Raw genomic sequence first — 114212 nt, forward strand, 5'->3', positions numbered from 1 at the left:
TTACTAAACCGGCCGAGTCACCGGTTTTTACCGAGCCAAGCCGGTTTTAACCGGTTCAATTGCATGACTGATCTGATAAACAGCTTGAACCGGATACACCACCGGTTTACGGTCCAACCGGTCGGACCGGCCGGTCCGAGTCGGGTTTCAAAACTATGCTCACAATAATAGTTTATAATTTTAATGTAGAAAATCAACTTTTTTAAATAAGACTCCTATCATAAACATAAAATGTGTTGAAAATTGTTGTTGACACATTTCAAAGGGCTGAGAACACACATGTAAATTACTCAAATGCCCCATCGGCAGTTGGCTGTCGAATTTGTTTGGAACCGGCTGGAGTTAACTCCCGAGCAACGGAAAATGAAAAACCAGAATTCATGGACCGTGATTCTTTCTTCCTTCTAGATTTCCAGAAGTGTCATTGATTGGAGCATCTCTATTTGCAACCCAAACAACAGTGTGTATTGGCAAATTGTTGTACCAGATTCCAACGTGACGAGAGATGGACTTTACTGGAGTGAAGAATCCAAGAGCAAAGGTTTTAGATTTAGATATAAGAATCTCACCATCTTTTATGCATGTATCAGAAGAACAGGAACAAAAAGAAAAGGCAAGAATGAGTAGAATCAAGCAATTGTTAGTATTGTGTAATAATAACAACTTGTTGTGTTAATGATTTTGGGTTGTGGCAAGGTAGAGATGAGTTTTAGGAGAGTCCTTTAAGTTCCTCTTTATGAGAAGAAGAAAATGGGAGGAAGAAAGAATCACGGTCCATGAATTATGGATTTTCATTTTCCGCGGCAGTTAACTGTCGAGGTTTTTCTCAGTGGTTAACTGCAGCTGGTACCAAACAAATTCGACAACTAACTGTCGAGGGAGCATTTGAGTAATTTACATTTGTTTCTCAGCCCTTTGAAATATGTCAACAGCAATTTTCAAATGTATTTGTAAAGTTTGATAGCATTTTAATAAAATCTCAATTAGTTAGATTTACATATACTAAAATTGCTAATAAAAGTCCTCGTGAGTATAGCAGGGATCTGCATTATTATATGTCGTGGGTCGGGGTTCGAACTCCGGACACTCCACTTATTCACTTTGAAATAAGTGAATTCTAACCACTAAACTACTTGACAAAAAAAAATGTCTTAGAAATTAGGGCTTTTCTTGGTTTGTGTGCTGAACAAAGTAGATTTTTTGTACCCACATGATTTATTCCTTGTTTATTTCATGGTTGAGCATAGGTGATTGGACTAAAACTGTCATTTATGTGCGTTTATGGAGTTGGAAATAGGGAGATAGGACTAAAATTGTAAAAAAACATATAGTTTAGAGACGATTTTGTTCGATTTAAAAGAGGTAGGACCAATTTCGTGAGTTGGTCAAAATACAAGGACCAAAAGTGTAATTAAGCCTTAAAAAAACATTGGAATTTATATTTTTTTAGAGGAAATATTATAGGAAGTAGAAATTAAGGAAAAAAAAATTATAAGGGCTATAAACAAACTAGAAAAATGATATTGACTAAACATGCTCTATCATTGGTCCACATCATCATTAGTTTGAAACTGCGTTTGCAGGGCAATCAGTTATGTAGATTTAGAAAACACATCTTCCTCTTTTCTACAAAATATATAAATAATAAAGGTTCTTTGAATTTCTCTCTCTACAACTTCGTCTTCCAGTTCATCTACGACTTTCTTTTCATTGATTTCTTCCTCTGTCTCAAATGTTTTCTCATAGATGGTGCTTTTACCAAAATGATACAGAGTAACACCTAATTTTTTTTATTTTTTTATGTCAACAAATCAAAAACCCAAATTACCATCTTATTATTGAAATAATGGCAAATTTCAGATGATGATTGTCAAGATCCATAAATTAATAAGAAAAGCGTCATCGAATTATCCATTGGTATCATCTTAAAGAGAGAACCCATACAATTTTTGAATGCAAAATATATTTATCCATTCCATTGAAAAAATCAATAAAAGAACATGTGTCTTTGTTTTTTGAAATCTAACACAAACATATCCAAAACAGAGTAGGAGACGCAGAGAAGTGTCATTGAATTTAATAAATTGGAGACTATTGGTAAAGATGCTACACAAAAAAGGCTTGAGACTCACATTGTTTCAAACCCGTGGAAGAGGTTGCCAATTACGTGTTTTAAAATAATGATGACATGAACCAATAATTGAGAATGTGTTTAATACGGTGTGCTAGAGAGTTTGTTGATAACATTTCTCAACAAACTATTGAAATTTTAGAGTAATTTAAAACCTATTTAACCATTTATTCAATATTATTAGAAAAAAAATATGTTTGTGCCCATTTAAGTTTGATCTTCTAATCTCTCAAAAAATAAGTTTGACTTTCTAAGTTTTTCCTTGCTATGGTCATTTATCTCTCACCTGCAACTGCAACCACAACAATTCGAAGTGTCAGTGGTTAGGGTCTAAGTCCAATGCTGCAAGAATTTGTCCCCTAACTGTCTTTTAGGAAGAGTAATAATATTTATACAACAATTTGATGACAACTCATAAGAGATTTAATCAAAATCTTATGCGTTGATCTAACGACACAAATTCCTTCCCAAATTAATTTGTTATACAAAATTATTTTATATTTGAGTAAAAAAATAATTAATTGTATTGGGATATTTCTCCCAAAAAAATTGAATTGGATATTTAGAAGTATGTAATAATTTTTAAAGGAATGTCAAAATTATTTTTGTTGTTTTTTTTAATATAAAAAAACATAAATAAAATTGATAATGTTTCTAGTCACACCCATTATAACTCTGGTTACATCCCTAAATGACAATAACACCCTTAAATAAAATTTAATTCCCAATTCAACCAGAATCTTTGCAATCGCTCTCTCGTAACAGTTCTTCTCGAAGCAATTTTGAAACAAACAAGGTTAGAAAATTGTGTTTTGATTTGGTGTTTTTCTCTCATTTCAATTCATGCCATTGTTGTGTGTTTTGCATTTGGTTTATGCTTTCAATTTGGTATGCATGTTCCTGCGTTTTCCAATTTCTACATCGTGGGTTTTGTGGGTGCAGAGGCAAGCGTGAACTAATCTCACGTAGAACACGTGAACTCAGATTAGTTGAACATCAGTTTTAATTTTTTGTGTGCATGGGTTCTTTGATAAAGCGTGAACCAACTCAGCTTGATAGTCAATTTAGATTACATTTCTTTTTTGAAAGGAAATTCTGATTACTCTTCATTTAAATTGCTATTAGTGAGTAGTGACTGCTTCTTCGATTAATCAAACTTAACTTTTTATGATGCTATTACTGATGTATTTGGATGTGGGTGATGGTATCAACTTATTGTTCTACTCCAGTTAAAAAAAAAAGACTAATTGTTCTACTTTTTTGTATGCATACCATCTGTTTGAAAATTTGTCTCAACAAAGTTGATTGCCTTTTTATTAAAATTTGGATGACCTGAGTATGATAAGGGTAAAATGGTTACAATTTACCTCTGTCCATTTCTTCATTGAGTATTCATCGAGTTCTATGTAAAATGGTTCCTTTTGTATTGTTAATGATGTGGATTGAATGATTCATTTGATTTATTGCTTCTTTATACACGAACATTGGTTAACCTAACAGTGACGAAGTTATACATAGTCTGTGCCAGTTCATAAACATTGCATACAGCTGTTTATTAAAAGGATACCTTCGCTTTTATAAGTTTAATTCGGATTGTTTTCTGTGTATGTTCTACTCATGTTATGTACATTAGGCATTATATGTGAAAATCTTTTGATTTTGATGTTAGAAGGTTGGATGTGGAAGTAATTTCATTTTAATATGCACAATATTCTAATTTACAATATACTATTTAATAAATAGTACGATGCTTTATAAACTCTGATTCTAATATTTATTTTATTTGTGTGTTTAGTGGGAGACTGTTCTTTTGATCTGGAGTGGACTCAACACACCTAATTGACTTAGAAGGATGAGCGAGCTTCTTTTCGATGACTTTTTTAAGATTGTGGATGTAAACCCAAATGGTGAAAAGTATGACAAGGGTATGTTGATCTCTCATTTTTTTTTTTTTGAAGATTAAAGCAAAAAAGGTTCAAATTGTATTTGTGCTATGGGGTCTTTCAGATATGCAAAGTTGTTTTATTGAGTTGATTGTGTGATTTTATACTGGGTGAAGCAGCACCCTGTGTCTTGAAGGCTGCCTCAACAGAAATCGTAGATGGTTATGCTATTTTTTTTCTTCCTGTTATCTATTTGAAATTACAATATTCTGCAGGTAGATATGTGATATTTACTGAGGAATCATATCATGTGTGTGAGTAAATCAGAGCATCATATAGAGCAGAAGTCAATTAAGAAAATTGAGGAAAAAAGTTTTGCTTTTGCTCTGTAAGTAAAGTGTACTAGATGACAAAATATTATGAACCTTGGAGAAGTCTAGTATATTTAATAATAGAAACATTCACCACTTAGGATGCAGATTTGGCAGTCTGTTAGAGAGATATGTAACCTATGAAGCATGGACTCTGACACGACACTGATACGGACACGTCGACACCGCTAATGTAAAAAATATAGGACACCGACACCGTTACTTATATGTTAATTTATTTAAAGACCGTCTAAAGTGAAAATTAAAATACATATATAAACATCTAACTCGAGCAATTTCTGTCATCAGAAAAAGTTCTACAACAAGATATCATAGTATTTGACATTTATCTAACTCTTACTTGATCACCATTTATCAAAACATGTGCAACTTTTGTATCTATGGTGTGCGGAAGCAAGAAAGATTTTTTTTGTTTTGTTTTAGATATTTGTTTGACACAGCTCGTATGAGTGTTACATAGGTGTCGGACACCGATCGTAGGAGTGTCGAAGTAAAGAAAAAAAACAATTATTTAGGACAGCGGTTCGACATGTGTCGTACAAGTGTCATAGGAGTGTCGGACACCGACGCGTGTCGGACACCGCGACACGCCTAGTCCTCGAGGTGTCCGTGCTTCATATAAATCGCATACAGTTTTTGCAATGTGTTGTGCAATATGCAATAATTATACTACTCTTCAGATGTCATTTTAGATATCAAATCCCTGTGTATTTTGACACTCGTTTCTACATGCTTCATTCAGTGATATAGCTCTGTAATCCTCTCTGTTTGTATATGTGCTTTCCTCCTGTCTACATTCTTTTAAAGCTCAAATTATCAAGTTTAAGTTGGCATGAATTTAACAGTTTCATGAACATCTTATTATAGTTTCTCGGATTGTTGCACGTAGCGAGAAGCATGGCATGCACATGCTTCTAGATGTAAATACAGAGATTTATCCTATGGACAGAAAGGAAAAATTCTTGCTGGCTTTATCTCCATCTCTTGTTTTAAATACCAAGGTAAATTTAATGCTCATTTTGTTTGTGGTTCCATGCTATATTATATTTTTATCCAATATAAAAGCAGACATTTATCTACATAGTTCAACCCTAATATATGCTTTTATTATCCACTTGATCTTTTGCGGACCCATTTCATAAAACCATTCTTTCAATCTCTCACATATCATGTGGATTATGGAGGTTCCTTCTACTGGTTCTGCCTAAGAAGTTTATCATTTTTCTTACTTAGTTTTTGATACGTCATATTAAAAAATTGGAATACCTCTTACCCGAACCTGTATTGCCTGTATTTAGCAACATAGGCCAGTCAAGGTAAATTTGGAATGACAGGGCACTGAGTTTCATGTGATTCTCTGTTGTCAATAGCGGCCGAACGTGGCGCGGACCGGCCAAAAACAACAAAGCGCGACACAGTGCTCCAACGCGGAGCGTTTGGAGAAAGCGGATGAAGCGGGTGCAATTGCGGACAAAAGCGGGCGCGATGCAGGTCAAAGCGGGCGCTTTTGACAACCCTGTGTAAAATACTAGATTTCCCTTCATTTAAAACCGTTTTAAGGGTCATTTTTGTAATTTTCAAAACCCTAACTATTACTCTTCTCCACCAGAACCAAATACACAGCCACAAACTCAACTTCTTCATCGTACCAACAAAACAAATCCATCTCCTTGTCTCATCATCTCAGAACCCATCTTTGTTCTCCTCTCTTCATCTCTTGATTTCAGAATTTGTCAATTTGTTAGTTGTTAATTGTTAATTTGTCAATTTGTTTAATTGGGAGGATGAACTTGTTAATTGTTAATGTTTTGCAGTTTTGTTACTTTAAGCTTTAGAGGCTTAAAGTGTCGGTTTCCTTGAATTTTATTAGTATTTTTTGCAAATATGTTTTATGTTTTGCTTAAGACTTGTAACTTTTATTTCAAATTAGGAATACTTCATGAATTTTGAGTAATGTTTAAGGTATTTTAGTAATTTTTTTAACAGTATAGTATTTTAATATTAAATATATTAGTGTCCGCGTCACCGAAATAGCGCCCGCACCCCGCGCCGCGTCAATTTTTGGGGTGGCCGCGCCGCGCCGCATTTCCGCTTTGACAACAGAGATGTGATTAAATCCATGCATTGAAATATAGGACTCCAGTTTGTAGTTGAACCATCTGAGAAAGATCCAAAAAACGACTGTTAAATGGTCATATCTAAAAGAGCCGTAAACTCCTTGTAATGAAATTAAACCAGTGTGGTCTCTTGCATCAATATTCTATTGGGTTATCTATCTCAAGAGCCATCCACTGGATTCAAATCTCCTCCTTCTGTTGCGGTGGCCTTCTCATGCCCTCATCCCCTCTTTATATCTCACGACCACATGCTACTTCCCCCTCCTCGTTTCTAGTTTATACTTCTTTCCTCTTCTCTTCTCCCTAGATCTCTTTTTGAGGAAGAGATGAAAACTGGGTGTGACATTTGGACCAAATATGAAACTTTTAGTATGTAAGGAACGAAAATGAAACCTAAAAAAACTCGAGAGATCAAATATCCAATTAAGTCTCCATATCACCATGGGTTGGATGACACATAAGGAACATGACTTTCCCTTGAGGAAAAACAAATGGTGTTTGTTGGTCACTTGACGGAAATGGTCTAATTTGGTGTAACTAGTAAGAAGGATTTCTTTCTTGGTGTCTCAAGTAATAAGTAAATATAAATTGTAATCACAACATTATGTTATTGAGCATTTTCAGTTAGGATAATTTTTGTTTCGTGCTATCTACAATAGATATATGTTAAAGTTATAGCAGTTTAAATGATTTTATTTTCTCACAAGTACTGGATATTGCCTTTACACTAAATTGGTTTTGCCTCCAGGATGGCCCTGTTTCAATTCAAGAAAAGTTTGAATATATTATGTATGGAAGGTTATATGACATTAAAGCTGATGGACTTTCACGTTCCCCACCTGAAGTGTATGTAAATGTTTCCCATGTTATATTGTTGTATTTGTATTACTTCATTTTATTTTAATCAGAAATAATCACCAAGGAATGTAGTATCTTATAATGTTGTCATTATACATGATATCAGAAAATGCTTTGATTGATCCATATAATCTAAGTCGACCTTAACTAGTGACATGACAAGCCCAGCTTCACCTGACAAAGTGAACCTCTGGACTAGGAGTTTTTAGCTTTCTGCTTATTTGGATGAGTTTGATTATATTACTGTTTGCTTCTAGCTAAATGAATCAAGCCTTTGTTCCTATAATTGTATTGCGTGCAACACAATAAAATGCTTTTCAAAGGGTCCTCGGGGTTGCAGGAATAACCAGAGTGCAAGTTCTTTTTTATGGAAGTAATGTATCATTTTTAAGGAAGGAAAGTAATATATTATTTTATAATTAATATCAATGGGGTTTGAGGTGTTCCGCAAATGATTTGTAGGCCTTGAGGTGCCAATCTAGTTTGGATTTCAGACTCCATTTTGATGGCTTTGCATGTCAATCTGGTTTTTATCAAGAAAAATAAAATCAATCGGGTCTTTTCTTCTAATTTTGTAGTTTCTATTTGGAAATGCATGAATCCAGTGACTTATAGTTTTGTTTCATGAGACTAGTCATTTCTCTCACTGAGCTATTTTATCTTGCTTCAGGGAGGTATATGCATCATTTGGTGGACTTCAGCTGATGCTGAGAGGCGATCCTTCCCACTGTGTCAAGTTTGCAGTCGATCAGAAGTTGTTTTTACTAATAAGGAAGCTTGAAAGTTGAACTGATGATCATTACCTGTTGCTGAAATGATAAACACACTAGCATCATCAAGTTCTAAGTAATTTATCATCTTGTGTTGGTAATTTGTTTAAGATAAGTTGTGTAGCATGTATTTTGGGAGATTAAATTTTGGCTTTGGATGGTTTGCTGAAGCTTTTTTGAGCATATTAATCTTTTAGGTATGGAAATACTCTAAAATTTCAGAATTTAATTCAGAACATTTTTACAGGCTATGACTATTTTATTAAATTCAAAGATTTTCACAAAATTTGTTTCACCAGGTGGTTAAGAGTTAGATTTTTGATCAACAAGTTTATGTAGTTAAGTTCTTCGAATGAGAAAAAAAAAAAGTGTTGGGTTGAGTTTTATCAATTCAACAGGACTATCATGCTTAGATTTTGTGATATAAGGGTCTGTTTGGTAAACCCAAAAAAGAGCTTATAGCTGATAGCTTATAAGCTCGTCTGACAAAAAAAGCTTTGTTTGGTAATGCTTTTTTACAACGAGCTTCTAGCTTATTTCAGGAGCTTATAAGCTATTTTTCAGAAGCTACTTCAAGTAGCGTTTGAGCTTATAGCTTATAGCGTCTCACTTTTAATTCCAATTTTACCCTTATTAATTTATCTAAAATCCATTTATACCCCTTTATAATTTATTTAATGTTAGTTACATTTATATATTTTGTTTTGACTAATATATTTACCCTTAGCACATTTTAGTGACATATATATACCTCCCCGCTGTGTGTTTTTTTTTAAATGATAATATACCTCACTTGTTTTTTTTTCCTTGTTTTGAACTGTATAATTTGAACCTTGAACCGTATAAAATTGTTTCAAGTCTTTTGTGGAAAAAAAAAAAAGTTTTATGTCTATTTATACCTTCCTTGATTGATAATGCATTTAATAATTCAGTAAAATAGATTTCATGAAGGTCCCGTAAAAAAAAATCAAGAAGATATTATTCATTATATCTATCAATTATTATTGTTAATAATACTTTTTTTTTTGTGTTATTAATAATACATTGTGATTTTTTTTTTTTTGAAAAAATTAATAATACATTATGATAACTGTCAATTTTTTTTTAAGAATTCTGATAACCTTCAATTGTTGGGTAAAGTATAAACACTCAAATAAAAATAAATATCAAATAAAATTTTAGTGAATAAAATTTGATTTATAATATAGAAGATATATTAGATAGGCATTGTAGCTAAGTATTTTCCTAAATTTATAAAAAAAAAAAAAAAAAATTTAAAAAAAGTTAAACTAAGAATTCCTTAATACTTTAATATCAAATTTTATTTTAGAGTTACATATCAATTTATATAAACTATATTATGAATTAATAATACTCATTTTACATTTATCAGCTAGTTGAATCGCTTATTTTACCAAACACTTCAACTAGTTTATAAGCTATCAGTCATCAACTATAAACTATCCGCTATTTTTACCAAACAGAGCCGTGAAGAAACCACCTTCATTCGCCCATTTCTACAAGAACATTCCATCTCCACTCACAACTCAATCTCACACATGAAATCACACTTTTTCTTTTGCTCAAGATTCCTCTTAGCTCCAAACCCATAAAAGAATAAACCACTTAAAAAGAATCGCAAAGATTTTTAAAACACCAAAGTTGGTCTCCTCCTCAAATGTCTATTTTGAATGCAACATATCAATAGTCGTCGAATAAATCCTAGAAGGGCTTCTACAAGGTTTTTGAAAGGGATGTTTTGGCTTGAAGTATGACATCTTACTTTGAGATGAGTAGGTTACGGAAGAGAGTGAGGAGTGAGGGTCAGTTTGAAGAACTCTAAATAATTTTAATTTGAGGCTTTCAATATACTTTAATTACAAAAGAAAATTGCTTTTTTGACATTGAATACTTTGACATTGAATACTTCCTATTGAAACGCGTAAAATCATAATAAAAAACAGCAAAGCCAACGGCAGTTAACTGCCTATGGAGGAGCCAGCGACAATTAACTACCGCTGGAGGTAATTTGATCATTTACTTGTGTCAATAGAAAGTATTCAATGTCAAAAAAACAATTCTCATTACAAAATATATTTTCTAGATTGGTTTTCCATTTAAAGATTTTATGAGTTTCTTTTTTATGAAGATGATGATGAATGAGACACCTCTCAATATAAGCTCTTCTGCAAATATGACATTTCTTCATTACAGTTTTGATTAAAGTAGAATAGATTGTAGTGATGTGTGTCATAGGTCAAAACTCAAAAGTCAAAACAGTGTTAGAAGTTTCTTTCAAATTTCAATTATAGTGTTTATTACTTCGTCAGAAAATTGATTGAATAGGCCTAATTTATGTTTTAATGAGAAGATTTTTTTTTTATTATTACTACTAACTTGCAATTTTTTTTTTTGCTTGGATAGCATTCAATTTTGAATTATATTTTAAAACTGATCAAAATATAACTCAACTGAATATATAAAATTTAGCCTTAACTTATTTTGTTATAATATATTAAATTATATTATATGAATTTTTCATTTGAAAAATTAATATTAAGTACTTGTATTAGTCTAATGTTAGAAAGAGAGTTTTTTTTTTTACAAAATCGGGATGAGAGTTATAAGATTGATTTGATGACTAAGGTGAAGAGTTAAGAAGTAAAATAATAAAAGCGATATCATGTTCGATTCCCAACTCCAAAAAATAATAACAAATATATTGACATTGAAGTTATTTAAAACTTTTTTTTTTCTAAAAAAATTTATGTAAAAATTGGTCTTGAAAAGATGTTAATAAAACTTTTTTAAAATTGAAAATTTATCATCTTGAGATTTTGATTGTTTGAAAAATCTTAGCTATAATTTAGCACTTAATTAGCTAATATTCTTTTAATGTTGGAAATTCACTTTTTATATTACATATAAAAAAATTCACCTTTTAAAAAATTTTAGGTAGAAATAATTATTTTTACGGAGATTTTTGGTAAAAATAATAGTGCATCATTATACAGACCAAAAATAAATGCAAAAAATAGTACAGCATCTTGTAATATCGGGATCTGGAGGACCCACCCACTCCGCCCCAAATTTAAATTCCAATCCGAAAGCGAAACCCAAACAAACCCATCATCTTCTTCTTATTTATATTCTAGGGTTTAGGGTTTCCTCTTCCTCGCCGCATCGGAATCAATGGCGACAAACGCATCCGAAGCTGGCCGTTCACTGATTAAACAACTCGCTTTCACTCAGAAATCTTCTCGTGAGAAAGCTCTCAAACTCGTCTTAAAATCATGGCTTCCTTCTCGATCCGAACAACTTCCTGAAGAAGACGCCAAAAAGCTCTGGAAAGGTCTTTTCTACTGCGTTTGGCACTCCGACAAGCCTCTTGTTCAAGCTGACCTCATCGATCGTCTCGCTTCGCTTCTCTTGACACTTCATTCTTCATTCACCGTTCAGTATTTCTCCACTTTCTTCCTCACTATGCGTCGCGAATGGTCCGGTATCGATGCTTTGAGGTTAGATAAATTCTATCTTCTTATTCGGAGATTTGTTTCTAAGAGTTTTTCGCTTATGAATAAGAATTCATGGGATTTGGAATTTGTGAAGTTGATTGTGAATTGTTTGGATGATGCTACTTTTGCTTCGAGTGATAAGTTGTTGCAGGGAAAAGGTGTTAATTATCATGTTGCTTCGGTTTTTCTTGACGAGTTAACACCTTTTCTTCCTGTTAAGGTGAGTGTTTTGGAAGTGCTTTTTAAGCCGTTTTTTACTGTGGTGGGGAAATTGCCTGATAAGGTTTTGTTAGGGAAGATTAAGATTGGTTTGTTTGATGTGCTGTTGAAGAATGGGAAGAAACTATTGGAGATTAAGAAGAGTGGCGGGGATGAAGTTGCTGATGGCGATATTGTTAATTTGGGAACGATTGCGTTGGGGATGGGTTTTGCTTCGAAGTTGTTTGAGTTGGGTTCTGCTCCTGATTGTGTTCAGGGGAATAGAAAGATTTTGTTTGAAATGCATCGTGAGTTTTTGCAGCTAGAGAAGGATGCTGTTAATTCGGGGTTTGAGTTTTCTGTTCCTGATTCTGTTGATCGGGATGACGAGGAAGTGCCAGATTTGGTTCCCATTGTTGAGGTTGATGCTGATGTTGTTCAGAATGGTAAGTTGCTGAAGAAATGCAAGAAGGAGAAGAAAGGTTCTGTTGATAAAGCGAAAAAGGAAAAGAAGAGTAAGAAGAAGAATAAGAAGAGTGATGCTTCTGGTTTGAGTTCCGAGATGAATTCTGCTGAGAACGGGGATAAGAATGCTGCCAATGAAAATGGTGGAAATTCAATTGATGAGGTGGTTTTAACCGAGAGTGTGATTTCAAACCTCCAAAAGCAATTTGAGAAGGTTGCTGCGGAAGCTGGTTTGGAAGATGGTGTTGCAAGTTTATGTGCTACACCCAAAGCTGCCGGAGATGTTTCTAAGAAGAGAAAAAGAACTAAGAATTCTAAAGGAAAGACATCTCAGGATTTTGATTTGAATGGTGGAGATGCTGAAGACTCTGCAGTAGCAAAGAGCGGGGATAAAAGCTCAAAGAAGGTAAGATTTTCCATGAAAAATAACTTAGTATGGAAGCCACACAGTCCTTTACCTCCTCAGAGCTTGAGAATTCCTCCCTCTGTTACACCCAGAGGAAGTGCACTCAAACAGGGTGTACCCCCAGGTCCAATCAGAGAGATGCCTCTCCAAAACAAAAAGGCGAAACTGAAGAAGGCGGGTAGAAGGACAATAATTGGTGTTGTACCATCTGTCAAGCGCATGAAGAAATTAAGATCTCTTTCGGTGTGATTTCCCTGATGTTGTTACGGGGTGATATTTCCATGATTTATTTTGTTGAATTTTTATTGGTAACTGTTATGAAATTTTGATACTTTATTATGATAGATGATTTCTAGGCCAAGTGAAAAACAAATTGACTTTTAGCTTACAAACCATGTCTTCAAGATCGTTTGGTTGACTAATTTGTGGTTCATCTACATATCCATGTCATTTCTTGCTAGATTTTGTTTTATGGTGTATGTTGCTATCTTATTACTATGATTATTGATAATATTCTTGTTTTAACCGAAAGCCTTATAATGCTTGATGACGATGACCTTGAAATATCGAGTACTGATCATACTGATTTTTCTTCAAACCTGAGCTTTGTTGGGCCTATTTGTATGATATTGAAAACTTGTTGAGGATTTGCCTTTCTGTAGGATTGAGTGAAGGGTTGTGAACTTGTGACATGAATGAGTCTGATCAGCAGTGGCTGTCACATATTTGTAAGATATTGATAGCCTGTTGAAAATTTGCCTTTTTTTAGGAATGACTGAGGGGTTATGAACTTGTGATATAAATGAGTCTGTAATCACTAATCAGCAGTGGCTGTACCTGCCGATGTTTTTCTGTTTGAGATGGATTAGAAGTTGAACGATGGTTCATTGCTTTGTATTGTGTGTTACTTGATTGGTACCTGCTTTTTATGATTAACAGGGAAGTCCTTAGGGTCCATGGAAAGGGTGAAATCATAGTACTCTGCCTCGGTGAAATTTCAACACATTGAGTTTATTTTGCTCTTTGCAAACGTTTCTTATGTGTGTGTGTGTGTGTGTGTGTATTCTGATAAATTGGTTGTTAAGGATTTTTTTCTTTTCTTTTTTGGAGTGATATACATGTAACATGTGGATTAATTTATCCTCAAAAGATTGTATTTAATACAAACAAAAACTTTTATTTTTTTTAAAAGGAGACATGGATAAGTGAATGTATCTTGCTTCCACTTAGGCTAAACTTTCTGAGTATATGTCTATTTTAGATAGTTCTGCTCCTTTCTAGTTTTCATCACGAGGTTATCTTTGGTGTACTACGAACCAGTGTTAACTTTGGAAATAATAAAGAAGCTATAAGAAATAAATCTCTTCCATGATAGCTTCATGGGAAGACTGTGTCTTTGTGCATTTATAACTGCAGGTACCAAAACATTGTCTGGTGATATCTATGTTGCTCAAAAGTCAGTTTTCCCTATATCGAGTGAATTTCAAGTTTAAATATATGGAATGTCATTATATTTTTTTCTAATTGCTGTGAAAGTCGCTTCCCTCATGGAAGTTATCCCCTCTCATTTTTGAAGGCCTTTGTCTGTCTGGAGATTCATTTTTTCTGTTTGTCAAACAACATTCAATGAAAGAGAAAGTTTATATATTTCGTAAATATTGAAACTAAAATTCTGAAAATGCAAATGGGTTCTTGGGTTCTTTTAGAAATGAGTATTAGGGTTTTACTGTTTCCAAAATATGTGATTGATGAGTGTGAATACATGAGACCTGGAAACATCAGAATTTGGAATTTACAAGAGAGCTTGCAGCTGATTCTAAATTGTTTTACTTTAAAAGATGTATACTGAACCGAGAACATTATTATATTATAATGAAAGTTCATGAATTATGACCAAATGTTAATGATATAAGCATTGGAGTAGGCATCATTGGTACTGGTGTGTTGTATGTTGGCATCTCTTTCTAGTTTTTCTTGTCAGCATTGGGTTATTCTTGGATTGCTAAGCTGAATCTGTTTGAATATTTTGTGCACTCCTTGTGCCTTATATGGGTTGCATTTATAAATTTTGCTGCTTCAATTTTTTTTGATCGATATAAGTTTTTATAGGGAAATATTAATAGTTAAATATTTAGGAGAGGAAAAAATGTTAGTAGTTGAGATTTAATTTTAGACCTCCTGCATATAACACATTTGGTGCCCTAATCCAGATTATGCATCTGATAGTTTTTGGTTTTACATATTTTTTAGGCAGCATATGGTCTCTTTTGATCACCAAACAACTATCAGATGAATCAACATTTGTGTTAATTATTTTGTCATGATCTTTCCGTTATGACTCTAGTTTTTCCGGTTATGGCATATAATGAACAAGAGACGAATATAAAAAAAAATTATGTCAAGTGTTGGGTCATTTGATCGTGTATGATTTTAAAATGTAAAGATAAAAAAAGCTAAGTAAATGAGAAATAAAGATAAATACATATGGTGTCATATGCAATAACTTTTAAGGAACTCTAAAATCGACAACGTTTTGCTCCCTTCTTTTATTTTATTTTTATTTTTAATTTCTAATAGTTTACTAGCGAAAATCAAACACATAAAATACATTTTTTTTAGGGAAAATCTGCAGAAAAACACATAAAGTACATAAAAGGAGAACGGTGAATCTTGTATAATCAAAATTTTAACACATATCTTGGAGAAAGATTAATGTAATTCAAACTTCTCTTAGAGAAGTTCTATATTTTCGCATGAAAAATAGGAGGAGAAATGTAATTCAAAGTTCACTAGAAAAAGAGTGTAATTTTTTCATAATATATTTTGCATAATAGCAGAGAAGAGTATATGTTCTGATATAAAGTGTGAAATGTAATTTAATCCCTCTTTTAGAGAGTGTGTAATTACTCTTTTTTTAGGATCGTTACTCTTTTTTTTTTGTGAAATCAATGAACTTCTTTGAATTTTATTTACATCAATGGTAGACAATTTCTTAAAAAGGATTTTTTTTTTTTTATACATACCCTTCATCCAATCATACAATAACATATTATACCTTTATTCCTTAAAAAAAACATATCATATTTTTATATAAATTTTATTTTTGGAAATATCGATATCCAACGAAATTCTAAGGTACATACTCACCAAAAAAACATTTAAGGTACATAATAATTTACTCTCAGACAAACATATCATAATAGTTCTCGTGATAGCTCAGTTAGTATAAACAATACATACAATATATATATATATATATATATAAACATGTGTGATATGAAAGATGTATTTTGTCCATGAAACAATGAGAAGAGAAGAAGTGAGGTGGCACATTGTAGGGATGGAAGTGTCCCTACTAGCACGATTGCAAGACGTGGAAAGTTTGGACGGTGTGGGATTTGTCTATCTTTATGTAGGGGAAAATGGGAGGGGCGGTGCCCTGATTGAATTGGTTACAGATTCAGTTTAGGTAACTAAACCCTTTTTCATTGCCAACTGTGATATCTTTATGGTGCCACCATGGGGTGTGGGGTTCATTTGGATGCTTGTGATCAGCACTTGCTCACTTAGGTCCCACATCAATATCTTAACTTTGCCTAACATCAATTTTAAATTCTTGCTTAGCATAAAACTACTTTCATTTGCTATCATTCTTAATACATGTTTGATATCATATTGAATAGACGAGATCATGCTGATTCTATGATTTCGTAAAAACTAAAAAGCATAGAATTTATAAAATTATTGTAATTTAACTCACTATAATACCAAACATACATATTTTCATTTGTGTCGTTCTTAATACATGTTTGCTATTACGTTGAATTAAACTGGATCACGCTTGATTTCATGATTTCGTAAAATCTAAAAAGTATAGAATTTATAAAATTACTGTAATTTATTATAAATGTATGAATCTTACTGCAATACCAAACAAACATAGACAAAACCATATATATAATAATTAATCGTATTGACATAAAAACAAGTAGTAAAAATCAAGTCTTTTCACATGACCATCCAAAATAGAGCACCTTAAATTGGGTGTTTAAATTGAATTCATATGTCCACATCACTCATTTTACTGTAATACTTGATAAACACCAATTTTCTCCAACCCAGCATCTTAAAAGAAATTATTAAATAGGTCCCACAAATAATTTTTATATCATTACATTTCAACAAAATTTATTTATGTTATTAAGATTTATTCAACGGGACCATGAAAAATGAAGAGAGAGAGAGAGGGTGCTTCCATAGCCACCCTTCTCTATAGTCACCAATGCATTATACTCCACAATGAAGATGCCTATTTAATGTGGTGCTAAATAGATGAAGCATCCATCATTGTGGATGGACTTAGGCCTCCAATATTATGTCAGACCCATAACGTTGCACTAGTTTAATGGCATTCAATTAATACTAACCATCTAGAGATAGAGGACAATAATTTATTTTTTTTTTGGTCGAAAGATATGAGGACAATAATATTGATCCATTTTTTCACCTGTCTAGCGTAATTTCAAATGAAAGTGTTCAATTTGTACATGCACAAAAAACTTTATCCATGCCAGCAAATATTGATCTACTTGCTAAAGTTACGATCCATATTTTACATAGACATGAATTTTGAGATTGTAAAAAGAGTTGAGCGTGGGAAGAGGGAAATGAAATTATGTCTGCATTTCTTTAAGTTTAATTAATTTTATGGTTTGGTCATTTTAAGTTTAATTAAGTCTTCCATACGGTAAACAACCTTTAGGTTATTATGTCAGAGGTACTTAAAGTTTTATCATTTTTCGGATCGACCCTTTAAATTTTATTTTTTCGATTTGGTTATTAATGTTACCTTTGTTTGTAGGTAGGTGTAGCCTTCAAGTTGAGCTCATTTATGTTTGCAGTTTTTCAGTTTGATCCTTTTTTGTATTACATACATGAAATTGTACGATCAATTTGTTAAGACCTAATTTCAAAAGCACGGTCCAAACTACTTAACAAGTAGATGAAGTTAATGACATTGGTTATGTATATAGACATTTAATTATCAAGTTTTCAAAAGATGTAGATGTGTTTTGATGCTTGTAGAGAACTACAAGAAATGTAGGCCGTTTATAAGATTAGATGAATGTTTTCTAAAATGTTATTATATTGACAAATTCTTGCAGCGGTTAAAGATTATATGCTTCCAATTACACCGATCTTTGTTGAAGGTGAGACATAGGATTAACGGTGTAAATGGAATGTAACATAAAAGATCATTTTAAAAGAAAAAAATTGAAAGATCAATCTGAAAAAAGGAGCACACATGTAATTTTGTCTAATTATTATTGTACATGCAACATAATAATTTTATTATAAGTTCATTCTTATCAAGCTACTTTGTCTCTTATTTTTTAAGAAAAAGTGTAAACCAAAGTAATTAAAATAAAAATCATTTTACAACCTGTTATGTTGATCCTTGTAATATTATTTTGGGTACATTGATCTCTTTAATTTCTGTCAGTGACATGAGGTGTCTGCTTGAAAAAGATTCTTCCAAGTGGCCACAGACTCACTCACTCACTCTTGCACTATATAAACCTCTCTCACTCTCATCAACTCAACATCTCACTCACAAACTATCATTCTTTCTCTCAGCTTTCCTTTCTTGCTAGTTCATATTTCTTTTGTAATTCCTCTTTCCATTCCAAATGGCCACTGTTGAGGTAATTCAAAGATATAGTCTCTTTTTTTCTACATTGATGCATTACCTAATTTGTAATACAGAAGTATCATACAAATACAACTAAAATATACATAATTCAAGTTTTTCATTACGATCTTGATCTTACAAATTCACTCAACATTTTCCAGTGGATCAAACAAAAATATTAGTCCAATGGATTATAAACAACAAATTAGTGTAGATCTCTTTCCCTGTGTTTATTTTTCATAATCCAAAAAAGATCAATAATCAATTTGCTCTTGAAAAAATAATTGATTCTACTACATTGTATTTTTATTACTAGAAGCAGCACTTCAATCAAAAATATCTATCAAGTTATTTGAATATAAGACATATGAATTATGAAGTATGTTTTGATCATGTTCCCTATGAGTTACTTGGTCATATAAACATAACAAAATATGTTTAGCATTAGTGTTTAATGATAATGGGATATTGCAGGTTGAAACACAGCAAGCACCAACAACTGTGACAGAAAAGGAAACAGTTGAGGTAACCAAGGTCGAGGAAACAACACCACCGGCCTCCGAGGTTCCTGCTTCAGAACCAGCCACCACCGAAGAAGTAGTAGCAGTGGAGAATGAAGAAACTGAAGTTCCCGTTGAAGCTGAGAGTACACAAGTAACCCAGGAAGCCAAGCCAGAGGTAGAGAACCCGGAACCTGAAAAAGTCGAAGTGAAAGAGGAAGTATCAGCTGAAGAGGCTAAAGAAACTACTGAAACAGAATCAGCACCCGAAAAAGTCGAAGCAAAAGAGGAAGTATCAACTGAAGAGGCTAAAGAAACTACTGAAATAGAATCAGCAGCAATAGCAGCACCAGTGGAAGAAGTAACCACCACAGAAGCATAAAAAGTGATCAGAAAGGAGTCTAGTTGTTGTCTACTTTTTTCACATGTCAAAGTTGATGAGAAGCTTTTCTGCTTTATTTGTTTGGCTTCTTTTGTCATTGATCTTATTGTGAAGGTACTATGGGTATGGCTTTACGGATTTATTATTATATAAGGAGCTATAGCCACTGAAGCTTGTTTGGTCATTATGTATTTCTCCTGGTTTGAATAAATTATATTTTACTTTTTTATTTTGCCAAAACTCTATCATAATTTACTCACAGGATTTCAGAAAGAGGGGAAGAGTGCACCACAAGATAATTAGAAAACATGTTTTTGGAAAGGGATTTTATGAAATAAAACCACATTATCAAACGGCAAGTTAAAGAGCCTTAAAAAACTGCAACTAATGACAAAAATAATGCAATTTTGATTTAAAAAGTTGGCTTGAATTTTGTTTTTCTCTTCTGAAAGGAAAGGACAAAAGCAAGAATGATAATATCTGAGATGCTAAAATTGATATCTTGAATTGAGTATAGGGAGTAGATTTGCTGCATGAGCAAGAATGTGTGAAGTCAAAACCTAATGAGAAATACCAACATCACAATCTCTAAAACACTATTTACTGACTGAAATTTGAAATTCATAGGGATATCCCATAGAAACTAGGGAAATGGATTCTCTCAATTGGGAAAAAAAACTTGAGGAAATAATGAGGAGATCTTAACCATTGATCTCCATATTATCAATGGTCAAGATCAGTGATTAAGATCTCTACATTATTTCCTCAAGTTTTTTTTTTCAATAGAGAGAATCTTGATCCCGTGTTTGGTTGCTGCTACACCACGTAGTTTCCCAATTTGAACAATGCATTTACCTTGGAATGCAAGAAAACTGATGCTATCGCCAAACCAAACGTATACATAACACATTTCAGAAAGTGTTCGAGAATGCGCTGCTAGCACTTCACAAACTTAATGGTTGTGCCACACTCCCGATGACGAACCAGCAGCTATTAACTTGAATGTAGATATAAAAAAAAATCCTTCAAATCCTGTATTATTAATATTTTATCCATATAAACATTTGACCAAGATCAATAAAATTACATCCCTTGACTACTTTCCAAAACAGAACTTTGATAACTTTCTCAAAGTATCCAACTAGAGGACAACAGATGGGATGCTCCTATAGTCTGTACAAAGCTGCAGAACGATAATTCTATGTGCAGTCAAATCAAAACCAGTTTCTTTCCAGATTGCAGGTATGTTCACCAAGTACCAAAACTAGAGCCAATATGTTCTTGGGTAATGACTTTAAGACGAGCTTGCATGACAGGCATAGATGAATAAGCTGGGAAACACAGCCGATAAAAGCATGTATGAGATGAAGGAAGACGATCACCGGATTCATGGGACTTGTAAATGTGGAGACGGGAACCCAAACCACGAAAGCCTTCAACTGGTAAATATTTCACAGACGTCCAAAAGAAAAGAAGAACCTTCTTTTCTTCAGCTGTCATTCTCCCCACTATCTGCCAAGTTTTTTCAAACAGACTGTTAAAATATGAAATGTAAAAACTGAGCAGCATCTCTTATCAAATCTTGATATATAAAGTTGTTAGAAAAACATTGCAGAACAAAATATCTGAGGACGCAATAACAACCTAGATTAAGAGATCCTGGATAAATTAAATATAGCTTGAGGAAGTTGATAATCAAATTTCTCAACAAAAGTTGTAACAATAGTCGAGCATTTTGTATAAATTCTCAACATAAATTTAATATATATCAGTAGTAAGACGAAACAATTCTGCATATAATTGTAGATGCTTTCAGTTTAAACACATGATGGTATCAGAAATGAAGAAGGGTTGAGTGGGAACGATATATGGTCATTTGAAGGCATGTCAATATCTTAGGCTTGTAGAGGAGGTTCTCTCAAATAGTGGTTTCACCAAAAAGACGTCATGAAAGACCTTTAGAAGGAAGTACACAGAAAAGTAAGAAGAATTAAATATAGCTTTCAGTTGATCCTGGATAAATTAAATATAGCTTGAGGAAGTTGATAATCAAATTTCTCAACAAAAGTTGTAACAATAGTCGAGCATTTTGTATAAATTCTCAACATAAATTTAATATATATTAGTAGTAAGATGAAACAATTCTGCATATAATTGTAGATGCTTTCAGTTTAAACACATGATGGTATCAGAAATGAAGAAGGGTTGAGTGGGAGCGATATATGGTCATTTGAAGGCATGTCAATATCTTAGTCTTGTAGAGGAGGTTCTCTCAAATAGTGGTTTCACCAAAAAGACGTCATGAAAGACCTTTAGAAGGAAGTACACAGAAAAGTAAGAAGAATGAGGAGAGCTAGGGATCTTGGAACTGGACGGAGAACCAAAGATTAGTATGAGACAAAGTCTTAATTTGAAATCAACACCAAACCAAAAATGGCAAAAACCATTGTCCTGTGTTGGTCATTGGAAGAAAAAAAACGGGTTAGTAAAATAGAGAATTTCAGTCGATATTTTATGGATTGCATTGCACTGAGGGTTGGAATGAAGCAAAACTGAAATGCACGAGCAACATCCATGGATGAGAGGATGTCGCACAAGCTGATCAACACACACCAATTGATAAACCCACCATAATTATATTCAGGCATTGAAGGGAATGAATTAACAACAACAGAGATAATAAAAATAAAAAAAAGGAGTGGGCCGTAGTGAAAAGTGGTGTATATGATTTCTTAGCTAATATTAAGCATCACCCAGCAGGTCACACTGCATATGGCGATACATCATTTTCATTGGACAATGTGGAAGGTCATCCAGGGATTTCTTCTCTCATCTATGGTTGGGGACACACAGAAGAGAGGGCCTGAAAGCAGGCAATCCGGCCAAACCAACAACACTACAAGAACTTCTGGACTCAAACCCAGAAAAAATGACTCTTGGAGGCAGGACTTCCAGGTGCAAGTAAAATTGGGTTTTCGAGATAAACAAATGCCAAGTCATTTGGCTGTTCCCGTCCCTGTCCCTGATTTGTTAAATCCCTTCACATTAAAGACAAGGTGAAACTTTAGAGGCGAGTATTGATAGGTGATCGGTCTATGTTAGCAGAAAGAGTTAGAGTCGGTTAGTTTCTAGGAGTTGGTTAATTTATTTGTAAAAAGGGGGACGGAATAATTGGAGAAATGAGTTTCCTGTGAACAAGAGTGGTTAATAAGAGGGAGGGATATCTAGTCATTTATGAGTGAATTGAGACCTAAGGGCAAGGAGGTTACAGACTATTGAAGTTCTGCAGAGCTGTCACAAAGGAGATTTTCCCTATATACTTGTGGTAAAATACATGTTCATATCAAAAGACTATCTTAGAGACTCTGATGCAGTGGGTACTTATTTTCCCTATATACTTGTCACTAGTCACTAGAGACAAAAAAATAAAGAATATAGAAAAACACTGAAATAGACATCACATTATATTTAAAAAATAGCAACAATATATACCTCCCAAAACCAAGATATCTGAATATCTGTGTCTGTATAGCCATTATACTCAGTGTGTGCTTTCCAATCTTCGACGGAAATGGCATCTTCACTCCCACGCAGCATCCAATCAAGATCTTCAGACTCTAAACTTTGAAAGAAGAACTGCTGGAGCTTTGAACTTGAAAGAATCTCAGCAAAACCTTTGGCAAAGTGTGAAACCTGCTCAGCTATGGATGTTACAAAACGATCCTTTATAAGAAGATCAACATACTTCACCCTGTTCTTACTATTAACTACAATGTTTTTTCCACCAGGACACAGCTGGATCGCTTTCCTCTGTCCTAATTCCTCCACTTCTCTAATAAACGTCAGTCCTAATGCATCTGAATCAATGAAATCAGAATCCATGTCCAATATTTGCTTGCAGCTTCTATATAGGTCAGGATCTGCATCCCTTATGTCTTCTAAAGTAATAGGCTTTCCAGCCAATTGCAAGAAAAACACGCGATCAAAAACAATACCAACTTGCACCTTATGCATCAAAGCTAATGCAATAACTCGACCACAGAAGCTGAAGTACTCAAGATGCAGATTATGTTGTACCTTGGAAGCTTTAAACAAGTAGACAAAGGATAAGTTAAACTGGGTTATCTCAAAATACTTTAACAATTACAACTGAAACAAGATATACCACAATGTATGATGTACCTTGGAAGCTTTAAACAAGTAGACAAAAGACAAGTTACACTGGGTTATTTCAAAATACTTTAACAATTACGACTGAAACAAGATATACTCCAATGTAGAAGAAATCAAGAAAATTTCAACACAGGCCTCAAGCAACAAGCAATCCTATCCACTAAAAAGAACAACTTTGAAATCATGTTTAGTGGCAAAAAGCGCATGTGGTTGGACATGTTACGTAATGTGAATTTTAAATAGGTCAGTTTGACCTATTGTATTTACATGTGATAAATGACTACGTGAATGTTGAGTAATAGATAAGGAGCCAATGCATCATTCTTCAAGAAGCAACAGAAGGAAATGTGGAAAGAAATATTGGCCCTAAAACAGCCCTAAAAATGGTTGAATCAGATAATCCTCATTAAATTCAAAATCAATGCAGAAAAATATAAACTTTCATACAAGTATAGAGGTTTTATATCATGGAAGCATTTGTGATGGATGCCTACTTTGCCATATGAGATGTTTGCCTTTCATTGATATTGTCCTCCAAGGATTTCATCAAATTGGAGCACATTTCATCTAAGAAAAAGCTAACAAGTAATGATAGACAAACAAACAACCCGGTTTTCACTAAACTATCGCATGTTCACACAGCCACTAAATCCTCACTCTTCAGCTGCAATTTGTAAGGTTAATGAAGTGAGGCTTTGTTTTAGCTCTCTATTTCATTTTCTTGTTCTCTCACTATTGTTTCTTAGGGGCATGACTTACTAAACATTTCTTTATGCAAAGGTTTTAAGCCTCAAATACCTGTTCAACATGTTTCATAATCCTAATAAAAATCATTGTAAATATTGTCCAAATCAGAAAAATGCAAGCTACTGATAAACATTTTCAAATTTGAACTTGGAAATACTCCTAACACATGGCAAACAGCAAAGGTGAGAAAAATAAGTTCAGAATTTTGGATAAACATACCAGAATTGGGGAGAAATCTTGTTCGATCTTTTGGGCAGGCAACAAAAAGAGCATGTTCCTGATTGAAAAGTGCTTGACAAACCAAAAGAAACCACTCCCTCAGCACACCAGGGCCAGTGGCTTCTTCATTTTTGAATTCCATAAACAGTCCAGCACGCAGTGATTCGGGATCAGCACGTGCAATGTATTCAAAAGATTCAGTTAACAACTGAGACCTGTCAATGAGCATCTCATGCAACTCCTCATAGTCTTCTTTCACCTCCGGGAATATCATCATGGCCAAATGCCTCCTAGCCTCGAAATTGGTGACATTCTTGTACTCAAGAATCCACTGGTGCTCGTCTGCCCTTTTTGCATATTTAACAATGATCAGACACATCACACTCTTTCGACGCATCAAAACATGACAGAGCTCTTCTGTAGCACCATCATAAAGCTTAGAAATCTTATGCAACTCCTTCAAAATTGAAAGATAGAGAGAGCACGCAGGATAAAAATAATTTTCCTCAAACACCATTTCCTTGTCAGTGAATCTCTTGTCCATTTTTTGAAGGCAAGTATCAATTTTGGACAACAACTGATCGTACAACAGACGAAGGTATTCAATCTCTTCAGCAACCAATCCATTCTTGTTCTTGTCCTGCTTCTGGTGGTAAGCAACACAACCACGGAGGGCCTGTTGCTGCTCGATTCCAGTCCTCACAGGGACTAAAAAGGCTTGAAAATCCTCAACACTGTTCAACAAAGGATTGGCAAGGGAAGGGGATTCCAAGCTCAAATCCAAATTCCTCAACAAACTATCAGCAAGTTCACGAACAAACGGAAACAGATCCTGAACCAACACCAACCCTTTGTGATTCTCATCCTCAGACGCCGCAAGTGAAATTTCAGCAGCTTCCAAAAAACCCCCCAAACTACTACGACAAAAAAGATACAAAGGATCATTAGTCCCAACTCTACTAAGCAATTTACAAAACTCCAACGCCACACGTGCAGCCTGCGTATGAAACGTCTTGGACAATGAGGTTTTACAACCATTCAAAAAATGCTTAATACAAGTATCAGAACACGCCTTATTCCCTGTATAAGGCGAAACATACAACGTAACAAGAACCGAAATGGCAGAAGAATTCATGAAAATCTGAAAATAACTAGTAGCAGAATCAGCATCAAGTTTAGGTTTAGGTGCCAAAGCCAAATTAATATAAGTAGTAAGCAAACTCTTAATAGATTTAACAGCGTCAGGAAGATTAACACCATGACAAAGATCATAAACAATAGAAACCATATCATTAACAACTTGCCAAGCTTGAGGATGTTCTGTACTACGCATTCGACCAACAAGGTGAAGATTGGCGTCGTTTTGAATTCCACACTCCACGAGTGTTTGTTCCCACTGAAGCTGTTTACCATTGAAAATCAACCTCTGTTCAAAAAGAGGAATTCCTTTCATCTCTTCAATTCGTTCGTGAATTGATTTCACTGTTTCTTCTGGATAAGCATGTATAACAACGTTGTATCCTTTTGACATCATTCGAATGAAAAAATGAATAGGTGATTTTTTCTTAGAGAAAGCACCACCACCATCGCCGCCGCTAGAACCACCACCACCGCCGGTCCATGAAGAATGAAGAGTTGTTTTTGTGGTTTCGTCTTTTCTCATTCTTACATAGACTAAGTCATCATCTAACGCGTTGTTTTCGTCGTCTTCGTCTAATTTTCGTTTGGACGAAGAACGATTCTGTTGTTGTTGTTGTTGAAGAAGGTTAGGGCTTTCGATCGGAGTCATTATTTTAGACGGCGAAAAATGTTATCATCGTCGTTGTCGTTTTCGCCGTCGTCGTTGCCGTCTACTTCCACCACCACCACCGTTAATTGATCATCACAAAAACTTCATAATAATTAAAATAAATAATAAAAAAAATAAGAATAATAACAATAACTGTGTTTATGAGAGCTAGATGATGAGTGTAAGAGTGAGAGAGACGCGATGGTAGAGATGATGATGAAGTAATATAGAGTGTGTGTGTGTGTGTGAGAGAGTTTTTTTTTTTTTTTTGTGTGCTTTGTGATGGAACTGAGCGTTTTTTCGTGTGTCTGTGGGTTTTTGTTTGGGTTGGTTTTTTGCTTTGGTTACCGTCCTCTTTTATTTCTCTTTCAGATTCTCATTTCGCAATTTTTAGGGTAAGAAAATGGTGCTCTAGAGATTAAAAAAAAAAATATCGGATTAAGTGATGGTTGGTAAAATGGTTTTGCATCTTGTTAGTTTTTTTTTTTTTTAACCTCTGATTATTGAGTCACATTGTATTTCATCTAATCAAATAGTGACATTTATTGAGATCAAATTTTGATGAGTAAGAATTCACTACTCTATCCTTCCTTTTTAAGCATCTCTTTTGAAGATTTTTTTTGTTTTTATTTAACTATCACTTTCAAAGTTCAATGCAACATTAAATGATAATTTATTAATATTACCCTTAATTATTTATTGCAGAGAGAGAAATATATGAAATAAGATAATAAATGAATAAGGTCGTTATAGTAAAAATATAACTTATTGCATCAAAAGTAATAACAATTATTGATTGTCTTGGTATATGTAAAATGTCAAAATATGACAATTAAAAAGGAACGGAGATAGTGTTTGATTTTAGTCCGATAATATAGATCAATTTTGGTATTTTAAATTATGCATTCAAAGTCAAATCATCTTATTTGTTAATGGTTCCATCAAAATCAAAAGATTTGGATTGTTTTAAATGTATTATTATGTACTTTTATTGAGTGCAATTTAGATTTATTGACTTAAAACATAGAAATTAATTAATTTGTGTGGACCAATTTTCAATATAAAAGTGATTTTAGACATATTATTACAAAGAAATTTACATTTAATTCATTTAATTTCAATACATGTCTTTTTTTAGATAGACGAAATAGTAGCAAAATCATTATATATAAGTAAAGATGTCGAGATTATAATCTCGATTATATTGTCCGATCTAACAATTTCAACAATTTATTAGTTGAGTTAGAACATTTATCAGCTGAGTTAGAACTTGTGGACAATATTTGTCCTTTTAATACTGGATTAAATAAATTAAATATTTTCATTTTAGTTGGGTAATTTATGTAATTGACCGTGAAACGGTGTTATGTCCCGCGAAACAAAACTCACGGCGTTTGCAAAAATATTTGTTTTTTCTTTGTTTGCTTTCACACCGATTTTCGACCCATAAAAGATGGACAACTAATCCGGCTCGTGGGTTGAGACATGCGCACTGACCAAACGTTGTTTTTTCTGTGAGTCAAATCCGATATTCCCCGGATACATCTTTGAAAGAGCAGCAAAAATATTTGTTTTCATCTTGCGGTTTATACGAATAAAGTGACGGTGGGGTCCCATGCCTTTCTGAACGACCTGGTGCGTGCGTATGTACACATTACAAATTTCCAAGAAAAAGGCTTTTTGTTGAACAATATTAAAAAAAGAACATTGCTAGTGCGACGTGTAATAAGTCTAATCTTTTTTCTCTCTTTTTGAAAAAGTCATTTTAGCTAGGCAGTTACCTACTGTTTACCACAATCTTTCACTTCATCTGCTTTTGAATGTGAAAAATGCTGTATACACATTTGCTTAGATCGATAAAACACACGTAAATTACTTAAATATCATTCGATACTTACCTGTCGAGGAAACTTTAAATCTGTTTTTTGCAAAAATTATAAATTTTCATTATTAATATTTATTGATTTTGAATGTTTTAATCATTATTGTTACATTTCAAACAATTTTATAATTATGTATATATATCTTAATAAAATATTATTTAAATCTAGACAAAAAAATAAAGAGCATTTAAGTCCCAAAAAAACATTTTAATGAGTGTAAAAATTAAGCATTTGAATATTATTTTGCAAATTACTTAAATAAATAAAAAATCGGTGTGCACAATTATTTTAATGTAGAAAATATAACAACATACTATACCTTAAAAAAACAAAATGTTGTGGACAATTATTCTAACGATTTTTTTATATTATTTTTATTTAATTAATGTACAAAATAATATTCAAATGCTTAATTTGTTTGAAACCTACCAAAATAATTATTGAAACATTCAAAATCAATAAATATTAATAATGACAATTTATGATTTTTGTAAAAAAAAAAAAAACAGGTTTGAAGTTCCGCTGAGGTTTTCCTCGGTAGTTTACTGCCGAAATTTACCTCGGTAGTTAACTGCAGTCGGTTTTATAATTCGGCAATTTACACGTGTTTTTCAACCTAAGCAAATGTGTATAGAACGATTTTCTTTGAATGTTCCGATTCATTTTTTTACTTGTGGGTTTACTTAAAAGCATAAACCCACGTGTATTCATGTTACGTGAATCAAGCAAATGTGATTAACATTCATCTACCCTAAAACAGATTACGAAGACTTCATCAGCTTCTTGTGCTCTTTGCCAAACATCGATACAAAGACAATAACTACAGCGACTGGAGAAACCTGCAATAGCCCATTTGACTATCCATCTAATTTAAACCTTCCATCAGTGACAATATCTGCACTTAAAGGATCAATTTATGTGAAAAGAACTGTCATGAATGTAGGGAACAGCACAGAGACATACTTGTGCGGTGTTCTAGCTCCTAATGGAACTGCAGTTAACTTGTATCCAACTTTTTTTTACCATAACTCCACATAGAACACGGGATCTGGAAATACAAATCAATGTCACTCAACCAAGTGAAGATTTTAGCTTTGGTGAAATTGTTTTGGCAGGAAGTATGAACCACATAGTAAGAATAACTTTGTCAGTTGGACTCTTGGGTTAGAAGATGGTAAAATTCTAATGGCTAAAGAACTAATAGCCATCATCCGAGCCTCAGGAAAAATTAGTTATATCAATGCAAAGAAGTTCATTGAGGAGATTCGTATGCTTAAAGCGTCAAATAGAGTAAAAGCTGTTATTATCCGAATTGATTCTGCAGAATGTAATATTCGTGCATCTAAAAAAATATGGGAAGAAATCAGGTCTCTTGCTGCCCAAAAACCTGTCATTGCTTCAATGTATGACGTGGCAGCCAGTGCAGGATAGTACATGGCAATGGGAGCTGGAATAATAGTAGCAGAAAATCTTACATTAACTGGTTCAATTGAAGGAGCAGTCACTCAAAACGTAAATCTTGAGAATCTTTTTGAAACTATTCCTCTGAAAGAAATTGTACGGAGCGGTAAACTCTCTACTGATACGTTGGTTGATGAGCTATTTGCCAAGAGAGAAGATCACGATCATACATTATTTGAGCTAACGCGGCTCTTTCCAGATCTATGACTATAGACAAGATGGAAGAGGTTGCGCATGGGAGGGTTTGGACCGGTAAAGACGCAGCATCTCATGGTTTGGTTGATGCTATTGGTGGGATATCGCGTGCTATTGCTATTACAAAATTGAAAGCTAATATACCTCAAAACAGAGAGGTTATTGTTGTGGAGCTCTCAAGATCTGATGGACTTAGCACATTCTGATGGACCATGTTTTAGAATTTGGATGGATATCCATCTGCCTACACCATTCCAGGATCTGTGAATGATCAACTCGATTCTTTGTAGAGGGATATTTTCTTGGTATAATAACTAGTAGAAAAAATTATATTCTCAAATCTGCTGCAAGAAGGCCTTAATCCTCTTGCTGTTCATTTGTTTCCCTTACTTAACTCTTAAATTAAATAGTCTTTTTGATCCTTAATGTGTGACTCACTTTCATTATAAACATGTCTTCTTGCTAAGTGCCCTGCCAAATTGAAAGTTGTAAATATGCAGTAGACTAAGCACATCTTCTCTACTGAAAGGCCCATATCAGAAGCGTAGTTGTTCGGTTGCTGTAAGATTCTTTTAGACAAGAGATAAATAACATCAAAAGAGAAACTATTCTATGATGTTTCTTTGGCTGTATAATTGACAACAAATAGGCAAGGATATCATCTTAATCAAAAGAACTTAAGAAACAGTAAAAACCAATTTTCTTAGCCAAAGTTACTTTTTTTTCCTGTTTATTACTACATTCTCTAATGTTAGTTTGATTACAGCACTAACCTTATGCTAAAGAACACTCCATGAAAAAGAGAATAAATAAAAAGGCTTTACAAGGATGCAGTTTTTCCTCATTGCCATGGGTGTTAGCTTCTTGTATTATGCACTCCCTGGCTATCTTTTCACCATCTTAACATTCTTCTCATGGATAATATCACAGCACAACAAAGTGGCTACGTTCACACTTGACTGCGCTTGGATTTCAGCTTATCATGGAAGCCCTCTTGTTACACCGTGGTCTTCCACTGTTAATGTTTGGGTTGGATTTATCTTGTTCATCTATATAATTCTATCTATAATGTTAGTGGAAGTTTAACACCTTTTGATGCTAGGAAGTTTCCTATACTTTCTAATCAGTTGTTCACATCCAGTGGACAAAAGGTTGACACTACGAAGATCTTAACCAAGGAATATGTTCTTAACATTGATGCATGCATTGCATACAACAAGTATGGCAAGTTATACCTCAGCCCTGACTTTGCATTATCTATTAGATCAGGTTTCACAAGATTTAAGGTAACCCTCACTCATGTAGCACTGTTTCATGGCTGGTAGGCTGCTGCTCTCATAGCCTTTATAATATATTTATTTCTTACACCTCGGGAGCATGACTTTATCCATAGTAATGGCTTTGTGTGGAAAACATATGTGCAACTGCTATTGTGGGGTATGCTCTTTGCTTTTGGCTTCGCTTTTGTTGTAACCCTCCCAATCGGTGTCATCCAAGCAACTACCAACCAGGCACTAACTCCAATCAATATTTCTACCATCTGCAGTCTATCACTTTCCTTTCCTTTTGATAGTAACATACTATTTAGATGCAAAGAAGGAAGCAATAGGAGTTTAAAATTTTAACATGAGCGTTTCCTGTGTTGCAGCAACCGGGATATGACATTGTAGCACAGTTAGTGATTGGATATCTCCTTCCTGGAAATCCAATAGCAAACTTGCTCTTCCAGATTTATGGGAGAATCAACACTGTCCACACGCTCTCTTTCTTGTCAGATCTCAAACTTAGGCACTACATGAAAATTCTTCTCAATGCATGTACACATCAAAGGTCTTCTCAGCTCAAAATCTCCCAGTTTAAGCACTTTTTCTTATCTTTTTTATTTATTATTGCTTACTATTTATTTTGAAATTCCTAAATAGCTGGTGGGAACTCTAGTTGCTGGAGTGGTGAACCTTTCAGTTGCTTTGTGGTTGTTGGATGGCATTCATGACATTTGCATGGATGATAGATAAGATAAAGCTTACCATGACAGTCCTTCGACTTGTCCCAAATACAGAGTGGCATTTGATGCATCTTTTATATGCAGTTTGATTTGACCAAGGCGGCTATAATTTGGACCCGGTGGATTGTATCGAAACCTTGTATGGTTATTCTTTATTGGGGCTGTGTTACCAGTTCTTGTTTAGGCATTCAGCAAAATATATGCTGACAAGAAATGCTTTTCTCTGATAAACATACCAGTTATATCTTATGGTTTTGCTGGAATGCCACCTGCAACTCCTACTAATATTGCAGGCCGCTATTGAGAGGAATGATCTTCAACTACTTTGTGTTCTGCTTCCACAAACGTTGGTGGCAGAAACATAATTATGTCCTTAAAAACAATATATTCCAGTTTAAAAAAAGCAATAAATAATGAGCAAAATAATTACATAACGGGTAGTTTGCTATCAGTGGATAAATTCAAACACTTTTTACCCATAGCGCGTAACCCTTTCTTCTGCAGGGGTTTTCTTCAAGCTGCAAACCACAAGCAAAAGTTGCAGGTAGTGATATTTGTAATGGCAAATCAGCATCAAGTTCTCAATCTTTCTTTCTTGGATGAGTCCATTCAAAAGAAGCTGATATATTAACTATTTCAGAATTGACTCGTGCTCTAGAAAAGAAGTTACTGCCTAAAAACGTCTCAGGTTTTTCCTCAACTGTTGAAAACCCATTTAAAGTGAGTTTCGAACTGTTAATTTTGAACTTCTTGGAACTTGTGTTGTCTAACAGAAGCACATGAATGACGGGGTATCAGAAATACGGAAACAACTCGCAAAAAATTCTGAACCTCTTAAAAGGAATTTTGCTTCAATACTAAAGAATTAACTGAAGCAAATGAACTGTTATGAATCTTGATGCACCATTAAGTTTGTTTTCTATTTTTGCACTTTCCTGTTCCAATTTGACTAATTTACAATTGCATGTGCTGATTGCGCTTCTGCAGGTTTTTTCTGGCTTGTTTTGCTTCAGGCAACGCAATGCATATCAAGCAAGCTCCTCAGTTTTGTCATTGAAGCCCATGGAAAATCTTGATGATCCTGGTGATCAGGCTAGCTCTTCCAATTGTTCAGCTTGCCACAACAAGAATCTATATCTCAAAATAATTTAGCTGAAATTGTTGCAAGTTCTAGAAGAAATTGCTTGAACCATGGTTGTTCAATCTACTCAGGTATAAAATGACTGCTATCTTTGCGTCTAATTAGTAAATCAAACATGTATTCGTTACAAACTTAAAGAAAACAAAGCACTTAATTAACATATATTTTAATATTTACTGTTCAAACCAAATATTTGAAACTTGTTCTCATTTTGATATATAACATGACATTGCACTAGACAGTAACCGTTAGGCCCCATCTGTTAAAGATCAAATGCCTCTTCTTTTAGGGAGGATTAATTTGAATTACTGAAAGAAAAAATGTTAAGGATATGGAAAATATATAACTAGAATACAGACTAAATTTCTTGTTTATATAAGAGAAATTTGATAATTTTGAGCATAAATATTTTGAAAAAAAATGCCTGCTGATCTACAATTGAATTTTCTTCCTTGACGACTCGACTAGAATACATTAGTAGTGTTACCTTTCTTCATTGTATCATTTCAATTTTCTTGATGGCAATGATCTGGTGATCTACATTTGACTATTGTCTCTAATAAAATCAGTTGCAGGCAATGTCAACGTTTCGAAAGACAGAAAGTAAGGTTGAAAGCATTGAGGATGCAATAAATTTTATCAATAACCGGCTTTTGGTCAATGACTTTACTGCTTCAGCCACAAATTTTCTGCCCATAGATTCTATTACTCTGGCTTCTCGGGATCAATTGACTGCCAGCAGCACATTAAACATTTTGGCAAGGTGTCCTGTACAAGAAGATGAACAAATATTTACGATTTGCCAAATAACAAATATTTACTTATTTCAATTATTTAAACAAGAAACACTAAAACAATGTTATTCATTGTTTTTTTTTTTATATTAACACATTGTCCTTAATTAGATTTTTCCCTATCACATGAACAAATAATATTCTTATTCACGCAATTGTTTATCATTTTAGTATAAAACAACATGTATTTAAGCATGATTTTGTTGCCCAGTGCGTTTTATTAACTACTACCTCCGTTTAGGGATGTCAATAGGTATCCATGGACACGGATAGTATGATCCTCGTGTCCGCTCCGTTGGATAAATATGATACCCATGCCCGCCCCGTACCCTCATGGATACCCATTATATAAGTACCCGTGGGTATTTAAGTATCCATGAGTATTCGTAGGTACCTATGAATTTTTGAATTTATTTAGTTTTTGGAACAAAGAATAACTTTTTTTAATTAACAAAAACCTTCAACTAAAATACCTGATAATCACACGCAATTTTAAGTTGTAAAGCAATGGGATTGGTTCAGTGACCTAGCTAGCATATAAGAAGCAAACTAGAAGATAAGAGGGTGAGGTGAGGTGAGGTGGGATTGAATTTTAAGGTCTAGTTGAAGAAAAACAAAGGCATGGTTATTGGGGAAAGAATTGTTTTATGACGTGAAAAGTTGAATCGGTCAACTTAATATAATATAAATTAAAAATAGGTTAATAATAAGATATATAAAGATATTTTAGTAATTAATTTAATTTATTATTGGGTATAGGTACTCGTGGATATAGGTACTATCAAATCCGTGTCCGTATCCATATAATAATTGGAAGCATGGACACTTTTTTTTTATGTTGTCTTTTTGGTCTCTTGTCTAACTGCTTTTTACTTTAACTAGAGGATTTAGTACCTTTTCAATGGAGATTTATGATCCATTCGCGGTCCTACATTAATTAGCACTGGAATTACATTCGAATACGATGGTATGGGGTCATAAATAATGTTCTCTACTTGATTAACTTGCAATTATTGACAATACCAATCTATTATTATGCAGTACTATACTTGAGTAGTCGACAACTTAGGAAGGCCAGCTAACACATTGTATGTGTTTTAAATGTAACTGCAGTAAAATTTATTGTTGTGGTTGAGAGTATACTATACACTCCTTAAATCCTATATGAGCTGGTGAAAGTTTTTTTTTAATCAGCACAACATAGATTGATGTATTGTTTAACAAACAGAGTTTTAGTTTCCCAATTTGAATGTTATGTTAATTTAATTTGATTTGATATGTAACATTTGATCATGTCCCTTTTGTAACAAAGTCAAAAGGAGAAGTTTGTTAATGATTTAGATTTAGATTAGAAGCCTTAAGCGAATGGTCTAGATTATTGATTTAGCTGAAGGAAATAATTGTAGTAGTTTGTTGGAATTTTATGGTCTCAACATATTATGTAGGAATGGCATACATCACTGGAGTAATTAATGACAGGCTGGAGTCTCTGGCACAAACTGTCTGATCACGCCCAGGAAGAACTTCACTTATACTCTTCAGGTGAAAGATCAGATTGGTAGCTATTTCTACTTCCCGTCATTTTGAATGAATAAAGCCGCTGTTGCATTTGGTAGCTTCAGAATTTGGAGCCGTGCTCACATTCAGATTCCTGTCCCCTTTCCTCCCTCCGCAGGAGACTTTACCATACTTGCTGGTGATTGGTTCAAGCTAGGCCACCGTGTAATTAAATCTTTTGCATTCATTTCAATTTCTTCTCTTCTCTTTTCTTTTCTTCGTCTCTTAAATCTTTTCTCAATACTTATTACTTACCCTCTGATGTTTTAGAGACTGAGACGAGTCCTCGAGAATGGTCACAATCTTCCCTTCCCTGATTGCCTTCTTATCAATGGTCGTGGTTGGAATGGAAACACATTCACTGTCAATCAAGGTTGGTAGAAAAAATCACAACTTGTGATAGTAGTAGTACATTTTTTATTTTAATGCATTGCTTAAATGTTGAATCTACTCATATACTTATTACATTTACACAATTGTTTAAATGTTCAATCTGCAGGAGTGCAGGTAAGACATATGGATTCAGAATATCAAATGTGGGGCTCGCAGCATCCATCAACTTCATAATCCAAGGACACTCATTGAAACTTGTGGAAGTAGAAGGATCTCATACCCTCCAAAACACTTATTCTTCACTCGACATCCATATCGGACAGTCCTATTCTGTGCTGGTCACAGCTAATCAGTCTGTCAAGGATTACTACGCAGTTGTTTCTACGCTGTTCACCAGGTGAGTACTCACAACAACTTCCATTCTTCATCACAACAATTCATGCATCAGGGTATCCGGCCCTGCTCCTCTGGGGCCTACTCTTGATTTTACCTCATCTGTCTTTCAAGCAAGAACTATTAGGTACTCTTTTGTTTCACTTATTGCCCCTTCTCTTGTTGCAAAGCCTTATAATTATTATCGAGATTTTCATGTATATACGGTGCTTCCTTATGACAAGCTCCATTTAGTGTATTGTGTTTTATAATGTCGAATCAAATTTCAAACTATTCATATATAATCTTGAGTAAAAAGAAAGTGATTACTTTTTTAAGTACTTTTTTAGTTAATAATTTGTGTTGTTGCTTGTGAAACCAGGTGGAACCTGACAGCAAGTGGACCAAGACCAAACCCTCAATGATCTTACCACTATGGATTGATCGACCCCACTCGAACCATCATGCTTGCAAACTCTGCTCCTTAAGCAATGATATGCTGTCAACAATGTATCGTATATTGCGCCGGATACCCTGTTGTAACTTGTTGCCTACATCATTCCCGGAGTTTTCTATGTTGGAGGCATTTCTAATTATGCTATCATGGGTGCTAATTTCCATGAATATGTGGAGTTTGTGGTCCAAAATAGGGAGAATTTTGTGCAGTCATGGCACATTGACGGCAATTTATTCTTTGTGAGCTTAGTGAGCTTGTAACTACTATTGTTTTGCAGGAGGTTGTGGGAGACAGGTGGGTTTGGAAGTTAAATTCGACCAAACGATACTTGGTGAGTAGTGCGTGCGACTTCTTGACTACTACGGATATTAATGTTACATCTGAACATAGTTACAATGTTTGTTAAAAGCGGTTACTTTCTTAGCATATGTTTATTAACCACATACCGACTAAAGACAACTTTCTTAGGAGCGGGAGTGATTGATAACAACGACTGTCTTTGCATTGGAGGGCATGAAAGGAATGAAGATAGGGACCATTTATTTTCCAGATACGATTTTTTTGGCAGGTTATGGTCTTTGGTGGCAAATTGGTTGGCCTATGAGTCAATATCACACGGTTTTCTTCATGAATGAACGTTATCTGCAGTTTGGTGCTTTAGGTGGTTTTTCTAAAAAGGGAGGGGCTTCCATTGAATATTATCTGGCTTTCTACGGTTTGGATAATTTGTAATGAACACAGTGATCATATTTTTCAACATAAGGACGAAAACTTGCAAACTTTATGCGAGAAGATTAAGCTGCAGTCTTATTGGTGGCTGAAATTAAAATACGTTACATTTGATTTTGATTATCATTATCGTCGGCTTCATCCTCAACAATGTTTGTTGTTTGTATTTTAGCTGATTTGTTTGTCGTGTTTTTGTTCCTTCACTTTTTCTTGAATTGTTGTAACTCTTTTGTATTCTTTTCTGGCACGGGTTGTGTTAGAAAGATTATCATTAATGGTATTCCATTTTGGTGTGTTCAAAAAAATAAAAAATCTTTGTTGTCGGGTAAGCTTACAATCGTAATATATTGGCATTTAACAAAAAAAGTTACCATGTTAGAAATTTCAACCAATCATATTGGCGTGTTAAAAAAAAAATCTTTGTTGTCGGGTAAGCTTACAATAGTAATATATTGGCATTTGACAAAAAATTTACCCTATTAGCAAATTTCAATCAATCTGACTTTAAAAGTAATTATGATTGAAATCAAACATTTTTAATGATCTTACATTTGTGAATAGGTTTGGTAGTGGGCAGTAGACACCTGATAGTAGAGGACGCTACAATGCTAGATGTACTACTCGGGTATAAAAAAATGTTGTAGTTATTTGTCAATTAATAATTTGAATTCATTAGTAAATTAATGTTTGTATTCTAAGATCCTAATTGAATGCAAGAGTGCAGGATTACCCTAAGTCATGGACAGCAATATACATGGCTCTTGACAATGTTGGAATGTGGAATATAAGGTCTGAGAATTGGGAAAGACAGTACTTAGGACAACAATTCTATCTTAAGGTATACACACCTTCCAAATCATTGAGAGATGATTAGATGAATATCCAGTCGCATAGAATGCTCCTCTTTGTGGTAGGGCACGTGGTCGTGTCACAAGGCCTTTCTAGTTTAATTAGAATAGCTTATAGTATATATAACATAATGTCACAAGAGGGTGGCATAATGTTTATATCTACATATCTATACCTATATGATATGATGAGAATTGTCTTCTTCTATTGAGTGAACATACACACGCGGGGAATTTATTATTCAAAGCTAACTCCTTTATGATATAGATATACTTCACCCACTACATTACTGAAACTTTGTAAGTTGTAACCAACTAGTGTTAGCAAGAAATCTATCCATCTTAGAATAGATTCTATCATTGCTTGCTTGGTTGCTGCACCATGTGTAATAATCTCCTATTGTTCTTACCTCTGATAGATTATTCAAGAGGAGACAATTTGCAAAATCTTGAATTTCCTCTTGAGTATTTGTGATCTTCATTATGTCAAATTACCCCTCCGTTGTATTGCCATGATCCACATTCACAGATTTTTGCGCACTCCGATCACTGCTACTATAATTCAACAATATTTTAATATTTTAAAGATTAAAAAAAATTACGAAACATGGACACTCTTCAAATTAGACGTGTCTCAATGTCGAACATTGACATATATAATACAGTGAATTATGTCATTTTTAAAAATTATTGTCGATGTACGTGACATACTTCATATTGTCGTGTTTGTTCTTCATAGAAGAAAGAAAAAAAAACTAATGCAAATAGTTTTGAACAATTCTTGCTAAACTTATTTTATATATTTTTTTATGAAAAGAAGTTTAGATTATTTGAATCTCATAAATTCATCAATTCAGATATCTTAAAAGTCATACAAATCTCAAGGCTCAAAAAGTATTGACATAGATACTCATCCACCAAGGAAGACAACAAGACAATAGGAGTATGAGTTCTTTACAATCATAACCTATTACTTGTGTGTTTGTACCGATTGAAGTTATTTCTCAAGTAATCAGTACTTCAAAAAGCAGTTAGCAACTGGTGCCGGAGTAACATTTTCTGAGTTAAGTTTTTTGGTTTGCTTGAGTTCACGGAGACATATAAATAATCACACAGTTGAACTGTGAGAAATAGAGTTTAATTAGTAATCTAATAGATATCAATTAAGTTGATAGGTGATAAGATGAGATGGATTTAGATGCTACCAAGTTTCGTTCCATAATTGTTTTCAAATAATCCAAATAATGGAATATAGCATCATTCTATTCCTTAAAAAAAAAAACACCATTCTATTTCATTCAACTCATTTCATCAATCCAAAAATATACTTAATTTCAGCCCTAATAGTCATCCCCTTGCACCTATTTCCCAGTGGAGTCTTCCCAACAAAAAATCAGGTTTCTTCTACATTACTTTTGCTCTCAGGATCAATTGACTGCTAGCAGCACATTAAACATGTTGAAATGGAAATTCCCTCAGAACTCATATCTCATTGTCTAGCTACTCTTCTCGATTCATGTAAATCATATGACCACTGAACTTTCTGTTTAATGCAAGGATTTTCAGTCATGGACCACTACTACAATCTAACATTATTTTGATATTTTAAAGATTAAAAAAAAAAAGATGTGAATACTAGTTTTGAACAATTCTTGCTAAAATTATTTTATCTTAGATAAGTTGAGTAAGAGTTTATGATTGTAAATCTCAAGGCTAAAAAAAAATCATTGACATAGATACTCATCCCACAAAGGAAGACAACAAGACAATTGGAATAAGAGTTCTTTACAATCATAAACTCTATCACTTGGGTGTTGTACCGGTCGAAGTTATTGCTCAAGTAATCAGTACTTCAGAAAAAATTAGCAACTGGTGCTAGAGTAACTATCTGTAATCACACAGTTGCATTTTGAGAAATAGGGTTTAATTAGTAATCTTAAAGATATGAAATTAAGTTGATATGTAGGTGAATCCAAATCCGGTATAACCAAATTGAAATGAAAGGAAACTCGGGAAAAGTGATAAAATGAGATGGATTATATGCTACTAGGTTTCGTTCCATAATTCTTTAAAATAATCCAAACAATGGAATAGAGCATCATTCTATTCATTCAAAACTCATTTCATCAATCCAAACATACTCATGTTACTATGCTATCCTCCATTATTCATATCATCCCCAAAGTCACCCCATTGCTCCTCCTATCAGTTAGTAAAATGACATTTTATTGAGACAAAATCAACTATACTAGTTTTCTTCCTGAAACTAATCAGAGCACTAGAACAGAGTGCCAACTATTTTCTCAGTTGAGTCTTCCCAGCAAAAAATCGGGTTTCCTCATCATTAGAAGTGACTTGCTTCTAAGTCCTTACAAATAAACCATTCAAGTAAAACTGTATTTGAGTTTGCTAAAGAACAACAAAAACTATTTGAGTTTTTTACATATTACAATGTAATGTACATGTGTGGCTGCAAAGCAACCAGCAAATACATAGAGCAAAACCATCCCATGAGGTAGACAGAAGTTTCGACATGAGGAGGAGTATTTCAATTTATTACAACAAAACCAGAGAAAGGGAAGGAGGTGCCTAGGCAGTCCTACTACGGCCAATTGCTGGACTTACCTTTCGTATATTTTTGTCATTGTCACAAGTGTTGCACGAACTCAAGTACCTTTGTTCCTGTTCAACCCTGAGAAAACAAAAGGTGCAGATTCATAGCAATACAGGGGAGGGAAGAAGTCAAAATTAACCAACAGTTAAAAAGGGCTTGGTTACTGATCATTCCAACTCTTCCTGATGAGTCAAGGCAAATTTCAGTATCCGTCGACCAGGTATAACTCATGAATTTGTCGGGTCACCAGTTTCAGCTGTATACCGTTCTTTCTTCTTGTGTTCGTTTACAACGTTAATTTGAACCCTTTGGACAAGAAGTCATCCCTGAAATTAAAAAAAGATAAACAAAGAATGTATAACAAGAAAGATAGCATAAAGATGAGGACCATTTATTTAAAAAGTATAAAAATTAGGCAACTAATTCATATGAAAATTTAGAATAAAAACCCATAGATCTCAGTAGATATGACTATGAGTATCTTTTTATAATAAAGATGCATGTTCTGAAACTCTTAAGACTAAGTCTGACCTTAATTTTTCACAATCCAACATTGAAAAATTAATTTTAGAGATGTGAACTAAAATATCTCATCCATCAAAATTTAAATATGGGACCCTACCTTTCTATCAGACACTGCTACTTTTCTTTCTCAATCATTGTAATGCAATTTGAACTAAAACCACATGTTCAAGTCAAGGTCAACTCACAAGAGACAGAGTCACACAAACAGTATAAAAAACAAAACAATGAGTCTAGAGTTGAGACAGACACAACTTTCTTTCATATAATCAAAAAAGAGAGTGAGAAATGTCAAAATCAGCACATTTATATTACCTTTTCTTCTTATTCTTTTCCTCTACGAGTTTCTGCTTCTTGCTTTGAACACTTCGATTCATCATCAAACTAGGTTTGACAAGGCTTCCAACACAAACAGTTCCTTCAATGGAATTAGGGATTCCTGAAATTCTAACCCAACTCACATCTTTACTAGCAAGGTTATACCAACATAGTTTCTTACTATCTTGTTCAAACAGAACCTTATCCCCATTTCTCGAATAACCCAACGGCTTCAAAGATTTCATCAATTTCACATCACGCGGTTGCCCCACCGTAAACATTTTACACCACGAATCATGCGATCCATACTCTCTCATAACCCAAACATCAAAACCATCACTCCCTCTATTCTCAATTATACAAAGCATCCCTCGCAACAACGCCACATCCATATCAAATTTCCCATCTACAGTCCCCGGAAGCGCCACTTCCCTAAAAACCTCAAACCTTAAATCAAAAGCAACTATCAAATCACGTGATTCCGGTTCAAGATCTCGAGTTACAACCCAATGCAAAGCACCAGAAACAAAAACCCCCATAGTTCTAGCACAACACAAAGCATAAGGCATACTTGGAAGCGTTTTCCAAACATCAGTTCTCATAGTATAAATCTTAACATGTGAATCAAAACTACGATTATGTAGATCAACAAAATACGAAATGCTAACCAATTTATAATCATCCGTAGCAGAATCGTAACCGAATCCATAAACATGAGCAGCTAAAAGCGTAGTTATAGTATTGTTTTCATTAGTTTCTTTACGGATTAACGGTTCCGATGGAATAATCCGATGTTTACGGATCGTAGGATTCCAGAAAGCAATATCATCAGCAATATTGCAGATGCATAGAAGACCGTTGCAGGAACCTAACACCTTGATGCGGTTACTGTAACACATCAAAGGATGATCGAGTTCTTTAACTCTATCCATGGAGTTCAAATCCAATTCGTAGAGACGAGAGTGTTGACGGAGAATGATAACGGAATCTCGAGATTTGCTTAGATGAAGAAAAATGAAGTCAGTGCTGTCGATGAGATTTCGCCACCACTTGCAAGTGCTGCGTAGGCGGAGGAGTGGTTTTGCAGGAACACGTGAGAGGATTTCAGTGGTAACTTCCGTCGGAAGATCTGCCATCGTCGGTGATTACGGATTTTGCGGTGGGTTGTTTAAGATACGAGCGAGTTGTCTTAATTTCTTTTTGGTTTACTTTAGGGTTTGTAAGTTCGGCGAAATCTAGAAAGTACCAATGAGAAAACTGTTGCCACGTTTTACTGTATTATCCTTTATCTTTTAGAGATTATTTTATTATTTTTATGATATGATAAAATACCAAAAATGGTTGGTATTTGGTATGTATTGGTATTTATTTGCAAATGGACAAGACCTGCTTCTTTTAGTTTCATTTCATTTTTGTGGGTTGGTATTTCTTTCGGTAGAAGTAATGTGTGGGTGGGTTTGGTATTTGCTAAAGGACAACTTACTTATACTTCAATGTGAAACCTAGCTTTCTTTCAGTTAAAACTGACTTGTACTTGCGTCACTTTTTAATTTCATTTGTAAAATTTGTTACTTAAATAATGTCTTTAAACCATTAGTCTTTTCTAAGTTATAATTATTTATGATATCTTCAATTTTAGAATATCTTCCAAATTGTTATAATCATATAAAATGTATTTTAAGTGAGAGAAAAAAACACATAAATTGTCTAAAAATTTATATATGAGTTGTATCCTTTGTAAAATTGTTGTTTCATGTGAATGTGTTATGAGTTGCTTGTTTACTTGGATAGTTAAACATGAAAAAATAATGTTTTTATCATGCTTCATTGAAAAAGTAAGAGAGATAGACATATATGATATTGATGTATCATATTTAAAACAAGAGTTGAAATATAGAATAGAATTAAATTAAGAGATGATGAGAAATATACAACTTAGCCGCCCTAAATAACACATGACTTATAAAAAAAAAAATTGGTTACAAAGCAAATTAAAGAAACAACAGAAAAAGAAAAAGAGAAACTAGAGCCTAAGATATAAAGATCCTATTTCATCAGCCTTTGATAGAGGTAGCAGCAAATTCGGAGGGGATGAGTGAACGGTGAAAACGTTATCAGCTGAGGCTCCAAGCTTGGCCATAAAGTCTGCACACTGGTTGCCCTCCCTAAGCGAGTGCCGAAGAGAGGAATTTGTTGCGCTTAGGATATCTTTGATGTTCTGAATTAACACTGCATAAATGTTACTGAATAAAATTTATCTTAAAGTTTAGAAAGATAAAAAAATTGCAGAAAAGATATACAATTAATCTTCTTTGAAAGTTTCTAATTCTGTTTGGAAAATTGACATATCATTTATGTCATAAATCAACATAAATGATAAACAAACACATAAATTTAGACACAAATACAACACCAGTGTCATTTTCGTAAGTCTAATTAAAATACAAGGACAAAATCCTAGTTTTCTCTCTCTATTTTGCCAGACTCACTCTTCTCTCCCTCATCGTTCTACTCTCTCTCTCTCTCTCTCTCTCTCTCTCTTCCCTAACTTCTTCATATGATCTAGTGTGGTTTTAAGGCGGAGGAGAGAAGAGGTTTGATTGTGGCAGTGATGGAGGACGTTGATGTAGGATGCGACAGTGGTGAAGGAGCTCGTGGGTGGTGATCGAATCTGAGAGGATCGGAGAAGAAAGAGATAGTTGTCGGTGAGACAGTGATGGTGACGGATCTGAGAGGATTGCAGAGCTCAGGCGACAGTGACGGTGATGGTGGTGGTGAGGACAGTGATAGCGGTGATGGATGGTGGTGACTGTATTGTGCACGTAGATATGAGTAGAGGTGGTGGTGCTAATCGGAGAACGGCGGTAATGGTGGTGAACAGAGATAGTAGAAGGGTGAGAGTGAGAGGAGCGGTGGTTGGTCGTTGGGTGGGTGGGAGATGAGAGATGAGAAATTTGTAGGAGAGGGAGAGAAGAGAGAGAAAGAGAAGAAAAAAAACTAAAAATACGTATATTATACGGTGGTGTCTGTATTGTGTTTAAAATTATGTGTTCAGTTATCAAAACTCATAAATCAATGACTTACAATTTCAATATACACCTTTGGTACACCCATCTCACCAAGCCATACTAGAACTTCTTTGAGGATGATAACATCTACTTCAATTGGTGGTGTGGTCCATTGTAGGGTTGAGCATTGGATCAGTTCAGTTTGGGTTCGGGTCCAAACCCCTAATCTGAACCAACCCACGAGTTACACATTAAAACTTAAACATAATCATATTAAATTTCGGTTTGTTCGGTTTTTCGGGTTATACCCTCTTCCTTTTTTTAAATATTTTTTCTCATATTTTTTAGTCTAGATCTTCGCTGTGATTTTTCTTGGTCTAGATCTGCATGTTATACCTTTTAAACCAACAAATAAGATTCACATATTAACAACGCAACCAACAACAACAAACATAATTTTGGAGCATGCTCTCATGGTTCTTTGCTTCATCTTTGCAACCAACAACAAGAAAAAGCTTGAAAGAAACGATTTTGAGAGAAGAAGCTATAATTTTATGAAAAAATGATGCGGCTGAAAGATGAAAGTTTGAGAGAAGAAACGAAAAAGGAGAAACTAAAGACTATGCTTTGAGAAATAAAATTAAGAGAATAAATAATTTTGAGAGAGAAGAGTTTGTTGTGTGCCAGATTTGAATGAATGATGCGGCTGCTAGGTTTGTGAAATGATGCGGTATATTTGAATGAATGAATGATGCCAGATTTAAATGAATGATGCTGCTTGCGTTTTATACTAATACAATTTTGGGCTAAGGGAGAATTGGGCTTCAGAGAACAAATTAGGACCTAGGATACACTCAACATTATTTTAGAAAGTATAGGCTTGTGTATTGTAAGCAGTAAAAAAAAAAAAAAAAAACTATCTAGTTATGTAGGGTTGGTCGGGTTACTTTCGATTTTGATGGGTCCAAAATAGCCATCCGAACTGAACCAAATATACCCATAATAACTCGCAAAGTTCACCCAACCAGCCTGTGACTTATTTTAATCCGAATCGAATGCGTGAATTAACATCGGTTTGGTCATGTAAACTTGGGTTGACCCCGTAATTACCCACCCTAGTTCATTGAACAAAGTTTCTTTTACAAAATACCATTCAACTTTGTGCAAACACATACCTACTCTAAAGCACCTTTAACCCATGTAGAGGGTTGCATCTATATTTCTTTTTGGTTCTTCATTTAGGATTTTGTCCACTGGTATTGTGCCTGCATGTCTCCTTTGATGAGCTTCGGCTCCCATCCCTTGAATACAAGACCAATCACGAAGCATATCATGTGTTCGTCGTATAAAAGTCTTTTTCTCTTATTTATGACTCATTATGTCGCCTCTATTGACACTATATTGTAACAAATTCAAACATGATTCAGTTAGAAAGTGTTTGCAGAACCTGGACTGAAAGCTCAACAAAACTGTCAGCACGATACATCGATGATTTATTGTACTCCGAAAACCAGTAACATCCCATATATGTTTTGCTTTCTCACAGTTGATAAAAACAAGAGACTCATTAATGTCATATTTATCATAGTTTGAAATGCAATGTTCACAAGTATAAGTTTTTTCGTACACGTCGACGATATGACATCGAGTTACAAACCACATGTTTAAGTTCTAAGTATCTATAACTTGAATCATATCATGTTAGATCATTTTTATTTAAAATATCGTTAGAAAATGATCATATTGGCATAATTTTTCTAAAGGGACAAGCCAAGACCCTTTAAGAATGTAGCTTGTAATGAATCATTTTTATTTTTGTTTTAAATTTGGAGAAGAGAAAATTTTATTGATAAAAGTGACATGAATAACCAAATTACAACTGTCTTGGGTGAAATTCAAACTATAAATATAAGGCAAATTCTATGATACATCTAACAATTTGAATGTATTGGTACACTAAATCCTTAAATTAATAGTTAATTGAGTTATTTTTTGTAGGAAAAAAATATTTTCTATCACCTATAATTATAACAACTAAATCTTATTTACCAAAAACGTCAACACAATAAAATTTGGTTTTTCTGAATTCCTATTACTCATAATTGAGAATTTTGATAATTTTTTACAATAAAGTGAAAAAAAAAAATTAGTATGCTTTTTCTAAAAAATGAAATGTTGTTTTTTCTTATAAAATGATATTTTCTAAAATATATATGTCAACAAACACCTATTTCTTTCATAAAAAATGATAGTTAATTTATAAAAATGTAAGCGAGAGTACCGGTACACCTTAATTTGCGGGTGTACCGTAAAAGTTCCCTAAATATAATAATAATTCCAACCTGTATAATTAAAAGGCCATGAATATATAATTAGTGATATTGCAAATGCTACGGAAGTTCAAATTATTTAAGACTCTGTTTGATAAAAGAAACTAATAGATGATAAATTAGTTTATAATAGATGAACTTATATCGAATGACTTATAGGTTAGCTTATAGTTAATAGCGGATAAAATAGTTGGTTGAATTTGTAGTGTTTTACCAAATTAGCAGTTGTAGTAGCTTATATTAATATAAAATGACATAAAAAAATATGTATTTATATTTAATTAATATTTATTTTTTTCAATTATGACTGCAGAGGTAAAATTGAGATGAAAAGTGATAAGTCATAAACTACTTGAATTAGCTTATCACATACCGCTATAATCTCATAAAATTAAGCTTTAAGCTCGTGAAAAAATATTATTATCAAACGAGTCTTTTTTAATAAAATAAACTTATAAGACGTAAGCTACAGGGATCTTACTAAACACCCCCAAATAACTAGTGGTATTGCAAATGCTAAGCAAGTTCAATTTATTTAAGTAACTCAATAGTCCAGAAAAACAAGAAGCAAAAACATGATAATACTAGTTATTAAGCCTTTTTACTTTCAAGATTTAGAAGAAGGAAAAAAAAAAAAAAAAAGACCCGAACTATCGATTACACATCAATATTCATATTTAGTCTTGAGGAACACATCCGCTAAAACGGTCTTCGATTGAAGAGAGGCCTTGAGAATCTTCAATCCCTAATGTAAAATTACAACAAACAAAAATTGTAAATGTGATAGATTAAAATTAAATATCAATTAAAATAACAATATTAGAAGAAAAAAAAATTATGAGCTTATGAAACAGTTACATCCATACCATGCAAGGCTGAAGATGTAGAGACTGATTTCTTAAAAATAAACCGAATTGTTATATTGACATTTTTAGTTTTGTTCGATTAGTTTGTTTTTTTATATAGTTATTTTGATGGAGAATTGAACCAAACTGGATTGTTACAACCCTGCTCATGAACTAACCCGAGTAGCTACATAAACTGTTGATACTTATGATTTTGATGGTTTCCCTTTATTTTATCGAACAAATTATCGCTAATGATATGATATACCTTTAACACTTAGAAAAAAAATTAAGTAATTGAAACAAAAACAAAAAAACAATTAAAGACAAAGTGTTTTCTTAGCCAAAATTAGTTTTAAACAACGAAAGCATTAGTTTAGTTTTTAGAAAAATGCTAAAATGCAAGACACTTTTTTTTTTTTTACAAGAAAATGCAAGACACTATTTGCCGTCACACACGCACGAATGTACTATACTACAACACACAATTATGTGAAAAATTCTTTCTTGATTTGGTTATTTAATTTTCTAACGTCTAATTTTTTGTTTACATGTTATAGTTTTTTTATTTTTTTGAATAATGTTTTGGTTTTTTTTATGAGTACTTGTCATAATAAAAAATTGTATTTGATACATTTTAGGCACATGTGTTTGGTTTACAAGAGAAGTTATGAAGAGAGAAATAGGTGAGAGAGAAGTTGTGAAGAGAGAAATAAGTGAGAAATTAGTCGCCACGGCTTCAGTTTTAGTGAATGGTAGCCCTGCGGATGAGTTTCCCCTTGAGAGGGGTTTACGTCAGGGTGACCCTCTATCCCCCTTTTTGTTTTTGTTAGCAGCAGAAGAACTCAATGTGTTGATGAAAGCCTTGATGGAAGCAAATATATTCACGGGATACAGGGTGGGGGGCGCTAATCCAGTAGTAGTGTCTCATTTAGAATTTGCTGATGACACGCTCTTAATAGGGAATAAAAGTTGGGCTAATGTTCGTGCTTTACGGGCTGAAAGTTAATTTCCATAAAAGCTCTCTGGTTGGGATCAATATTAATGCCTCTTGGCTGTCTGAAGCGGCTTCTGTGCTGGGTTGCAAAATGGGTAAAGTTCTGTTTCTCTATTTGGGTATTCCGATTGGAGGCGATCCGCGTCGGTTATTATTTTGGAAGCCTGTTATTAATCGTATTAAATCTAGATTGTCTATTTGGCATAGTCGGTTCCTCTCCTTTGGTGGTCGCCTGATTCTTCTCAAATCCGTCCTAAATGTGCTTCCTGTCTATGTTCTTTCCTTTTTCAAAGCTCCGTCGGGTATAATCTCTTCCATTGAATCTTTGTTAAATAAATTTTTTTGGGGGGTAGTGAGGAAAAAAGAAAAATTTCTTGGATTGGTTGGAATTCTTTGTGTTTGAGGAGGGAGTATGGAGGGTTGGGTGTTAGGAGGTTGAGAGAGTTTAACTTTGCTTTGTTAGGGAAATGGTGTTGGAGGTTGTTAGTAGATAGAGATGGATTATGGTATAGGGTGTTGGTGGCTAGGTATGGTGTGGAGGATGGTGGTTTGGAGGATGGGGGCCGGAGTTGTTCTTCTTGGTGGAGGGAGATAGTCATGATCAGAGATGGGATAGGCGAGGGTGGGGAGGGTTGGTTTGCGGATTGTGTTAGGATGAGGGTGGGAGATGGAGCCACAACAGATTTTTGGCGAGATTGTTGGTGTGGTAGTGTTCCTTTGTGTAAGCGCTTTAGGCGACTATATGACTTAGCTGTCAATAAAGTAATCACAGTAAGGAACATGTTCTTGTTGGGGGTGGAGGAGGGTGGCGGAGCGTGGCAGTGGTGACGTGGATTTGGTAGAGGAGTGTAGCGATTTATTACTAACAATCTCTTTGCAGGAAACAGAAACTGACAGGTGGTTGTGGTTACCGGATCAGACTGGAGGATATACTGTTCATGGTGTGTATGATATGTTGACATCACAGGAACAACCTCATGTTTATCAAAATATGGAGTTAATTTGGCATAAACAAGTTCCTCTAAAAGTTTCAATCCTTGCTTGGCGGCTATTGAGGGATCGCTTACCTACAAAATACAATTTGGCAGATCGCGAATTGTGGCCTATGGTGCGGGCTTGGCTTGGTGTCGAAGGGGTAGATTCTCTTACTATTTCAGATCATTTTATGCAATTTATTGAATATGCAGGAGGCTTGAAATCCCATCGATCCTTATTTCATTTGATTTGGCTGCAATGTGTTTGGGTTTTATGGAACGAACGGAATGACAAGTTATTTAGAAACCGTCAAAGTTCTATGCCACTTTTGTTAGATAAAGTAAAATCTCATACCTTGTGGTGGTTGAAAGCTAGTAATGTGGTCTTTAATTTTGGTATACATAATTGGTGGTCGAGCCCGCTTTCATGCATGGGCATCGATTGACTATGTTGCAATTTGACAGGATGTTGCTCTTTCCGTGATTGTTATGGCACGCCTTGTGCTTCAACAATTATGTTGTTCATGGTAATATAATTCATTTTGGTTTCTTCAAAAAAAAGAAATAAGTGAGAAATAGAGTAGATTTGATGTATTATTTGATAGAAGAGAAAAAGAGGAGAAATGGAGCGGAGAGAAGTGCTTACTATCATTGAAAGGACTAAACCACCCCTACAAAAATCTCTCATCAAATTTATTTTGTTTCATAATTCAATTAATAATTTTTTTTTGGTTACATTCAATTAATTAATTTAATTTAACTAATTAATGAAATTTTTGATCAAATAAATTAAGTTTTTTTAGTCAAATTAATGATTTTTTTGTTATAAATAAATTGATGAATTCAATTTTTAGAAATCAATTAAATTCCTTTTAATTGAAGCTGAGTTGTTTCTTTGCTGCGATCTCTCGCTGGTGGATGAGAATAATTTTTGAAGCTTTAAAAAAATTCTTGTGAAGCTTAATTGAGGCTTTAAAAAAAATCCTCAATAAATTGAAACTTGAAAAAAATTCCTTTTAGAATAACATCAATGTTGCCTCAATTAAATTCCTTTTCATGTTCACAATCACAATTCACAAGTACAGTTGGTTCCTCCTTCAACAAAAAAAAAAAAAAGTATAGTTGGTGTGCAATTCATCCACGTGAATGCAATTATCAATTGAAGGAAAGGGCAAAATTGGAACAATAAAGACTATAAACTTCTCTCTCATTTCTTCTCTATTTTGGGGAGAAGATAAAAAGTGATGGGATCCATTGTTTTTTAATCTCTTTTATCTTATTTCTCTGCATTCTAAATAAGAGAAAACTACTATCTCTTCTCTATTTCTCTCTTCTTTCTTTCTCTCTTCCTTATTTCTCTTCAACCAAACACAGTGTAAATATGATTATATTATTTTAGAAATTTAAATATTGTTTTGTCATGTTGTGTGAGGGCATAGCCATAGCCAATTTCCTCCACTTATATTTTTGAGCTTTTTTTCCATCTTTTCTAAATTGCACACTTTTGGTCTCTTAAATTAGTACATGAAAATAATTTCTTTCGAAGGACAGTACATTTAGCAAAAACATTTGACACTTTAATTTCTTTATTTTTTTTGTTCCATATTGATCTCTTAAGTGACAAATGTTTGTAATTTATAGGATCAAAACAAATCCATAAAAATTAATTGATTTAAGGAAGAAAAAGAAATCGACACAGTTTAAAGAACTTAAACAAATTGATCATTCTATAAAATTATCTACATACTTTATTTCTTTTTTTTGACAAGACATACTTGAAGAGGCCAAAATGGCCTCTCGTGCCATATATAGCACCGCTGGATTAAGAATTTTTTGGTATAAAAGAAGATGATTAAGGATTAATTTTTTTTTGAGGGATGATTAAGGATTAATGGAATTTTGTTTATTATTGTAAATAAAATGATATGAAAAATGGTTATTCCAAATCACAATTGCCATGTCACTATCACATCATTAAAATTTACGGCGGCGCAAAAAAATCGTTTATTTTGTTAATAGGGGGATGAAAAAGCTAGTTTTAGAAAAAGAAAGACTAAAAGTTCAAAAATATGTAAATATGAGAATAAGAGTGTATTTAAGCCAAAACCTTTCAAAGAGGGGGAGCTTTCGAACTTTGTCAATTTATTTTTTGAATTGTGGGTTCAACTTGGATGAAGTAATTTTTTTTTTTAGTTGGATTGTAAGGTAGTGATAGATAGTGTCATCCAAATAAAAAAGACAATTCTTATTTTGATTTTATAATTTGCGAGTGTATTTCTTCTTTGTCTATTTTTAGTCAAACATGTTTGATAGAATTCATAGGAGACAAACTAACGTACTAGTAATCCATGAGTTAACTCTCGAGCTGCTATATAAAAGATTAGTGTTCATGAGTTTTTTTTTATTGTATTGAAAAAGTTATTTTTTTTTTTAAAGAAACTAAAATGAAATTTATTCAAAACGCAAAGAATCCTAGCGAGGACGAGGAATGCTAGATTAGGAATATTAAAGTAGCAACATACAAAGGAAAGGTGTATCGTGTATATGCGGAACGCCCAAACAAACAACCCATACATCAAATATAAACTTCTACAAACAAACTAAAAACACCTTCAAACTTCAACAAATAAACAAAAAACACCCTCTACTGAGGCCCCTGAAACCAATAAAAACTAAACACCAAAACCAAGAAGTCATCTCCAAAAACTAAAGTCTAAACACCCGCGCAATAGCAGAAACAACCCCTCCAAAATAACCATCAAACCTACCAAAACTCGTGTAATCGCACTTTGCTTTTCTTCTGCAGTTGAGCGCAATTAAACACATGTAAACACCCGAAAAATCACCACCTAGAAAACACATACAAACCCACAAAATCACAATGAACTGGCTTGAAACAAGCAACACCGTCTAACAAAAACCACAAAAAACATAACTACCACCACTAGCCACTACAACACACCACCATAAAAACCAGCACCACCACCACCAAAATTATCATTAACCACCACAAAAACCACCATTAATCCTCACCAAAAACTAGTACCAGCCACCACTAGCATCACCACCAAAAACTAACACCGGCCACCACGAGCATCACCATCAAAAATCACCACGAGCACCACCACAAAAAATTCAGTATCAACACCACCATGGAAACCACCACGAACCACCACATCAAAAAATTCATCAAAATCATAACAAATCATATGCAGACACATATCACCACGTGACCGATCTATCACCACCTACGTTGCGAGCAAACAAAACCTACATCCACCGTCAAGAAAGAAAGCGGATCTAATATCAACCATCGCATACCGAAAAGACAAACTCAAGCCATCGGTGTTGAACTATCAGAGAAATAGAGCCGCAACACATTTCACGACTCCACAAGAGATCGACCTTTGGAACCACCGCCAAAATCACCGTACAAGACCATCGGCATATCTGGAGGTAGGTGGTGCGGAGGGCTTAAGCCGCTCGTCGCACCACCAATAACGGCCTCTACATGGAAACAAGATTGATTATTGTATTGAAAAAGTTATCACTAACGATACGACATTAGTATGTTTCTCTTAAAAGAATTGAAGTAACTAAAAAAATTGATTATGGACAAAAGTGTATTGTGGCCAGCGTTTTACATGATTAGTAATAAAGAACAAAAGCATATTCCTCTTCGGCAGGTTATCTTGTATTATCGTATATTTCATGCAATGAACTCCATATTTTTATACGCTGAAATCCATTTGATTATCTTTGAAAGGCTAATTAATGAAAGTTACGTTGATGTTATGTATATCGTGGTTAATTTGACTGAATTTTTTCCATCTTATTTTATAGAGGGTTTCCATGTTGTCGAACATCCACCGGGTATTATACTATTAGTTATATCATAATCAACATTAAATTAGCCATCATATTATCTATAATAATTAATTTTCTATTAAAAAACGCTTAGATGAGATGACATGAATCTCTTTTAATTTAATCCTTAAAACTACCGATTTAAAAATAATAATAATCGTTCCTTCTCTTTCTATATCCAGGTGGATGAGTACATGTCACTATTCAAAAGCATACACAACCGTCACGCTACAGCCTACAATATCCATCTTGTATACAACAATTAGCAAAAATATTTTCAATTTATTTTCATGGTCCCCAAGTGCTGCTCAAGTGTGTGGAAAAGAAAATTCAATTTTTGTTTATCGTGGTAGCAATTTGATCATCCCCTTATTTTTATTGTTGCAAGTAGCACCATACAAATTGCATTTTCTTTGTGGCGAACATGAAGTTTTGTGGGTTCCTCTCAAAAAAAAAACAATTAATTTTTGTGGGGTAATAAATATAATTGTTTTTATTTGATATAAAATGTTCACTTGTTTTTTTATCATAATGCTTGAGTACTAGATTTGAATCGGTCACATACAAGAAATTGCTGAGTAGTCAGATATACATCTCTTATCCGAACTGACGCTGCATGCCTCCAAGTAATTAGGTGGAATAATGAATAAACAATCAAAAAAAAATTAGAAGAACAATTCCAGGAAGAAAAAAAACAGAAGAACAATACCATGTCATTTATGCTTATCTTCAAATAGAGGCGTATCAAATGAATAAAATGTTCAAATACTTCATCAGTTTCAAACCATATGATTAGAATTTTATTTTTCTTTAAACCCGTGATCACAATTAAATTTAAGGTATAATGAGAGGTTGAGTCTAAGAGATAAATTACGGTGTAAAAAATCAATTCCTTACTCTATCAAAACAAAAATTCCTCATATTTAGTGTTATGACACGTCTCAAAGTTTTTTTTTTTCCGTTATATATACATTTCAATCAAATAATGTTTGATTTCTTAAAAAAAATAAAAAATAATGTTTGGTATGTATGAAAAACTTTAAACTTTCAAATTGATAATATGATTGCTAAAAGATACACGTGATTAAATAAAAATCAAGTATTTAAATATTGAATCAGTCAATTATGGCATCGGACCCACGTATTAGAGTCAAATATACTCTTTTTTTTTTACATAAAATAAACTATTGTTTGAATGATACATCTCTTTTCTTTTAGGCAAGTTTTTTTTTTTAACAAGTAAAAATAAAATATATTACAACTAGAAAAAAAAATAATGCTCCTAAATATAAGGTTTGTAAAAAGAGCAAAGCAGTATTACAACAACAACATCCTCAAATAAAATAGAAAAACAAATCAATTGATACCTAAGCAAACAAATGGTTGTTGCCACCACATATGATGGACAAAAAGAAAGCTAGCAATATTACCTTTCAACAACCAAAAAGAATAAACTTTTACTTTGTCCACCAGCTGCGTAATTGATTTAGTTTTGTTGTTGAAAAGTTTATGCTAAGCTGAAAATACTGATAAAAAGTAGATAGATTTCTACTTCTGAAGTGATGTTCAAAACTAGTTGCAGTGGATAAAACAGAGAGAGAGAGAGAGAGAGAGAGAGAGAGAGAAGAAAAACACAAGCAATTTATACAGGTTCCTTCCACAAACCGGAAGTCAATCCTGTCCCCCTTGCACTTCCAAGGAGAGTTCACTATGTAATATCTGATTACAAATGTTCACTACTAAACTTAGTAAGAGACTTCAAATGCTCAAGCACAAATGCAAGAGACTTCCTATGCTCCTGAACACAATCAAGAGACTTCTATTGCTCAAGCACAAATGCAAGAGACTTCTGAATTCAAACATAATTACAAAGAATATGTTTGAGTTTGAACACTTGATATACAATTAGTGGTGTTCACAATACAAATCAGATACAAACTCTAAAGACTCTAGAATTTCTAAGATATGAGCTTTGATAAGAAATTCTAAGAGAACTTTGAATCCAGAACAATTTCAGTAGAGTTTTGGCTCAGTTAATTCTTGGTATTGTTTTTATGAAACTCTGAGTCTTCACTCCTTTATATCGAGGTGTGAAAGAGACGTTGAATTGCCAGCACATTCAAAATAGAGTCGTTTGAAGCTTTTGATCAATCACCAATGATCCTTTGCATGATATGGTTATTGTCCTAAGAAAGATCAATTTCAAATGCATTCCCATTGAGAATGAACATTGTTGCAGGCAGAGCTGTTTTTCTTGTCTTGTAGCTCTTTGAAGAATAAGCATCCAATCCTTCAAATCCTTTCAAAATAGTCGTTGATTTACCTCTCCAGTCTTTTGCAATTGTTAGACGAGTTTGAATCCATTAAACAACTTTTGAAGTTTTAAGTTGCATCTCCTGATGAACTGCAGCTTCCGGTGATTCTCAGCTTCTAAAAACTTGTTTCTGATGACCTTGCTTCTGATGGCATCATCACTTCAGGAGCACTTTATCTTCAGGAGCGCTTTATCTTCAGGAGCAGTTTTCTTCAGACGCTTTAAGCTTCCCTTTTGTTGATTTCTTTGCTCTTTATTGTTCTTCCAAGACCTTTTTAAGATATCAAATTTTGTCTATAGTCATGTACACTTGAACAAATATTAGCATATCCAATTGACAATTTTTAATACTTTGTTATCATCAAAACTCTTAAGGGTTAATGTTAAACACATTTTGTTCCAACAGTCTCTTGAGTTTTGAAGAATAAACAAACTGAATAGAGTGGTCCAAAATATGCAACAAATCCACTGAATAAACATCAATCTAATTCTTCACAAGTTGCCAAAGAGTACCGAAGATATGACAATGGCTAATAAGATGATATGCTGATTCATTATAACCACATCCAGATACACACTATTGAGATTCATTAGAAATAATGTCGCATCTAACCAAGTTGTCCTTTGTCGGCCACCTATTGCAAAGAAGATGTCATACACATTAGTTAAAGATTTAATATTAGGCTTAATTGAACTTTTGACCCCCTATATTTCCAAAAGTTGTGATTTTGGGCCCCTAACTAATTAAAATACAAAACAGCCCCCTATGTATTGGATATTTGGCAGTTTTGGCCCCCAAGGCCAATTTTGACTTGGTCTTTGCTGATGTGGCAATTTAAAATAAATGAATAAATTTTTAAAAAAAAAATATTTTTTTAAATTTTTTTAAAAAAAAAAATATTTTTTTAAATAATAAAAAAAAAAATTAAAAATATATATATTTTTAATTACAAAAATAAAAAAAATACATGTGTGCGTTGACCGAGTCAAAATTGGCCTTGAGGGCTAAAACTGCCAAATATCCAATACATAGGGGACTGTTTTGTATTTTAATTAGTTAGGGGGCCAAAATCGCAACTTTTAAAAAGATAGGGAGCCAAAAGTGCAATTAAGCCTTAATATCATAAACATTGTTCTAAAAGTTGTGAATTTAATTTTGACCTAAAAATAATTATATAATTTTTACATATGGACTGAATTTAAATTTAAAATCTCTAATTTAGTAAGAGAGTCATATCAATCATTCAACCGCTCTTTGGTTACCAAATTTATTTGAGGCCCTTATAATTTAGTGAGTCTTATTTCAATTTTAACAAAGGAGAATGCCAAAAGAGTGATTTTGAGGCACATATTAAACAAACAAAACAAGTATGTATATAGTGGTGTAATTATTAATCAATCAAAAATAATAATTTATATTACATGATAAAATTTCTACTTATGAATTGTTTAACCAATACCATTAGACTCGATTAGCATAGACTTGAGCGCTCCTAACATATGCTTGGAATAAAATATTTACTTTGGTCAAAATATTCAAGCCACGAGGAGAGTTTTGTATTTTGAATTTTTTTTTACCTATCTTTCTATTTTCTTCTATTTCTTCTACTTACTCATTCTCTTTTGTTAAAGCCATGAGGAGAGTTTTGTATTTTGATTGGTAGAGATAAGAGGTCTGTTTTATCTTTTATCAAGGATCGTATTTGGAAAAGAATAAATACATTGAGGGAACGAGCATTATCGAAGGCGGGCAAAGAAGTTATGATCAAATATGTGTTACAATTTATTCCTTCATACATAATGAGTATTTATCTACTGCCGAATTCAGTTATAGATGATATTGAGAAGATGATCAATGCGTTTTGGTGGGGAGGAAGGAGTAACAACCGTGTGATTAAATGGATGGCACGGGAACATATATCATGCCTCAAAGAATTTGGTGGAATGGGGTTTAAGAATTTCAAAGCTTTTAACCTCGCTATGGTAGCTAAACAAGGATGGAGTTTTATGTCTAAACCTGAATCGCTAGTTGCTAGAGTTTTTAAATCGAGATGCTTTCCCCGTTCTTCTTTCTTGGGTGCTAAACTCGGTTATAACCTGAGCATTGCTTGGCGGAGTATTTGGAATTCACGTCAGTTGCTTTTATATGGATGTAGGTGGACAGTTGGAAATGGGCAGCAGGTCAGCGTGATGAATGATCCATGGGTACGAGGTGTTCAAGGTAGCTGGATTCAATCCCCACAAAGTCAAGGTGTACATAGTTTAAGTGTGTCCGATTTGATAGTTGTCGTGGAACGAGTTTGGGATATTGATAAGATTGAATCTTTGTTTCCAGATGATATGGTGCAAGCTATTCTCGACACACCACTGTTTGCGGAAGTTCAAAATGATAGAATAGCATGGATGATGGAACGTAACGGGAGGTATACTGTTAAGAATGGTTATAAACTGCTATGATGGAGTTGCTACATACTGATCGATTCCATGTTGAAGGAGAGTGGCATAAAATCTGGAAGGTGAATTCTCCCCATAAAGCTCGTAATTTGTTATGGAAGATTTGCAGAGTGTGTGTTCCGACGTGTCTCCGATTACAATCACGATATGTACAATGTGAGATGATCTGCCCCTGGGGTGATACGGCTGTTGAGGATGATTGGCATGCTTTTGTGGGTTGTACGGTGGCGCGTGAGAGTTGGTATTGCGCAGGGCTTTTGACTGTGCTGCAACCACGAATTGGAATTATGAGCAGCTTGGCAGATTTTGTTTTTGATATATGTCGCTCAGAAAGACGAGATATTGCTGGTCGGGTGGCTTTACTTCTTTGGCAAATTTGGGCTGCACGTAATGATATCATTTAGAATGACGCTCATCATACTTCAATGAGCATTGGGAGGACAACACTAGATGTATGGCAACAATGGCAAGATGTTCATAAACAACCATCATCATCGGTTGTGCAATACAGACAAAATAGAGTGCAAGGTAACAACTCGGTTTGGGAGAAACCGAGCGAGATGTGGTTGAAGTGCAATGTGGATGTCGCGCTCCATGATCTCAACCATATTACATCTTTTGCGTGTTGTGTTAGAGACTCCCATGAGCAATTTGTTCGGGCTCAAACGAAATGGAAGCGAGCAAATATGACAGTATTGGAGGGGGAGGCAGTAGCCTTACTCGAGGCCCTTCACTTTGTTGTTGCGAACACATGGAACCGGGTTATTTTCGAGTCCGATTCATCTACTCTAGTGCAAGCTCTATCGTCTTCGGACCATGGTGATTCAGAATTCTATGCTATTGTTTCTAGTATTATTGATCAGTTATCTTAACATTTCAACTTCGAGGTGAAGTTTGTTAGGAGACAACTACAAGCAAATATGGTTGCTCATAGTTTAGCTAGGGCGGTCTGTTTTTGATCTAATCACCATATTTTTAATTCTCATCCTTCTTGTATTGAACATTGGTTGATTAATGATAATAGTTAATTTGAACATTGGTTGATTAATGATAATAGTTAATATTGGTTCTGTAAAAAAAAAAAAAAAATCCATCCTCTCACTTCTTCAAACTGCAAACAAAATCTTAGTCGCTTTGAAAAAATATTTACTTCGATCAAATTTAAGTCATGAGGAAAATATTTACTTTGGTCAAACTCAAATATTGTAGAAAAAAATAAAAATAATTGGGAAGCAAATTTGGCCACTCCTTCCCCTGGCCCTTGCACATGAAAAATGAGAAATAAAAGGCCAACACTCAACCTTAACAATCATTCCTCTTCTCTGCAACTGCAAATACCTTAGCCAATTCCTTTTTCTATTCAAAATGACAGGAGAACATAGTGAAACATCAGTTTCCGATGAATCCAACAATAACCTCAACCTGAAGGCCCCACTTCTACCACTCCATAGAACACAAAGCAATCCTTTCAACCTCAAATCCTTTTTCACCCTCAACAATTTCTATGTTCTTCTTGGACCTTTATTGTCCCTTTTCATATGTCTCTTTGTTAAACTTGATACTCCAAACAACAATAGCCGTAACATGCTTGCTGTTATTGCTTGGGTTTTCAGTTGGTGGGTTACCTCTGCTTTACCACTTCCTGTTACTTCTATGTGTCCTCTGTTTCTATTCCCTCTCTTTGGAATTGCTTCTGCTGATACCGTTGCTCACTCTTACATGGACGATGTCATTACACTTGTTTTGGGAAGTTTCATTCTTGCTCTCGCCGTTGAACGCTACAACGTTCACAGAAGATTGGCCTTGACCGTAAGTTTTAATATTAGTTTGATATATCTCTAAGTTACATTATTATTATTATCATTATATTATTATGAACATGAACAACATGATGGTTCTCCCATATTTTTATTTATTGATATGAAATCGTTTGGTCGGATTTGATTTTGATGTTTTCCAAACTTTTAATCAAGTATTCAATATATTCATTTTTTAAGCTCTCTATTATTGGATACGAAGAATTATCGAAGGTTGAACAAGCTAACTTTTTTTAGACTAAAAACTACTATCAGGCAAGAAAACACAATTTTCTTACAACTCAATTTAATCCAACAAAAATAATACCTCGAATTATCTTTGACATTTTTGTAAAAGAACAACGTAGCGAATAGACTTATTGATCACTTGTTTTGTACATATTAGAGACTAATTTAAGTATTATTTTTTGTCCAGACCAATCCTTGAAAATTACATATGAATGAGAATGACCAAATTGAGTTTTTGGTCTCCTTTTTTTATCCATTGATCTTGGATGGGTATACATGATTATATATTTTTGAATGATTAGAATGACAGAGTTTATTTATGAGTTTAATAGTGGTGGGTTGATCGATTGTGTGTACAAAACTGTTTTGGACCGTGAACCCACCACGGTTAAATTCTTTTTTTATTTTGTGAGGTGGAAAAAACGAGTCATTTAAATTTGATTATTGTGAACTGAAAATGATATATATTTCCGACCAAGGTTTATAATTGGTTGTGAATGATATGATGTTTGAAGGTGACATCAGTGTTTTGTGGGGAACCGTTGAATCCAGCGCTATTGTTATTGGGTCTATGTGGCACGTCATTCTTTGTGAGTATGTGGATGCACAACGTGGCAGCTGCCGTGATGTTGATGCCGGTGGCCACAGGGCTGCTACAGAGGCTGCCACCACCGTCAGAGCAATCGGAGTTGGTGAATAAGTTCAGCAGAGCGGTGGTTCTGACAGTGGTTTATGCGGTTCCAATTGGAGGAATGAGCACTTTGACAGGGACAGGTGTAAATTTGATATTGATTGGAATGTGGAAGAGTCTTGTTCCTGGTGCAAAACCAATAAGTTTCAACACATGGTTCTTCTTTGCTTTTCCGGTAGCGATTGTTTTTCTTGTATGCTTTTGGTGTATTCTCTGCTTGATTTATCTAAGGAAGGGCTCAGCTAGCGCTCTCTCTCCTTATTTGAGTAAAGGACACTTGAAGAGGGAATTGGAAGCTCTAGGTAAGTGGCCTTCTTTTTCACTGTCTTTTATGGTAGATGCATGTGGACATGTGGTTATAATTATAAGTTAAGAAATTTTCATGATCATATCACTTTTATTTGCATTTTTATTATTTCATTTGGTTTTTGTGTTTTTATCTACTTTTTGAATTCACTGCATAAATGAAGTAGCACATAAAAAGCCTAGCAAACTAACTAGAATAAAAAGTCTCTGTTACGTGTCGTTATCTTTGTGATGAATGAATATAGGCATATGTGTTTTCCTTATTGATTTATTGCCACATGGCACATGGATAATATCAGGTCCATTTCATGTCGATGTGTCATCTGTTTCACTTTCAACCAATGGTACCTTGGACCTACGAAACCAATAGACCCCAGTTGTTCCCATTTTTAAATTATTGAACAAAATTAATTTAACGAAATAATTGGTTTAAATAGTTACACCGTTGACTATATTTTTTTTTTATCAATAATCTATTTGAATGAAATATAAACCCATTACTGTCTATATAAAATGTTTCAACCTGTAGATGAGCAAGTCTATCTAAAAATAGTTTCCTAAGCATAGTTAAATTTTAATAATTCTTTCGCATTCTTAAGTTCATTTAGCATAATGTCCGGCCTGTTATCCCTCCCTGCCTTATATGCTTTGGTTCAATGTGCAAATAAAGAAAAGAAACAAAAGAAGTGGTTGAAAGAGATTGTACCGGACTTGTGTGAAATGGATTGTCCCATTGAAATTTCTAACTGCATCTACAATAAAATGAATACAATCTTGGACATGTGTTTCAGTACTTCAATTTTGATAAAATTCATCAAACTCATGTGGACAACCTGTTACCAACTTTTTTTGGTCAAAAATTCATGTTACTAATTTATTTTTGTCAAATAAATAAAAACATGCTACTTATTTATAGTTCTAATCAGATAAACATCATTTAAACCATTTGATCATGAAAAATTAAGCTGATGCATTGATAATTCTGTAATTGGTTTTTGCAGGTCCCATATCTTTCGCAGAGAAAATGGTGTTGTCTGTGTTTGGGGTATGCATCTCTGATTATGAATTTAACTTTAATTTAATCATCAGACTTTAAAAGATTATTTTGACATCAAAGTATCCAAAGCATTAATTAAAGCAGTATTGTAAAATGCAGTTGCTGATCATATTATGGATGACAAGAAGGATCACAGATGACATTCCCGGATGGGGAACTTTTTTCCATGGCCTTGTTGGTGATGGAAGTGTCAGTGTAAGTACTACATGTATCTCTCTTTTGTCTTCAGATTGAAGTCGTGTCTGGTGTCCGATATGTGCTAGTGTTTAAGAGTTGAGACATAATCTATATTACAAACTAGTGCTAATGTCATGTTTGTTAATCAATTAAACTTTGTCATTTTTTCATAATATAGGTTATGGTGGCTGTATTATTGTTCATAATACCGAACAGAAAACAAGAGGGTGAGAGGCTAATGGATTGGAATGAATGCAAGAAACTACCTTGGAACCTAATTTTGTTACTTGGAGCTGGTTTTGCTTTAGCTGATGGAGTTCAATCTAGTGGTCTAGCAGATGTGCTTTCTAAAGCTTTAGATTTCTTAGAAGATGCCCCATATTTGGCAATTGCTCCTGCAGTTAGTCTTATAAGTAGTATTATTACTGAATTCATCACTTCTAATGATGCCACTGCTACACTTATTATTCCACTTCTATATCATATAGCTAGGACTATGCATGTACATCCTCTTCTTCTTATGATCCCAGGAGCAATTGCTACTGAATTTGCTTTCTTGCTTCCTACGTCAACTCCCTCAAATGTAGTTGGTTTTGCTACTGGTCACATTGAAATTCAAGATACGCTCAAAGTTGGTCTGCCACTTAAGGTTGCTGGGATAGCTGTGCTCTCAGTTTTTATGCCATCTCTAGGTAAATTATTTGCAAAATTATTCTCAACATCCCTTTAATTTAATTTAAAATTTTCAATTCGTTCGTTATATTTTGGTTCCTATATCCGTTCTGAATTGGGGATCCCGTAATTGTGTGTCTGAATTTAAGTGGTCCTTTTCCTCACAAGTGTGAGTTAGAGTGCCCAAATTGTATAAAAAAGCGAGTGTTAAACAATATATATAAGTGAGAGAGTCCATAAATCTAATGCCTGGAATTTTGAATCAGAGTTTTGTTTAACTTTTATTTGCTGTGAGAAAATCACTATGATTGAAAAAGGATTCTGATGTCATACTTTTGGTGTTGCAGGCGCTTTTGTTTTTGGAACAAATGGTGTCCAATGGATGCCAAACAAAATCTCTCCTTGGTTAACAAATTGATTTCTTCTACAATTAATTTCCACGATGCTTTATAAATTTTTGGTGTCATTTATGATTGAAAATTTGAGGCAACCTTCCTTCTTACCTCAAAAACGAAAGTATAGAGAATGTGGGTGGGATACCCAATATATATATGTAGATATTACTAGGCAAAGGAGGAAGGGATATAAATATATGTCTATTTGTTTATTGATTTTTATCTTATTTTTCAGTCCGCAAAATGAAGAGATCTTATCAATTTCTGTTGTAAAATGTTTTCATTATTGAAGGAAGAGTGATTGTGTGTTTATCTTTTTGAGCGGAAGAATCATTTTGTGTTAGATTGTGCATAAATTGTGACTTTCTATGTTTTATGTTTTGTAATATATTGATTTTTGAACACTTTTGATTTTGAACAATTGTTATTATATTTTTTTTTTGAAGGAAACAATTGTTATTATATTGAAATTTAATTGGTTTATTTTGAACAAGTTATATATTATCGGAGAACAAACATTTAAAAATAGTTTAAAGACGATTGTTGTCAGTGTAACCCACTGTTGTGAATCAATCTTAATTTTTTTTTTTTAAGAACAATCTTTAAATAAATGGTATGCCTAGATACTTGCTTGGGGACAAACCTAAATCTAAAAGGTCTAAGCATACTCACACAATTGATGTTTTTTTTAAAGATAAAATTGTTTAATGATGAAACTAATTTAATATCATAATTATATTTTGTATGTATGTCTATTGCAAGACTATCTCTATAACATTTCTCAGTTTTTATCGGCACGCGATCATAGTGCACGTGCAACCTATAAATATGAATTTATTGACGGTACTTGAGTACCCTCTGCCTCCTCCTGCGGCTGATAAAACCTATCATCCTCCTCCATCCGATCATATCCTTGAAATCCCTCCGCAGCATACCCGACATACTCTTGCGCCTGTGTCAGATCAACCACCTGAGAGGAGTAATCCATATGTGTCTGCGAGCTATCTCCAACTACCCTCGGGGTTTTGGTCCACCCTCTCCCTCCGAGCGCTAGCGGCACTCGCTTGTTTCCCTTTGCGAATTATGTCATCTTTAATCATCCCATACTGCTCATCCTCCCCAGACATATCTGTGCATATACAAAATAAAAATAAAAACATAAACAAATGGACAATATATGACTATTATATCATTATGTCCAATATAATCAAGCTTGCCAAAAAATGCAAAAATGCAAACTTTTAGTCATTATAACATATATACACTATAAAATTGAACATATTTGTAAAAAAATTACACAAAAAAACTAATATTTTCTCACTTAGGCATTTCATCAAACACCTTAAGTGCATTATAAATTACTAGCACAATTAGTGTTATTTAAACATCTAAACAACTACATTGTACCTACATTTACTCTAAACAAGAATTACAGCATAAACAATCAATCAAATCATCTAAATCATGCATAATTTGCAATTTTCTAACCTAACCTAAAACTAACATTTTGCTCAAAATTATGAAAACTAACACCCTAAACAAACTACATTGCATGTAAATAGGAAGAAAAGAACTTTCTTGTGAATTAATTGAAGAAATTGGGCTCAACTTCGTGCAATTGAAGTTTGGAGAAATTTGAAGGATAGTTGAGTAGTGTTTTTAGTGTTTATGTTTATGGAAAATGGAAAAGTGATGGTTCTGTTCTTCTTAATTCGCAGAAATCAACGACAGTTAACTGCCGCTGGAGCCAGCGGCAGTTAACTGCTGCGCGTTTTCTCAACGGTAGTTAACTACCGCTGGGGGCTTTTATGGACTTTCCATGTGTCAATATGACGTTTTTGAAGTCAGAAAAGCAATTTCCTAGACAAAGTCAGAAAAGCAATTTCCTAGACAAATTTGTGTATATATATACAAACTAACAAAGACCTCACAACAAATGAATTATACAACTTTGTTATGAAGCAAAGATGGTAGACGTGAGGCTTACTTTCTCATACCGCATTACAATGCGCACTATTTTTCCGTTGGAAGGGTTACATTTGTGGCACTTTCATTTATATAACGCAATATTTATTTTTCTTTTTAATTGTAATTTTTTTACAAAGCCTATGAATTTATTAATTTCTCTCATTAAAAAAACATTGTATTATAGTCCGCTTTATGCCTCAAAATTTGTTAGACCGACACTGATTTTAGATAACTTGTATGTGAGACAAAAAATTGTGACGTGGTTTAGTGAAGGACATGAATTTCTTTTTTACAAATCAAACAATGCACAATTAGAATTGTTATGTTTTATCCTTCATTAACGTACTTGATTATGCTAAGCTACATTATGACGTTGAGAAATACTTATTTAGGGACAAACCTAAATCTAAAAGGTTTAAACACACTAATACAATTGATGAGACTAATTTAATTATCATAATTTTATTTATATTTGTATCTATACAAGACTTTTATCTATGACATTTCTCAGTTTCTATCAGTGCACGTGACCTTAGTACACGTGCAACTTGTAAATATTTATTTATCGACGGTACTTGAAATCACAAACGTACACTTTGAGATCAAAATATTAAAAATTAAAGTTTTATGTTGATTGAGTTTGCATACTTGTTAAAACAAAAATTACACGTCCAGAAACGGAGTTCACATTCAATTCTTAACTCAGAATAAAAAATAAAAATAAAAATAAAAATGAGACAATGAGTATTTAGGCATTAAGTATTTTTAATTTATGTAGGGGGTAAGTTGAAATAAGGAGGTGTAACTACCATAAATAAAAAGAAAGAATATTTGGGCCAGATGTTTTCCATGCATTTCATCTACTGCCTCCGAAATGTGAGTACAACCAGTTCCCACAATTGACTGAATCCACCCCCACCCCCTGCTTCTTCGTTCTGATTTTAAAATCCAAATCATGTTTTTTATTATGGCAAAATTACACAATTAGTCCCTTAACTTTATTTTAGGTAACATTTTCGTCCTTATCTTTTTTTTTATCACGATTTAGTCCTTTATATTATAAAATGACAATTTATGAGATTTTTTTCAAAGAAATTTGATTTTCTAGGCTTGTATGATGAAGATTTACGTTTGCCTATGAGTTTGATGATTTTTTTTTGGAGTTTTTGATTATTTTTTTCATAAAAAAGGATAACTATGTTGTTATTTTATAACATAGAGGACTAAATCGTGACAAAAAAAAAATAAAGGACGAAAGTGTTATCTAAAATAAAGTTAAAGGACTAATTGTGTAATTTTGCCTTTTATTATTATGGGGATAGATTAGTCACCCTCGAACTGTAGCAAATTACTTCTTTTCTTTTCAGAATTTTTACACGTTTAAATTTTAGAATCCAAACGACAAAAACTCAATTTTACACATCCTAATTTTATAATCCAAATGTGTCTTTTTATATGGTATGAACCCCTTGTGAACAAAAAAAAAAAAAAAGCAATTTCATACATCCATATTTTAGAATTTGAATGGGAAAAAGCCAATTGAGCACATCCGAAATTTAGAATCCAAACGCGTCATTTACATGGTTCGAACCCCTCATGCGATAAATACAACTTCTTCTTTCTTTCTTTTTTTTTCGCATCGGGGTTTTAAATTTGGAGGTGTAAAAAGTCTATTTTCTTCATCTAATAGGGGCACACATATTTTGTAACTTAATTGTTTTCCAAAATAAAACTTTACATTGAGAATCAGACTCAACAAATCCCCGGATAATATATATTGGGGAGAGACAAATGGTTTTAAATTGCTACATGAAGAAGAATCAGAGTAAGATTAGTTTCATAATTGGTCCAAATAACTTAAACTTCTGAATCTCTCTGTTTCTAGCCAGTGTATTGAAGTGTGGCAATACAAATATATTTGGACAACAAATTATTAATTGGTGAACAACATTACAGAGTAGAAATTAAATGAAGTTCAAATTATTGATAGAAATGTGAAGGAGACTGGTTCAGATCCTAATCACACATATTGGAGTTGTGGCACCGTCACTAGGGTGACACAATAAATTTCATTTTAGAAGGGGTCAAATTTGGGTCCAAGTTTGACAAGCAAGCAAAACGTATTACTTGGTTGACAGCACAATGACATAGTTATTTATTTATCCTCAAACAGTACAAATCAGTTACCATCAAGAATTATTACTTGACTGCACAATGACACAATTGCATTGAATGCACAAGGACACAGTAAAAAGATTATTACAAACAGTACTAAGTATCAATTTACCAAAATTATCACACAGAGTTTGCAATGACAATATGCTCCAGATTGAAACAGTAAAGTTGAGTTATTTGTGTAAGAAACATCGCTCCTGCTGCTTTTTCTTTTCCTTCTCTTTCTTCTTCTCTTGTAAGATATCAACTGCAATAGTAACTTTACTCAGAATCTTCCTCATCAGTTCGTTACCATCCAGCATAGCATTTAGCTGTTGCAACAAAAAACAAAACATTAAGCCATATCATATTTTAACAAAAAAATTATGACAACTTTCATAGGGTATTTTTTTACCACGGGGTTAACAGCTGAGCCATCAGAATTATTCATAGTGGAGCTTTGTCCAACAAAGAAGTATGGCTTATTCTTGTCAGACACCTTTGCCAACTTGGCGTCCTTTTTCAACAACTGAATACACTTAATCTATAGAAAAAAAATTAAAAAAATTAAAAAGCAAAATAAATAATCAAATAAGGTTGCATATTGTATTAAGAAGATTAAACTTTTACCCTAATCAAATCAACATTTCGATGTTTGAAAACTTTAGAATACTTTTCAGACTTCATAATTGCTGCCCAGCCAAAGTTGTATTCTAGAGCAGCAATTCTCAATTGGTCTTCTTCAGCCGTAGTCCAAGGTATAGAATTAGAATCTATGGGATTTTTACCTACGCTTAATAGCATGTATATGATTAGCATACTATTTATATTATTAATGTAGTACCATATTTAGATAAACAAGTGAGTGAATGTAAGAGAACCTTTGTTGCCTCCACTTCCCTTAACTCCCTTAACAGTGACAACTCGACTTCCCTTAGCTCCCTTAGGAGTGACAACTCTGTTGGAACAAAATGTGTTTCACAATGAACCTTATTAAGTTTTGATGATAACAAGGTATTAAAAATTGTCAATTGGTTATTACTAATAATTGTTCAAGTGTACAGGACCAAAGGCTACTCAAGTTATTTCAATAGGTCTTGGAAGAACAATGGAAAGAAAAAAGAAATTCTGAGCATCTGAAGAAAACTGCTCCTGAAGCTAAACTGCTCCTGAAGCTAAACTGCTCCTGAAGAGATGACGTCATCAGAAGCAGAACGTCATCAGAAGCAGAAAGTCATCAGAAGCAGAAAGTCATCAGAAGCAAAAGTTTTCATCAGAAGCAATATCTTCACCAGAAGCTACTTTTGATCCTTTAATCAAACTGAAGATTCAAAGTTGCTGATTCTCAATTCAGTCTTATCAAAGAAGAACGAAGAACTGAAAGGGAGGTATCAACGGATATATGGAAAGCACTGAGCACTTGTCTCTCATTAATAGAGTTGACAAAGTACAAGTGTACAACCACTACCTCCACTACTCTGTTTTCTGTCTACGCTACAAGACAAAACAACAGCCATGCCTGCAGAATTTGTACACTCAAGATGGGAATGAATTTGAAGTTGATTCTTCAAAGGACTACACCCAAATCAGGCAAAGGATCACTGGTGGATAATCAAAGGATTTCAAACGACTCTTTAGACGTGCTGATTATCTCAACGTCTCTTTCACGCCTCTATATAAAGGAGTGAAGACTTGAAGATTTGACAGAGAAATACATAAGTTTAAAAGCGCCAAAACTCTGTCAAATTGATTCTACAAAGCACACTGAATTTCTGCACTGATTTGATACATCTTAGAAATTCAAAGTCTAGAGTCTTTTCTGTATTGTATTGTGAACACCACTGATTGTATATCAAGTGTTCAATTCAAACTCAATTCTCTGTATTTTTGTTTGATTAGAAGTCTCTTGCCTGCGTGCTTGAGCATTAGAAGTCTCTTGCTTAGTGCTTGAGCATTGGAAGACTCTTGCTTGTGTGCTTGAGCATTGTTTTGTGAAGTCTCATACTTAGAAAGTATTGAGCAGTTGTAATCTTGTGATTATAGTGAAATCTCCTTGGAAGTGCAAGGGGGACTGGACTACTTCCGTGTTGTGGAAGGAACCAGGATAACTGCTTGTGTCTTTGTCTTTCTTTTCTCTGCTCTGTTCTTTCCGCTGCAATCTGACTCTGATCATTTCATCAGAAGCAAACAAACTGCTTCTGAAGTTTTATCAGAAGAAGTATTTTTTAAGAGAAAAAGAAAACACAATTCAACCCCCCCCTTCTTGTGTTTTTCACCTTCAATTGGTATCAGAGCTTGCTCTGTTATCACAGCACTTAACCGTGTTACAGTTCAAGATCTATTAGAAAAACATGTCTGGAGATGAGGAATCAACTACTACAAAATACACAAGTGTCAAGCATGACTATGATACTGCTGACAAGAAAACAGACTCTGGAAAAGCTCCAAAGTTTAATGGAGATCCAGAAGAGTTTTCATGGTGGAAAACTAATATGTACAGCTTTATCATGGGATTGGATGAAGAGCTATGGGATATACTGGAAGATGGAGTTGATGATCTGGATTTGGATGAAGAAGGAGCTGCTATAGACAGAAGAATACATACTCCTGCTCAGAAGAAGCTTTATAAGAAACACCACAAGATAAGAGGAATCATTGTGGCTTCTATACCTCGCACCGAATACATGAAAATGAGTGACAAATCTACTGCGAAGGCCATGTTTGCTTCTCTATGTGCAAACTTTGAAGGCAGCAAGAAAGTAAAAGAGGCTAAAGCTTTGATGCTAGTTCATCAGTATGAACTTTTCAGAATGAAGGATGATGAGAGTATAGAAGAAATGTACTCAAGATTTCAAACTTTAGTTTCTGGATTGCAAATACTGAAGAAAAGCTATGTTTCTTCTGATCATGTTAGTAAGATTTTGAGAAGCCTACCTTCAAGATGGAGACCCAAAGTAACTGCCATTGAGGAAGCTAAGGATCTAAATACTTTAAGTGTTGAAGATCTTGTTAGCTCACTCAAAGTGCATGAAATGAGTCTAAATGAGCATGAAACCTCTAAGAAGAGTAAATCCATTGCTTTACCATCTAAAGGAAAGACCTCAAAGTCTTCCAAAGCCTACAAAGCCAGTGAATCTGAAGAAGAATCACCTGATGGAGATTCTGATGAAGATCAATCTGTAAAGATGGCTATGCTGTCCAACAAGCTTGAGTATCTGGCAAGGAAGCAGAAGAAATTTTTGAGCAAGAGAGGTAGCTACAAGAACTTCAAGAAAGAAGATCAGAAGGGATGCTTCAATTGTAAGAAGCCTGGTCATTTCATTGCTGATTGCCCTGATCTTCAGAAGGAGAAGTTTAAAGGTAAATCCAAGAAATCAAGCTTCAACTCCAGTAAATTCAGAAAGCAAATCAAAAAGAGCTTGATGGCAACCTGGGAAGATTTGGATAGTGAATCTGGTTCTGATAAAGAAGAAGCTGATGATGATGCTAAGGCAGCCGTTGGGTTAGTAGCAACAGTATCATCAGAAGCAGTATCAGAAGCTGAATCAGATTCAGAAGCTGAAAATGAGGTATATTCTAAAATCCCTAGACAAGAACTTGTTGATTCTCTAAAAGAACTTTTATCACTGTTTGAACACAGAACCAATGAGTTGACAGATTTAAAAGAAAAATATGTTGATTTGATGAAACAACAAAAGTCAACTCTATTGGAACTAAAAGCTTCTGAAGAAGAACTCAAAGGGTTTAACCTCATATCAGCAACATATGAAGATAGACTCAAGAGTCTTTGTCAGAAGCTACAAGAAAAATGTGATAAAGGTTCAGGCAATAAACATGAGATTGCCTTGGATGATTTTATTATGGCTGGAATAGACAGAAGCAAAGTTGCTTCTATGATCTACAGCACATACAAGAACAAAGGCAAAGGGATTGGATATTCTGAGGAGAAATCCAAAGAATACAGTCTCAAGAGCTACTGTGATTGTATCAAGGATGGATTGAAATCCACCTTTGTGCCTGAAGGTACAAATGCTAAAACTGCTGTTCAGTCAAAACCTGAAGCTTCTGGTTCACAGGCTAAGATCACATCAAAGCCAGAAAACCTTAAGATCAAGGTAATGACAAAATCTGTTCCTAAGAGTCAAAAGATTACAATTCTGAAAAGATCAGAAACTGTTCATCAGAATCTGATCAAACCAGAATCTAAAATCCCAAAACAAAAGGATCAGAAGAACAAAGCAGCTACTGCCTCTGAGAAAACAATACCAAAAGGTGTCAAACCTAAAGTATTGAATGATCAGAAGCTACTCAGCATTCACCCTAAGGTACAAGGGAGGAAAAGTAAAACCTCCAAAACTAACCCAAAAGGACCCATGAAGATATGGGTACCTAAATCTGAATTGGCCAAAAATGCAGGTGTGCTTAAGGGCAAGAGAGAAACAAAGGTCATGGTACCTAGACAGCGGATGTTCAAGGCACATGACTGGAGAGAAAGCTTTGTTCCTTACCCTTACAATGAAAGATGGAGGAGAAGTGAAGTTTGGTGGCAACCAAACTGGAAGGATCATTGGTACAGGTACTATTGGTAATTCCTCCATCTCAATTAATAATGTGTGGCTAGTAGATGGTCTGAAGCATAACCTATTGAGCATTAGTCAATTTTGTGACAATGGGTATGATGTAACGTTCAGTAAGACCAACTGCACACTAGTCAACAAGGATGACAAATCCATTACATTCAAGGGAAAGAGAGTTGAGAATGTCTATAAAATAAATTTCTCTGATCTGGCTGATCAGAAGGTAGTTTGCCTTCTGTCAATGAATGATAAAAAATGGGTATGGCATAAAAGGTTGGGACATGCTAATTGGAGATTAATTTCTAAAATTAGCAAGTTACAACTGGTCAAAGGATTGCCTAACATTGATTATCATTCAGATGCACTTTGTGGTGCATGTCAGAAAGGGAAAATTGTGAAAAGTTCTTTCAAATCTAAAGACATTGTATCAACCTCCAGACCCTTAGAATTACTCCATATTGATCTTTTTGGTCCAGTTAACACTGCATCTTTATATGGAAGTAAATACGGATTAGTCATTGTTGATGATTACAGCAGATGGACTTGGGTAAAATTCATTAAAAGTAAAGACTATGCATGTGAAGTGTTTAGCAGCTTCTGCACTCAAATACAATCTGAAAAAGAATTGAAAATTTTGAAAGTCAGAAGTGATCATGGTGGAGAATTTGAAAATGAGCCATTTGAACTTTTTTGTGAAAAACTTGGGATTCTCCATGAGTTTTCTTCTCCTAGAACTCCACAACAAAATGGGGTTGTAGAGAGAAAGAACAGAACCTTACAAGAAATGGCCAGAACCATGATCCATGAAAACAACTTAGCTAAACATTTTTGGGCAGAAGCAGTCAATACTTCATGTTATATTCAAAATAGGATCTATATCAGACCTATGTTGGAGAAAACAGCATATGAACTCTTTAAAGGAAGAAGACCCAATATCTCTTACTTTCATCAGTTTGGATGTACTTGTTACATCTTAAACACTAAAGACTATCTGAAGAAATTTGATGCCAAGGCTCAAAGAGGAATCTTTTTAGGTTACTCTGAAAGGTCAAAGGCATACAGAGTGTATAATTCAGAAACACAATGTGTTGAAGAATCTATGCATGTAAAATTTGATGATAGAGAGCCTGGAAGTAAAACTTCAGAGCAAAGTGAAAGTAATGCAGGTACAACTGATTCTGAAGATGCATCAGAATCTGATCAACCTTCTGATTCTGAAAAGTATACAGAAGTTGAATCTAGTCCAGAAACTGAAATCACTCCAGAAGCTGAGTCTAATTCAGAAGCAGAACTTAGCTCAAAAGTACAGAATGAAATTGCTTCTGAGGACTTTCAAGATAACACTCAGCAGGTTATTCAACCTAAATTCAAGCACAAATCTTCACATCCTGAGGAGCTAATCATTGGAAGCAAAGAAAGTCCTAGAAGAACAAGATCACATTTTAGACAAGAAGAATCATTGATAGGACTGCTTTCAATAATTGAGCCTAAAACTGTTGAAGAAGCTCTCTCAGATGATGGATGGATATTAGCTATGCAAGAAGAGCTAAATCAATTCCAAAGGAATGACGTGTGGGATCTGGTACCCAAACCTTCTCAGAAGAACATTATTGGAACAAAATGGGTATTCAGAAACAAGCTGAATGAACAAGGAGAAGTAACCAGAAACAAAGCCAGACTTGTTGCTCAAGGCTACAGTCAACAAGAAGGCATTGATTACACTGAAACATTTGCTCCAGTTGCAAGATTGGAAGCAATCAGGTTACTTCTATCCTACGCAATTAATCATGGCATAATATTATATCAAATGGATGTCAAAAGTGCTTTTCTTAATGGTGTCATTGAAGAAGAAGTGTATGTTAAACAACCTCCTGGGTTTGAGGATCTTAAGCATCCTGACCATGTTTATAAACTTAAGAAATCACTATATGGCTTGAAACAAGCTCCCAGAGCTTGGTATGATAGACTAAGTAATTTCTTAATTAAAAATGATTTTGAAAGAGGACAAGTTGACACAACACTCTTCAGAAGGACTCTTAAGAAAGATATTTTGATTGTGCAAATATATGTTGATGATATAATATTTGGTTCTACTAATGCATCTCTTTGCAAAGAATTTTCTAAGTTAATGCAGGATGAATTTGAAATGAGTATGATGGGAGAATTGAAATTCTTTCTGGGAATTCAAATCAACCAAAGTAAAGAAGGAGTATATGTTCATCAAACAAAATATACAAAGGAGCTTCTGAAGAAGTTCAAGCTAGAAGACTGTAAAATGATGAACACTCCAATGCATCCAACCTGCACCTTAAGCAAAGAAGATACTGGAACAGTAGTAGACCAGAAGCTTTACAGAGGTATGATTGGTTCTCTGTTATACCTCACTGCATCTAGACCTGATATTTTATTCAGTGTATGCTTGTGTGCAAGATTTCAATCAGATCCTAGAGAATCTCATTTAACTGCAGTTAAGAGAATCTTCAGGTATCTGAAAGGAACAACTAATCTTGGACTCCTGTATAGGAAATCCCTAGATTATAAGTTGATTGGATTCTGTGATGCTGATTATGCTGGTGATAGGATTGAAAGAAAATCAACCAGTGGAAATTGTCAATTCCTGGGAGAGAATCTGATATCCTGGGCAAGCAAAAGACAAGCAACTATTGCTATGTCTACAGCAGAAGCAGAGTACATTTCAGCTGCAAGTTGTTGCACACAACTACTTTGGATGAAACATCAGTTGGAAGACTATCAGATCAATGCTAACAGTATTCCCATTTATTGTGATAATACTGCTGCTATTTGTTTGTCAAAGAATCCAATTCTACATTCAAGAGCCAAGCATATTGAAATCAAACACCATTTTATCAGAGACTATGTTCAAAAAGGAATTTTAGATATACAATTCATTGATACTGAACATCAATGGGCTGATATATTTACAAAACCTTTGTCTGTTGAAAGATTTGATTTTATTAAGAAAAATTTGAACATGCATTTTGTGTCTGATTGAAAAATTGCTTGCCTCTGAATAAGAAGTTTGGTTCTGAAGTTTATTCAGGAGCATTTTGGTTCATCAGAAGCTCTTAACTGAGGTTCTGAGGAAAATGTGCTTCTGAAGATGACGTCAGCACTAAAACTTCAGAAGTGTTATTCTTTGCTTCTGAATAGCTTGGCTAGTGGGAACGTTGGCAGTTACTTTATGTAACAGCTGTCCCATTACCCAAAAGGTAGTTTTCTGAAGAGTCTCTGACGTGGTCTATTTGTATTGGAGTATAACAAAAAGGGCAATGATGTTTTATTCGCTTTTTAACATACTTACACGCGCCCCCAATTTGTCATTAATGCTATGTTTGTTTGTCTCTATTGAATTGCAAACGGTTTAATAAAAACACTAAGTCAATTCACACACTACTCACTTCACAACAAACACTTTCTATTTTTCGTCTTAACCCTCTGCGAAAGTAAACGCATTCTCTCATCCTCTCAAAAATTCTTAGAACCCTAAAACCACTTCATATCAATGGCTTCTTCAAGTTCTGCATCTGGTTCATCATCAAACGAACAACAAGGAGAAGCTCCTGCTTATGAGATAAAGGGAAGAACCATGTCCTTGGAGGAATGGGAATTAAACATTCAATCAGAAAGTCCGGTGGATTTTGATTCTTTGGCTGCTCACGACTGTGACATTGGCAAGTACTACGAGAAACAAGGTCTGGGAAGGTACTTCAATCTTCTAAATGGACCAACTTATCAAACACTGGTTCGTCATTTCTGGGTTAGAGCCAGCATCTACGACAGGGAAGCCGCCAAGATTGAAGAAGATGAAAAAGTTCTTCTCAATCCTGAACTCAAAGGGAAGTCTAGAGCGGAAATGGGTTTGGAAACTTTCTCCAAAACCCAGATAAGATCAAGCATCATGGGAATCCGTGTCTGGATCACTGAGGACACTATTGCCTTTGTCATCAGAAGACCAGCAGAAGGAGAACATGAGGCTGGGATTTCAAAGCCAAAGGACAGCCCCTGGAATGCTATTGTTAACAGAACTCTCTACAACAAGGTAAAGGACTTTGCCTATTCTGACATGAACACCAAGACAAAGGTTATGTTGAAGATTCAGAACGAAAACCTACTACCAAAAGGTGGTGGTGGTGATCAGCCCTCTCTGGAACATAAAATCCTCTTACACTTTGTCATAAAGGGTGTAGAGGCAAATATTCCCAGATACATATTCAGACATATGGTTCATCAACTCAGAGAGAGTCAACTGAATAAAAGGTCTTGGGTACCCTATGGAAGACTACTCTCTGAGATTTTCTATCAGGGAGGAATTATTGAGATGCTGAAAGAAGCTCAAATCTTCACAGATGAACAGTTGGGAACTGTTAGAGGGAAGATTATCAATGGTGAGACTCTAAGGGCTATGCATCTGATTAAAGCAAAAGATGTGAAGAAGAGTCCTACTGACTTGAAACCTTCTGATGCCAAATCAGATCTTATCCCAGACTTTCCTCCCATCTGTAAACAAGATCCCTTGGAGGTTCAAAGGGCATATATCATGGATCACTACAAAACCTATAACCAGAAAATCAGCTTGAAGGATGTTCCTGACCAAATGTATGGTGGTGAGCTGCCTGTGGCCAAAAGCAGAAAATCTAAGAAGAAGCAGATCACCAAGGAAGAATACCTTGCTGAAAATGCTACTGAGGTGGGTGCTCAGAAGCATAAGAAAGCTAAGAAGGAAAAATCTGCTATGTCCACCATTCTTGAGGAAGTGGAGGATTTGGATGATGTCCCTCTTATCAAGAAAAGGACAAGGAGTACTCAAGAAACAGCAGAACAGCCTGCTTCTGAACAAGCTGCTTCTGATCAAGCTGCTTCTGAAAAGCCTCCAAGTCCCAAAAATAAAAGAGAAGCTGCTCTTCAGACCATCAAAAGGAAGAGGTCTAATTTAACAAGAAATCTGAAGACAGCTGAAGGAAGAAGGGCACAAATGTTGGAAGAACTGGAAGAGAACTGGGATGAAGACTCAAGCCCTAAGAAAGCAAAAAGGACTGCAACTTCTGAGCCCATAGTCATGCCCAGCTTCGAAATGACTGAAGAAATGAAGCAGTATACTAGGGAGGTTGCTGCATCCAAGATAGCAGAGAAGAAAAGGATGAAGATTTTGTATGAAGAAGAAAGGGATGAACGTCTCAAGGCTGCAGGGTATGTGCCTACTCCTGACATTGCTGCTTTAGCATCGGAGTTAGAAACTGTTAAGTATGGAGCAACTCTGCTTTCTCAAGCCTTGAAGAATAAGCAAGCTTCAGGAGCAACTTCATCAGAACCAGCTTCAGAAGCTCCAGAAGCAGTTCATCCAGAAGCTCAGTCTTCAGGTAATCCATCTAACGCTCCAACTAATACTCAGATTCCATCTTCACCCTCTTCATCATCAACAGAATCAGATGACCAACCCCTTAGCCAACACATAGACAAGCTTCTAAAAACCAAACCTACCAAACTAACAGATTTAGGAACACTTGACTGGGAGCAAACTCAAATAGAATTTTCTAAGAATAGAATTAAATTGTGTGAGAAATTCAATTTGCCTCCTACTCATCCACTCTATCCAGATAATCCTGAACCTGTTAGTGTACAACAACCTCAACCCAACCCAGAACCTACAACAAACTCACCAAATAACCAATCTCCACAAAAAGCCTCTGAAGTAGCTTCAGATGCAACTACTTCAGAAACTCCCCAACACCAAGAAACCTCAACCCTTCACAACTTAGAAAAACATCTAGGTGGTGAAATGCAACCAACACCCACTAAGGCCTCTAAGACAGTTCCTGAAAAGACTGTCTTGGAAACCCAAACAGAAACCCAAACCATCCCTGAGCAAACTGTTCAGGAGCAAACTGCCTCTGAACAAGTTGCTCCTGACCAAACAACTTCTGACCAACATATACCTTCTGACCAAACAACAGAACAACAACAACAACCAGATTCACCCACTATAATAGACTTAACCTCTGACAAACCTTCCACATCAAATACAACTCAAACTGAACCTTCACCCATCCCTGACCATATCCTAGAGTCTGAGTATATAGAGGAACAGCTGATTAGACTTAGTGATGAGATTCAGGCACTGATTCTTCGCAGAACAGTTCCTGCACCTCCTATTCACTATTATGATCAGTAGATGGATCTACAGAAGAGCTTTGATGAGCTGCTGGATCAGCTTAGAACTAAATGTGTGTCATCTCACTCTGCTATGCTGAAAAAGCTTTTGGATGATATGCATGAAGCAGCTAAGGAGAAAGAGCTGAATTTTGTGCCTCTGCTGGACATCACTCCTTTCTATCCAGAAGAAGAGTACATCACTAGGGCTGCTAGAATTCAGGCTGGATATAAAAGAAGAATGAGAGAAAAGGATGAGCTACTTCAGAAGAAGGATGATCAGATCAAGTATCTCTTAGAACAGTTGTATAAGCAAGCCCAACCTTAGTTGCACACCCAACTCTAGCTTGTTTTTTACTTTTGTTCTTAGTAGCTGTGTCTTTGTATCTTAATCCTTCTTTCTATATATATATATTATCATTGTTTCTGAATCTTGTGCTTTTTCACCTTCAATATGTTTTACAAGCTTTAACTCTGATGATATTTACTGTTTTCAATGCTGCTTGCTCTGAAAGATTATATGTTTTTTTTGTTTTGTTTTGGCTCTGATACTCTTTCTTTTGTTTCTATTCTTTTTGTTGATGACAAAAGGGGGAGTAAATGTATAGTATTTGTTAAGGCACTGAGCCCTGCTATAACCACTTCTAAATTTCTTTTAAATACTTCTGATTTGATTTTATAAGTATTTTATTGAAATTTAATTAATAAGAATAGAACTTAGGGGGAGCTTACAAACCTCTGTCCCAGTAGTCAACTTATTAATTAGATCAACAACAATTGAACATTTTAAATACTATTGTTTGTCATCATCAAAAAGGGGGAGATTGTTGGAACAAAATGTGTTTCACAATGAACCTTATTAAGTTTTGATGATAACAAGGTATTAAAAATTGTCAATTGGTTATTACTAATAATTGTTCAAGTGTACAGGACCAAAGGCTACTCAAGTTATTTCAATAGGTCTTGGAAGAACAATGGAAAGAAAAAAGAAATTCTGAGCATCTGAAGAAAACTGCTCCTGAAGCTAAACTGCTCCTGAAGCTAAACTGCTCCTGAAGAGATGACGTCATCAGAAGCAGAACGTCATCAGAAGCAGAAAGTCATCAGAAGCAGAAAGTCATCAGAAGCAAAAGTTTTCATCAGAAGCAATATCTTCACCAGAAGCTACTTTTGATCCTTTAATCAAACTGAAGATTCAAAGTTGCTGATTCTCAATTCAGTCTTATCAAAGAAGAACGAAGAACTGAAAGGGAGGTATCAACGGATATATGGAAAGCACTGAGCACTTGTCTCTCATTAATAGAGTTGACAAAGTACAAGTGTACAACCACTACCTCCACTACTCTGTTTTCTGTCTACGCTACAAGACAAAACAACAGCCATGCCTGCAGAATTTGTACACTCAAGATGGGAATGAATTTGAAGTTTATTCTTCAAAGGACTACACCCAAATCAGGCAAAGGATCACTGGTGGATAATCAAAGGATTTCAAACGACTCTTTAGACGTGCTGATTATCTCAACGTCTCTTTCACGCCTCTATATAAAGGAGTGAAGACTTGAAGATTTGACAGAGAAATACATAAGTTTAAAAGCGCCAAAACTCTGTCAAATTGATTCTACAAAGCACACTGAATTTCTGCACTGATTTGATACATCTTAGAAATTCAAAGTCTAGAGTCTTTTCTGTATTGTATTGTGAACACCACTGATTGTATATCAAGTGTTCAATTCAAACTCAATTCTTTGTATTTTTGTTTGATTAGAAGTCTCTTGCCTGCGTGCTTGAGCATTAGAAGTCTCTTGCTTAGTGCTTGAGCATTGGAAGACTCTTGCTTGTGTGCTTGAGCATTGTTTTGTGAAGTCTCATACTTAGAAAGTATTGAGCAGTTGTAATCTTGTGATTATAGTGAAATCTCCTTGGAAGTGCAAGGGGGACTGGACTACTTCCGTGTTGTGGAAGGAACCAGGATAACTGCTTGTGTCTTTGTCTTTCTTTTCTCTGCTCTGTTCTTTCCGCTGCAATCTGACTCTGATCATTTCATCAGAAGCAAACAAACTGCTTCTGAAGTTTTATCAGAAGAAGTATTTTTTAAGAGAAAAAGAAAACACAATTCAACCCCCCCCTTCTTGTGTTTTTCACCTTCAAACTCCACTTCCCTTCTTGGAGGTGCTTATTCTTGCACTTCTTCTCAGTTGAACAGAACCATCATCTGTTAGAGTCTTACTGCTTGAGCCACCATCAGAAATTTCAGGTGCATTCTCTTTTCTAGGACTTCCAGGATTTGACTTCTTCGAATCTTCATTATCTTTTTCGACCAACTGCATATACTTAACCTGTATAAAATTATAAATAATTAAGTTGTAAAATAAAGCAACATTATCTATTCAATTAAGGTCAAGAGAAATATTTTACCCCAAGCATCTCAGATGTGAATTTAAAAAAAAAAATTAGCATATTTTTTAGACTTCTTGATCTTCTGCCAGTTAAAATTCAATTCAATAGCAGCCTCTCTAAGGTGCAGCTCCTGCTCTTCAGTGAAAGGATCAACCAAAACCAGTGAATCACGCAGCATCTCCTCCTCCTCTTGGGGTTTATTTCCTAAGTTAATAGGAGGTACCCAATTTATGTTATTGTTATTATTCAATTCAAAATTCAATTCAAAGATCAAACAAAAACAATATAGGATTACCTGCATTTTCTGCAGTGTCCTGGACATGTGACTTCCCTGGTCTACTACTTCCTCCCTCCTTGAAAGTAACATTTCTGTTCCTACTTTTCGGCTGACTAGCAGCATCAACATTCAAAGCCCCAGTACCGGAGTCAATTGAAATCTTGACAGGTTCAGTTCCACCAGCAACTGGATCTATAAGAGTAGTTTTGGGTTTTCTTGCACTACGTTTCCTAGTGAGAATAGGTTTTCCCGGGGCATCATTACCTTTAGAACTTCCCTCCATAGTTGACAGTCCTAAATTACATCAAATACATAGAGTATACTCAGATTATGGTGAAAAATCAATCAAAACAACATCAATAATCAGTAAATCGAAACAATCAAGTACTAAATATCAACAATCTTGAAGAAAATAATCAAATTATAACCTAATTTAAGAGACTAAAAGTTCTCCATAGTGACAGTCCTAAATTACAACAAACACGTAGATTATACTCAAAGATTATGGTGAAAAATCAATCAAAACAGCATCAATAATCAGTAAATCTAAACAATCAAGTACTAAATATCAACAATCTTGAAGAAAATAATCAAATTATAACCTAATTTAAGAGACTAAAAGTTCTCCATAGTAACAGTCCTAAATTACAACAAACACGTAGATTATACTCAAAGATTATGGTGAAAAATCAATCAAAACAACATCAATAATCAGTAAATCTAAACAATCAAGTACTAAATATCAACAATCTTGAAGAAAATAATCAAATTATAACCTAATTTAAGAGACTAAAAGTTCTCCATAGTGACAGTCCTAAATTACAACAAACACGTAGATTATACTCAAAGATTATGGTGAAAAATCAATCAAAACAGCATCAATAATCAGTAAATCTAAACAATCAAGTACTAAATATCAACAATCTTGAAGAAAATAATCAAATTATAACCTAATTTAAGAGACTAAAAGTTCTCCATAGTAACAGTCCTAAATTACAACAAACACGTAGATTATACTCAAAGATTATGGTGAAAAATCAATCAAAACAACATCAATAATCAGTAAATCTAAACAATCAAGTACTAAATATCAACAATCTTGAAGAAAATAATTAAATTATAACCTAATTTAAGAGACTAAAAGTTCTCCATAGTGACAGTCCTAAATTACAACAAACACGTAGATTATACTCAAAGATTATGGTGAAAAATCAATCAAAACAACATCAATAATCAGTAAATCTAAACAATCAAGTACTAAATATCAACAATCTTGAAGAAAATAATTAAATTATAACCTAATTTAAGAGACTAAAAGTTCTCCATAGTGACAGTCCTAAATTACAACAAACACGTAGATTATACTCAAAGATTATGGTGAAAAATCAATCAAAACAACATCAATAATCAGTAAATCTAAACAATCAAGTACTGAATATAATCTTGAAGAAAATAATCAAATTATAACCTAATTTAAGAGACTAAAAGTTCTCCATAGTGACAGTCCTAAATTACAACAAACACGTAGATTATACTCAAAGATTATGGTGAAAAATCAATCAAAACAGCATCAATAATAAGTAAATCTAAACAATCAAGTACTAAATATCAACAATCTTGAAGAAAATAATCAAATTATAACCTAATTTAAGAGACTAAAAGTTCTCCATAGTAACAGTCCTAAATTACAACAAACACGTAGATTATACTCAAAGAGTATGGTGAAAAATCAATCAAAACAACATCAATAATCAGTAAATCTAAACAATCAAGTACTAAATATCAACAATCTTGAAGAAAATAATCAAATTATAACCTAATTTAAGAGACTAAAAGTTCTCCATAGTGACAGTTCTAAATTACAACAAACACGTAGATTATACTCAAAGATTATGGTGAAAAATCAATCAAAACAGCATCAATAATCAGTAAATCTAAACAATCAAGTACTAAATATCAACAATCTAAACAAAAGGTTAGTGAAGAAAATAATCAAATTATGACCTAGACTAAAAAAATTAAGATGAATAAAGTTCATGATTAATCAATTAACGTGGTGAAAACTCAATCAACAAGAACACTTGTGAAAAATCAAATTCGTGAAAAATCAATTAAAACAAAGAATCAGCGAAAGTGAAACACTAGTCAGAAATAGAAACAAAAAAATTCATAACACAATAGATTCATCAGTGAACAATTCTTGAAAACGAAACGAAAACGAAATAAACGATGTTACCGTAAAGATGAAAAATGCCTAAGACCTGAAATCGAACGAAGGAAGATTCATCAGCATCATGAACAAGCATTCATGAAAACGAAATAATGATACGAAAACGAAATAAACGATGTTACCGTAAAGATGAAAAATGCCTAAAACCTGAAATGGAACGAAGGAAGATTCATCAGCATCATGAACAAGCATTCATAAAACGAAATAATGATGATGAATGTTACCGTAAAGATTCATCATCATCAATAAGGAGTCATGAAAACGAAAAGCAAATAGCGATAATGAATGTTACCAGAAAATGAAAACACTGAAACCGTTTCTTGGATGAGAGAAAGCAATGCTTGAAGGTTTCACGATGAATGTTGAAGAAGAGGGAACTGAGAACTTTATATATCCCACTGGTGTAACTAACTACTTCGTGGAGTTTGTTACAGATGATGAGTTGGCATCGGCCCCCATTAGCAGCTTCAATCGGAATTGGCTTCATTGATTCATCAAGCATAAGATTAAATTTCATAAAATTAATAGTTATAAGATGTATATGTGATATGATTTAAGTGAAAAGAAGGAAGAAATATTGAGGGAAAAAACAATAAATGAAATTGGAGCAAAGAGAACTCAGACTCAGATGGGTTACAAAACAGAGAAACAAAAGGCAAAGGAAAGAAAGGCACATCTGAATGAGATGAGTTTATTAGAAGTCAATCTTTCTGTTTTCCCTTTGTTCGCTAGTTATTAGTGTGATTGCTAGGGATGGCAATGGGCCCCCAATGGACAGGGTACTATAATGCCCGTGCGTTTGTAAAAAATGTCCGTACCCGAACCCATATCTTCGTGGGCAACAATTTTACTGCCCGTCCCCATGCCCTATGGACATCTAAATGTCCGTATTCGCGCACATTACCCGCACTTTAATACAAAAAACAATAAAAAAGAAAAGAAACATAACTGAATTTAAATCAATACATAAAATTTTGCAAATAATAGTATTTTGCCAAATCAAAAGCATTCAAAGTTTATATGAAAAATCAAAATTTCAATTATTATCATTGACAAATGAGTCATAACCACTTAGATACTTGTAAAAATGTTACAATTAACTAATTAATTTTATTGGTATATAAATTTAAATATATATAATATTATATTTATATGTATGCGGGCTGCGGGGCGGGCTGAGCATTAGAGTGCCCGTACCCGCGCCCATGCCCGTTAAAGTTTGTGGGTAATTACCCGAGCCCGTTCCCATACCCATAAGTGCGGGTATTTACTCGCCGATTGCGGATATTTTTTGCGGGTGCCCAATGGGCTTGGGTCGAACTGTCATCCCTAATTGTGACGTTTCCTTTAAAAAAAAAAGTGTGATTGTGACGTGTACCTATCGCATCAACATAACGTCAGTTTGTATCCTTTTTTAACTTTGATTTTTAAACTACGAAAATTTCTTTTGGATAAATAAATTTATTCTACAAAATTAATTGTCTGATATTATATGAAATAATTGACGCTCTCAAATATGTCTATTTACAATTTTGATCTTAAATATTTTTAATAATATATTATTATTTTTTAGATATTTTGAAGATATTCATCAAATTGAATTCAACTACATCTTATTTCCTCTGTTCCATTTTAAATGACATGTTTTGGAAAAAAAAACATTTATGAGAAGAGAGAGAGAACGAAATCTATATCTTTTTCCGTTTCATCTTCTTCTTTTTCCTCCTCCACGATTATTGTTGTTGTCGTCGTCGTCGTGATGGTGGCAATGGATGGTTGAGTTGGTAGGTGACCGTGGTTTTGTTGTCTTGGGTGGTTGTGAAGGTGCCCCAATTGCTATCGTATACTCGACAAAAGTAGGTTTGTTGGTGAGGGTGATGCGTTATGAGAAGATGAATATCGATGTTTTCACTACATTTTTGGGATTGCAAGAAGAAGACAAATTAATGTTTTTTTTAGGGCAAAAATGTAATTTCAATGGTAGCTGACTTCTTTAGGAGTAAATTTGTCCTTCAAGTCATTTTTGTTGAATCATCATTGTCAATATACAATCAGCATGCACCACGTCAGCTAATCACGTCTACACGTTAAGATTATGAATCTAAGAACAAAAACTAAAATGATTAATAATTATCTGTTTGAAAATATTAATAAGTTCAAAGATTATGAACCCTGTTTTTAATGTAGTGTCACACTTCCCTAAAAAAAAAAATGTAGTGTCACACTTGACTTGTAGACCACGTGTGGTACCTTAGATTAGATTGGGTAGTTCCAATCACCAATTTCTTTTATTTAGACTCCCTACACGGTCCACAATGGCTTCATTCAGCAACGTTGTCACTTGTTATTAGAGGTGTCAAATGGGCCGGCCCGACTATAGAAATGAGCCAGCCATGCCCGACCCGTTTATGATTGGGTCGTGAATTCTAGAGTCCGGTTCGGGTGGGCTATGGGCCAGCCCGGCCTGACCCGTTTATGTTTTATTTTTAAAATTTATTCACTTTTTTTTATGTATTTTCTTATGTATTAGTTACTCACCATTATTTTTTTGCTAAAATATGATTGGATAGACATAAAAATATAAATAATTTTTACATTAACATTGAATAATAATTAAACTCTAGATTATTCTTTCAATTAAATCAGATTAATAATTTATAAACTTTAAAATTTTAAAACTGTAAGCTAAATTCATCCATATTTATTAAGTTTATTTTTTTAAATATTTTTTTGGTAATAAACTTTAAATTAGTTGATATTTTTTTAAAAAAATATGTTGTTTTTTAACAAAAATAAAATGAAATATGGGCCATGGGCCGGCCCAAAGCTCGGTGGGCCAGCCCGCCCGGCCCAACTTTTTTATGGCCCAAATGGGCTTGGGCCGAAAAAGCCCGAGTGCATTTTTTGGTTAGTTTTTTAGGGCCGGCCCGGCCCATGAGCACGACCCATTTTTGACAGCTCTACTTGTCACCCTCGATAAGCACCATCTCTACCTTAACCTTGTTATTAATATGCGAAATGTTAACCGATGTCCATGGAGTACTGATTAAGGAAACAAATATAGTAGTTTTTGTATCGGAAATTGTGTAATCAATTTCTCAAAAATAAAAAAAGTGTTATTCTTCATTCAAATTTTCTTTTTTTGGATTCCTTCCGAAGACACCGGTTAACAACCCATAACTTATTATTATGACCTACAACATAATAATATTATGTATCCTAGAGGCAATTTTTTTTTATACAGATAAGATTTTATGTAACCTATTGAACTCATATGATAGATTGCATTTATTATCAATAAAGGAATTAGTTACCTTTGATTCAGATTCAATACATAGCTTCGTGAATTTCTGAAGGGGCATTTCGTCTTGCTTTTTCACTTGTGTCAGGTGGATGTTAACATGCTCTAGATTTACACGACTCTTTAGAATCATTCCCACTATTTAAACGTATTTGCTACAAATTTTTAATCAAATATATTAACTTTTGTTGACCAATTTTTGTTTATATTTTGGGACGGAGGGAGTAGTTGTTAATTGCTATTGCTTTTGCTTCTTTTGATGCATACGATATACAGTAATTATACCTAACCAATCTACGAAAATAAGGAAGGATTGTGGACGATACAAGGGAAGAAGAGGGGTTTTAAAAAATTTAGGGATTGTGCCATCGAAATTAAGGAGATACTTTCAATATAATGCACTTGAATGATTAATGATCAAATAATAGTTGGGGGCAGAGCCATTCAAGAAGTTTTATGACTAACTTGAATAACGTTTTACCGATCTAGATTCATGAGGCTTATTCTAGAGTACCATTAGCGCTCGGAGGGAGTGGGTGGACCAAAACACCTATGTCCCAAAGACTAGAAAGCGCAGGAACCCGAGGGTAGTTGGAGATAGCTCGCAGACACAAATGGATTACTCCTCCTAGGTGGTTGATCTAACACAGGCGCAAGAGTATGTCGGGTATGCCGCGGAGGGATTTCAGGGATATGATCGGATGGAGGAGGATGATATGTTTTATCAGCCACATGAGGAGGCAGAGGGTGAGGAGGTGGGACATGATGAGGATGTTGAGGCAGATTATCTTGCGGCAGATGATATTGTGTCTGAGGCTCAGCCTGAGCCCGAGTCTCGGCGACGTCGTCGTGGTCCATTGATACCGTCGTGCCCTGTTGTAGGGCCTCCCTTTCCTGGAGGTCCTGAGACCACGGTATTGTTGTCCAACTACGCGAGGCACGTGGCAATCCCTCTTTGGGTGAACCACCATAATGTAAGTGTTTAAATACTTTAAAATTCTTTAAATGCTTTAAAGTGATTTATATTTGTAGCGTAAGTGGTTTAATTATTTAAAAGAATGTAGGGTAAGTGGTTAAATTAATTAGCATAAGTGTTTAATTATTTTAAAGAATGTAGCGTAAGTGGTTAAATTAATTAGCGTAAGTGGTTTAATTATTTAAAAGAATGCAGCGTAAGTGGTTAAATTAATTAGAGTAAGTGTTTAATTATTTTAAAGAATGTAGCGTAAGTGGTTTAATTATTTAAAAGAATGTAGCGTAAGTGGTTAAATTAATTAGCGTAATGATTTGATTATTTAAAAGAATGTAGCGTAACTAGTTTAGTAACAAACATGAGCAAAAAATAATGTTAAAGATTAGACTTTAAATCCTCTAAAAAAAATTAGTAACAAACATGAGCAAAAAATAATGTTAAAGATTGGACTTTAAATCCTCTAAAAAAATATTAGTAACAAACATGAGCAAAAAATAATATTAAAGATGAGACTTTAAATCCTCTAAAAAAAGATTAGTAACAAACTTGAACAAAAAATAATGTTAAAGATTGGACTTTAAATTCTCTAAAAAAAGATTAGTAACAACAAGAATTTATTTGGCAAACAAAAGAAAACTTGAGCGGCCAAAACGGAAGTTTTATTAATTATGATACAAAAATGAAAACTTGAAATTATTTAAAAGACCAATGGATGAAATAAACTTTTATGATATTACTAATTACTATTAGAATAAATAATAAAAGATCTTTATTTTATATGTAGGCAAACTAAGGGTCTGTTTGGTAAACCCAAAAAAAGAGCTTTTAGCTCTTAGCTTATAGCTTATAAGCTCGTTTCAAAAAAAAGCTCTGTTTGGTAACACTTTTTGACCATGAGCTTATAGCTTATTTCACGAGCTTATAAGCTATTTTTCAGAAGCTATTCCAAGTAGCGTTTGAGCTTATAGCTTATAGCTTCTCATTTTTTGTCTCATTTTTACCCTTATCAATTTAACAAAAATTCATATCTACCCTTTGTAATAAATAAGTACGTTGAAGAAAAACATAGCACTTTTAATCCCATATTTCACTTTTAACTAAATATATATGCTCACGCTTTTATTTATTTTTACAAAATATATGCTCATGTTTACAAAAATAAAAACTACATTTTTTCTTAAAAAAATATATGTTACGTTTGCCTAAATAAATCATATTACGTTATGTTTAATTTTGTTTTTAAGTCTAAAAACAAAATTTTGTTTGATTTTGGGTCAATACGTTTAATTTTGTTTTAGTGGATAACAATTAATTTTTTTTAAGGGTTTTGTTTAATTTTTTTATAAAGTCTAAAAACTGAAATAAAATTAATTTTAAATAAAACATTAGGCAATTTATGAATTTAAAAATAACATATGAAAGACATATTAGATTAATATATTTAAACTATGAAATTTTAAATATTTTAAATATCAATTGATACAAATTTTATAATGAATTAAAAATATCCTTTTATGTCATTTTACGTTTATAAGCTAGTTGAACCGTTAATTTTACCAAACACTTCAGTTAGCTTATAGCTAAAAGCTATCAGCTATTTTTACCAAACAGAGCCTAAAAATATGTTGAGTTCATGAATAATTTTGTTATATACAATATTTTATTTATAAATCAATATATCAATAATTTATATTAATATTTTAAAATTTAATCAAAATTATACAAATAATCACATGCGGGCAGTAGAAAAAGGCAAAAGTTATGGTGCATAAGTCATTTCCTTATGCACCGTGCATAAACACATTACAACCATCAGATTTCTTTCATTTTGAACAAAAATGATTTTGACTCACTTTAAGGGTATATGAAGCAATTATATTGGGATTTATGCACGGTGCATAAGGATATAACCACTTCCGTAGAAAAAGCGGGTAGACCGAGAATACAGTATCCCATAAAGCAACACATTATTTTGTTACTATTTACTATCAGTTTGTTTATTGCGATTGCAATACAGTATAAGAAAGCAGACACTGATTCTCGTTGACCTAGTTCCTCTGCCGCTGCCGCTGATTTTCTTTTATCTCATCGCCGGATTTCAACTGAAACCTTTAAACACTTCTCCTTTCCAATTTACCACTTTTTGTTTTTATCTTTCTCCAATCAGGTATGAATTTTCATTCATTAGTTTCCTTTCGCTTTACAATGTGTAAATTAAATTGAATCCCCTTTTATTACTAGTAATTATCTGTTTATTGGAAACGGATCGTTGCTTTAGTTGGTTACTTTGCCCTAATTCAATTTCAACTGATTCCATTGTTAAACTAAGCTTTCTAAAAAAAACAGTTTTGAACTTGTTTTTATGATCAGCGGCTGTTAAGGATTATCATTAGCATCAGCTCCATTTCCTTCGTATGATTTGGTTTTTTATTAGCAGATATATTAGTGTGATTTGACTTTCGTAAGATTTTGTTGTTATATCTAGTAGCAAATATATTTGTGTGCTTTAGTCCTTTATAAGTTTTGGGTTATTTAGTAGTAGTAGTAGACTTTTAGGTGTTGTTTGACTTTAATGTAAAATATGTTTTTAAATAGATTTTCAGGCTTCATCAGCCTTTAAAAGATCGACGAGTAATAAACTAGATTCAGACCTATAATTTTTGAAGTAGGTCAGACTTAAGCCTTATAAAGTCCGGTCCGACCTAGTCCGTTTCCACCCTTAATTGTCTAAAGGGCAAAGGGCATCCCGGTGCACTAAAGCTCTCGCATACGCAAGGTCCGGGATGGGGTTCCACCATTCAGTGTATTGTACGCAGCCTTACCCTGTTTACACACAAGAAACTGTTTCCAAAACTTGAACCCCGTGACCTTCCGGTCACATGACAACAACTTTACCAGTTGCGTCAAGGTTACCCCTCCCATTGTGAATGGTCTAATGGACTCAATTTTAGTCCTATTAATTATCATGCGATCGGATCCTCCCTATATCCACAATTTCTTTTTTTATCGACTTCGTCAATATTTTATGTTTCATAAATACAATTAATCATTTAATTATTGAAAAAAAAAAAACAATCCACAATTATTTCTACATAGCACCTTAGCAACTATTTCACCGACTTCACAATGCTAAATTAATGTTGTTGTCGATCTTACCCCAAAATCCATATATTTTCTCTGATCCATTAGTCTGTGCTTTTTAGAATGTGATAATGCTTCCGTAGATTCTTTGTAGAAGTAATTGGTACTGATTGATTTGTTAACAGATAATTTTACCATACCTTTGAATTTGACATTAGTTGTGTTCTTCTATAAATGTAGAATTCTTAGGCAATGGAATTTATAACTTCTCTTTGGATAAACGAAGAATTCTTAGGCAATGGAATTCATAATTTGAAAAGAGTCATGCGATATACTACTTTACATATAAAAGAAAAATCTGGAAAATCAATTTTTGCTAGAAAGTAGAAATAATGGGTGATTTGCTTTTTATTTGACGGCAATGTTACACATATTTTTTTAGAACATGTTTAGAGGAAGGAAGCCTAAAACGGTTCACATGAAGAGAAAATTAAACAAACGTTAAATCTACAAACTTGGTCTTATATTTATTATATCCCTCTCCATATATGATATATCATAATAAATTAATTTACTTTGAAATAGGGCTAACATTTTTGTTTTATTGCTCATTTCCTTATATGTATAAAAGAAGATGCTTCTGAATTTAGGATTGAACATTGCTATCACAACTCATTCAAGATGAATAGCTCCACAAGCGATGCTTTGTTTGATGATGCATGTGCGTATGACAATGCAGTAAAATCTACATGTCAAGAAAAGTATTCTGAATTTGCAGAAGTCATGAGTGATTACAGGGATGGACGAATTGACCCAGGAGGTGTCAAAGCAAGAGTGCACGAGTTATTTAAAGGCCATAAACATTTAATTTTGGGAATCAACAACATCATGCCAAAGAATTATGAAATCATACTTCCTCCATCGGATGAAAAAGTGAATCGACAAGATGCAACAACTTTTCTCAAACAAGTAAAAGTTGTGTTTCAAGATAAGATGGAAAAATATTATGAGTTTCTACAAGTCATACACGATTACATGAATCTAACAATTGATATATTAGATGTCATCGAAATAGGGATGAAGCTATTTAAAGGGCATGTCGATTTACTTTCGGGATTCAACTACTTCTTGCCAGAAAGATACCAAATCACATATCCATTGTTGCATGATCATAAACAAGGTCATCAATTAGTGATAAAAGATGCATTTCTCAATGAAGTCAAAGCCGTGTTTCGTGATAAGTTGGAAAAATATTTTGAGTTTTTACAATTGATCACGGATCACAAGGCTCAAGGAATTGATACGAGAGGTGTTGTGGCAATAGTGAAAGAGTTATTTAAAGAGCATAGAAATTTAATTTTGGGATTCAATGCCTTCCTGCCAGAGGAACATCGAATCACACTTCCATTTGAGCTTCATTGCCATGAAACTGGTTAGTAGTTTATGATTATTTATTCTGGTACATATGTTGATAATTTCTGTAGGTTTTGCTATATATGTTTCCTTCTATCCGGCATGTTTATGCCATCTCTGATGTGGCTCCAAACTAAGCACCTTGATATATGATCATTCCCAAAAACATGCAGCACCAAAATAAGAAACAAATCAATAATTTTAAATCCTTGTCTCATGGTTAGGTTCTAGGGTAGGTTTAATAGCCAAATAAACATGAATCAGACGAGGCACCATACAACAACAACCAAGCATTGTCCCACAAGCGGTATCAGCCACGTTGATTAAATTGCGCTATAATGTTCTATCATACACCATACTTTGATCCAACTCATTGATCTTTAATTCTTTCTTAACAGTTTCTTTTATATCTTTTTCTATGTCTTCTTCTGCCTCTAGTGATCTGATTATCTTCCATCCAATCTATTCTCCTTACCACAAAATTTAAAGATTTTTCTCTTTACATGTCTAAACCACCTAAACCTATTTTCCATGATCTTTTCTACTATAGGTGCTACCCCTACTATCTCTCTAATAGATGGAAAATAGGTTTGGGTGATTTGAGCATGTAAATCGAAGATCTTTAAATTGGATGGGGGATAGTCAGATCAATCTTTTCTAGAGCTACACCAACTATCTTTCTAATATTGTCATTTACATGTGCTTGTATTTGTCTGTTGTTTTGTACTATGGGCATAAAATATTTAAACCGTGTTACTTGTGGTATGACATGATCTTCAACTTTCACCTCTAAGGTAGAACTTCTTAGCTTTTTGCTAAAATTACATTTTATATACTCTTTATTGTTTCTACTTAGGCGGAAGCCATACACCTCTAAGGCTTGTCTTAAGTCTCCAATCTCCCATTCAATTCCTCTCTCGAATCTCCAAACAGGACTACATTATCTGCAAAAAAGCATAGAACTCGGAGTTAGGTCTTGGATGTGTTCCATAAATACATCCAAAACTAAAGTAAAAAGATAAGGGTTCAGGGTTGACACCAACCCTTGGTGCAATCCTATTGTTATGGGAAAATTGTCTGTGGCTCCATCTTGCGTCCTCAAACTAGTCGAAGCTCCCTATACATATCATTGATAGCTCTAATATAAGCAATCCTAATCCCTTTCTTCTCTAGAGCTTTCCACAAAATCTGTCTAGGCACTCTACCATACGCCTTATCAAAATCAATGATAATCAACTGCAAGTCTTTTTTATCCATCCAATAGCACTCTATCATGTGTTGAGGTAAGTAGGTCGCTTATATGGTTGTCCTTCCTAGCATAAAGCCAAATGGGCTTGAGTCACTTTTCTTAGTCTCTATTCTATCAGCCTTTCTCATAATTTCATGGTATGACTCATAAGTTTAATTTCCTTATAATTTGTGCAATTTTGGAATTAAAGTGCTTCTTTTCCACTTGTCTAACATTTGCTCTGTCATAATTTCGTTAAAAAGTTTGGTGAGCCACCCAATACCACTACCTTCAAAAAACTTCCACCCTTTAATTGGTATTTTGTCACGTCTTACTGCCTTGCCATTACTCATCCTTGTCAACTCTTCTTTTACCTCGTATTCTTGAATCCGACGATAGTAGTTATAGTTTCGACCTCTCTGATGCATAGCCTGTTCTTCTAATCACAAAACACTAACAAAATTAAGGTGTATTGATTCACTACAAATTTTAGGACTATGATCTGATCTCCTATTCTTTTGACATCCATAATACTCTTCTTCCATTCCTTATCCACAATAATGTTAACCCCATTTCTCGGTCTAACTATACCAGTTTACCAAAGTTTAAAGTCCTAAACTATGTAATTCTTTCAAAAATTAATCATCCTCCTAGTCATAGTTGTCTATTGTTTTCATAGATTTTCGTGTAAGAGTGTCAATATTCCATGTTTCACAATGAATCATACTCTCACGACCTAAATTCTTCATTCACACACGTTCACGACCTAAATTCTTTATTCATACACGTTCACGCAGATATAGGAACCCTTGCTTATTTTTCACTACATCCGGGCGACGATGCAGCGGCCCTTGCTCATTTGACTCCGTATCTAACTATACATCACGTTGCTTTCGGGCAACGACCTAGCATTCACACTATTCCGTATTTGATCCTTGTCATAGAGATTGGACAAAGTTTTATGTTTTTTGTCAAGGTCTAACACAACCCTCATTTTACTTAGGCTTGGTACTGGCTATGCATAGCAAGGAATAGCAAGGATAACATAGGCAAGATTTAGAAACTGCACCATAATCAAGAATAAAAATCAAAAGAGGAGCTTATGCTTAACTCACTTTTTCAAAACTTAATAAAATGGTCTTGCACATTTATTTTGGAGTTTAGTTTTTCTTCTAAATCAAATATCCAGGGAAGACTAATAACAAGGTTGTCAAAATTGGGATCTTGTTTAAGATTGAAAAGAGGTAGCAAGATCGTAAAACATAAAATTCTAACCAAGATCAGAGGATCCTATCTGATAATTTGTAGGATTGAAAGGGGGTAACAAGATAGCAAAACATAAGATCGTAAGATCCAACCAAAATGAAAATAATACTACATATTGTCGTTGTTTTTCTTCTTATTCTACCTTCTTGGTAGTCCTCATCGACCCGCCATTAATATGTACTTATCTAGTTATAAGTTTTTTTAAAATTGGTTCCAATTCTATTGTATTGAGAGAAATTTAGGGACTAATTTAACGACGTTTAGCATGATTAAGTTGTTACACTTTGCATCGTTGAAGAATTAAATTAGTGATAGAAATATATCATGAAACAAACTGAAGGTTTATATCTTTGGAGTATTAAAATAGAGGTTTGGGGTTCATGCATTTTTTGTCCCTGGGAAACTAATGTTCACTTATGAGAACCCTCTTGATCAATGCCAAAGTTGTTAGAAAACTAATCTCTCCCTCTCTCGTTTTTCTTCTTCATAATTTATAACTTTGATGTTTGTCCATGCCATTATCTAGAAGGTTGTGGGTCTAACATTCACCGATAGTGTTTTCCTTCATAGTTTGTAGTTTTGATGTTTGTCCATGTCATCATTTAGAAGGTTGAGGTGTGCCAAACATTTAATTGCATGAAATTTTGTAACTAAGGTGTTATTCAGTCTCTATAGAAAAGATGCTAGAAACTATACTTAGATTATTTGAGCATCTAGAGAGAAGGCATGTAGAGAGAAGGCCTGTGAACTCTGCACTAAGAAATGGTAACATTATAAGAAATGACAACATCATAGAGTTTGGTAGCACCTATTATAGAAAAGATGCTAGAAACTATACTTAGATTATTTTAGCTTGTAGAGAGAAGGTCTGTGAACTCTGTAGTGAGAAAAATAGAACGGGTGAAAGCTAAGCCAAATCTCTAGAGGCAAAGGAAGATTTAAAAAAACTATAAGTGAAACTTGTAAGGAAGATCTAGAGATTAATGAGTTGCATAGAACTGTGATATAACATTATGACATTTTTTGATCCATGTAGCCGATCTCATTTAATGAGTTAAGACTTTGTTGTTGTTGTTGGTGATGGTGGTGTTATTCACTCTCTTGTTTAAATAATGTGAAACACTAGTAAGGGTGTTATTCAATCTCTTCCTTTATACCTAAGTCCGCCTATGTTTGAATTGGACTATTGACAACAAGCATGCAAACTATGGTTTCGTCACTATGTTTACCTCTGTAATCATGAAATTGGTTGTTGATTGTAATTGTAGTAATTCAAAAGACTATTTCACTGCTGTATGCGAATTATATTGTTAAAACATTTTCATAATTGTTTATGATGGAAAGGAAAATGGGGTTCGAAAATTTATTTCATTAGATTTTTAAGGAGTGCAGTCCTAGTGGATGTCTTCATGTTCATACAACTCAGAAGAGGTAGAGGAAAAGATTTATAGATTAATGAGTTGGATCCAAATAAAATTTATGATAGATCAATCGTACTTTGATCCATGTAGCCGACCTCACCTAATGGAATAAAGCTTGGTTGTTGTTCATGCAACTAAAACCTTCATCAATTTCAGTAATTTTATGATATTCTATTGTTTTTCTACATAGCGTTTTCCTATTAAATTTCAGTTTAATTAGTATTATAGTATCTGTTATGTACGATAAATAGTCTAAAATTATCATTCTAGTGTCTTTTCTTGGTATATTGTTTTTTCCTCACTTCTTTTGCCTTTTCCTATTTTTTAAGTCTTTTTCTCTGTCCATGTTGATGGGTTTGGGGTTCAATAAAAGCCATTTTTTTTTTTTGGTTGAAATAAAATGTCGTATCTATTGTATTTTTTTTTTGTTGACAAAATGTTGATATTTTATGCTTTCGGGTTAGAATGTTAATTTTCATGTGAGGATGAAATTTTTTCCTATTTTTTTTTTCCCCTTTTTCCTTTTTGATGGGATTTGGGGTCAATCAAAACATGTCTCTTTTTTTTTTGTTTAAAATAAAATGTCACATCTATTGTTAATAATTTATGCTTTCGGGTTATAATGTTAATTTCCATGTGAGGATGAAAATGGTATTGCATAGTTTACTGTACATTGACATGATCACATGAATGAAAAAATAAACCGCTTATATTAAAAAGAAGGAAGATCACTCAAAATTGTATTGTATGTCTTGATTTTTATTTTGGGTAAAGGGGCAATAAATGTTTCTTTATCTCCCCTTCATTTTACATGAAATTTTCAGATGAACAAGATATGTTTCAGAAATAAATAATAAAAGCATATATTTGATATTTTTTTTTTATTGGAAAAAGCATATATTTGATAGTCATCTAACGTTCTCATTGTTGTGATGCAAAGGGAAAAGAAGAATTGTAGCAGCTAACTATGAGCTTTCTTGGGATGTTCTTGATATCATTTCCAAATCTCTAGACTTTGATGATCTCTTTCAATTTGCTTGTGTGTGTAAGAATTGGAGGGCATTTCATAAAATGTATTGGAGAAATTTCTTGGCATTACAAGAACCATTACTTGTTCAAAAGTCTTCCTTTTTCAAGAAATCTTTTTCCTTTATCAGCATACCTAACCAAAAAGTTTATCGCTCAAAGATGATCAATTATTTCTGGCACTTTGCATATTCTGGATCTTCTAGTGGATATTTGATCATGACAGGGAACAATAACTCATTTCTGCTAATGAATCCATTTACGAGAAGAAAGAAGGTAATCAATACCTCAACCTTTAAAGTAAATTTTTCTTATTTCGCTTACCGTGTCTTGCTTGCTTTTGACAAAGGCTCCAAGGATTTTGTCTTAGTGGCTTTATGTAAAAGTTCTAACAGTTTGCATGTCTATCAATCTCGAAATTTTGGTTGGGTTACTTATTCAACAATGGGATATCCATGGATGATTGTTGACTTTGTTGTTTTGCACAACACTATATATGTTGTCAACGACAAGGCCAACATAGGGATACTCAACTTAAATTCTGCAAATATTAAGTTTTTAGAAATGAAGTGTATTCCTAGCGTAACTTCCTTGTCACACCTAAGGTTGGTTAGTTGTGATGAACAACTTTTTGTGGTTCATACCAAGCCCGGTGTAGTATTTAATGTGTATAAGATTGACTTTTCAACCATGAAGTATGTCAAGTTGAAAACTTTGGGAGACATTGCATTATTATATGCTCCTGGTGGAAACTACTATGCCTTGAGCAACCCGAACAGATGGGGTTATGAAAGCAACTCTGTGTATGTCATTGATCGTTCCTCTACAAAATGCAGAGTGTATGTAGGGGATGATAACAAGCTGCCAAAGTACATTAGGCCACATGAAGATCTTCATATTATGAGACCCTACTGGTTGGACTGGTCTTTTAGACATCTTCACTACGAGATAGATTATTCTCTAGCTGACTAAATGCTTATTGTACACCATGTAGCTTTTGATCTGTGTTTGGATCTTGTTTCTCACATTTTCTTTTTGTTTGCCAATAGTTGAAGTAAACTTAAAATACTGGTATCGTTTATAATCTGACTATTACTTTTTTTACCCTATTACCTTCTCACGTGTTCTATTTTTTTTTTTTTACAAAAATGTCCACGAGGTTTCGGATTATATAATTCGAACATAATTTGGATGTGTTTGGTTTATATAATCTAAAATATGCTTATATATAAGCAGCAATCAAAATCTCATTTCATTTCAGTAGTTGCGAATTTTACCTTTAAAAAACAACCAAAATACAAAGTAAAAAATATGATAAAACATGTCACATAAAAAAAAAATATATAGAAAAATACTACCAAAATTCTAAAAGTCAAGTAAAACTAATGCATTTTTTTTTCTTCTAAAAATTTGGAAAAAAATTGTTTAAACGATGGAATTTTAGATTGGGTGCTGTCCGGTAAGAAGTCCCTTCTACGAGAGTCTTGATTTTCAGGGAAAGTTTCAGAGCAATCTGGTTAAGTAGCCCGAAAACCTTCAGAGCAATCTGGTTAAGTAGCCCGAAAACCAAATTTTCGACTGGGAACAACTAATAATGACCTAAAACATAAGGATTAGAGTTAGGGAGATTAATATGGTCTTTAAACTGGTTAATCGTGTTACTAACAGGTAGAAGGATTATAGTTAGGAAAATTAATATGGCTCTTAAACTGGTTATCCATGTTACAGACAGGTTCAAAATTTGTGCTTATACATATAATCCGAATTATTTTTTCCCTAAATAATGGGTGTTTAGAGGGTGTCAGATTCTATAATGTGAAAAAGCAAAGAACGTGCCATATTGTTTCACAAGTAAACTTGATTGGTGAACATACACACATACATGACATGCTTCCATGAGAGTGGAGGTGAAACAAGTGAGGGCTTCAAGGTGGTAGATATGGGAAGAGAGGGTGTGTGTGGTGATGAGAGTGATGAAGAGAAATGAGAGTGGAAGTGTTGTGAATGATGTAATACATAAGATTACGAACTTGTTGTTTTGAATTACTTTCACCGGTTCTACCAATGTCCAAAAAACCATCTTTTTCAAAAAGCTTCAGATTTGTAGAACGGAGATTGATGTCGTAGCACACAGAGAGTTGCTGGGAGGTTGAGATCCACGATTGGAGGAAATGATTCGAGTGTGTACAATGCATTGTAAGCAATCATGGAACGTCAACATCCACGGATAAAATGAACTTGTGCATGGTGCGATATATGTCACACTCGCGTACGGTAGAAGGCGTCAAAAATACATCATTTACTGTTTTGTGTACAATTTACACAAAAACTTGATGTTTTTGCGCTTCTATCTGTTTTTTAGTGGAATGGCTTCTATCTTTTATATGCTATCGTTTTAATTAATGGTTCAAGGAAAATTTCTTTCTAACAGTGTTTTTTTTTATGGGATGCTAATGACTTAGTAGTTTCTTTTTGGTACAAACTTAATGACTTCTTGTATATGAGGAAAATAGTTGCTTCATAACATTCAACAGCGTAAGATATTATTATTTAGTCATATACTCAACGATTGGCTTCCTTTAAAATAGAATTGATTTTTTTGGTCAAAAACGGATTTAACTTACTGCTTAATGTTATTAGATGCGTGTAAATTAATAGCATTATATATATTCGTTGACACCAGGTGTAAGTGTTTGGTCTTACAACAAATCTCAACCGTTATAATTATTTGATCTAACAATTCATATGATGTCAATAATAAATAAAAATGAAGCACATTATGATGTTAATAGAAGATTATCATTAAATAATAAATCAAGGAGTATAACATATAGTGATAATCTCCTACTTGCATCTTAACGTGCTTCCTTTTTATTTAGGTTTTTTTTAGATTATCTTTGAAGAATGGTGGGTAATTTACCCACCAACCAATGAAAATGAGCAATTTGTTGGTGGGTCAAGATAGTTCATGGATACCACTTAAAAATGTGCTTATGTGGCTAATGTGTATTGGTTGGGGTAAATTACCCACCATTCTTTCATAAGTACCCTAGTTGTCACCTTTTATTTATTATTGACATCATGTGAGTTGTTAGATCAAATCATCATAAAGATTGAGATTTGGTGAGAAGATGTGAATTTTAGTCAATTGTATTAGAAATTGTGTTCCTTTGTTTTATATCGATTTGCAAAAACACAAAAAGAGTAAAAGTCACACTGTATTTCTTCTTATCTCTATGCAACGTTTTTCTTACATCTCGAATCATATTTCTTTCAAAATAGTGTCTTCTATGTCAGTTCTCAATCTTATTGCAACTTTGCAAATACTTAATCTCAATCCTAATTCCTTTATCTTCTACATATTGATGGTGGGTGGGTTTGCCGTCGGTGTTGCTGCATCAAATTGGTCAGATTTGGAAGAAGACATGGTTAAGCTTCAAAGAGAAATTATAATTGATTTTGTTGGAGAATGAATTTTCATTGCAATCCCATTTTGAGGATCTCTATTATTACAAAAACAAATGAACAAACAAGCGGTGGAGAATTATTAAGAACATTGGGTTGTGGCACAGGTTGAAGAAAACAGTAACGCAAAAAGAAGTTAATTATTAGATTTTGTGATATTTTCTGTTTCTTTCACTTTGCATGGCTTAATAAAATTTTGATGTTTAAAAAAAAAGTTAATTACTAGATTTTAATGAAATTGATATATCCAATAAATTGATATAATTGTGTAACAACAAAAATTATCCTAATTTATTTAAACCAAATTAATCGTATGTACGTAATGCATAAATACCTCTTACCAAAAAAAAAAAATGCATAAATACCAAAAATTACTCATATTTAACAACAAAAATTATCTCATTATTTTCTTCAATCAGCAATCAACATAAACCAATTATCTCTTAAATGATAAAATTGTAAAAACAATAGTAATTACAAACATATTTAATACAAATATCCACTATCTTAATTCCCGTTATTTTTTTAAAAGGTCCTATAATTAGGGACGGATGGAGTAACATCATTCCATTGTTTGGTTTAGTAATAAGTGAATGGAATATAATGGAATTCATTCCATCCAATATCATCCACTCTTCTAATTTTTCATTCCTTCCAATTTGGAGTGTATGCAAAGGAATCAAACAACAATAATAATGCAATTACAATTTTGTCTCTTTTTTTATTTCATAAACCATTTCATTTCTTCTATCGTTCCTATTTGTTGTTCTTAATTTGGGTCATGTTGTTTCTTCATCTTTTTTCTAGTATTCTTCAAGTAGTACAGTGTTTTAAAACACTAAACTGCAATTTCGTTTGAATGTACTCAACTTAAAGGTATTAAAACTCCAATTTAGAAACATCCCTGATAACAATTCAATAAAATCCAGAAACGTATAATATTTGAAGGAAGAAACATGCTCACTGTTTGATTTATTTAGCAAAATTTAGTGGATGTAGGATTGAGCTTTGGAATCATTAAAACAATTAAAAAAAGATCCTTAATGGCCGGCCTCAGACAATGGAAAAAATGAAATATTGAGTTGCTTTCCTGTATCTAGTAGTGTATTCTTATTTTATCAAATCATTTGCATTTGCTTTCTTGTTATTCTTCTGATATTTTTTATTTTAGTTAACATTGTTTTGATAAGTAAATATACTTTGTACATGACTTTTAAATTAAATAAGGGTAAAAATGAAATAAATAAGTTATAACTCTCTTCCTTCCATTCATTTTCCAAACAATCGAATGGGAAGTTTATTCCATTCCATCATAAAAAGTCCAAACAGTGGAATGGAATATCTATTCCGTTTCATTCCATGCCACTCCATTCCATTCCGCTCGTTTTAGATTATCTAAACAGAGTCTTAATTCTGTCCCTGGATAGTTGAATTTATATTGTTGATTACCTAAGCGAATTTGGTAATAATGCAGTCACTTTTAAGGATATGGAAAAAAATATAAATTTTCAAGTTCAGGAGACATTTTGCACATAAGTGCAGAATTTCAAAGGGTATTTGCAAAACGCCATCTTGACTAACAGAAAAATTTGATGGAGGGGGTGTTTTTTTTTAGGATAAATTGATTAACATTGTGCAATTTTAAAGAGTAATTGAAATTTTGTTATGCTCTTGCTTTTTGAGAAATTATCGCCCCAAACAATGAACATTGAAATGTTATTTTTTAAAACTCCAATTTCTGTGCTGTTATGCTCTTGCTTTTAGTGAAATTTCGGGTACTTTCATGTGACATTGATTTTCACAAGTGTTGGAATACTTTCAGTTCCATATGCATTAGCCTCAGGAGGATGGTTAAGTTTAGCACTTTTATTTTCTATTGCAGCAGCATCATTTTACACAGGCATACTAACGAAAAGATGCATGGAAAAAAATTCAAACATTAAAACATATCCTGACATAGGTGAACTTGCATTTGGAAAAATAGGAAGATTAATAGTATCAATATCAATGTACACAGAGCTATACTTGGTTTCAATTGGATTCTTGATTCTAGAAGGTGATAATTTGAGTAATTTATTCCCAATTGAAGAGTTTCAAGTATTTGGATTATCAATTGGTGCAAAGAAATTCTTTGTGATATTGGTTGCAGTGATTATCTTGCCAACAATTTGGTTAGATAATTTGAGTTTTCTTTCTTATGTATCTGCAAGTGGTGTGTTTGCTTCTGGTGTTATTATTTTGTCAATATCATGGACAGCAACATTTGATGGAATTGGTATTCATCAAAAGGGTGATATTGTAAATTGGTATTCACCAATGCTTCTTATTATTCATTACTAAAATATGTTGTAATCATCATGTTGTTATGTTTTCAGTTTCACAACTTTGTTCTCATTTGTGAGTTAAACTCACTTGTTGTTCCAATTTCATTAGATTTCGAGTTTACAAGCGAGTAAACTTGAAATTGCTATCTAAATATAATCATTGAATCGTACATTTTTGCTAGATAAGTCGCAATTATAACAACCTTAACAAATTACCATATATTATAAGTATATGTACAAAAGAAAATCAGAACTCAACTTTTACAAACATTACAACGTGCAATTCTCAAACTTCATCTAGCAATTGGATGAGGATCAATTTCTGTTATGATATGTAAAAGAACAATTTAGCTTCAGTTTATCATATCTAATGATTCTTTGTTCTTAACATTGTTTGTTGCTGTTTTCAATGGATTTGATATCAACTTCATCTGAGAGTGGACAACTGAGTGTTGAAACTTCATCACTGATTCATGATAGTTCTCAATGTTACTCCCCTAGAAATAAAGAATCATGGAAGTCTTTAGTCTTTTAATGTCGATGTTTTGGATGCAGAACTTCAAGAAAACCTTTTCCCAAGTTTTGAAGATCATGATCGACTTAATGAAAGGGTTGTCACAGTTGACATTAGAAGCACAAGTTTTAGTTGTTCATGTCGTATGTTTGAGAACAGGGGCTTAGGTGGTTATGTGCAATATCATTTTTTGAAGATCTTGGAGTTCTTAGGTGGTTATGTACATTATCATTTTTTGAAGACAATACCTGAACAATATGTTTTGAAGCGTTGGACTAGAGATGTGCGTCCGTCTGTTGATAAGCTGAAATCTATCATCAATGTTGGCACTGAAGACACCACTCAAGCACAAAGATATCAACAAATTTGTGTTGTTACCGTTCAGCTTTCTACACGTTTTTGTGCAGATTCGGAGGCATCTGAAATTTTTCTCAACGGTGTTCTTGAAGCTGGGTAAAAGGCAGAGGAGTTGATTCTTTCTAAAGGTATTCGTCCAGACCCATCTTCCGTGACGCCATCCAAGTCTTCAAAAGTAGCTGCTGTCGATGAACCATCTGCTGGGGTGAAGTCCACTACATCAAAGTTCAAAGAAAGATCAAATCCAAAAGAAGCGACTTAAAAGTGATTATGAAAAAACTAGAGAGGCAGAAATTCCTTATAAATCGGAAGAAACAAAAGAAAGATGATGAAACTTTTAAAAAAAAGTGGTCATTGATTGATTGTTTTTATGTTATAAGTTTGTAATAGATTTTATCGGGAATATTTTGATATGATCTATTGGAAATTATACATTTCACATTCTTTATTGTTATGTATTGATGATTATATGTTAAAACCATTAGACAATTAGTTTGGTTTCACATAGAATACTATCAAAACCATTAAACCATACTTATGGTTTCAGTAATATTTTTTAGGCTAAACTTCATTTTTCGCCCCTTAAGTTTTCAAATGTTGCGATTTTGGCCCCCTATTAAAAAAAATGGCAAAAGTGACCCCCTATGTTTAGGGAAATATGCTCTTTTGACCCCTAACCTAAGGAAAATATGTTTTTTGACCCCTTATCTTTACAAAAAGTTGCGATTATGACCCCTTTTCTAGGACACGTGGCATCTTTACAAAACATAAGCTTTGAAATGACTTTAGAATGTACGTTAACTAAAACCAGCAGAAACAAATGTATAAGAGGACCAAGAGATACTTAACAAAAAAGATACTCTTATAGAAGCTCTGAAACATATGCTGACAGTAGAATACATTAAATTGATCTATCAAATAAGGTTGTTTAGACAAAACATTCATGATACACTTTATAAAAAAACACTTACAAGTGACATGATATTTGATTAACAACACATAAGTTATATTTGTGACATGAAGAATAAGAAAGTTATATACCATACCACTTAAGTAAAAGGATCATAAGAAGTACTGTTATGTTCATTTTCTTCCACTAGATCATAAGAAGTACTATTCAACAACAATTGTCGTTGAAAGAAAAATGAAGCAATTGTTTTCTTTTAAACATACACTTGTCACAACCCTAAAGAAGCACTATTTCTTTTGTTTATTTGGTAATTTCAGGCTGATGGGTTCCCTGAGCCAGAGATCATTGACTACAACCCTAAAGACTTTGATTTTGGAAAAAAGAAGTCATTTTCATTTCGTGATCAGGTGAAATAACAACAAAATTAAAACAAAACATCAATAATCAAAAGCAAAATTACATGAACTAAAACCAAAAGATGCTATATTTTCAAGGGCTAAATGACAATGCAACTAATTTACATTGTCATTCTCTAAATGACAATGATGTCATGAATGCAAGCTCAAATATTTTGTAATTATTTTCTAGTATTTAGAATTTGAAACAAACCAAGACTAACGCAGCCACTTTAGCATACTAAACAATGACTACCCGTAACAGCTGACCCAATAGACTATTTACCAATCATGAAGGTGCATTGTAGTTTATGCTTATTCAATCATACTTTATTATCCAAAGCAAGTAAAGCTTTCATGATGGTGCAATGAAGTTGAATTGTTATCCATCATAGCACAACACATAAGCTTAGACTTGAAACTTTGATTTTCTTTTCAGACGTGTGGTATACCACAACAAGTCCCACATCAGATTTGTGTAAAAACAGGCACAAAGCTCAAAAGAAGTTAGAATTTGAAACATATGTAGTCCGAAATCCGACGCAGTCAGTACATGTACATCGGTGGTTGTTTGATTGAAATAGGTCTAACTCCAAATCTAAGTACAAAAACCATTTCCCAAGCAAAATGATTTTGGGATAAAAAATCGGTTGAATGTCATAAAAACCATGAATGGATTAATCCCCTGGATACAAAACCTAAGCAAATAGAACTTATGAATTAATGTGTTCTAAACCTATAATCAATTTCAATTCAGCTAATGTTTCAAATCAACACACTGAAACCATTTCCAACTAACATATACAATTTTAAAACTATTTATGTTAGAGGCTATGATGTTGCATGTTAAACATGTTACATTGAACATTGTTCTCACATCAATTTCAGTTCACTAGGGACTAATTTTCATTTGTCGATTCACTCCCTTGGCACAAACACTCTGAAACCATTTCAATTTGAAATTAAACTGTCAATTTGAGATAATTTCAAAACTATTTGAGAACAATGTTCAATGTAAGACAGCGACAGTGAAAATGAGCAAGAAATCATATATGATAAGTTTGAACCTGTTTTGTTTTCAACATTTTGTTGTTTGTTTCGTTTGGTGACGGTGATGATGATTTCGGTGACGGTGATGGCGATGAAGACAACGACGGTGAAAAATGAAGTTAGCATGCATTCACCGAGCAGAAACCGTTCGTTTAACTACCGCCGGCGAAGGTGACGAAACTGGTTCAGGAGTCCTCACTGATTCAATGATTTACTTCAGCACCTTGAGATCGTTTTCGGTGATGAAGACAGCGCCGGTGATGAAGACAAACACAGCGACGGTTTCCGGCGAGGTTGTGAGCGTTTGGTTTCGGTTTCCGACTGATTCAATGAAAAACCTTACTCAATGAGAAATGGGCTTTTGTTTTGGAGAGAAATGAAAATAGTTGTGAAACCAAATGGGCTTTCGTTTGGTTTGGAGGGTGTATGACAAAATGGATTGGGGTGTAATTATGCAATTATGCACGGTGCATAAGGAAATCCTTATGCACCATAACCACTCCCCTCTTAATTTCTAATTTCATGATTTTGGTCCACATATTTAAAAAATAGGAAAAAATTAAACATTTTTGGTCCGCAAAATTAAAAAGATAACCCAAATTACCTATGCTAGATAATAGATATTGATTGGTAAACGGAGTTGAAGGAACTAAGGGTGTTTCATGTATTGCAAATTTATTTTCCGGAATGTGATATTGGGAATCTTTGGTTCCCATGTCTGTTTCAAGTTTTCATAAATTATTCCCAAGTACATTTTATTTATAGGAATAAAATTTACACGACTTTTCCACACTTTATTCCCATGTTAAAGTATGAGAATTTTTTATTCTTATAGGAATAAGAGGTAACCACCCATAACTTCCCACTATCACACTTTTTTAACTTTTTATTTTTTTGTTTTAAATTATAAATTAAATATATTTCAAAATATTCCTGGAAAACTAACTTAATTACCAAACATATTGATAGGATTAAGATTCCTAGGAATAATGTTCTAGGGAATGCTATTCCCAGGATTGAAAATGTAATCATTGAAACAAACACCAGTACACCTAAAGATGATGGTGACGGAGAAAGTGAAGATGTTGGCGAGACCGAGGACAACTTGCGTTTTAAATATATGAGTGAGACTGATTGAGAAGATATGATAGCGATTAATGACTATGGTGATAGAAAAGATAGAGATTGTCGGGTGTGAGATGTGGATTGAGAAGAGAAGAGTGGGTGTCGTCTGATAGATTGACTCTAACTTTGAGAGTGAAATGATTTAGGATTTGAGTTTCTATTCATATAAAAGAGGTAATGAAGTGATTTTCTATATTTGGGACAAGTTTAAGTATGGGTTCGGAGTACGTACCTATTACCTCATTAACCGTCTCATACCCTTGTTTTAAAATCGGATAAAACTTGAACCATACCTAAATCCAATCAAAGTAGAAAAAACCAACAAATCGAGTTTGGTTCGGACGGATACCCGTATGGACTCTCCTACCATGCCTATCTACATTGCTTCAATTTCAGCATAAATATGAACTCATAATGCTTTCAATGAATAAATTGCATCACAAATTCTAGTGCACAAGTTTTTCTTACTTTGGTTCCTAATTCCTAATTGCTGCAAAAGCAAAAATGAATGGTTAAAAGGAGAAAGAGAAAAAAATATTCAAAAAAGAGTTTAATTACGTTTGGTCAAGCGAATTCCTAAGGAAAACTATTCAATCATAGGTTCCCTGTACGAAGAATTTAATGAAGAAAACAAAATTTCAATTCAAGGTTGCAAAGTGTTTCACATAAAGAAGGTAGGTACCAGTTATGTAAGTAGGACATAGGAAATGACTCGCTATCATTTTTTTTCCAGACAATTTGAAAGGTAACTAGTGATTTAGGCTCTTTTCCACAAAAAAGAAAGAAAAAAAACACAGATGATGCAATGTTTGCTTACACTCATTTGTCGCACCAATATTATATAGTAGCTACAGGTATGTTCAACGAGTCGATTTAAACACAGTTGCAAGCAAATGTTACCAAAAAAATATATCTATTCTTCCTTTTCTTCTTCCTCTGCTTGCATGATATTAACCGCAATGTCCGTTGTATCTAAAGTCTTTCTCAGCAACTCATTCCGAACAAGCACAGCTTCCAGCTGGAAGTAAAAAGAAAAAAACTAACCATTTAATTCAAATTTATTCAAAAACATAATACTAAATATAGATGATGGTATCATTAACATTACCATATTGTTTTTTCCATTATCGAGCAACATCATGCAATCTCTCGAGCTTCCTTCCATCTGTTGTTTCTTTTTTGTATCTTTTAGCATCTGTTCATATTTATCCTTTTCCATGTTTTTGTATTTATCCTGTATGCAATTTGAAGACAATTAATATACAATACAAAGATTAGGCTATTTAGTTTTAGAGAATACTTTACCCTCAACTCATCAGCTGTTCTGCCTGCGAACACCCCGATGAAACCGGAAGAAAACAGCATGCCATTTATTATTTGAGCAAGAAGTTTACTGATTGTGAATCTCGCTATTCCATGCTCGAGAAGACCTGTTGCGCACTAGCCTGGGCTGCCAAACGCCTCCGTCACTATATGATTAGTCATACTACTTGGTTGATATCTAAGATGGACCCGATCAAGTACATCTTTGAGAAACCCGCTTTGACAGGAAGAATTGCCCGGTGGCAGATGTTATTATCCGAATATGATATTGAGTATCGTTCCCAGAAAGCAATCAAAGGAAGTATCCTTGCTGATCACTTGGCTCACCAACCGATTGAAGACTATCAGCCTATCAAGTTCGACTTTCCTGATGAAGAGATTATGTATTTAAAGATGAAAGACTGCGATGAACCACTGCTCGGGGAAGGTCCAGATCCTGAATCAAGATGGGGTCTAATATTCGACGGAGCTGTTAATGTTTATGGTAGCGGAATTGGGGCAATCATTGTTACTCCTGAGGGTGCACACATCCCCTTCACTGCCAGGTTAACATTCGACTGTACAAACAACATTGCAGAGTATGAAGCATGTATCATGGGTATCGAAGAAGCCATCGATCTGAGAATCAAGAACCTCGACATTTATGGTGACTCAGCCCTTGTAATCAATCAAATCACAGGAGAATGGGAGACGCGTCACCCCGGATTGGTTCCCTACAAAGACTATGCAAGACGATTACTGACATTCTTCAACAAAGTCGAGCTACACCATATTCCTCGTGATGAGAACCAGATGGCGGATGCTTTGGCTACTTTGTCTTCGATGTACCAAGTAAATCGTTGGAATGAGGTGCCATTGATCCATATCAGACATCTCGAGAGACCCGCTCATGTATTCGCCATTGAAGAAGTTGTTGATGACAAGCCATGGTTCCACGATATCAAATGCTTCCTTCAAAGGCAAGAGTATCCACTTGGAGCATCCAATAAAGACAAGAAGACTCTAAGAAGATTGTCTGGCAATTTCTTCCTGAACGGGGACATTTTGTATAAAAGAAACTTTGACATGGTGTTGCTCAGATGTGTTGACAAACATGAGGCGGACTTATTGATGCATGAAATACACGAAGGATCCTTCGGAACTCATTCTAGCGGACCTACAATGGCCAAGAAGATGTTGAGAGCAGGCTATTACTGGATGACAATGGAAGCTGATTGTTACAAGCATGCCAAGAGGTGTTATAAATGCCAAATCTATGCCGATAGGATTCATGTACCGCCAACTGCACTCAATGTACTTTCCTCTCCGTGGCCATTCTCTATGTGGGGCATTGACATGATTGGAAGAATTGAACCCAAAGCTTCAAATGGACACCGCTTCATTCTAGTGGCTATTGACTATTTCACCAAGTGGGTTGAAGCTGCATCCTATGCTAATGTGACCAAACAAGTGGTAGTCAAGTTTATCAAGAATCATATTATTTGCCGCTATGGTGTCCCTAGCCGGATCATTACAGATAATGGGACGAATCTGAACAACAAGATGATGAAAGAATTGTGTGATGATTTCAAGATCGAACACCATAATTCTTCGCCTTACAGACCTCAGATGAATGGTGCTGTCGAAGCTGCAAACAAAAATATAAAGAAGATCATCCAGAAGATGGTGGTGACTTATAAAGATTGGCATGAGATGCTTCCCTTTGCATTACATGGATATCGTACTTCTATACGCACATCAACAGGGGCAACCCCTTTCTCTTTGGTATATGGCATGGAGGCAGTACTTCCCATAGAAGTTGAGATTCCTTCAATACGAGTTTTAATGGAGGCTGAATTATCAGAGGCTGAGTGGGTTCAAAGTAGGTATGACCAATTGAATCTGATCGAAGAAAAGCGCATGTCTGCTCTTTGTCATGGCCAGCTGTATCAAAAGAGGATGAAGCATGCTTTTGACAAGAAAGTTCATCCCCGTGAATTCAAAGAAGGTGATCTTGTGCTCAAAAAGATCTTGACTTTCCAACCCGACTCTAGGGGCAAGTGGACGCCTAACTATGAAGGCCCGTATGTTGTCAAGAAAGCTTACTCAGGCGGTGCCATGACTCTTCAAACCATGGATGGTGAAGAACTTCAACGTCCTGTGAACACAGATGCAGTCAAGAAATACTTTGTCTAAAAGTTATAAGAACAGCTCGGTAAGTCGAAAACCCGAAAAGGGCGGCTTAGGAAAAAATGAGCGTCTCGGTGGGCTGAAAACCCGAAAGGGCGGCTCAGGCAAAAATAAGAGACATTAAACAGAAATCATTATCCTGGTAGGCTAAAAACCCGAAAGGGCGGTCTATGCAAAAGTTAAGGATAAAAAGAAAAAGACAAAGTAACTGCATCCAGTCAGGCACAATCCACTTGGGGCATGTTTGCTATCAAAGAATCTCCAAATCTAAAGCATCAAAAGCAGCAGAATTCAAGAGTTGTAAGGGGAAATGGGGTTATGAAGTTCAATGTACCTTCCCATTTTAAAAATTACCACTTTTTTAAATTTTGAAAAAAAAAAATCCATGAAGTCATGCCATCTGCAGGCTGTCATTCAATCAATAATATTTGAGCCCATGGCCCTTCTGTTTGGAATTCCCCTTTTATTCTATTTTTAAAGTTCTTTCCATTGTTTGATGATAATATTTCGAAGTAGAATTCTAAAAAAAAAACTTTTTTCCATGTCTCTTAAAAAGGCATAAATGCACAAGTACATATTAGGACTTGAGAGAGTGAAGGAAGCATGCGTCAGCACGTTCCTCAAAGAATGATTAGACCCCACCGGACAAGCATGATTGGACGCTGTGAAAATTCAAAAAAAAGAGGGCACAATGACGAAAGTGTGTCAATGGAAGAACATTATGTATCAGCTTACAAATGGCAACTTTTTCCAGACTTTTAATGGGTTTTGTCCCCAAAGAAGACGTATGTTGTTACTTTGTCCCCAATAAGGAATTTTGCCGAGTGTTAGTATCACATACAATAGATACACTCATGCAATTTACATTCATACATTCATACATCCATGCATCCATGTATCAACACTTTCATGTACTCTTACACAACGTATGCATCACATCATTCGTACATAGTTGCATTAATCACACAAAGTTTTGTTTAATAATGTCCCCTCAGTTTGGTTTTTATCATTATGCCAAGTCACCAAGTCCACCAACGGGCGCTTGAGTTTACTTTTTACCTTGTTTCAAGTCACCAAGTCCACGAACGGGCGCTTGAATTTACCTTTTGTCTTGTTTCAAGTCACCAAGTCCACCAACGGGCGCTTGAATTTACCTTTTCTCTTGTTTCAAGTCACCAAGTCCACCAACGGGCGCTTGAGTTTACTTTTTCTCTTGTTTCAAGTCACCAAGTCCACCAACGGGCGCTTGAGTTTACTTTTTACCTTGTTTCAAGTCACCGAGTCCACCAACGGGCGCTTGAATTTACCTTTTGTCTTGTTTCAAGTCACCAAGTCCACCAACGGGCGCTTGAGTTTACTTTTTACCTTGTTTCAAGTCACCAAGCCCACCAATGGGCGCTTGAATTTACCTTTTGTCTTGTTTCAAGTCACCAGGTCCACCAACGGACGCTTGAATTTACTTTTAATCTTGTTTCAAGTCACCAAGTCCACTAACGGGCCGCTTGAGCCTGCCCTTTTATCTCATTTCAAACTGCCAAAGTCCACCAACGAACCGCTTGAGTTAACCATTTTATCAAACGTTCAAGTTCTATGTCATCTGTCTTCATACATTTATCTTACCGATAGTAGACAGTGTTTTTTTTCAAATCTTGTCTTCATACATTTATCTTATCGATAGTAGACAGTGTTTTTTTCAAATCTTGTCTTCATACAGCTATCAATACGACAGTAGACAACCGTTTTCCCCAGTGAAACTACATTCCCCTAACAGAGTTGGATCCCCCTCTTCAACAAACTTGGGTATCCTATTGTTGTTTCTCATCTCAGTCAAGTCATCTTTGTCATCCTGCATTCATAATTACATCACGAGCATTCATAACATCTTAGGTCAAAATTGATGCACTTTTGTATTTAAGTCTCTTCGGTCCGTCAAATCCAAGATTTCATCTTTAAATCTTCAGACGAAGAAAACTTAAATAGGGGCATCTGTCATACCCCAATTTTTGACCTAAGATCCCATTTCATTTGTCTTTTGACCCGGAATTTTTTGCCTTTTTAGGAAAAATTTCGGCAGAGACGTATTTTAAATACTTCATTTTTTGTTCATTTTTTTTTACCACTTTTTTAGTCATATTATTCTAGTCCTTTTCGTTATTATTATTATCATTATTTTATTATGTTGTTTGTTTTTATTTTTATTAAAAAAGGCATAAAATGAAAATTCATCAAGAATAGTCTACCAGAACGTTCTCCAGAACGTTCTGGTCGTACTACGAGTGAAATAAAGTGACCTCATCATGTCCCCTCAAATATGCCACTAGATTACAGCTGCACAACACCACACGTTTTGCTTCAAAAGTGCATGGAACTAAAAGAACGTTCTTGAGAACATTCTGTTGGAACTTCAAAGGGATAAGAATGACATCATCATGTTCCCTCATGTTGCCACCAGATCACAACTGTTTTTTCATCACGTGTGGTTGTCTCAAAAAGGAAAGGAACAACAAGAATGTTCTTAAGAACATTCTTCATGTGGCAAATTTTACAACTTGGACACTCTTGCTCTCAAAGCAACAAAGGACAGCACTTGTAGCTTTCAAAGAAGTGCCAAACAGCTGTAAAAAAAAGCAAGTGGCCTCCAAACTTCTACAGCTTGCATTCACGCGTCCACCTTTTTCTCTTTGCCAATTGGAAGTTCCAGAACGTTCTGCATGAACAAAATTCACTTTTTTCTCATTCTTGCACTCCAAGCAACAAAAACATAAGCACATGGGCTGTTTTTAGCAAGGAAAACACAGCTGTTTTTGTCTGTAAAACTCCAAGTCTTTCACCTCTATAAATACAAGCATACCTCAATGGTAAAGGGGGAGGCTTACACACAAAGAATTGAATCTCTCTCAAAGTGAAGGTGCTCACTACTTTCAAACAAAGTTTTTTTTTTCTTCTTTCTTTCTTTCTTTTCTTTCTCATCACCATCAACAAACAAACACAAAACAACACACCTCATTACCAAAACAAACAAAAATCAAACAAAACAACCCCTTTTTTTTTTCTTTCTTTCTTCTACTCTCCCACAAAGGTATATCATCTCCCCTTTCTTTTCTTTCCTCCTTTTTCTTTTCCTTTTCACTTTTTCCTTTCGTTCTCTCTCTCTCTCTCTCTCTCTCTCTCTCTCTCTATATATATATATATATATATATATATATCTTTTCATTTATTTTACACTAAAATACACACCTCAATCCAGAGTGCTCTGGTCCTAAATTAACTGCTAATAATATATTTTTTGTTTAATTTAACTTTTCTCCAGAACAATCTGGTCCTTGTCAATTAAATCAATCCAGAGTGCTCTGGTCCTAAATTAACTGTTAATATTATAATTATTCTCCAGAACAATCTGGTCCTTGTTAATTAAATTAATCCAGAGTGCTCTGGTCCTATATTAACTATTAATATTATATTTTTGTTTAATTTAATTATTCTCCAGAGTGCTCTGGTCATT

General features: G+C 34.1%; 10 protein-coding genes, 1 long non-coding RNA gene and 1 pseudogene across 20 annotated transcripts; 8 read left to right on the top strand and 4 right to left on the bottom strand.

The window, feature by feature from the left end:
* Positions 1-2807: 2807 nt before the first annotated feature.
* LOC11441441 (DNA-directed RNA polymerases II and V subunit 8A) lies at positions 2808-8399 on the top strand. Of its 3 annotated transcripts, none has more exons than XM_024781077.2 (5): positions 2808-2927; positions 3927-4056; positions 5274-5407; positions 7272-7369; positions 8052-8399. In XM_024781077.2, exons 2-5 carry the CDS (start codon positions 3984-3986, stop codon positions 8167-8169), a joined length of 423 nt encoding a protein of 140 aa, XP_024636845.1. In that variant the 5' UTR covers positions 2808-2927; positions 3927-3983; the 3' UTR covers positions 8170-8399. The 3 variants fall into 3 exon arrangements, with proteins under 3 accessions (XP_024636845.1, XP_003610520.1, XP_024636846.1); XM_003610472.4 differs by lacking the exon at positions 2808-2927 and adding an exon at positions 2946-3019; XM_024781078.2 differs by lacking the exon at positions 2808-2927 and adding an exon at positions 3136-3255.
* Positions 8400-11229: 2830 nt separating this feature from the next.
* Positions 11230-13260, top strand: LOC11442702 (ribosomal RNA processing protein 1 homolog B). Its single transcript, XM_003610473.4, has one exon. It carries the CDS (start codon positions 11344-11346, stop codon positions 12982-12984), a length of 1641 nt encoding a protein of 546 aa, XP_003610521.1. The 5' UTR covers positions 11230-11343; the 3' UTR covers positions 12985-13260.
* A 5066-nt stretch (positions 13261-18326) lies between these two features.
* On the top strand, positions 18327-19545 carry LOC11443138 (fibrous sheath CABYR-binding protein). Its single transcript, XM_003610474.4, has 2 exons — positions 18327-18440; positions 18902-19545. Exons 1-2 carry the CDS (start codon positions 18426-18428, stop codon positions 19307-19309), a joined length of 423 nt encoding a protein of 140 aa, XP_003610522.1. The 5' UTR covers positions 18327-18425; the 3' UTR covers positions 19310-19545.
* Positions 19546-20318: 773 nt separating this feature from the next.
* LOC11443139 (E3 ubiquitin-protein ligase UPL5) lies at positions 20319-26572 on the bottom strand. Its single transcript, XM_003610475.4, has 3 exons — positions 24449-26572; positions 22802-23394; positions 20319-20821 (listed from the first exon to the last, which is right to left on the bottom strand). Exons 1-3 carry the CDS (start codon positions 26235-26237, stop codon positions 20558-20560), a joined length of 2646 nt encoding a protein of 881 aa, XP_003610523.2. The 5' UTR covers positions 26238-26572; the 3' UTR covers positions 20319-20557.
* Positions 26573-29784: 3212 nt separating this feature from the next.
* LOC11446428 (oligopeptide transporter 3-like) lies at positions 29785-32441 on the top strand (annotated as a pseudogene).
* A 2484-nt stretch (positions 32442-34925) lies between these two features.
* Positions 34926-37429, top strand: LOC11437895 (L-ascorbate oxidase homolog). 3 transcript variants are annotated; one of them, XR_003011428.2, is made up of 5 exons: positions 34926-35438; positions 35544-35646; positions 35773-36003; positions 36361-36766; positions 36904-37429. XR_003011428.2 is itself a non-coding variant. In XM_024781959.2 (3 exons), the coding sequence occupies exons 1-3, from the start codon at positions 35304-35306 to the stop codon at positions 35838-35840; spliced, it is 306 nt and encodes a 101-aa protein (XP_024637727.1). In that variant the 5' UTR covers positions 34926-35303; the 3' UTR covers positions 35841-36311. The 3 variants fall into 3 exon arrangements, 1 of the variants encoding a protein (XP_024637727.1); XR_003011427.2 differs by having other exon boundaries at positions 36361-37429; XM_024781959.2 differs by lacking the exons at positions 36361-36766; positions 36904-37429 and having other exon boundaries at positions 35773-36311.
* Positions 37430-40221: 2792 nt separating this feature from the next.
* LOC11437896 (F-box protein CPR1) lies at positions 40222-42763 on the bottom strand. The gene is made up of 2 exons (XM_003610480.4): positions 41464-42763; positions 40222-40952 (listed from the first exon to the last, which is right to left on the bottom strand). The coding sequence occupies exons 1-2, from the start codon at positions 42600-42602 to the stop codon at positions 40913-40915; spliced, it is 1179 nt and encodes a 392-aa protein (XP_003610528.1). The 5' UTR covers positions 42603-42763; the 3' UTR covers positions 40222-40912.
* Positions 42764-58680: 15917 nt separating this feature from the next.
* On the top strand, positions 58681-59127 carry LOC112420987 (uncharacterized). The gene has a single exon (XM_024780856.1). The coding sequence runs from the start codon at positions 58681-58683 to the stop codon at positions 59125-59127; it is 447 nt and encodes a 148-aa protein (XP_024636624.1).
* A 413-nt stretch (positions 59128-59540) lies between these two features.
* On the top strand, positions 59541-63919 carry LOC11439076 (tonoplast dicarboxylate transporter). The gene is made up of 6 exons (XM_003610484.4): positions 59541-60064; positions 60816-61293; positions 62299-62342; positions 62454-62549; positions 62710-63223; positions 63551-63919. Exons 1-6 carry the CDS (start codon positions 59621-59623, stop codon positions 63619-63621), a joined length of 1647 nt encoding a protein of 548 aa, XP_003610532.1. The 5' UTR covers positions 59541-59620; the 3' UTR covers positions 63622-63919.
* A 3774-nt stretch (positions 63920-67693) lies between these two features.
* On the bottom strand, positions 67694-84149 carry LOC11439572 (uncharacterized). Of its 4 annotated transcripts, XM_039833948.1 has the most exons (10): positions 83662-84148; positions 83492-83516; positions 83376-83400; positions 81158-81433; positions 80881-81066; positions 80615-80801; positions 68602-68676; positions 68351-68508; positions 68136-68264; positions 67694-68052 (listed from the first exon to the last, which is right to left on the bottom strand). In XM_039833948.1, exons 5-10 carry the CDS (start codon positions 80920-80922, stop codon positions 67915-67917), a joined length of 729 nt encoding a protein of 242 aa, XP_039689882.1. In that variant the 5' UTR covers positions 80923-81066; positions 81158-81433; positions 83376-83400; positions 83492-83516; positions 83662-84148; the 3' UTR covers positions 67694-67914. The 4 variants fall into 4 exon arrangements, with proteins under 4 accessions (XP_039689882.1, XP_039689883.1, XP_039689881.1 ...); XM_039833949.1 differs by lacking the exon at positions 83492-83516; XM_039833947.1 differs by lacking the exon at positions 83376-83400 and having other exon boundaries at positions 83401-83516.
* A 5448-nt stretch (positions 84150-89597) lies between these two features.
* On the top strand, positions 89598-98187 carry LOC11435794 (uncharacterized). 3 transcript variants are annotated; one of them, XM_039833268.1, is made up of 3 exons: positions 89598-89810; positions 91359-92156; positions 96993-98187. In XM_039833268.1, the coding sequence occupies exons 2-3, from the start codon at positions 91406-91408 to the stop codon at positions 98048-98050; spliced, it is 1809 nt and encodes a 602-aa protein (XP_039689202.1). In that variant the 5' UTR covers positions 89598-89810; positions 91359-91405; the 3' UTR covers positions 98051-98187. The 3 variants fall into 3 exon arrangements, with proteins under 3 accessions (XP_039689202.1, XP_024637812.1, XP_039689201.1); XM_024782044.2 differs by having other exon boundaries at positions 91375-92156; XM_039833267.1 differs by having other exon boundaries at positions 89599-89810; positions 91356-92156.
* Positions 98188-108016: 9829 nt separating this feature from the next.
* On the bottom strand, positions 108017-108579 carry LOC11437897 (uncharacterized). The gene is made up of 3 exons (XR_003011644.1): positions 108524-108579; positions 108327-108452; positions 108017-108236 (listed from the first exon to the last, which is right to left on the bottom strand). It is a non-coding gene; the product is annotated as an uncharacterized lncRNA (long non-coding RNA).
* Positions 108580-114212: the final 5633 nt, after the last annotated feature.

Source organism: Medicago truncatula, chromosome 4 (genome assembly GCF_003473485.1).
Source record: "Medicago truncatula cultivar Jemalong A17 chromosome 4, MtrunA17r5.0-ANR, whole genome shotgun sequence".
Classification (NCBI taxonomy): domain Eukaryota; kingdom Viridiplantae; phylum Streptophyta; class Magnoliopsida; order Fabales; family Fabaceae; genus Medicago; species Medicago truncatula.

Excerpts from the sequence above, each read along its gene's own strand:
- LOC11439572 (XM_039833946.1), bottom strand. The coding sequence starts at position 80,922 with ATGCTAATTTTTTTTTTTAAATTCACATCTGAGATGCTTGGG. Across the intron at positions 80,802-80,880 it reads TCACATCTGAGATGCTTGGG|GTTAAGTATATGCAGTTGGT; the intron begins GTAAAATATTTC and ends AATTTTATACAG. Across the intron at positions 68,053-68,135 it reads GCTCAGCTGTTAACCCCGTG|CTAAATGCTATGCTGGATGG; the intron begins GTAAAAAAATAC and ends TTGTTGCAACAG.
- LOC11441441 (XM_024781077.2), top strand. The coding sequence starts at position 3,984 with ATGAGCGAGCTTCTTTTCGATGACTTTTTTAAGATTGTGGATGTAAAC. Across the intron at positions 5,408-7,271 it reads CTCTTGTTTTAAATACCAAG|GATGGCCCTGTTTCAATTCA; the intron begins GTAAATTTAATG and ends TTTTGCCTCCAG. Across the intron at positions 7,370-8,051 it reads TCACGTTCCCCACCTGAAGT|GGAGGTATATGCATCATTTG; the intron begins GTATGTAAATGT and ends ATCTTGCTTCAG.
- LOC11439076 (XM_003610484.4), top strand. The coding sequence starts at position 59,621 with ATGACAGGAGAACATAGTGAAACATCAGTTTCCGATGAATCCAACAAT. Across the intron at positions 61,294-62,298 it reads GAGGGAATTGGAAGCTCTAG|GTCCCATATCTTTCGCAGAG; the intron begins GTAAGTGGCCTT and ends TGGTTTTTGCAG. Across the intron at positions 62,343-62,453 it reads TGGTGTTGTCTGTGTTTGGG|TTGCTGATCATATTATGGAT; the intron begins GTATGCATCTCT and ends TGTAAAATGCAG.
- LOC11437896 (XM_003610480.4), bottom strand. The coding sequence starts at position 42,602 with ATGGCAGATCTTCCGACGGAAGTTACCACTGAAATCCTCTCACGTGTT. Across the intron at positions 40,953-41,463 it reads GAAAAGAATAAGAAGAAAAG|GGATGACTTCTTGTCCAAAG; the intron begins GTAATATAAATG and ends TTTTAATTTCAG.
- LOC11443139 (XM_003610475.4), bottom strand. The coding sequence starts at position 26,237 with ATGACTCCGATCGAAAGCCCTAACCTTCTTCAACAACAACAACAACAG. Across the intron at positions 23,395-24,448 it reads AAGATTTCTCCCCAATTCTG|CTTCCAAGGTACAACATAAT; the intron begins GTATGTTTATCC and ends ACTTGTTTAAAG. Across the intron at positions 20,822-22,801 it reads AGATATCTTGGTTTTGGGAG|ATAGTGGGGAGAATGACAGC; the intron begins GTATATATTGTT and ends AAAACTTGGCAG.
- LOC112420987 (XM_024780856.1), top strand. The coding sequence starts at position 58,681 with ATGAGCATTGGGAGGACAACACTAGATGTATGGCAACAATGGCAAGAT.
- LOC11442702 (XM_003610473.4), top strand. The coding sequence starts at position 11,344 with ATGGCGACAAACGCATCCGAAGCTGGCCGTTCACTGATTAAACAACTC.
- LOC11437895 (XM_024781959.2), top strand. The coding sequence starts at position 35,304 with ATGAATAAAGCCGCTGTTGCATTTGGTAGCTTCAGAATTTGGAGCCGT. Across the intron at positions 35,439-35,543 it reads GGTTCAAGCTAGGCCACCGT|AGACTGAGACGAGTCCTCGA; the intron begins GTAATTAAATCT and ends CTGATGTTTTAG. Across the intron at positions 35,647-35,772 it reads CACATTCACTGTCAATCAAG|GAGTGCAGGTAAGACATATG; the intron begins GTTGGTAGAAAA and ends TTCAATCTGCAG.
- LOC11435794 (XM_039833268.1), top strand. The coding sequence starts at position 91,406 with ATGAATAGCTCCACAAGCGATGCTTTGTTTGATGATGCATGTGCGTAT. Across the intron at positions 92,157-96,992 it reads GCTTCATTGCCATGAAACTG|GGAAAAGAAGAATTGTAGCA; the intron begins GTTAGTAGTTTA and ends TGTGATGCAAAG.